Genomic DNA, 144,179 nt, shown 5'->3' with positions numbered 1-144,179 from the left:
TATGCATAAAAAAAATCTTGATAAATAATAGGGGTGTCCAACAGAGTTTAGACCATATTTTGAACCATTGAAAAGCTGTGTTAATCCTGAGCAATACATGTCAAAGGAGTTTATCTATCATCATCTTCCTCTCACTCTGAACATAATACTCCATGTGTATAAGCATATGAGGAAATTCAATGACCTCAGCAGGGCTTGTGCTTAAGGTCAGGTTCTCTGACCTGTGCAATGAGAGGCTGTTTTACTGATTGTGATGGTCTCAATAAACCTGATTACCCTGAATTGTGTGAAAGGAAATAGATTGGACAGGTTTGTATGTTGGTACATACAAAGTTGTTTCATTCTACCTTGTAGTACTATTAAGTAAATCAAAGCACATCTTTTCTGAAAGGGATTTGCAATATGGACTTTCTTGTTAATTTTTCTGTATCTGGACATATTTAAACTTTCAGTCAGAGGTCAATCCTTCAGGTTCGTGACATAAGTGAAGCAGAAAGTTTATGTTTGCTTGATACAACAATGTGAGTTTCTATTTGCTCAGTAGCAAAGGGTAGGTTTAAAAGAGAGAAAAGAGGTGCTTATTAGCTGTGGAACTACTCAGTGAATGTTGCATAAATATCATTTGTTTAAAAAATACATGAAAGAATGGGAAAAAAATCTAAACCCTGGGCCATCTGAAAGACCTCCATTAAGAAATCCAGTGGTGACTGAGAGACTGTTCTGGAGAAGTTCTACCAGCTATTGATCCTGTTATAACATGGTTATACACTTCTTAGATCACCACTACTGGCCATCTTGGGAAACAAGATACTGGGAGTTTTGATCCAGCAGATGCTGCAATTATCTTGTTCTTATGATTATTTGTGTCATAAAATAAAACCTTTCAAAGCCATTTATTTCTATAAATTTTCAAATTTCCATTGTGTTGACTTCCTTCTGTCTTTCCCCACATCCCCCGAATTTCTTTAAAGGCCCCAGTGCCTTTCATTCTAGTGTAACACCACATGCCAGTGTTTATTTCTGAATATATCATGCTGGTTTCTCATGGCTTGTCTTCTCTAGGAAAAAAGCAGACAAGCAGGGTTTTTCCCACATGTTTATAGTTGTGAAAGTCCAATGACAATGAATGAGATTTCAGAGAGCAGTAGTGTTTCTGTTACCATACCAAGAAAAAAAGATGTATTCTCAGCATGTTAGTGAATATGTGGTAAAATCCTAGGGAGACAAAGGCAAATCTCAGCAGAATTGAAGTAAAAACTGTTTATCTATTCCTGTTTAATACTTTACATGCTTGCACATTTTCAATCCAGAGGTGACTGTGGATTTCACAACATTTCAATGGGCATATGATGAGAAGACAGAGGAATGCAGTCCCCAGTATACAGATAAGGGATCTTGGCATAGCTGTGACTTACCATGCTGGATATAAAAGATAATGCAGATAAAAAATCATAATGCACAACACAGGTTGATGGTGACTAGGGAGGGGAAAAGAGAAATGCCAGAACTGACTGAAATTTCACTTCATTTACACAGCAAAACTCCACAGACAGGTATAATTTTTTGCTTGTTTTGTATCACTATCCTAGATTTGATATTGCTCTCTGTGACAGGTTGCATCATTATAGTGTACCTTTAAGGCTCACATCAGAGGGAACAAGTGAAAGTGAAGAGTGTTGTGTTTCACACACACAGCAGATTTTTTTTTCCATTCTCATGTGTGAAAAATGCATCTTTCTGCTGAGAGGAGAGGGAAAGGAAATATTAGTTAATTTACTTAACAATGTCAATGTATTTTGTTTTCAGCTGAATAAGAGTTTTCCTGGAAAGAAAAGAATTTGCAAAGTTGAAAGGACATTGGACAGATATTTTGAAAAGGTAATAAATTGAGGCTTATTAAAGACATAAAATCCCAGGCTGTTTCAGGCAGGCCCATAACTGGAAACAGTTGGAGATTAGGAGAGAACTATGGAAAGGACCCTGCGTGTTTTTACACTTTGTCTTCACAGTCTTTCTTCGGCATCAATTTTTAGACATTAGTGGAGTCTAAAAATGTGCTGTCCAGCAGCTCCAGGATACAGCACCAGGATCTAGGTCCTGGGTTGGTCCATTTGGGCCTTTCTTATGTAATTCCCTTTCAATCATGGGAGACATTAGGACTTGCAGAAGGGTTCAAGAAACATTTTTCATAATAGATTAATGAGGGGAAAACAAAGCAATTTAAGAACAGGGTCACCTGCTGAATGGTGCCCTAGGAGCAGAATTTACAAGGCTGACTTCAGCATATCAGCCCTGGACCCAGTGAATGGAGGAAGTGTTCAGGAAAATGCTGATGTGGATCCATTAGATGAAGATCCACTAGAGATGGAGCAGACAATAGTACGAGGCACAGGTGCCAGACCCCATCCGTCTCCCTGCATCACACTTCAACCAAACTGGGATTTAAAGCTTGACGCAGGTACATGAAATTAAGTGACCAGGTGGGATAGGGAGTTCTCCAGGGGTTAATTGTGAGGCATTGTGTGAAAAACTTCCCATTCCTCAGGGCATGGACCAACATTTTGTATCTTCTCAGTCTCAGGTGAACATGCTGCCACTGAGCCCCGCATACTCATCTGCTTCTTTTCCTTCTGCCTTCTTGCCATTTCCATGTGTTCCATTTCCTTCCTTCTTCCCTGCCCATGGTTCATTGATAAGCAGAAAATATGCTCCCTAGAAATACACTGGCACTCTCTTCCCACAGGATTCCTCTGCAGCAGGGCAGTATAGGACTGCAGCCACCCGAAGCTGGGTGTTTCTTTCTGGCAGGAGACCTCTAACCACAAGGCTATTATGCAAGACAGGTGCTATACCACAGTCCGTTAGAAATGGTTGACGCAAGCCTAGAAAATGAGATTTCCCCAGAGGTATGAGTGCAGCAGTACACACACTCTGGTACTGGAGGAGCCACAGGTAGGTTATAGACAGACACCTCCCTTAGTCATCCTAGAGGAAAGGATGCTACTCAGCATTTCAGGAAACTCAGGTGCCCCAGGTCAGGCAGGAATTACACAAATGCTTCTCCTCTGTTTAGCCATTATCAAATGATTAATTGTTTGTTGCCAGGATCAATTAAGCTTGTTGCATAGAGTGTTTGCTCATTTTGAAGTATTTTTAAATTATTTCCTTTTTTTCTTAATTCAACCTGCCTTTTATCCTCTTTTCTGGTGCACGCTAATGTTATCTCTCTTCTTTCAGTTAATTTGGGGCCCAGTGGACTAATTTCTAAACCCCGGCTTCTCTTTCCTCCCCACAGCAAGTGAAGGAGCTGGCTGAGGCCTTGAGTATGCCAGAACTGAAACTTGGCTGATGAGCAATTAATGTTGGGAACCTGATTAAAATTCACAAGAGCCAGGGGCATAAAAGGCCAACTTTCCAGCTGCCTCCAAGCCTGCTTCTGAATTCACCCACTTTAACTTCATATTTACAAGGTGAAAAGGAATTTGTGTACAACAGGCAGACAGATGCAGCATTAAGAATATTGTTGCTGAGTATATAGTTAATATATTCCTTTACCAAAGTTGTTTTGCATATTGTTGATTGCAGACTGATTGTGCTCTGGGTTATACATAAAACCTCCCTCCCAAATACACACACACGTTTTAGTATTTTTCGTAATAGAAAACTTAGTACTCTGCTTCTTAATGAGTGGTGCTGATGGGAAATGACCCCTGCTTTCCTAAACACACAGCAATCTAATTTGAACCTGTGTGCCAATTACTGGCCTCTGTGGAGCACTTTGCTGTGAAACAATCAAGTCACAATAGGATTAGAAAGCGTTGCAGGGAGACCACAAGGGAAAGCAAACACAGGCCTAACTGCAGGTTTATTCCTTTAAATTGTCTGTAAATAGCACTGATAGCTTCCTCAGTGCCACCTAGGTATTGTTTCTATAAATCCTCTGTAGGTACAATCTAAAATGAGTATAGACAAGGAGTCTTTTATAGCATACAAACCTTACTCACTGAGCTGGTTTGTTCTTAGGAAGATCGTGGGTGTTTACCTGAGCATCCCTTTAGCAGAAAAAGCAGAAAAAGCCGGACAGATATCATAGCTGCCTCAGAGATTTATTTTTTTTTTTAATTCAGAGAATATGTTGTAATATTCTTGTTGCTAAATGAAAATTGTAATTCCTGTGAGAGCCCCCATACTTCTATCCAGATATGCATGTATAGACCTGGCAGATAGACAATATGCCTTTAGTTCACCTAAATTAATACCTTGTTCCAATCATGAGCCAAAGTTTAATATGTGTGGCCAATCCTGCACAGCTCAGTGGAGGCAATGCCCTGCCCAGCATCATGAAATTACCCTGACTTACCTTGCTAAAATGGGAATGAAGCCGCATCCCCTCTCTTGTGATGTGAATGAGCTCCTCGGTGCTACTTCTCTTGTGCAGTGGCTTTAATCTTATTTTTTGTAGAGATCTTTTTCTCTAAAATTGTGCTAACAAACGTGGGATGTACCCACATAACACTACTTACAGTTATTTCTAAATAGCCTCTGTAGGTGAGGCTACTTAATATGAGGCCACCTAACTCTACAGACTGTTATGCCCCAGTTTCAGGTGTCAGTCAGTAAGATCAAGCCAACTAGTAGTTGCCAATATTTTCTATGAATAATAATCACTATGTAGGTGGCATGGGTTGCGGCTTTCTCTGTGGGGAGGTATCTTCGGTCCAGGTATGCATAACCAGATGTGTGACTTGATATGTGCCAAAATAATGGTAATGTGTCCCCAAAACTTATCTTTCATCATCCTTCCACCACTGCACCTTAGGTTTTACACCAAACTAATTTCTACTGTACATCCACAGCAGCTGTCTTTTAAAGCTTCATAGCTCTGTGTTCAGTCAGAAGCACAGGCTGTAGCCCTGGCTGAATCCTGTGAAAAACCTTTCCAATTCCAGGTGAGTCAGGGAATGAAGCTCTGACAGATACAGCAACTAGCTGTTTTGTGCTGACTTCCAAAACTTCGAATGATGCCATAAAGAAAACAGAGCAAAACTCTTCATGGTGTTGCTTGATGAAAGGACAAAATAAAGTGGGCATCAGCTGAAGAAAAAGAGCTGCTCAGTCTTCATATAAGGAAGTTCTTGTTTCCCATGGGGACAGTGGGGCAGTGGAGCAGAGCTCCCAGAGAGGTTATGGTTTGTCCTTGGAGGTTCTCAAGACCTGACTGGACATAGCCCTGAACAACCTGGTGTGACCTTGGAGCTGCTCCTGCTTTGAGCAGGAATTCAGAAAAAAAAGCCTCTGAGGTCTCTTCCAATATGAATATGTCTGTGATTCTGTGCCTGGTACTTATTATATTGACTGTCTGCAAAATAGTAATTCCAGGTTAGTCTGTGATTCCATATGGTTCATAATATGTACATGTCAATACCAGACTGAACCTCAATTAACCTATCTGTTCAGAGTGGTGTGTACTAATTTCCTGTCTATCTTTGCAAATCATAATATTATTGAAATAAAGACAGTTCAGCTTGGAAAAAGTCAGCACAAAATTGATCATACACAAAAGTGATCTTGCTGGGTTGAGTCTTCTAAAACTATGAATATTTGATCTCTTAATTGTAGCTGTGCCTTGAATGACACTTAAAACCTCTGATTTTATTAAGTTTCATCTTAATAATTTAATTAGATAAAACCAAGATAAGAGGTTTAGTAACATACATTTTGAAATTAATGAGCTGAGTGCCAGAGGATGAACTATATTACCCACTTCAAGTGCACATACAACATTAATTAATGTAGTCTAGCTTTGTTTTAAGAGCATTTGATAGTCTGCTATGTGCAGTACTTACTGCTAGTTTAAAAAGAGGAGCCAAAAAAAGAAATAAAGAAGTCAAGTTCATGCAGTCAGGATTTTTTCATAAACATTTCAGGAACAGAAGTAATATAAGCCTCAGAAGTTTAGGAGCAATTTTAATTTTAACCAGAAAAGTAAGTTATGACTTTTCTGTGGAATATCACTCCTCTTTGAGGGGAGACACAGAAGAAAAAGAGCAGGAAAGGCATTTTTGTAAAAGGTAAGAGAAAAATGATTTCAAATTGTTTAACAAAAAAATAAGAAAAGAGGAAAATGATAAAGGCAATTTTAATGAAAGAAAATTAAGTACTAAACATTTGGGTAAACTTTGTAGCAACTCTAATGAGAATGTCTATATTTCCTCATTATTTTATGATGTGAACAACTAGTTACATCATTATTACAGCTTTTTTTTTGGTCCAAAACTGTTTTTAGAAGCCCCTCTGGTATCTAATTTTCACCAAATTAAAATATATAGCTTTATTCCTATTATCAGTAGTAGCTATGTTAATAGGAATTGTTACAGTACTGTTTAAATTCAGTAGCACAGAGGATGATGGAAAATATAAGGCTTGTAATCTTGTCATACAGTTCTGGAGATGTACTGGAGAAAGGATTGTGGATTTATTGTAATGGTGAGATGGACTGAGATCCTGTATAGTGAACCTTCCTTCTCTCTAATATATGGATCTTTTAAAAAGTACTTATTCTTCATCTTTTTATAAATGACGTATTTTTATACATATATATACACACACAAATACTTCTCTTAAGACTGTTTTACAGTTGATTTCCAGATCCTACTGGTGTCATTGATTATATAGTGGCAACATCATTCTTAACTCAGCTGAGAAACTTGGCTGGGAGGAGTATAATTTCGTCAGAACTATGGTAACAGTGTTAACAATAAGGCTCTGCTCAATTGAACTGAGGTCATCTTTTCCACCAAAGTAAACAAGGAGTCAGAAGTCAAAAAAGGAAGCCAGAGTGAGGATACAGTTAATGAGGAAGTTTGTGAACATTCACACCGAACCTGTCTGAAACCTCCTTACCTTTCTCACTCTGCATTCAGTAATGCAGGTTTTACTGCTCATCTCATAATCTTTTCCCCACAAATGAATAAAAAGGCAGCTTTCATAAGAGAACAAAACCCCTTGAATGCTCAGAATTAATGCCAGGATTATGTAAACTATGGCCTTTGTTCCTGTCCTTTTTTGATGTTATTATAATCTAACCTGTCAATTAAAGCCATCTGTCAACAGGGCACCACCATTCAGTGAACTGAGTCCAGAGGAGGAAACAGTGTAGATGTATCCTTGCAGTAAAGGGTCCAAACTCATTAAGAGGTCACACTCATCAGTCTAATTTCCCAAATGTGTGGAAATGTGGCTACCCAGCTAGCAGGCCCTGGTACATATCCACAAGTGCCCACTGTGTGCCTGGACATCTATCTTGGATCTCTAGCTTGGCAACCCATTGTGTCATGTGTATACAGCTTTAGATGTTATGCTCCACAGAGTACAGATGCCTCTTTTTATGTTTTCAGTGAAGGACTAAAAATGCTTGTGGGTGCCTTGAAATCAATATTTATGATGGTAATATAGTATCAAGTCTACAAGTTTGAAAATTGAGCCCTGGATTGCATGAATAATATATCACTTTATAACAACAGTACTGGAACTGGAGATGATAGAACAACCAAATGTTAAAAACTTGCAGATGGATAGCCAACATGATGCAAATGTTGGTAAACTGTGGGGCAAGAATGAGGAAATCAGAGAGAATGAGATGTTCTGAAGTGTTATCTCACTCAGATATTATGGGTGTGCAGCAACAGGGGAAGGAGAAATAAAAAACTGATCTGCATGGCATGAACCTTCTGAGACCATGAAGAAGGATATCAGCTTCTGTTAGAAGAGTATCACTGGAGGTCATGTAGTGACAGTCCCTTTTTCCTTCCCACACTCCCTGGATTATGACTCAGAACCCAAAGTGGTTCTTAATTTGAACAGAATCAATCACAGAATCATTGAATCATAGAATTGCCTGGGTGGGAAGAGACAATAAAGATCATTTCCAATAGGTCCATGTCCTTCCTGTGCTGCCACCCCAGAGCTGGTGCAGCACTACAGGTGGGGTCTCAGCAGAGCAGAGCAGAGGGGCAGAATCCCCTCCCTGGCCCTGCTGCCCACACTGCTCTGGATGCAGCCCAGGACACCTTTGGCTCTCTGGGCTGGGAGTGCCTATGACTGGCTCATATCCAGCCTCTCATCCACCAGCACCCCCAAGCCCTTTTTGACAGGGCTGCTTTCCATCTGTTCAGCACCAGCCTGTGTTGATACTGGGGATTGCCCTGACTCAAGTGCAGCACCTTTCACTTGGCCTTGTTAAACATGAGATTCCCATGGGTACTTCTTGAACTCATACATGTCCCTCTGGGCACCATCTCATGCTTTAGGTGTGTCAACCATCCCACTCAGCTTGGTGTCATTTGTAAATTTGCAGATGGTGCACTCTATCCCTTCATCTAAGTCATTAATGAGATATTAAATAGCACTGGTCCCAATATGAAACCTTGAGGGATACCACTTGTCACTGATGCCCATTGGGACACTGAGCCCAGCATTGACCACCACCCCCTTGATCTGACTATCCAACCAATTCCTTATTCACTTAACAGTCCCCCTATCAAACCCATGTCTCCAAATTGAAGAGAAAGGTCTTGTGGGGGACTGTGTGAAAGACAGTTCAGAAGTCCAGATTGATGGCATCTGTAGTTCTCCCCTTGTCCACTGACGGAGTCACTCCATCACAGAAGGAGACCAATAAATTAGCCATGCAGAACTTGCCCATGGTGCAGTCTTGCTGGTTGTCTCAAATTCCCTTCCTATTCCCCATGTGTCTTAGCAGAACTTTAGGAGAATCTGTTCTGTGATCTTCCCCAGCATAGAGGTGAAGATTAAAAAAGGTAGAAAAGAGGACTATAGGCACCACTGACTTTAAAGATGGGTACAAGGTTTCCTTTTTCCAGTCATCAGGAACTTCACCTGACTGCCACAACTTTTTAGGCATCATGGAGATGGTCTTGGAAACTACATGGGCCAACTTCCTCATGACTCTGGGATACATGTCATGGGGTCCTGTAGACTTATTTACATTCAGGTTCCTCAGGTGGTCATGAACGTGACCTTTAGGTACAGTGAGGGATTTGCTTCTCCCCTCCTCATCCTGCTATTCATCTACTCAAGAGGTGGCAAGAGAAGTGGCCTTTGAAGAATGACGCAAAATTTCTGATGAGTACCTGAGCATTCTCCTCATTCGTTGTTGCCATTTTTCCAGCATTGTTTATGGATGGGGGGAATACACCTATTTGCACATTCCTAGCGGGATCTGAAAAATGCATCAGACCTCTCATTCTTGTGTGGACTTTTCCACAAAAAAGTAATGCCCAGTAGTTAAGGACAGCCTGTCATTTGCTTACAAGCATCTTCCATGGCATGGTATTCCAATAGGCAGTCGATTTACTTTTTATTGCTTTGCATACTTATGAGAGAACATTTAATTGCACAATTTGGCACACATTCTTCAAATCCTCCAGTATGCGATCCATGAGCTCTTGTCTGTGTTTGACTTGCATGGGAAAAGGAAGACAAACTTGTATTTTTCCCTCCAACTGTCTGAACAATGGGAAGGAACACTCCTCAGTAATGTGAATTTCAAGATGAGGGGAAAACTCCTTGTTAAAGGTTGTTAATAGAAAATTACTGTTCACTGTTCCAAATTAGCACCACATTACCATTTTTCTAATTTTCTAATTTGGTTTTAGATGGAAAAGATGGAACCAGCTATGAACAAACTTATGACTCCCCAAATATGGGGAGTACTAGTTTTCAGCAGGACTGCAAAACATTTTCTCCTCCTCAAGTAATGAGGTATTTAAAACACTAAAATCAACTTCTATAGAAAATTACAGTAATAATAATAATAATAGTAATACTACCAATAACAACAATAACAAGAACAATAATAACAATAACAACAGCAGCAAAAATAATACATTGCAAAAAAGAAGACATCATCATAATGAAAAAAACAAAAGCTAAGCTGATAGAATGTATTTTATATTTTATAAATTTTTACAACAATTTGGAAACCCCAAAAAGCTAGGTTTGTAATGGAAGTGCTGGCAAACCTGTAACTGTACTGGTGTGAATGGAGCTGCTGTAATGAGAGAAACTATTGCTTGGAACGAGGACAAGTATATTCTTCTCTGAGCTTCTACAGTCCCTACACCCCTGGAGTACCATTCGAGACAATGATGAACCGTGGTCTCAATTCCCTTATTAGCTGTAAGACCTAAAAATTATATGTGCAATTAAAAGGCAAAATGCTGATATTACTCATAAGAAGCACTTTGTACATTAGCAAGGTACAAAAGTCTGCTGACACTTTGCAACAGAGAGAGTCAGCAGGGCAGAAGATTAATAGAGCCTCATAAATTTGCAGGGTGAAAACAGTGGATGGGGCAGAATAAGCATGTTTTGTTAGAGATAAATAAAGGGCATGGTCATCATGACAAAACATTTAACAAGGAATACACTCCCTTCTTTTAGACAATTTGCTGGCCTAGCATTAGGCTGCTTTATGTAACTACATATAATTACCTCACAGCAGTTCCAGCTAGTATCACAAAGACCTTCTAGCATTTCAGGCAGCGTAGTGTTGGGAAAAATCATTTTAAAATTAAATAAATGTGTTGCCTTGTTTCTTTATTTTCTTTTCTGCAAAACATTTCTGTCATCTCTTTCTGGTCACAGGCTTGTCCAAGGAAATACCAGTCCTTTAGTATATTTTTGACTGTTTGAAGCAAAAAATCCTTTTGGCTTTGCATGTGCGAAATGAGAAAACAAGCAAATTATATTAATTCATGTGTAGACTGTATCTCTCCTCGAGTCTAAGAAGGCCCCTTTTACTTTGAAAGAAACACTGGACTGAGAAATCTGTGACACTATTTTACCTCAAGCTATCCTGCTTTCATTCCCAGAAATGGAGGGACAGTGTTCATTATAAGAAGATGTAAACATTCATAAATGAGCACAATAGGAATTAAAAAACAAAGTATGAACCAAATGTCACTAGTCAGCTAAACCTTTTTATGTCAAAAATGTGTTCTGGGTTTTGGTAGCAACTCAACCTGAATATGTTCAAATTTATGTGAAATATCTGAAATATAATATTCACAGTGCTTTTTGCTTTCAGACTGACTGAACTGCAGCATTGAATATATGCATAGGGATGAGGAAACAACAAGGGAGAAGCATTAAAGAAATCAGATTAAATACAAAAACATAAGCAAACATAATAATAAATAAAGATTGTGTTGTAGTGACAGATACATCTCCAGTGAGATGTCAGTTGTTCTCCACCAGTAAGTCTAATGGGGAAAGAGAGTAAATGCCCCTTGTGCTTTTGGTAGATTGCTGTAAGTGGGATAACTCATGGGGAGATACTTGTTTTTCTTCTTTCCTTTTTTATTTTTTTCAATGAACATGGATGCAGTTTGCCCATTCCTTATGTGTTGCTAGAAATCTGGAACTAAAATCAAAAAGGTAAAATGAAAAAGAGGGACAGTCTTACTTTTCTCATATTTTCATATGTGTAGTTTGTATATTCTAACACACACACACAAACACATACATCTGTTTGTCTCATTCTGTCCAATACTACCCTTGATAGCAAGATGTTTCACACCTAAACCTAATATACATATAGGAGCCACCTACAGCTTTTATGTAAGTGACAGGAGATATGTACCATAAACTCTATGATTTTTCCACATTATAGGTGTTAAAAGTGTACTTTATACTATTGTAATTTTGGTCCAATCCAAAGGAAATTTTAATATTCTACTTCACCTCTACTTCCTTGTGAGGTATTATGTTAGTAACTGTATGAGAAAAAGAAGGGATGGAAGATGAATCATCATGGGCTAGGAAGTCATCCACAGGATCGTGTGAACACCCACTGAACTCAGTTCCCTGTTTGTTCACATTTTCAGGAAAAAGTTCATGATGAATTGTGTTGATAAATTATGATGGGGGGATGAGAGAAACTTGAAAAATGCTTGATTGTGTGTGAAATTTAAAGGAATTGTGAACCTGAGTTCCATGGGCTCTGTAAAATGAAGGTTGGTCTAACATAGAGAGCTTCCTCCTTGGAGAAGGGATCCTACTGGTAATCTTAAAATAAGTTTATCCCATTAATAATAGGGTAGAATCTCAGAAAAATGCACTGGCATTCTCAAAGGAATCTACAGTCTCACAAATTTGCAAAGCCCTTCCATACAAGAATTATAATGAGCACTGTTTATTATAGCAAAATGCCCATTTTGCAAAACTTAAAAAAGTGAAAAGTGCTGTCCTGAAACACGAGAATAGGGCATATTTTTATTGTATGACAGCTTTTGTTCCTTAGTGATGCCCTTTCTCAAGGTTTTGAGGAAGCAGCCAAAATATTCTATGACTCCTCTTTTATAGAGTTTTTGCCTTAAGAGATGTTTAAGACCACCCATCCCTTCTGCATTTACATAAGGAGGAGAGCATTGACTGTAATCAAATATACGGAATTCACTATCAATGAGACCTGCTAAACACCTATGGAGAGGAAAGGTTAGACATGGCAAAGTCTGTCTGGTCTTAGGTATTTGATGTTATTTCTTTAAAATGAAGAAATCCAATAAAAAATTTGAAGAAATTCTGAAATCATCAAAATAAAAATAATACTGCCTTCTAACCAAGCCAGAAAAAACTCTTCCTGTTTTGTAAATTTGCTCTGTACCTGTATTTACCATTATTAATAAAGAGTAAACACTTTTAAAGACATTTTTTAAAAAAAAATTATGCACTAAATAATGCACCCTTACTTGGGGAATTAATGTAATGTAGATTTATTACAAGTAACATTAAAGAAAAACTATAACGATTTACATTTTAAATAAGGTTGTTATGCTAAATATAATTAGAGCAAATGTTGATCTACTTTTTCTAAACACTGCCAGCAAAAAGCCTCCCTGAAAAGTAATAGGACGTTCCATTTTAGACAACTGAGTGCTTTTCTTTCAGACAGAGGATGTTAATCAGGAAAAAAAAATTAGCACTAGATCTCCTGAGATGCTTCAGCTTCAATTGTTAAATGGATAAAACATTTGAATAATCAGATGATGTTTGGGAGCATATAACTAGGATTCTAGGAAACGTCACCAGGAAACTTTCTAGCCTGGTACAGCCCTCAGATTATTATCCATTACTGCTCTTCCATGTGGGTGGTGATGAAGACACAACACCCTGCACAAACTTGTAGTTGTTCAAGGAATTAGTCAGTAGGTCTTCCTGAGAAACGGCCCTCAGGGACAAGGGAGAAGAACAGAGCTGGCAGATCTTTAAGAATCATTTCCAGGAAGTGCAGGAGCTCTTGATCCCTAGATGTAGGAAATCAGAAAAGAGAGGTAAGAGATCAGTATGGCTGAGTTGAGATGTGCATCAAACTAAGGTGAAAAAAGGGCACAGCTGAGCTGAACTTGGCAAGCGATGCAGAGAATAACTAGATGGTGTGTCAGGCAGACAAGGAAGGTCAGAGAAAGTCTACCTCCCTCCCTCATGAGCAAGGCTGGCGAACTGGTAACAACAGGCAAGAGGAAGGGTGAGGTGCTCAACAACTTTTTCATGCGTCAGTCTTCAATGGCAACCTCTCTTTCCACACATCTTGGGTGGATGGACTGCAAGGCAGGGACTGGGGAAGAAAAGTCCCTCCCACTGTATAGAAACATCAGGTTCATGAGCATCCAAGGAACCTGAATGTATGTAAGTCTGTGAAATCCAATGAGGTTTCAATGCATCCTGAAGTCCTAAGGAAATTGGCTGATGTAGTTGCCAAGCCAGTCTCCATGTTGTCTGAAAAGTGATGGCAGCCAGGTAAAACACATGGTAGTTAGGTGAAGTTCCTGATGACTGAAAAAGGGGAAATTTTCACCCATTTTTAAAAAGGATAGAAAGGACAACCTCAGCTCCTGGAAGATCATGGAGCAGCTCCTCCAAAAGTTCTGCTAAGGCACATGGAGGACATGGAGGTGATTCAGGACAGACAGGACAGCTTCATCAAGGGCAAGTCCTTGGTGAAGTCCTGCTTGACCAACTCAGTGATAGGTTGAGACAAACCCTGCTAAGAAGGGTTTGGGGGTGCTGTGGGCGAGAGGCTGGACATGACCCAGCCATGGGCACTCCCAGCCCAGAGAACCAAACCTGTCCTGGGCTGCATCCAGAGCAGCGTGGGCAGCAGGGCCAGGGAGGGGATTTTGCCCCTCTGCTCTGCTCTGCTGAGACCCCACCTGGAACCCTGCATCCAGCTCTGGGGTGCCAGCACAGGAAGGACATGGACCTCTGGGAGCAAGTCCAGAGGAAGGCCACAAGAACAATCAGAGGGATGGAGCAGCTCTCCTGTGAAGATAGGCTGAGAGAGCTGGAGTTGTTCAGCCTGGAGAAGAGAAAGCTCCAGCAAGACCTAATAGCAGCTTTTCAATAACTGAATGGGCCCGATAAGAAAGCTTGTGACAGTCTTTTTAACAGGACCTGCAGCGGCAGAATAAGAAGTAATGTTTTTAAATGAAAAGAGGAGAGATTTAGACTAGATATAAGGAATAAATGTTTTGCAATGAGGGCAGTGAGGCAGTGGCACAGGTTTCCCAGAGAAGCTGTAGAGGCTCTGTTCCTGGCAGTGTTCATGACCAGGCTGGATGGAGCATTGAGCAGCTCAACCTAGTGGAAGGTGTTTCTTTCCATGGCAGGGGGTGCACTAGATGACCCCTAAGGCTCCTTCCAATCCACACTATTATTCTATGATTCTAACTAAACATCAAAGCTGAATGCCAACTTCACTCAACTTTTCAGTGTTTAGGAGGTAAAGAACAGGTCAATACTGGCTATACTTGAGTTATCACAAAAAAAGAGGATTCTCAGATTTTCCTGTCCTGTATTCCAAAGTGTAGATTAAAAAACAATTCAAAAATTAGAACAGAAACACCTATTTTTTAGAATTCCTTCTACTTTTTTTTTATTTAGTCTCATCCTAATTATTATTAAAACACTTAGATCTTTTTACTCATATAAACAACACTATTAACTCATTTCCAAAGCAAGGGAAATGTTTTTCCTTATACATGTTTGTTGTAAAAAAATGTAATTGATAAACACTTTTTCTTGGGTGAACTGTTTCTGAATATATTTTTAAATTCAGCTATTACCAAATAACTAAATTCAGCTATTTCTTGTGCTACTTAATGCACACATTATTTACATATATTTACTGTTTCTTGATCAGCTCTAACTGTAAGAATTTTGAGCCAACTCTCACTTAAGAGAATTGGAAAAATAAGTAAATAAGTTTAATTGCTGAAAGAACTTCAAAGAAATAAAACAAAATTTTCAGTGTAGCAGGGAAAAAGATCTCTCTGTATCACACACTCAGCTCTGCAATAAGCATTCCCTCTGATACTACAAAGAGTTAACTCTGCAGTCTAGTTACAGTTGTCTGAAGTGACCATAGTGATATCAGTTGAAGACACCAGATTTTTTCTGGGAAGCACAAATTTAGATTAAGTGAAACTTAGTCACAGGAGGAAGTCAGACTTAAGTGGCACGATTTCAGGATTTTCTTTTTACTCTTATGTTTGGAAGAAAATCCAAACTATTTTATGGGTCACTGTGAAAGTTTTGTCAGTGTTGATGGACAGTAGCAGCAAACGTGAGGACAACCTTTGCTGGATGTTGCTTCCTGATCTTTTTGGCAGACCAATTTTACATTCAGATGAAACAGGAATAAATGTTACTAATTTCAGTGCAAACAATGCCAGGTTATGCCAGGGCTGTTACTTGATGCTCATCATTTGGTAAGGTACTCAGATATTGTTTACTTTTCCAGTTTACACTTATTGCCAAATCAACAGAAGTTATATTATTTGTACACCCCTTTGACCAGCTACCAACACCATTTACATGATTGCTATATTTGCCACAGTGACTTCTCTTCTGGGTCAGTTTTCACTTCTCTGCCTTTACTGAACAATGCAAGAATAGTAGCTACCTTACTATCTATTTGCATATAGATTTATCCATTGATTTACCAGAGGTAGCTGGCAGGAGGCAATCTCACTGACAGGTTAATTGAATTAGTCCTCTATAACTCAACCACACAAACCTCTTGTGTGGCAGGTGTTGTCACTTTAGGCAGTTAGGGATTTTATTGCCTTTTCCCATACTTTGCAGATTTCTTGTATACCTGTAGTTTATCCTTTATTGCACGAATGAAGTTTTCAGTGTGTATCATCAAAGTATACTAGTATAATACAAAAGCATGATAACTACAAAAAACCTAAACAGACAAAAAAGAAATGTAACACTTATAGACTGGTTAGCGAAGTCGTAATAATACCTGATTACAAGATATCCTTGTACAAATACTGGGCCAAATTTCAATATTTGCATCCTTTTCTAGGTTCAGCTCTCATTGAACAAAGTGTGTTTTCCTTGAAAAAGTCTTTATGGCTAATTGAATCAGTGCCTTCCAGCAAGTGATCAAGGGCTGACAAATTGGTTCTAAAGAAATTAATGGCTTACCTTCATAGGGGAAGAAATCTCTTCCCTCTGTCTCTCATTGTCTGTTGTGATTAACCAGGCTCAATATGTAAATGGGAAAAAGGTGAAGCATTTGAAGATATTAAAGTGATACAGCTGGATCACGGCCATATCGGTACCAACACAGGCTGAGGATTGAACAGATTGAGAGCAGCCCTGCAGAGAAGGCCTTGGGGGTGCTGGTGGATGAGAGGCTGGACATGACCCAGCCATGGGCACTCACAGCCTGGAAAGCCAAACACTACACTGTTGAAACTAAGAGATAATGTACTTTTTGGTGAAACTGGAGGTTCTCATTCAGCATTTATCAAAATTAAATTGTTGTGTGGAACATATTGGTGCAAACCCATGCAGAGTTAATTCCCATCGAATTTAGAGATGTTGTCAGGACCACTACATTGAACTTGGTCACAGGCATTCCCATCTCCATCCTCGTATTTTGCGAAACAGACTCTGTCTCATGTCTTTTAGCATCTTTAGTTGACACTTGTGGGGGTGACCCAAAGCTCAGTGAAGCTGATGAAAATAATGTAATAACTTTACTCAGCTCTGTGTCAAAACTTTGAAGCTGATATTTGTTCATAGTTCCTTTTTAAGGTGGGAGACAGCTATACTCCAGACAGCTGTGATCATGTTTTTTAAGGCAGACACAGATTGATTTGAATCTACTAGAGGTAGAAATTATCAGAAAGAACCAGAGGCAAAAAATTAGAAAGTCCTGGATTCACTCCAAAAGTGAAGAGCTCTCATAGTTTTTAAAAGATTCTAAAAAGCAGTAGATATGTGTTCTTAATGGTTTGATAATTTTGAAAAGAAACTAGTTATTTCTGTAGGTATAAGTGCCCACAATGTGTGTGATTTAGAATGGTTCAGAAACAGTAAAAGCTCCTCCCAACTTTGTAATGAGGCTATGAATCCCACATCCCAAGGAAACCTCATCACCACAATTTTGAACCTTCTAAAGTAGGACTCACTAATCTCCTTGATAAAGTTAGAGTATTCTGCTTTATAAAACTAATTAATTGTTTGATGAACCAGAGGCTTCAATGCTTGTCTCCCATAACCCACCTGAGTTCTGTAAATTCTGGATTGTAGATCCATGCTTTGGCTCAATTAACTTTTAATTATTTTTTGAGCAAAACAAACAATTTTGCAATCAATGATCAACCTGACTCTGCAATACTTTCATCAATATTTTCATATTGCTCTTACTGATCCAAGAAGTCAGGTAGAGAACAAGCTATAATTTTTGGTTGTTTTGTGGAGGATTCTAAGCAAAGAAACTCGAGTTTTTAATAAGCTTCTTTTACAGGAGCATTTATACCTAGTGAAACACTGCTAATAACATTTGGGCTTCAATCCTGCAAAGACCTGGCTATTTGCCAAGTCCTGAAGACATGAAACAGGGCTTGTATGGAAGAAAGTCTGTCTGTTTTTTCCAATTATATCTGCAGTTCTAATGAAAGATAAGACATCACATTACAAACTTTTCCTTGTTTAACTTTAGGCTTTGAAAGTAGTCTCCTTGGGTTTAATTACAGCATGTAAATTTGAGCACATATCGCTCTTTGCAGGATCAAGGCCTTGGCACTTATCAGGGCAGGTCAGGTATTAAGAATTGTTGTGATTCCTTAGAACAGCTCTGAAAATGTATTGACGTGTTCTCTTGTATTTTCACATGCAGGTATCCAACATCTTGTGAGAAAAGGAAGTATTCTCTTTAGATGGGGAGCAGGAAAATTAATCCCAGGCTGACACAGGTGGAGTACAGGTGCCAGACTGCCAGTCTGAGCCCCACCCACTGTGGGTGGGTGCTGCTTTTTCAGACCCATCCTCTGCTCTTCCAGTTTTCCTTCAGAAACACTGTCAGTCCTTAGACTCAGCCTTAAATGCAGGCTTTCAACAGCTGGCACTTCTCCAGCTTAGCACTCTTTTTCACACAACAACTCTTATTTTTAAGTATTGATGTGCAGAGTTAGCCTCTCTGGTGCCAGCTCAATTCCTACTCAATTCCAGCTATTGTATTTAAAGCTTTGATTATAGTCAAGGGCTATTGAGGGTTTCCGGTGAACCTGTAAAAATCCTCTTAATCAATCTGCTCTGGCTGTACATTGTTCACAGCTCTGATTAAATGCACTGCATGTGTACTGTTTGAGTACATAGCTGCCAATCCATTTTGTCTGTCTACAAAGTACACCTGTAAGCCTATTTTTACATACATACTTGGGCATATGAAGCACACAAAGCATATGAAGGGTCATTTATGACCTCAAGGAACATCACCTTATTGCAATAGAAGTAACAGTGTAGCTTGTTCTGTTAAAACAGTCAAAACCAGTGTTCTTTCATCAAAATTAACCTGATGGTTCCATTCTATTTCTGTTGAATAATTGTCTAATAATAGGATTCATCCAAAACATTTGTCAGACTGCTGGCCCAATTCCACTGCTCCTAGCAGTCATCCTTCTGTATTAGGACACATTTGAATTAGTTTGCAGACAGTCAATACTTACGTTATATGATTTTAAATTGTGATAATTTCATTTTGGGCTCACTTGCAGATCTTGCAGTACAGATCAATATATTTGACCATTAGTTCTCATCAAAGCACTCTAATTCCTTTCTATCTTGGAGAGACTAAAATAAATAATTAGCAAAAGATAGTTCAGCTAGTATTATATATACTATTTTGAGGTTAGGATTGTTTCACATGGAAAAGTTCAGATGTTTTAGGCCAGGAAAAGCACACAAAAAATTGAAATTAAAACTTCCAATTTCTCAGTTGTGACATTTCTACAAGTCTTTCTCTTACACTGTGGACATTTCTTTCACAGAAAAATAGGGAGTACATAATGTGTTTTATACTGGCACTTATTAGAACAAAGGGACAGAATTTAAATGCCTGTAACCCACAGAAGAATAATTTCAGCTGGATTTCTGGACTGTGGGTGTCTATTTTTGCCTCTATGTCTCCTTGTCTTAACACTCTGGGTGCACACTGTTAGACTGGTACGTGGCAAGGGAGATCACTGGTAAAAACTGCTATTGCTTTCAGCCATGTGAGGCTGATTGTTAACAATACATTGGTAACACTGATAACATGTTATGAAGCTCCCTGAAAATCTGATTTATGGTGTTTCTCATTATTGTTTCTAGACAGTAATTTAACTGTAATATCCAGAAAACCTCCAGGTTCAAAACTGCTTTTTGGTAACCAAATGAAGTTCTTTTAGAGAATAAATTTTAAAATGTTTAGCTGCCATAATTTTCATAGATGTATAAAATATTATATTTATAGTTGATAGTAAAAGAAAAATACTATATATATATTCTTATCATACTGCCCTTATGTTCAGTATATAAACCACATAAATGAAAATATATCTTGTACATTTCACAAGCAATGTGCATTGGCTAATACAGTTTAATGAAGAATATTTTTAAAGAGTTTATGGAACCTGTATTTGAGATTTCAAAGCTAATTAGTAAAAGACACTTTGTGCTAGGCAGATATTTACTGAGGGTTGATGGGTTGAAGATTTTAGGAATTTTACAATTATTTATCCTAACTGATAACTGGACTTTAAAGGATTTTCTCCCGAAAAACGAATATAGGATTGTAACTTTACTCTTAGAATGTAGGTGTACAACACACAGGGTGCCTCTACAGAAAACCTGCACATAAACCCAACTATGTAAAGTGTCACATTTTGAGGGCATAGTTGTGTACGTGGGTAGGAAAACATCATCTTCCGCTGAAGAGTTTGCAGTTCATTAGTTGTATGATCATTTTAGAGTGATACAAAGTATCTCAATTTCACATTAGGCCACTTTATTGAACCATTTTTTTTGGCATGATGTTAATAGCTTCCATTTTCTTAATAGCTTTTAGCAATCCAGTAAGCTCTTAGCAGCAATATTTTGTCCTTCAGTTTGCAGTCTTATGGTTTTTGCTGTCATCATGTAAAAACATAAAAGATTCTTCCTCTTTTGAATGTCTGTGTCTTCTCTGCAGCTTACAGATGGGTGTGCTCAGTGCATCAGGGCAACCCACCACAATGGGGCCAGCACTGGTGCTCGCAGAGCTGGGGAGAACTCAAAAATCTTGCACCATCTTCACACCACAGGGTCCCTCTCCAGCCAGTGGCAGACAGTTTAGCTGTTTTGCTGGCCTGTTTAATAACCACATCAATAATTCCTTGAAAAAAAATTGCACCAATTGCCAGGATGACAAGCCTGACTTTGACACAGATTTAGGGCTATTAACACTTTAAACTTCTTTAACTTTAAACTGGAATAACCACTGGACTATGACCCAGTTCCTCTTCAACACTTCTTTAAAATCAAGGCTAGAATGGTGCAAATTCCACAGATTTTGTTAAGATAAGGTAGTTAGGTCCAATAAAATATTTTAGCAGTCATTTCTATCCTAAAATTTAGTGTAAATACAATTATTAAATTACAAATTTCCTGTTGAATGGCAGTTTTGCTTCTGACTCTCATTCCTCTTTGAAGTCAGGGGTATGACCCTCTGCAGTGGTACACTGTTAGTGGTACGCCAGAGAGGAAATTTTCATCAGGTTTAAGAGAAGCCAGTTATGCAGAAAAAACCTTCCAGTTTTGTTCCATGATAATTAGTGTATTTTCAAGTTCTCTATATATTCTGTACTTTCATCAAACATCAGTTATTTGTGCAGTAAATTGCTTTCATATCTTGGCAAACTAAGATTTATTTTTTGTTTAATATGATGTTTAGGATTTAGTTCCATAATATATATATTTTTTTTTAGCCATTACTAGAATTCATATTCTGGATTAAAAAGAATGGAATTTATTGTATTGGAACTGAAGGCTCAAAAATGTGGTGGCTTTCACTTTGGTTAATTATTTTAGGGAGGAAACTTAGTTACACAGGAATATTGGATTTAATTTGACAGGGAAGATCTAATCAGACTGTGCATTTGCGTATTTAGATTTTTTTTCCTATATTTAAAAAACCTTAAAGCAGAAGAAGTGTTTTTAGTCACAGAACACCCTCAGGTGAATTTCAAATGTTTGATGCATGGTGAGAATTATTAGGATTTTTCAGTGTTTGTTACAGTTCTTGAAATTTCCTGCTAAAGTATTTTCTCAGTAGAGTTTTGCAATCTGTGTAGTCTCTGAGCTGTATTGTCTTAACTCAGTGAATAAAAATAGTTTAAACAGCTTTTGTCTCTCCCTATTAGCAATTCAGATTCCAAATCCCAAGTATCTACGTTTAACTTGAGTTTCCAGCTTAAATGTACATTTGGCTGTCACAAAATCTTCTCTTTTAGAAAAATTAATTTGTCTGTCTAGGATCACCTCTCTCATCTATCTCTTTTCATTTACCTTTGAAGTAATTATGAAGTTGATATAGTTGTAGGATATGATCTTCAGCATAATAGTCTAGCTACTGTTATTTTTATTGCTAAAATTAATTATTATTGTCCTCAGAAGTCAAAATATGTCCTTCTTTTGATTTTTCTTTCAACTTTAGGATAACACTGGTTGATACTGGAATTCTTTGGGTTCCTGCAGTTGGGTTTCTGTAGCTGGAGAAGAATATCTAGCCGAGCGTAAATTTCTTTTAAAATGAAGACATTTCTCTTATTCTCCCCAGTTGTAGGTGCTTTTTTCTGGTTTTTTTTTTGTTTGTTTTTTTGGGTTTTTTTCAGTCAAAATATCAGTGGAGTGGAATTTCAGAAGTCCTACAGTGGAGGTGCATGTTGCACTTACCTGACACTTCTACTTGGGCTAAAAAAAAAAAAAGTAGTAATTTTAGAAAATTTTGGTTAGAAAGATCGATCTTACTTCTTTTGCAAAGGATAATTCCTTTACAATTATTTCTCTGATAGACATCTCAGAGCTTAGTCAGTTGAACTTTTTCAGAGCATCAAAATCCAGTATGTAAAATCAAAGGGCTGTGCTCATCACTGTCATTTTTGATGACAGTTGTACTCTATGGTTTACAGCAACTTGCCATAGTTAGCTTTTTTTCTCCTTAGAGCTCAAGTGTTGGAGGAAAGTAAAGTATTGTAACAAGAAACAATTCATATGTCTATGCAGACTAAGCCAACAGCAAGGATTAGGCTATTTTCTCTCACTTTGTGAAAATATGAGAGGCTGCAGAAGTGTCTGTCCACACCAAGATTCTCTCTCCTTGCTGCATCTTGGAGTTCAAGGACACAATTGCAACAGAACCGGATGAAGGAAACCAAGCTAAAATGGCATATGAAAAAAACTGGACAATTTTAATATATTAGGATGTTTCCTTTGAGATGTTGTCAGTTGATGGAATATCTGCACCTACAAATTGGAAAAGTCACTTTACAGTGCTCACACTGCACACTCTGAACTCAATCTGGCCATATGGAGATTGGACTCCATATATGTAGAGGATACAACTTTCACAACATATTGTGGATTTTTTCTGGTTTAAAATATGTTTGAACTGTTCAAATAGTTAGAAAATTCTGTGCTTTGAAGAAGTTTACACTGCTTCAAACTTCACCAGAAGTTTCCAGGCATCAACTCCAAAAATGCATAAACTCAGAGATATAGAGCCCTCTCTAATATCCTGAGCAAGTCCTGCCTGCCACATGCCATGCTTGCCCTTCTGAACAGTAATGTTTATATTCATGCTTTATTTTCTCATTTTCAAAGCTTGTAATGCTCTGACTGCAAGTGTTTCACACTTGAACCATGGCAAGAAGTTTCTATTGCAATGCTTGGCATACTGGGATTATCTGCAAACTTCTGTGCAAAAGTCTAGCACTTTCCTTTTCAGCTTTCAGTTCCAAATACAAGTTTTCTTAAAAAAAATCTTTATTTCTAAAATAAATACACACAGTATAGCACATTTACCTAGGAATGTGACATATCCTTGTATGCAGTCTTCAAACCAAGAGTAGATGTCTTGCTAAAAAATAAGCTACAGTTTAACTTGCTGGGTTTCCTGAAGGAATCACTATGTTGTGCAAAAGGTCACATTAGATGATTATAATAGTCCCTTGTGTAGTTAAAAATCTATGACTCTAAAAATATACAAATATAAATAATAGATACACATATGTATGTAAATAATTTGCAAAATCTTTTCCACTGAGGAAAGGAACGAGGAAATAATTACACATAAGAGAGACACTTGTGATGTTGTGTAACAGATCACCAAGGTACCGTAAGCCATAGTGAGGATTGTTGCATGTGTTCTCAGCATGACAGAGTAATAAATGACTATCCTAATCATAAAACAGACCAAATGCAGAGAACAAGTCAAGAAGCCTTCAAAATAAATAGTGCTTCTTACTCATGTTAAAAGACAAATTTTGTCTGAGGAAATCACAAAGCTTTTTTTTTATGTTAACCATCACTTTGTAATGAGCTTAGTGCCTGTTAGGGAAATCTTTGTTTCTTGTGACAACATCACTGTGGGAAGACTACAGGATGTAATACAATTGTGGACTAATTTAGTATTGCAAATCCTGTGTTCCTGAAGAGGACAGAGGGCCACTTATTTTAACAGGAAACAGAAAACTAGTCAGAAATAGACCTTGAAATGAAGTTTCTTACACAATTTTATGGGTACTTGAGAATTTGACTCTTCAGCACTACCATGGCAGGTGTGTCAGTAACTAAAAATTATCTTCTGCTTTAATTTATGCTTCAAGATTTTAATGCATGAACACACTGTAGCTAACAAAAAGATCATTCTTGTAAATGCAGTTAATTTCGTATCTTTGCATTATCCATGCTATTAATGAAATACAATTTCTGAGGAAGACTTTTCCTTTTAAGTTCCAGAGGCACAAAGCTGCTGTTATTAGTGTGTGGTGACCTTGTGCAGCTGGCTTTATTTTTGTAAAATGCAATAGGTTTTCCTAATTGTGGCATCCAGAGCTCTGGGGTGTGCCCCTTGACACATCTTGTGCTAACTTGATACTGTGCAGAAGCACTGGAGATTGATGAAACTGCAGCAACATCAGGAGCATCAGAATAAACTGGCTGCAGGATGCAGAGGTGATGGCTATCTTATGAAACAAAATGTGTCACAGGTGTGTCTGGACTGTGAGACTCAAACCAGGGGAAAAGTCTGGGTGTAGTATTTTAATTAATCCTTTTTTTTTTTCTTCTTTAATTAGAAATTTGCCAACATCTTTAGTGTAGCTGAAATCTGATTAATATTACTATATCCATCTCTATTGTATTTGTGGATGCTGCTGTTGTTATCATGATTACCAGAAAGGTTGTTCTGTTTGAAATAAATAATTTTACACTCTAATAAAACTTATAAAAATAAGTAGCACAGGCAAAAAGAAACTCTAAAAATAATATTTTGGATAAAAATTATGATCGCAGTTGGGGGACTTCTAAAACTGAAGTCATAATTTGTTTCAAAAGTTCCTGAGTGGCTTATGATCTTGGATGGTGCATACAACAGTGAGTTAGGAGGTGTGGCTCCTATGCTAGAAGAGGCTTTGAAGCTTATCAAATTTAATGGGATTCAGGCAGTTAATTGTGGATTTGAGAGGGTGGTGGTGCACGACCCTCCTCAGGCTGGACTATGGTCTCCATTTTTCTTTTAGGCAGTTCTTTTAAGCAACTTAAAACATTCATTCACAACAGAGAAAAAACAGTTGTATCTAAATCTTACACTTGTGATCTCCACAAATTTAGATTAAATAGGTAGGAAACTTTTTTTTGCAAATCATTAAATCTTTTTCTCTCCTTCTTCCCCTCTCTCATGGAAGTAGACACAGTTTGACTTAAAACTGATGACTTCTGGAAGGCTAAATTTGGTTCAAGGTTAATACTACCCTGGCAGCATCTGCCCCTTTGTCTTAAGCACTTTCAAACAAGCATGCATAGCTTCCATGACCCACCTGCAGCAACAACCTGTCCTTGATGTACCAAATACCTTTCATACTTGGTCTTAGGTCACTTGAGCCCCCCACATTCTGCAAAGCTGTAACTTTCAATTCATGGTCTGATGATTTTTCTTACTAATGGAAGCTCTCTCTGTCTTTTACGATAACTTTTATTTTTTGCATTTATATTCACTTACTGAATTCTCTGAGTGCCTAATTTATAGTTTGGCCTTCTCAAAAAGCCCACCATTTTCCAAATCTTTCTTGGCCATTTGAATAGTCTGTTATTTTAGCTCATTTTTCTTTGTTTCATTTCAAGCTATTTTGCTTCATTAAAGGGGAAGGTTGGATTGTTCAAAAGCACCAGCTTGGACCTTAATTACCATTCCTATTTCAAATAACATGTTAGATCAAAGATTGAGGTTCATCTTGTCTATCTTGCCTGTCCCCAAGTTACTCATGAAGGTCTGTACTAATTGGACACGCTCCTTTTATAGTCAATGAAGAAAGATATGAGCTTCTAGACAATCTAATGACAGGAAAAATGAATCATAAAACATTAAATGCTATCTGTCTTAAACACCTATTTTAGGCTGGGAGGACAAAGAAGTCTCTCTCCATTGATTATAGAAGCAGCCTAGAAAACCATCTAGGATAACACAAATGGGTCTTAAATGGCTAAAGTTAGAGGAGATGAATCACACAAGATATTTGTGATTTATTTGGAGTTGTACTAAGAAAAAAAGAATGAACCAAAACCAGAAATTTTTCCTCAATAACTATGTTTTCAGCCATTTCTCTTAATCTAATTCTTCCAATCCCAAGTCTTTGGACTTATTCTGCTACACTAAGAATGTATGTGGGTTAGCTCAGACAGATTTAATGAACAAAATATTGCCTCTGAAACTTTCTAGAGGTTTCTTATGCAGATTTTTATTTATGATTTGGAAAGCAGATATCTGAAGAAATAAAGACAAGCAATGTTCCAAATGGTGAAAAAAATAGCTATACATTGTACTTGGGTTTAGAGGATAGAATTCTAAATTATGACTTGAAGCATAAAGAGAGTTGGTTCTTTTTTCTTTATGGAAGCCAGCATCTGAGTACCTAGAAATTGTTAGGCTTTAGCTCAGATGAGCTCATCAGAGATCCCACTAATTTCCTTACTAAATATAGATTTTAATGCCTATCCTGAAACACACAGGTTAAAAATATTGCATTTAAGTTTCAGAGTTCTTCAGCTCAATGGAGCAAAACAGAGCAATTCATGGAGGAGACTGATAAGAAGAACTTCAACTACAAGCTGTGAGCTCACCACATGGGAGAGACTGAGAATAAAGATCCGTGTGCTGCTGACTGATCGCTCAATGTCTGCGAGTCACCAGCTGGCCCTTGCTGGGACAAAGCCAAGCAAGTATGTGGCAGAGATATTCCCCACAGGGAAAAAGAACTGTTGGGTCATCTATACAAGGTACTTGTGAGACAAATGAAATATCAAATGCAATTCTGGTTCCCCCAGTTTTAAGAAAGAAGAATTCAGCCAGTTAGAAGTGCAAGAAAGTCTGTCAGTGCAATGAGGAGAGTAAAGAAAGGAAAAAACATTAAAAAATACAGACAAAGACTAGAGAGATGAAAGGGGAAATTACTGTTCTGGTTGTATCAGGAGGGCTGGTAAGGGAGATTTTTTGATGTAAAGGACAGTGTTTTCTAAAGAAAGTGTGCACTGAGAGTCACTCAGATTAAACTTAGTCAGAAATTAGAGAAAGTTCACACATTAAAACAAGACACTGGTACAGCTTTTCAGCACAAATACTGGTGGGGAAAGCTTTAGCAGTTATAAAATAGAAACTTGATCCACTTAGCAAAAGGCTTATATCAAAAGTATCTGTGCTGACCCAGGAAGTGTATTCTTCTCCTACTCATTTTTTTATCCTTCTAAATTGAGCCTACATATGTGTCAGCTGTTCACTCTCCTGGCATTTTAGGATTGGTTTCCATGCTTTTCTTATCTGCTTTTTCTTTTTTTTTTTTTTTTTTTAAGTCAAGCCTTTTACATTTGGAATACTGATCCTGTTCCATTTGGGGAATATAGTTATATCTGAATTATGGAAATATTTTTAAAGTATTTTTAGCTTTATTTATTTTCCCTATAATTTTTTTCCCCTTGCAATTAGAGCAGTATTTTAATTAAAGAAAACTTAACAGTTTTAAATGTGAGTTTAAAGATCCCAAGAAACACTCTTCATCCCAGAGAAAAGGCTGAACCGCATCTTATGAAAAAGTCTGAGGAGTGGGGTGAAGAGAGAAAACTATAGAAACCACTTTAGGTAGGAGCTATTAAAAATCTTTATCAAAGAAGTGCATCCTTGTAGTTGGAAATTACTACATCCTGTTCTAACAGAACAAATGTTATTTTTCAAGAATTCACATGAGGTATCCAATAACATGTGTTACATGACTGCCACCTCTAATTCGAATTAGTATAATTTTAGTGGTAATTAAACTGTGATAAATTAACGTAACTTGAAGAACTGAATTAGCTCTCTAGAAAATAGCTAATTTGTCTGTATTGAAAGATTGTCATTGCATTTGCAATAATGGCTAACCCTCAAGGGATATTGAAGCTCTAGGGATAAACTCTACTTTTAGATCAGTGTTATGTTTCTCAGCAAAGCCTTTTCTCTCACCAAGACAAAAATGCTGCATCACTGTATCCCTCTCTCTCTGTCTAGTGTATTTTTTAAAAAATGTGAATAATATCAAATGGATGTATTAAATAATCATTGGCAGACTACCAGCAGGCTGCTTGTTGACCTCTCACCTCATATTGATTTATTCCTCAGTCATTTTTCTTGGTGTTTTTTACTTTTCCTCCATGCCTTTTAGTTAGCAATAAGGAATCTCTGCCATTCCTGCAGAAAAGCACACTAATTGTACTCAACCGTAAGGAATATATCACATGAGATATTTCTTTCCCTTTCAGGACTTTGTTGGTTCAGTATTCTCCCATGAAATAAAAACTTTTGTCTGTTCCCCAGACACATATACTCCTTAGTTCCTCCTTCTTCTGATAGATAAGTTCCTAGGAGGATATCTTTAACCTAAAGAAACACAAAAATATGTTCCCAAGATGTTAAACATGCCAGAAACCGTCTTGAATAGATAGCAAGGATTTCCCTGTCTAATCACCTCGAAGGGCTCAGCATAAAAAGAAGCATCTTACCATATTATCTAAATATCTTAATAGGATTTGTACTTAGATGGGTCTCTAGAGAGGACAGGTTCCTGATATGTGAGAGTAGAGGTGATGGAGCGCCCTACCTCCAATGCTGATGGGGAGCCTCACGGGGTGGTAATGTGCCCCACCTGCATGAGGGTGATAGAGCTTCTCCCATTTCCTGTGGGGTATTATGGTGCCCAATGTCATATGCTAGGCCTGAGGGATTTGAACCTATTTCATGCCTGTTCATAGCCCCAGACATTTTCCAGGAAAGAATTCAAAGTTGTCTTTACTGTTAAATAAACAGTATCTCTGGTTTCCTTCCTACAGTAGTTAGACTTAGAAAATAGGTAAAAATAACAGAAATAATCATAAAAACCTCTGCCATGATCAGACTTACAAAAGTCCTTTGAAAAAGTACATTAGCTGTCTTTCTTTCTGATACGTTCCCAAATTTGCTTTTTAACTGCCAGTGTGTACCTATCAAAGGAGACTTGTCTTTCAAGCATCATCCTCACAGGATCATAGTCGTCATAAAATGGTTTGGGGTGAAAGGCATCTAGTTTCAACCTCCCTGATGTGAGTGGGGACATCTTCCACTGGATTGGGTCACAGCTCTAATGCTCTAGTGACATTCCACTTTGGACAATTATGTACTGACCAGATCAAAACAATTCACTGGTTTCACAGATCAGTTTAATTCACTGACATGGGAAGATCTTGCATCCCTAACTTGTCTGCTTATGTTCCTAACTGCTAAATGCTTATCCACCATTTTATTCTACAAAAACTGTTTCCTGTCTCTCATAAACAGCCTGTTTACATGGTCAGGGGTGTGCTAGAAAGGTTTTACTGTACCTCTGAAGGAAGCATTATGTTTCATCCATCATGGGCAAATATAAAACCAGAAGAGAGGTGTTAAACATTAAATATGTTTTTTATGTGACTATCACAAATCTTAAGAGTACAAAAAAATTCAAATTGCAGTTCACTTTTGTTTGAATTGTAGATATTCAAACCTGAGGTGATTTAATTTTTTAAAGCTTTCATAGCTGAGCTTGTTTGACAAACCAAATGGATTAGGGTTTATAGAACTTGAGAAATTTGGACAAATACATTTCTGAAGGCCTTCATTTAACAGAAAGGAGGAACACTGAAAGGCCACAGAGTGAATTACTCCACCTTGCTGGCCATGCTTTCTTTTCAAATTGCTAAAGGTCTGAAAGCCTGTATCATTTTACAAAATTGTGCCAAACAAACTTATTTAATAACAGTGTATGAGCACTTAGCAAACACCCATCTGAGAGAGTGATTCCAAGTGGCTATTTCTAGATTCATACCGGTATAATCAGAGTGCAGCAGAATCTGTGAACAAGCCCTAGGGGGTTTGTTGAGCTGATGCTACAGCTGATATCTCAGGCCATTTTTTAATTAAGCCTGCTAATTATGCAGAGTAATGATCTCTCCTTCCCATCCTTTTTTTCCATAATGCAAACTACACGAGTCCAGTCTGAGACCATTGTTTCATGACCTATCATAGATTGTGTCTCAGAGCCTGCTAAGTGTATAGAAATCATTACTTTCAAATTAGTGTTATAGTAATTACATTATTATTTCTTTAAAAAACAAAACAAGAACTAGCGAAAGAAAAATGGTAAAGCAAGCAAAGTATGGTAAATTGTGAAGATAATTACTCAAGTCGGCTATGTCAAGTGGTGCAGGCCACATTATTTATTTTATTTTGCTTGCCAGCTGATTTGCATCTAATTCATCTAAACATGGAAAATACTGTTTTTGTTTAAGTGTTCTGTGGTGCTGGGCTAAAGCCTGTCCTACCGCCCTTCTGTGCTGGAAGACAAAAACCTCTGATTAAGAATGACGGACACTTTCAGTGAAACTGTTTTTTAAATAGCTCTCTTCCCTCAGCCAGGGCTGGTATAATTTCAGGGTATTTTATTTCCCCATTCACAGAGTCGCTAAGAACAGGAAGAAATATCAAGTTACGCAGCAGCCAAAGGGACAGATCTGTTTACTTGACAAAGCTAATTGATTATGCTGAGTTCACTCCAATACAGGGTCATTGAATAGTTCTCTTATTGATGAAATGATACTGTCTACTGAGGATATTAACCTCTTTAGCTTTCTGCATTAGCATTGCTGTAAGGTCTTTCTTCAATGTAATATAAATTCCTTGTGCTAAAGAGGAAAGCAACCAAAATATTTAATTATCATATATGAGCCTAGACCTTCATACATGAGTACTGATGCACATGTGTATATACACACACATTTTTATATCCAGAAAATGCTACTGAACATGAGGGGCTGAATTTCTTAGACTGAAAGTAGCCTAAAGAGATAACATTTGAGTTGTCTTAAATTTTCTACATTTTCCATATTTTTGTCAATGTCTTTGGGATTTTTTTCCTTTTCTTAAAATGGTCTTTGGACATTACAATTAGGCAAGCATATATTATACTTTCACTATGAGACTATTAATAAACCTTCTCAGTACTACTTAAACTTTTCAACTATCTAATGTTCAAAATCTCATATGAAGAACTCTTTCCTTGTTTTAAACATTGCCAAGCATCTTCCTCATAAATGTCAAGTATGTTCTAGAATTTATAAAGCCAGTCCAAACATTCAGTGTAAGGAAATGATTTTGGCATCTGTATTTGTTGCTACTTAGATATGAGTAAGAGCAAGCCATTAATTTTGCAGAAAATGGTATTTAAAAACACTGAAATTCAGTTCAAAAGTTATACTCCATTTCAGAATTATGTATTGTAAAAATAAAAAAAAAAAAGTACAGCAGTCTAAAGAAGCTACAAAATGAGATTTAGGGAATCTCATATAAAAGCTGAAGTTCATCTTCTCCAATACAGTTTCAGTGCCTTTAATTTTGTAATTGGAAAGGAATTCTCTTTAAAATAAAAATACATGAGATAAATTCCAAACTGGAACAGGAACAAAATGGCCCATCTCTGTTGAAATAAAATATTTCCATTCATGCACATTGAATCACTGGGATGAAATGCTCTTATCTAACTTCAGCTTTTAACAATTCCAGTTTATGTTTGTCACTGAAATATCCTACTGCAGGGACAGAGAAATGTGGGCAGCTCCAAAAGCAATTCCAGATAATATGTGGACTGAATTGCCCTCTGACACCTGCAGAAGGATATTCATTTCTGCTACTTTCTCAGGTGCAATAAATGTCCCTCAGAAGATGCTAGTGTCTCTCCATTTTCTAAAGAAGGATTGCAGATAATTTAGCACTGAGACCCATGGGGTGGATATACTTGCAGTAAGGATTTGTGCAGTATAATCTGAATTCACACCCTCCTGTACTGAGCTTTTTCCCCATGCTGAGATGTTTTGGGTCTGACACAGAGCTATAAACAGACACTCAGGCAGAGGGAATTGTATGCTTAACTGGAAGTACAGATTCAGTATGTTTGGCTTGGTAGTCAACAGTGTAAGAATGAGAAAAAACACTTTTTTAAAAAATTATTTGTTACTTGTTCTAGTTTTGATATGAGAAAGAACTTCTTCACTGTGAGGATAACAAAGTACTGGAACAAATTGCCCAGAGAAGTTGTGGAGTGTCCCTCACTGGAGATATTCAAAACCTGCCTGGTCCCAATCCTGTACAATGTGCTTTGGGATGACCCTGCCTGAGATGGGAGGTTGGACCAGATGACCCACTGTGATCCCTTTCAACTTTATCTACTCTATGATTCTGTATTATGCCTGAAATCTGGTCCAGAAATTGCTTCTGATTTGTGGAACCCTTCCCAGACTTCTGCAAAATGTATTCAGGGCATTAGGTTTACTTTTCAATTGTCATTAACTGGACAATTTTGTAAGTCTATTTCAGTAATTATAAATTTATAAATTAAAAATATATAACTTTTTAAATATATCTATTTGTGTGGCTTTGGCCTTTCTTTTTTTTCCTGATTTTTCTTTTCATTCTTTTGTCTCGTCTCATCAATATTAAATCTATAATACAGAGTAAAGTTAACTGTGTGCATTTCCAGCCAGACTTTCTGTCTGATATTCTCAGTGATCTAGTTTTATTGTTAGGACCAGGAAAAAAAAAAAAAAAAAAAAAAAAAAGGAAAAAAAGGAAAGAGTGAATGATGCAGTGATGCAGTGAAAGTTGTTTCTGGCATGCATAGGCTCTGACCTCTTGCTATGGGGTCCATATGAAACCCAGGACCATTATCATGCCACAGGAGACAGTAACTCAGTATCACATTTTAACTGGCAGTGCCACGTGTCACACACATGCTGCATTGTGTTGTGATAACTCTCCTTCTTGCAGACAGAGCTACTGTCAACAGTTACACAGGATGTTTACCCTTTGTCATCATGCCACACTGTGCATATTTAATTGGACACACTTCCATCTTTCATGGGTGCATGCCATGTCTTTGACAAAGCACTTTTTTTTCCTATCTACATTAGAAATTGCATGACGTTTGGCGACAAATTCCCTGGGGAGGATGAGCATTAGCAGCCCTGTACTCTCCCCTAGAGACTCTGTCTGTGTGACAAGAAGAGCTCTGAGATGTGAGTGAGTAGGAAGAGCTGATTTCAGTTGCTTAATCTCCTCAGCCCCGGGCAAGTTTCTCATTGAGAATATGCCTTGGAGTTACTTTTGGCTAGTCTGTAAGCAGCTGCTTATATGTGAACTGGAACTTTCTTCTCAGCCCAAGGGGAACACTGCTGGAGCAATTGGTGTTGGTGTAAGCTGCACAACAGCCAGGTGAGGAGGCAAAAGGACTGTAGAGAAACGATGTCTGTTGTCTCTGTACAGGTTTTCTGTCCCCTGTTTCTGCAACCTAGACAGCTGGGATCCTCTCTTTGCCTAATGTCATGGATGGTAAAAGCCAAAATCCAAATTCCTGAGAATGAGGCAGAAGATGGCAGTTGATAGAACTGTCCACGAGAAAATCTGCCCATAACTCATAGAGGTCAGGGCTATTAATGCATTATAAATTATTATACTACATCATTCCATTTACAAATTAATGGCCAAACAGAGCTGAATTGTCTCAAGTTCAGAACTATCAAAAATATTTTGTGGTAAAGCCAGTCACTACAAAGTTCTTTCTAGCTAAACTCTTCCTAGAGAGTGACTAATACACAGTAAATATTTCAACATACTGCATCTGTCAGAGCAGTCAAGTCCCAGGATTTTTCTGTATGTGATGGATTAGTTCTGTCTGACACTGAGTTGTTTAAATACAAAATTCTGTAACCCCTAGACTTTTGATTGTGTAGAGTAGGTACAGCTGCTTGAAATGGACTAGTGAGGACAAAACTCTAATGTGGTTGAATACCCTGGTGCACAGGAAAATCAGTGTAATGCATTGCAATAGGGTGCTGTCCTCATTTAAATCTAACCATAAGTACTCTTTGGGTGGCCGTCATTTCACTGTCTTCCGAAACACCGCATTAGTGAAATGTCACTTTGTGTTAAGCTCATCAGTGGCCTTTGCCATGTACATTCTTCCATGTTTCTGCACAAAGATAGTGAAGCACACCGGAGCCTCAGCTCTAGAGATCGATTTCTCTTCATGTCTGGTATTAACTTACATCGCCAGGGCCAGGGTGGGGTGTGAAAGAGGTGGGAAGAAATGGTGTTTATTCACTGAACCTTGAGGTAGAACTTTAGCAAATGGCTGAGCTGCTTTGAGTTGCTGAAATGACTGCAGTTTTGGTACCTTTTTAGGGTTTGCAATGATAAGAGCAGATCTCTAAGGAGTTGAATGTCTGAGTGATCTAAAACCAGGGCAGTCAAGCTGAAGAGGATGTGTGCACTAACCTGTTTGCACTGAATAGTCTCCATAAATAATTTACAACTATGACTGCTAGCTATTATTACAAAAATACCGGATTGCATTTTGACACATGCAGCCAGCTTGTAAGTCAATAGATACATCGTGTATTTATTAGTACCTGCCTGGGAATAGTGATCATCCAAGGATTTGATCTGATTAGCTGACTGCTCTTGTTTGACATCAATCATGAATTTATGAATTGCCAATCCAGCTCTCACATTTTCATTAAGGAAAGCCTTTTTCTTTCTTCCTCATTATGACTATTGTGTCATGTTGTTATACAGTGAAACATAGCAGAGGGAGTATGGGAGAATGGGAAAGAAGAGAGAATAACTGAGGGGATAGAAATCTGGAGGACCAGACACCCCCATTTTATTTTGTCCATGTAGAACATGTCCACTGTGAATACACAGGGTTGCTCACACAATAAGTGACCACAACAAACTAGATGGACTGTTACCTGAACAGCATGTGCAACAGGCAGATTTAAGCATCAGGTCACAATTTCATGAATTCAAAGTTTATGGCCACTCCTCTCATTTCAAGCATTTAACACACCCAGCATGGGTTAACTCTGCCTTTTACCTAGACAATCTTTGCTTCATTGCTGATGAATTCATTGGCCTTTGTTTAAAGAGTTATAATAATAGAGATGCTTGAAGGGCAAGATCCAGCTCACAAACTAAGTCACCTAAGGTCCATAATGTAGGTGTCTGTGTATCTGACTGTCTAGGTGTCTAAGTCCTTACTGATCTCAATGGCAATTTAGTCAATGCAGTCAATGGAGTTAAAGAAGCTCTCTGGCTCACCCAAAATACACATACATAAAAAGTCAGTAGATCAGCACACTAATACTATTAAGTTACCTTAAAAACTTACATTTTAAGTAAAGCATCTAAATGTGTGTCTACTGTTTTAGCACACTAAAATGTGTGTCTACTGTTTTATGGAGGCTCTAGAGTGTCTCTTGGCCACCAGATTACTTCCCAGACTACGTTTTTCTCCTCTCAGTTCTGTTCAACATCTGTCAACTTCATGAAGTTGTTTAGGATACTCAAGTACATCTGAAATAGTAGTGTTGTGTCTGTGTTTGTGCAGCTGAATTGAAATCTCTGAACACACCCTTACCTAGATGTGAGCATTTTTAGTAATATTTTAATTTTGTAAGGTTCATTTAACTTGTATTTTGTATCTTATATTTTATATTGTGTATCTTTTTTCCAAAACACACTTCAGCTTCTTCTGGAAATAGCTATTTCAGTCTTTCACAGCCTGAAAACAGCTAACAGTTAATATTTTAAGGGACCTATTATTATTCTGGAAAAAGGTTATTACCATTTTCTGGATTAAACCTTCCTGAAGTCGTAAGAAATCTGAGAAACTAGTGGAGTTTATCAACTTGTATCTTGACAGTATCCTTCTGTGTGACAGCCCTTTGTTTCATGTTGTCTCCCCTGTACTCAGCTGCCCAATCTTAAAGAAAATTAAGTGCCAAAAACGATTAAAAATTGGCGCAAAATTATCAAAGCCGGAGTTAAGACAGATGCAGGCATACAGTATGTGCACATGAGTTTCGTTGCCTTAGGAACACAACCGACTTCTAGTGCCCATTTAGTTCAACAGGAAAAATTCCTTCCTAATTCATAATGGAATGCCAACCAGATCCACAGTACAATGCAGGATACTGTTCCCTTGAATAACTGGTTGGGAGCAAGAGGTTTCTGAAAACCCTAATCTGGATACCCCAACATCCACACTGTCTGAAAACTGAGAAATCATTTCACTGCCATTTGCATTCCACCGCTTTCTCCAGAATGTTAGTTCTATCTTGATTCTTTATCTTTTTCTGCATGGGTATTTAGACTCTACCTCATATGACTTCTCAAAGCAGGAACTTAGCAAATTGGGGCGTGCTTTTGACTTCTCCCTAGATCCCTTTGCACAGTCCAGGTAATGTAAATGACAATCAAATTTATGGTACAAAATAGTGCCAACTTATTGGAAGTAAGGCAATGAATTCAATCAATCATCAACAAAACACGAAAAAAAGTACTTTTATATCTAAGTCACCATAAGACCAATAAAAACCTGAAATACTTAACCTTGCCATTAACTCCTACTTACTACAGTCTTCTTCTGAATGTCTGTTTTTTCTTGGGATCAACAACTATATTTGACATGTTTGATAAATGACTACAAATAGTAATGCATAAGGAACAGTAAACTGAGGCAACCAAGGGGAAAAAAGATCCTTCTATGTGTTAAAACTATACTAATACTAAGTTCTAACTGGCCAGATACTTATGAGAATTTGAAATTTAGTTTCATGCATCCCAAGAGAATTGGCTTGCAAGGCTGAAGAAGGGACTTTATAGAAGCAAAGTTTCAGGAAAAGGCACTTTTATAGTATGACTCCTCTTCTTTAAAGGTAAAGAAGTTCCTGAACCAGCTCTGCAGCCTCCAGTTCAAACCAAAACAATGGTTTGGCTTTCAGTAAAATTGCACAGTTCTGTGAAGAACAGATCCAACAGTATCTCATTTGCTCTTGGCTTCCGGGTCGTCTTTTTCAAGCAGAGCCTTCAGCATGAGTAGGTTGGAAGGGGTTCAATAATCTATAATAATCAGGAAATCGTTCAAGTTCTTTGATTCTCTCTGAGTGGCAAAACAAGACTCTGCAGCTGGCAGAGATACAAACTTAATTGGGAAAAGAACAGATCAGAGATAAGGCCGTGGTCATCCATAGGCATACCTGATGGATAACGACCAGTGCAGCATTTTCAGCTATCAATCTTTAGTGGGAAAAGACTGTGATAGCTGGATAACATGTCTTGCATCAGCAAAAAACAACCACACAGCAAGGAAGGAGAGAACGGTTCAGTTTGTAAACTCAGAGTTTTTTTTCTGATTTCATATTACCTCTATCCTAATTTTAAACTCAGTCCAGCACATGAATGATAAAATTAATAAAACTGTAAAGAAACCTTTTACTAAGATGGTATGTGAGGGGGAAAAAACCCACCATCCTATTTACCACAAAAGATACATGGCAAGAGAACTTAATGATTAACTCTATTTCAGAAAGACTATCCAAAATATTATTAAATTTTTTAAAGAAATACTTACACTAAAGACATTTCTGATTATATTTAACTATGGTCCTCATTATTAATTAATTTTGAGTGATTACTTTTACTGAAAAAGAAAGAAAATTTTTTATCTTTCAAGAGGGTCTTTGAACCTCTCCACTTCCATCTGTCAAAAAATACTGCAGAACAGACACATGGTCTGTGGTTGACTTCGGAGACAGAAAATAGGCAAATTCCAGTGGTTTATTGGTAAGGAGTGACTGCTTAAAACTATAAGGAACGAGCTCATTAAATAGATGTATTCTAACACACTATTTTGTTCACTCTTGTACAATCTAAATTTACAATAAAGCCTGGCTTTGGATAAAAAAGAAATGTAGGTATAGATCCTTTGCTGTTTTAGGACAGTCATTCAACTAATTTTCATCCTCTAGGACACCAAGATACACATACACCGGTGACCTAAGTGGATTTCCCTTATTAGATCATCATTACTACTATTATTCATTGGTGAACTTACAGCATCTCTTGGGAGATGTTCTAGGATGCTTGTCAAGAAGTGGCAGGAGATGAAGATAATTTCTGTATTATTACTGTCATGAGATGCCAAATATAATAATAGAAATAATAGAGATAATAGAATAATAGAATATGAATAATAGAAACAATACAATAATAGAAATAATAGAAAAGGTCACCTAGAGATATTTTTGTTCAGGTTAGGGTCAGAATTGCTTTTACTCTGCCACTAAAAAAGGTTTGGGGAAAGGAATAGTAAAATCTCACATAGATATTATTGCATTTTTAACATTAGAATGACTTTCTAAAACAGGCATTTATAACTCCTTGGTCAAATGTAGTTTTTTTTAAATTTATACATACAGTCTGTTTCTTCATTATTCCTAAGAGTAGGACTCCTATTCAAATAAATGGTGTTAACCCTAAAGCATTTGTGTGGAACAGATATGATTTTACAGAATAAAGTATTTCCAGAGCTGAAAAATACTGTTTGCAACAGGTGATCTTATCCTTATTTGTGTAGTGGCTTCTATTAGAAATTAATGTCCACATGACATTATGTTGTAACATGAACACATTCATGATGCCACATGATCATGAGTATACTCCTAAATCCCTGTGGTTATGTTCCACATGTAAGAGATTCTGAGACCTTTCAGAGCATGCTGTTCAGCTCCTAACCAGTGTCCAGTTAGAGCAAGGTTTTACCAAATAGTTTAAATAATTAAATGACTTTCTGCTAAGAAAAGAAAGTGCTTTGTCCCATCTTCCATCATGAGACATAGGTTCATCTCCTCCTTTCTTTGCTACCAGGTCTGGTGAACATGTGGCTATGGTATTTCAGTTCAGGAGGCTGACCCACTGTGATGGACTTTAAGTGAAAATACTTAATATCTTCAGCATAAACTCATTATTCTAGAAATCCTCCCCTGTATGCTTTGACCATAAAAGGAGTCTAAGGTAAGGAGATGAAGTGATGAGCATAGACATAATTCCTGCAATATATGTTCAAAGATTAATGATTTGAATACTGCCCTGTTGTGACCAGCTGGAGAATTACTGAAAATTGTTTTGATTACATAGATATCTCACCAAATTTCTGCTCTTCCTTACATGACCATGGCTTCAAAATTCAAAGAGACTACTCATATGTCCTGGTAATCTGCAAATTGTCAGTGCTATCAACAGTGATAGAGGAAGTTTGCCAAAAATTGTTTTCTTCCTAAACCTAAATTAAAGTTATGATGAGAAATTCGAAAGGAGGAGAAAGTTCTGCTTGCAGATGAATGTGGCTCGTTAAAGACAAGATCGAATAGTGAAAAGGAATTGTGACCTGAGACACTAAATGCTAATGTGGGTTTTGTTCATTCAGAGCCATTCAGAGCCATCCAGCAGTGTGGGAGCAGGACGGCGGAGTTTTCTTTATGGAAACTAAAACATTTCTATTGCTTTGTTGAAACATACTGTAAAACTTAGTAGAAAACTATATTCCTGCTACAGAATTTTGATGGGTGTTTCATATGGACTAGAAAAGCTTATTATTTGCTATTAGTGTTCTTTCTATGTAAGAATCTCAGTAGAATTCATTCTGTTCAATCCTAAATTTCATAGGGTTTTTCCTTGAAAGATTACTAAAATACCTTCAGTAAAGAGACAAATACAAATACTGCTCTCAAACTGCTCTCCGGCCCTCAGGTGAGCTACTCTCTTAGGTCTGTTACATGAAATAATATTTTGCGTGTTGCTTTTTATAATGTTTACTGCATGATCTGTTACTCACTTTCATGAAAGGCAGCCTAGTTGCATGAACTTGCAAAATGCCAGCTGAAACAAAAATACATCACATTATTTACTCCATTCATAGATTTAAAATGGAGGAGTCAGGGGTATAATAAAATAAATGACAGAAAGAAATGTATCCTATTTAATGTAAAGACTGACAACCAATTGCTTCTTTGGTATTTTTGTCAGAATAACAATTTTTTTTCTCCTCTCCTCTAAATAGACAGTGTCCTTGATACATAGTAAGATATAAGTGGGGTTTATTCTGTTGACTTTTAAAAACAATTCTTAATATTGCTTATAAAATTCTGCCAGAAAGCACTCATTTTAATCATCAGTCAGCATTTTTATTATATTATAATCCTTAATTGATTGACGTTTAATCACAGTCTTTGTATTTTACTATCCCTTGTCTCATAAGAGGCAATTTTCTCTTTACTGTAGTTTAACAGCTGATGAAAAAGATTTAAGGAAACCTATAAACTTAAGATTGGTTAATGGTCCCTTATAAAAGAATATTACACTTCTAGGATCCATTGCACAGATGTGATACTCAATTGTAGAAATGTGCATGGGGTTTATTAAATTACAGCACAAATCTTCGGTCTTCTGAATTATTGTTCATGTTGGTATTGTTAGGCAAATGGGGAGACACATTATTGCTTCCAGTTGTTCACATTACTGTGGTGGAATACAGTCAGAGACAGCTGGCACATTGCTCTAGGCAAATGCAGAGCTAGAGCAGCTGCAGAGTTCTGGGCCCCCAGTGAAGGTCCAGCACCGCTGAGTCAGTACTGGGTGGCTCATCAAAAGATGGCCAGAAATTAAAAGAAAAAGTTGCTCTTTCTCGGAGCTAGTGTGTGGAATTTTGTGCAGCTAATTAACATTTTGCTGTATGGAAACCAACGGGCCTGTAACAGCACTAGCAAACCCATTTCTCCTAGTTGTACCACAGAGGGTGGGCTGCAGATAGTATTTGCTTTACTTATGAAAGCACAACCACACTTCTCAGCTGTGGCATGAAGAGTCAGTGTTTTCACCAGTTTTGAGTCCTACTGACTGATGATCAAAAAAGAATACACAGGTGTAGGTTACATAGGGCCATGTGACAATGTCACCTAAAATCAAATATTTTATTAATTAGGTCATAGACATTAGATTGTGAGACAATATATCCCCATTCTTCATGGATTTAAAGATCACAAAAAAATCCTTTAAACAACTAAAATCATCTACTCTGAATTCTTTCATATCTCAGCTTCATGTATTTTTACACAGCCGATCCAAATTCCATTGATTAAAAATATCTTCCAGGAAGGCAATGAAGACTTACATTGTTTCACAATTTCACAAGGCCCTTAGTAACTTGTTAAAATAGATGCTACTGAAAATATTAATCTTTTCCACTTTGAATTGCTGTTGACCCAATCCTTAGTGTTACTTAGTGGAACGGCAAGAGCTATCAGGAGCTCTGAGACTTTTGCTCCTTTTTAGACAACTAACTGGAGTGCATTTGTCTTCTGAGTGGAATCTGAAACTTCAGCCTGAACTACGGCAGACAAGGAAGAAACTGCCACAGAGCCATCCAGGTTGCTGGACCAGAGCTAACACTACTAGCTGAAATTTTCCAACCTGAAATTCCTTTTGCAGGACCAGGAGGACAGGCTTTGATCAATGCAGTGTATGCTCCAATTTTAACTCAGATCTGTTCTCATAAAGCAATTATTACTAAAAGACCATATAAATGTGTATGTTCTTAATTTTAAACTGGTGCCTATCTCATAACCCACTTGGATATTTTGCTATACTCCATAATTTCATTTAGAAACACAGAATATTTGATTTCTTCCTAATTTGGATTATGTGAGCAAACATCTAGAATGGTGCCTTGGGAAAAAAAGAGCTACCACCAAGAACTTGCCAAATCGGACAAGATGTAAATAATGAAGGTGCACTCAAGAAGAGGCAAAGAACGATTAGAATCTTTACAAGAACTTGGTGTGCCTTTGCTTCCATTTAGAATACAAAATTAAGTGATTGCTTGGATCCTCCATCAATTTTTGAAAATAATTTTGTATAGACAATTTGCCAGTCCTTCTTGTCAGCTGTGTCTGGCTAAGAGACTGCAACTTTTCCTTTAGACTAATACTCTGGAGATTATTAACTAACTTTTCGATGCTCTGAGAGCTTTTGCTGCTGCCTGGATTACACTGTATTATTACACTGAAGTTGCATGAAAGCTAAAGATAAGGCAATTTTGGAGACAAAATGTAGCAGTTAGATTTCTGGCTAAAACTTCTCACTAAAAATATTGTACCAGGACTTTGGAATTGCACAGTCCTTCATAGCTTAACACGTTAAAAATTGCGAAGCCTTTAGTACTGAAAATTATCCCGAATATGATGATGATTTTTTTTTTTTAATTTTTATTTTTTTATTTTATTTTTTCTGTGTTTACTGGGGTTGCTGCCTCTGGTCAGCAGTTGATGCCTGAATTGATTTCCCACTTATTCCACCATGGAGGGGTAATTGGGTACTTTCAGGGTGTCCCTGAGACTCTAACACTTCAGCCTCCTTTTTGGCACAAAAGAACTCTAGAGTTATCTCCAAATCGCACCTGTTTAATAGCATTCTTTAACAGGGCTGAAGGTATATTTCCCACAATGATAAAAGGTTGGAAAGGAGTCTCTGTAGGATGCTATTTGGCTGGGTTCCTGTTGGTGTGATTATTTTCATTCTTCTGGGATTTTATTGTATTATTAATGGTATGTGAGGGAGTTCAGATCCTTAGACAGGCATCTTTTTAATTATTTTAATCTAAATAAATTAATTGTGGCTACCCTTAGGAAACCATGTCAACTCACTACAAGCTTACATGTTGGTAAAAGCCTGTGTTCAGATCTCATTTAAATTATTTCCAAACTTTGCATTCTGCAGTGACCACAAGAAATACAGAATCATAGGAATAAAAGAAGATAGGCTTAGCACGTCTGCAGGGTCCTGTCTTCTCTATATTTCAGACCATAAAGTCAGGGCAGGAACTGTCTCTTTTGGCATCTTTTAGGTCAATAGGTCAGATTATCACCACTTGGGACAGTAAGATATTGCCTGGTTGTTAGTATAAGTTTTATATTCCTAGGTCATGCACTCGGTGAATACCCACATCCTTTTGCGGCAAAGCAAACGTGAGCAGCTCTGAAATACTGCTGAAGCAAATCTGCAGATTTTGTTCTCACAAATGTTCTCAAAAACCCCTTTCTCCTATGCTTTGCTCCCTTCCCTGCAACAAAACATTAAACTCTGTGAACAAAGACAAAGAGCCAGAGCAGTGGGGTCGGTATTTGGCATGCAGGCTATTCAGCAGGTGCGTGCTAAATTGCATTAGACTTAACACCAGGAATCAGATCACTAATTGGGCACCAATGTGAAGAATTTTTCTCATTTGGGACCTGAATTGCAACACTTATATCCCTTTAGGCAAGACATCACAACCTTCCTATCCCAAAGCAACAGCGCTACCGCTTGAGCTAAAGCAGAATCTCCATTAGCTAACAGTAGCAGCACTTACTATATATCCTGTTTCTAGGCTGCAAGCCACAATAGAGGAAAGTCATTTTAATCCTTTAGTGATTTGTAATCATTGGGACTTTAGGGCTCCATTTTTTTTCTAACTTTCCATTTATTTTTAATTCTATGTGAGATTCTTTGGAAGAAATAAGCAAAGATGGCACTGGTTCTCAAAATTCAGACAAAAGTGATTTTCACTTTTTAAGGAGGGTACAGAAATTAGGAATGTTCTGCAGTTTTTGTTTTTTATAATTTCTTAGCTCCCTCATTCCTACTATTTCAGAACCCTGAAATCTTTTCCCACTGTTTCTTTACTGCAAGGCACTAAATATTGTGAAAAGAACCTAATGTTACTTTTTTAAAAACTGAAAAATAAGTTTCTCCCTCATGAATAACAGTGCCTGGGGGTGCAGCTCTTTCTCAAGGCTTTCTGTGATGGGTTGTAGGCACAATACCTTGGTCCAAGGACAAGTGTTGAGCTCCTTATGAAATCAAACCACCCAGTTCTCCAGTTCTGAGAGACTGCCTGACAGGAAGCACACACAGCTGAAGGATCCCATCTGTTGCATGCCAGCTGTGAGAAGTAGATGGTTATAGATTCCTCCTCTCTGCTGAGATTTAAGTGTCCTGAGCCTCAAACTGCACATGGTCCTCAAGTACTTAATGATCTGTGCATAACGACACAATGAGATTATATACAATCCATAACATTAAAATCACCTCTATTTCTATTAAAATCACAGTGCTAGACACATTTTCTTTTCCACACAGGCTGTTGATACTATTGTGGAAACATCCATGGAGTGCTCAGATTTTAATTTTTAAAGGCAGCTTGTCATGTGGGACTGTTTCCATCGCCCTATACACTTCTCTAATATTGCTTCATTTCCTATTAATTTATGTTTTGCTAGGTTAGCTGTTTTCTTTCCTTGGATATTTTTACAGAAAGAATTCTATGATATAGTGTTTATGCTATCCGGAACATGAGAAAACACTTCAGATAGAAGGAACTTTATTTATTTAAAGTATTGTACATAGTCTTAATTTAAAATGCTACAAGAGGATCCCCAGCATGATTGCAAGTGCTCTTTTGAAACAAGATCATAAAAAGCAGCATAGAAAAATCATTTTATGATCATTATTTCCTCATCAATTAAAAAATGTATTCCAAATAAATGTTATTATTACTAGACCTTCCCGACTAGAAATATATCTTTCTCCTAAAACACTTCCAGATATAATTCCTGAGAAGTCCTGCCAGTGATTAGTAATGGTTGAAATTACAGAATTATCCTGTAAGGAATTATTATATTTCATTATCTTTCTCCTTCCAATTCAAATGAAAAGATGGAATTTAAATAATTTCCTAGGAAATCAGACACTCAGGAAAATGCAGTCTGAAATTCTATGGAAACATATAATTTGAAAGTCAAAATTATAAAGATCAAAATGAAGTGATTTTGCTCTGCTGAAGCAAGTACTTTAATTAGCTCACTTCCAGGAAAGGTTTTGGGGGCTGGAAGGGATGGTTGAGGGTTTTCTTGGGTCAGCCAACTAGTCCTTTATGATAGAAAACTCTTCTAACAGGATGATTTTTTTCTTATTTGTAGTTCCAACTGTATGAGCCAGGACAAGGGAAGAAAAAAATGGACAGAATCAGAACACAAATGTCTTTCAAATCTAAACATATTTTCACCTACTCCAGAGAAAACTCCTATGCTGATCCGATTCTATAGTTTCAGATTATTTCTATGGGGTTTATTTGTCACTCACTGGCAGCCAAAACTTGAGCTAATCAGGAGGGAGTCTGTTAAAAAAAAAGCGTAGGATGGTATTAGTCCCTCCTGGTGACTGCAAAGTCCTTCACAGAAACTTCCTTAGCTCTGAATGCCCAGATGTTGCTCTTCGTAACACATTCATCATCAAATACTATTGCATAAACAGAACATAGAAGTCGTTCTCTGAATACATCATTTCTCACACTCATTATTGATGAGTTAAAGGTTATCAATAACTCCGGGAAATACAATAAATGGCCTATCTTTTGTCAGACTGCTAGATATCTTTTGCGTGTCCTGTAGTTGCAACTAATTTCTGAGGCTTGCTTGCCTTGATCTTAGCTTTTATTATAACATTGTTACATACCATGCATTGAAAAAAAAGACTACAAACAGCCCAAATTCAGTCATGGCACTCTTCATAAAAAATAGCTAACCTCACAATGATTTTTAATTTAAAACCAGTAATTCTGAATTCTCATTTTTGCCAGATTGAAAAACTAGGGCTACTGAATGCATTTAATGTAAAGATGCCTACAGTGGATGCCTACATATAAGCACCACCAATGGAAGGAATGCACAGTCCTAAAATGCAGTTCATGCATGCTGTTGTGTTTGTTTCTGTTAGGAAGAATTGCTTCACTGAAAGAGTGCTTAAGCATTGGAATGGACTGCTTGGGGAAGTGGTGGAGTCACCCTCCCTCAGAGAGTTCAATGAATGACATAGAAGTGGCACTTAGTGATATAGTTGCTGTGGTGGTAAAAGGTTGGACTTGAAGATCTTGGAGGTCTTTTCCAACTATAACAATTCTATGATTCAGAGGAGAGGAGCCACATGTCAGACCCACCTGTGTTCCACAGGTTTACCCTTAGGACAGTGTCCTGGGAGGTCTGGCTTGAGACAGCCCATGTCTGATGAGATGAGTCCCAGATGTAGTCAGTGCAAGCAGTAGGTGGAAGGAATCTCCCCTTTCAGAGCACAAATTTTCAGCTGGTATAACTTTTGCTATATCATATTCACTTAGCAAAATAAAACCTGACATATTTTGAAAAGCTGCTCAGTGTTTCTCTCCTGTGGTATTATGTGGAATAAGTTCTTCTCAGAGACACTCATTTCATTTCTTAACAGAATGATTTCTAGTTTATGTATGTGTCTTTCTTATCAGATCTCTCCATCCCCTTCTTTGGTACTTTCTTTGATATCAGAAGGAGATGGTAGTAGATACTCTTTGAATGACGAAAGAAGAGGATGTGATTTTATAACATCCTATGTTCATTCAACATGCAAAGCCTGGACATGTCTAGCATAGGCACTATCTGCTGATTATAGTTGTACACTGCTGAATCCTTTGAGAGTCTGTTTAAGTGCTTAAATAGAAGTAACTCTTATGCACAATGACCCTGCATGCTTTGCCCTGCACATCTGTCCCAGCTGTTTGCAGAATTAGGCACAGAAAATGTACTTTCACCTGCCCACATTCTGAGCTGAAATCACCAACCATCTTAGACTTTTTTTCCTGTGCCTCTTAGAAGAAAAGCAGCATTTAAATCAAGGAGCAGGCACATGCAGTAAGGAGATGCATTTATTACAGAGGGGGAACAGAGACAGAGTAAAATCCCGCTGTGCTTGTCCTTTTTGTGGTACACGTGGAGAAGCAATGTTAAATCAGAAGAGTGAGGAATAATTAATGCTAGTTTGTAGGGGATAACTAAAGCAATATCACTGCAATCTCAAATTGCACAGAAAACTAACTGTGTAGTTGGGAGGTAAATAAATGTCTTCCTATGCTCTTCTCAAAGAATAGAGCAGTTTTGACAACTCATCCAGTTGACTGTCTTTCAAATGTCTGTGCAGTTTTGACTGTCTTTCAAATGTCACTAATTATTTAGGTGGAGGTAATGTTTGTTTCTTACGGGCCAAGAAAATCTGGTTTGCAAGTCTTGGATGCTGGAAGCACTGTAAAAATGTGAATCCCACTTTATAATACATCAAAACATCCCTTCCAAAACATCACTTCTATTTGTGAGGGGTCTGAATCACATACATAATAAGTGTTTTCTGGATATATCAGGTGGAATTGTACATCAAAATTTATGTTTCCAAAATTAATTTATATATCTGTTGTATACGTTTGAACACTTATCTTCCATGGAAAAGACAGTTTTGTCTGATGATTATCTTCTTATATATTTTGTCTCAGTCAAAGCCTCTTAAAACCAACTGTGAACAGCCAAAAATGTTAATGTGGAAGTCAGCAGTATTACACAAAAGTCATTGTTTCATAAGAGAAAAGAGATATTAACTTTAATAATTTAAGACAGTCTCTAAATTAACAAAGAGGAAGTGGACAGTGTAACCATGCTGTACCTTGATGGATGCCTTTTCTCTTTTTTTTTTTTTTTTGCTTTCCAGATTCATAGTGGTGTCACTCAAGTTTCAAAATCCAGCATTACCAATTGCCATCATTACATACAGCCCCACATGCCCAGAGCAAGACACTAAGGCTCATAGCTGCAGCTTTGAGGATGAAGAGCTTTTGTGTCAGTCTACACTAGATAATTGGACCCCTGTACAACTCAGATCAAACCCTGACTTTTGGAAACTAATACTGTTTTAACCAGGAGTCTTGGGGTTGAGGAGGCATACAGGTAGGTGATTACTAAGCACCAAATCCGAATATGGTTTTATTATCCTAATGAGACAAAGTAATAAAGAAGAACAGATGTCAGATGTTGTCAGATGAGAATTTTTTTGTGTATGAGTCTGTTCTTAACCTGTTAACTTGCACAGCTGTATCCATACCTCCATACTTTCTGCAGTCCGCAATGGAGGTGCAAGGGTCTGGGAAGCAAAATACCATGACAGGGATCTTAGAATCATCTTGATTTTTCTTTTTTGTCATCAATTGATTCACCTATGAAGAAGCAGCAATATGGAAAATTACACAGTCAGTGAGTACCTCAGTACTAAAATAAGCTTTTAGTTTGTTGTGTACAAGCGCATTCTGAAAACTTATATTTTCTTTTAAGTTGAAAAAGACGTTTGGGATATTGACTATAAGGCACACATACAGATCAAAATTAATATTCCTTACAAATAGTACTGTTGCTGTACTGAAAATAACTTGGCATTCCTGATTGACTGACAAGATGCTGTGCCTTCACATTATAGTTCCTTTACCTAAGGGAAGCACAGGCTGTCTAGTGCCAGAATGGAATATTTTGCCTAGTCATCCAGATAAGTCATACGGACACAACTATAATGGCTTAGGAGAAAAAGAAGTCTTTTGCCTTGTTCTAAAACATTGTAGACCAGAGATTTGTTCTTGGAGAGGAAGATATGAATGGCTCACATTTTGGGGAGCCAGCCATATCCCCACTTTCTGAAATGGAATCTCAGTGGTGACTGACTGTCTGTGTCAAGAAGACAAATTTAGGAAAAAAAAAGCAGGCAGGATGGCAGCCTCCCCTGATAGTTTTCTTCTCTTCGAGGACATATACTTGGAAACTCTGAGGCAGTGAGCCAGTTTTCCGTTTCAGCTTTATGTGCTGCTCAATCAGTGCACATACAGTTTTTAAATGCAGGTCTCCACCTTGTCTGAAGGGCAGTAATTAAGTGGGGTTTTGGTTGCCCCAGGCAGCCAGATAATAGGAACTTTCCTATCTTGATGAGCAGTCCCAGAGGATGTGTGCTTTTGGTACCTCCTGACTTGACTTTTGCAATGCACTTGATACACGGTAACCTTGAAAACTGCTCAGGAATGCCAGCGTCTGTGGCATGTGGCAGTCTGCTCACTCAGCCATGTGCCATGGGCAGGGGATTTCTAGCTGGCTTTGGGCTGAGTTATTCAAGTGACTTCCTGCATCTTTTGTCCCAGCAGCAGCAACTGGCTAAGGACGCTCCTGTCTTCAGATTTGGCTTTAGAGGTGGTAAGTGGAAGAGAAAACACATGTCTGTTGAGAGCTGGTTTGGGGCTGGTCCAGGGGCAAGACTTGCCCTGCTGTATGACAACCATTATTTCACTGGCTCATCATAGCTCAATAATTTTGTAATTGGCATAATGTTTTAACTCCAGATTTCTAAAAGCAAGTTGTTTGACAACTATGCATTTACAAGGAGGAATTATTTTCTGTATTGATTGTTCTTATTTTTAATTCAGTTAAATTATGTTAACTCACCCTGAAATTATGAGATTATACTAATTGCACAGTGCATTATTACAATCAAAATAAAAGTTCTAATTTGCAAACAAATGGAGAACACAGCTGGAAATAATGGTCAGCCAGCTTTAAGGAGGCACTGTCATGAAGAGGATTTGCTGATCTATAAGGCTTAAATTAGTTTAACTTTGTAATGCATTGGGATTTTGCCTAAGCATCTTAAGTTAAAAATAAATTGTAAAATAATATTTTTAAAAATTATTTCTTCCTTGGCACACTTAATCCAGCATCTGATATTAAATAAAACTTTATCAGCTATCAAGGTTGTCATCCCTCTCATGCTAGTAATCTGACACAAATGGTAGGGTAATGAGAAGAAAGAGACATGTCAATAATATTCAATACCTTATTAACTGTAAAATCTAGTTCATTTTCCAGGAATAAGACCAAACAGCATCTAGGTGGTCAGAAGTTTGTGTTTAACAGGGATTGCAGAGAATTTGGAGATACTACTGTGAGACATTGGCAGTCCTGATATTTATTCATTGCAACATTTTTAAAAACCCATTTAACTTAAGCCTATGTATTTCACAGAAATTCTTGTCCAATAATTTCAGTGAGCAGTTTGAATTTTGCATTAAAATAAAAGGTAAGAACCTGAGTTGTCCAAGAGACAGAGACAGGAAAGACAGCTCTGTTCATTACCCAACTTAATTTAGTTAATCTGGTTTCTTATATAGAGTTTTTTTCACTCCTTTTTTTAAATAAAAAATGTCCAATTGCTTCCACTTCACAGTATGAACCCTCAAGATTTATTCACAAAGCACAAGAGATGTTTTCCACATGGAGTTGCTTGAGGGATTATAGGGGAAAAAAATGGTACTTTACTCCAATTAAGCCAAGCAGAGCTGAAGATAAAGGACTTCTGAATATCTGACTTAGTGTCTCATACTTTTAAACAGTTCTTCTCAACAGGCTGTAGAGAGAAACTTTTACATGGTATAAATGTAAGACTTTCTTAATCTGAGTGAAACAGTCTGAAAGTGCATAACTCAGGCTTTTACTTGATGTAGATACTCATGCCTTTTTTTTTTCCTAAAGAACTCATATGGCAGGCATTGCAATTTCAAAACAAAAATTTCAGACTGTTTATTTTGAATTTAAAATGAAGTTTTATTTAACTTTTTCTTTCTTAGGTCTCTAATAGAGCCAGTAATTGTGAAAATAGGTGTGTAGCATAATTTTGCAGGACAACTTTTTTTAGGTCATTCTATCACAAAGCCATAGAATCATTTATGTTTGAAAGGACATTTAGGGTGAATCCAGCTGTTAACCCAGCACTGCCAAATCCACCACTAAATCATGTCCCCAAGGGCCCCAAATACACCTTTAAATACCACCTGGGATGGTGACTTCCCAGGTCAGTCTGTTCCAATCTGTGACAAAGTATTTCAGTGAAATACTTTTTCTAATACCCAGTTAAAACCTCCACTGGTCCAATTTGAGATCACTTCCTCTTGTCCTATTGCTTGTTACGTGGGAGAAGAGACTGATCCTCACATCACAGCAACCTCCTATCAGGGAGTTGTAGAGACTGATAAGGTTCCTAATGACCCATCTCCTCTCCAGGCTAAACACCCCCAGCTCCCTCAGCTGCTCTCACAGGACTTGTGCTCCAGACCCTTCCCCAGCTCCATCGCCCTTCTCTGGGCACTCTCCAGCCCCCCACTGTCCTTCTTGCAGTGAGGGGCCCTCAGCTGGACACAGCACTTGAGGTGTGGCCTCAGCAGTGCCGAGTACAGGGGGACAATCCCTGCCCTGGCCCTGCTGGTCACATTGTTCCTGATACAGGCCAGGGTAACACTGACCTTCTTTGCCAGATGGGCACACTGTTGGCTCTATTGAGTACTTCAGTCTGATCTAAGATCTAATGTAAATCATCTGTGTTTCATCTGTTTTTTTCTTTCCAAGGTTAAATTTTGCATTTGAGGCTATCTGAAGAATAAAAGTAATTTTTTACTGTCTTTCAGCACTCTATTAGCAGAGTGGGTAAAATACAGCATATATGTAGCTGCCAGATGTTTTGATGGTTATATTACCTAAAATTTCAACATTTAAATTTAAAATTAGGCTATGCGCTTTTAGTTCAGTGGAACAAAAAAAATGCTTACAAAATCTCTAATTTTTTTATTTATTCCTCTCTATTTTGACAAAAAACTGCAGGAAAGAAAGTCAATACCAGAAATTCTTAGAAACATCTATTTAAATAGTTTGGGGGGGGTGGGCCAGTTTAAAAGGAGACTTCACTCTCCCATGTTTCTACACAAAACTGGAAGGTTCAGGGCAGTTCAAGAACTAGTGAAATGTGGTTTAGATTTCCAGTGTAAGCCCTTTCAAGTACTCTCTGCTTGGTTAATTTCTGTGATAACTGTGTGCCAGGTCTGCATCCACTCTGTACAGAAAACTAATGACAGTACTGGTGACTACTGCCTCTGGTACCTGCTAGTCAAGCAAAGAAAAAGCAAGACAGACATTCCTACAAAACTCTTGGATAACTTTCTCCCATTGTTATGAATACTGATAATGAATTACAATCATTTCCTACATTTAAAGGCCTTTCCTTGGCAGATTTTGGCTCCATGCTGAACTCAGTGCAGGGAAGTCCTCCAGCAGCAGTCCTTCTGTGCAGGTCTTATTAAAGTCAAGGAGGCTACATAGAAATGCTGGGTCCCTGAGCTTCCTCAGACAACTTCCCTGTTGTCTGCCCCTTGTGCCTCCTTTCCCCTGTCCCCACAGGTGTGAGAACCTGTCTGCTTTCAGGCAGACCTGGGCTATGTCAACAGCCAGGGCAGAAAGTGTCAGTGAAAGGCACAGAAGCACCTCTTGTTGATCTAGAGACACAATAATTAAATTAAAATGGTGACACTCAAAGAGCCCTTTCTGTAAATCTTCTAATGGATTTACAAAAAAAAAAAAAAAGAAAAAAAAAAGAAGAAAAATCTAGAGGAATGATCCACAGTCCTCTTGAATGATCCACAGTCCTCTTGTTGTAGATTAACTCTGTAAATGCATTATCACGTTGCATTTTCTTTCCTTTTAGATGGCCTATGCTAAAGCATACAGGCTTATCAAATTACTAAAGTGCAGTTAAAGAAATCAAATTCAGAGACAAAATGAAGTAGCCATTCCCTGCACTATACTCCTCTTACATAAAGGTAATATTTCATTGAAAGGCAATTTAAGAGCAAATTAAAAGATCCCTGTTTCTGTAGGAAATAGACTGGGCCATTGAACACTCAGCTTGATTTGTTTTCAAACAGCATACTTTACGTAAAATTCCAAAGGTAAGAGAAAAAAGAACTACAAATGTAACTTTTTACACCCTAGTCATTGCAGGGAGAGATCAGGGAAAAATGTGAATGTAACTGATGACAGATTTCAGGAACCAGTCCTTAAATTTTCTGGGAATACATGAGACTGACAAAAGGTAACAGCCTTATTACCCCCAAGTGAGCCCTCTTAGATCAACAACATAACATAGCATAACACAACATAAATAGCTTGGCAGCTCCCTCACAAAACAGTCCCGAATTTGAAGCGTACAAAGTAAAACAGATTAGTACGATGTGACTCTAAGACTGCACCTAACCACCTTGGGACAGCTGTGCAAAATTCCTGCTGACTCCAGAGGCCCAGGATCAGGTCCATAATGACTGAAAGGCAGCGTGGCTCAGTTAACGATGAAAGACAATGCTGATTATTTTGCTCTGCGACGAAAAATAGAAATGACTAAGCTCCGAGCAGGAAATTAAGGAGAGCGCCCGCCCGCCGCCTCAGAGGCCTGCTCGGGCCGCTCAATCCGCGCAGGCACCGCGCCACCTGCTGGCGGCTCCGCTGCCGCCGGCCCGGCCCGGCCCGGCCCGGCCCTCTCCGGGCCCCAAACCGGCCCTGCTCCCCCTTCCTCCTCCTCAGAAACGACCGTCAGCGACTGCTTCCCACTGTATGCCTTCCCACTGAGTGCCTTCCTACTGAATGCCTTCCCGCACCGTGACAGGTTAGCACAGTGTAAGGCGTTTTGTCTCGGCCGAGGGACGGAGAGATGGAGTATTTGTTTTCTCGGTCGGGGAAGTTTGCAGAGCTGAACGTTGCCCCAACATCCCCAACATCTGTTTCTTATATTCAAGTCAACTAAACTGGAAGAACTTGGCGTGGCACTGAATAATGCGACAGTCCTGCTGTGCTAATCCGCCGGACAAATGTTAAATATACATTTCTCCTCAAATTCCAAGTCGGGTAAATTCCATTTGAGCTTCGTCTCCTCAGATTCCAAGTTGGGTAAATTCCATTTTAGCTGCCTAATTTTCCATAGCTCTTCTCTAATAACAAGTATTGTTTTGTAGAAGCAGCAGGGAAGAACAGATGCTGTGTTTTTTCCTAGAAATAAATGCATTTTTTCTTGCAGAGGCAAGTTACTTTAAAAAAAATTCACATCAGCCTCAACTATTTGTTCTGGTAAGTGACCCTAAGACACGATAGAATGAGGTACAAGATTTTGTTCCCAAAGCAGAAATTCTAAGCTGAATTATTTGGAAAATGTCTTAGGGACAAATGCACTTTTTTCTGATTTCAGTCGAGAGGATTCTAAGGCAAGAGAGATACTTTACGCATCATTTCAAATGGGAGACAGACCAGACCTAACCTTTCTCTCTCTTGAGTTCCTTTTGTTTTCATGCTGCCAGGCTCCTCAAATCCTAGTTATTATTATGCTTATATCAACCAATCAGTTAAGAAAGTTCTTCTGTCGGTCTTGATCACCTTTCTCAGCTCTCATTGCTGCATTTTGAGATGTTAGGAACCCCTGGGGAAACACAGTACCTGTGCATGTTACCACTAATTGACTTCCACATTGCTGTCTAGTGGTGCTGCCTACTCTTATGTGTAAGGACTGCATGAATGGATTGTTATTAACTCTCCTCCTAGCCAATATAGGCAGGAGATCTTAATAAAACTCAAATATTTAAATCCACTTGGGTAATTTGGGTTGCAGACTCTCGATGTAAGTTCCCAAAACACATCTTTGCAATACTTATTTCCCATTTATTTACCATCCTTCTTCTCTGGACCTTAATGATGCAAGACAAACCATTGATCTGATTTGTACAGTGCTAAAACATAGCCATTGTTTTCAATTATTTTTCACGTTTTACTCTCCAATCATTTATTTTTTTATGCTTAGTTATGCTAATTAGGATAAAAACCTCTAGTTGTAAGCTGTATTTTTCTTTCACGGTGTTTGAAATTTATTTAGTGTAGGCTGTGACAATCCATGTGTTTATAAATTAATGGGGTATAATCTAAATGGTCTAGCCAGCAGAGAATAAAACAATAATGGTAGGTATTTTTTTGAATTAAATTTTAGTGGGAAAAAAATTCCTGTAAGTACAGAATGGAATTTGCATAAGTAACAATTAATTAAGTAGGGTAGCAAACAAAATACTGAAAAGCTGTTTAAATAACACATCCCTTTCATTAGACTTTCAAAATTGTTCTTAGTCACATAAAGATGAATAATTCTTTCAGCTATTGTCCCAAAAATATATCAATGAAGCTAGTTCTTATCAAAATTTAGGTGATATTTGCATACAAAAAGATATTTCGTGCTCAGGAAAATGTTGGATCCAGTAATGAACATACCAAATTTTAAAAAGCTTGGTAACAGAGACGATTACATATGAATAATTTTAAGTCAGTATTATGCATTTTTGTTGTGTCCTTAGCCAAGGTAAAGAAGTTTGCTGAGGTAACTGTATTGCTGCATAGGTGTATGCAATTCTAAGTTGTATTTAGAGCTAAATCTTACATTTATACAAAGCCAGGTCGCTTGAAGATCTGCCTAGAATTTGAAAAACTCTTGAAACAAGAGTTTGTTTCCATCATTTAAGATGGAAACGATTCTCCATCATTTAAGATAAAGAATCATAACAAAAGTCAGAACATTCTAGCAAATACACCTCTGTTATAATTTTGAACATGGAATCAGGGTTTGCAGACTTGCCCTGGAATGCTTTGTTTGCAGTTACCTGAGATCCTACAAAAGCTGGAGATGTCTGTAGCTCTCCTAAACTCACCAGTATCATGGATCATAATGTATGCACTTTTGAGACAAGTAATCAGGGTGAAATGCAAAGAATGAAAGATAAACACAGGGACAAAATGTGTCAATTCTGCTCACGCAGCGAATCATTAGATCAAGTGTGTTCATTTAACCTCACACTCTTTGATCTGCATCTTAAAAATAGCCGTGGAGGCCTGGTCTCTCTACAAGAAAAGAGTAAAATAAATTAAAGTTTTTGAAATTATTTAGTTTGTACTGTCCCCAGATTTTTAAATCTCAGACATTTTGTGCCTCTCCATGTGGTGCCAGTGGCTACAGCTTTTATTTCCATCAGTACATCTCTCCTTGTACATGGGACTGGCTTTTTTCTTTATATATACTTTGAAGTCCAAGTGTCCCTGAATGAGACTTCAAAGCGCTACTGTGCCAAGTGGGTTAGGCTGGGTTGCACATTTGCTGGGACTGATGGAAGGCTGCCCAGTGATGCTCACGATACTGGGAGAAAGCCTTCAGCAATCTGCCTAAAGAAAAGCTGCAGGATGCATCTTCAAACATTGCAGGACTTATCTTAAGGTAACAGGTAAAATCTTTTCAGGAGGAAAAGTGGAAATCAGCTCATGAATCTTGGGTCATTGAGGATACCAATGGAGGTGACAAAAGAACTCCATTTTCCCCATTTAACCAGTCTTGTATTTGTTAAACACACAGCATAAAACAAATATTAAATCCCCAGCATGACAAAATGCTTTATCATGTTTTTCCCACCACAACATAGTGCAGTATTATACAAAGCTAAAAGACGCTTACATGGATTATCTTTATTTTATCCTTTTTCATTTATTTTTTTTCCTTAAAATGGAAACAGTTCACTCCGCCTCCTGTCCCCCCCACCATTAAAGAAAGAAACCCCAGCTCTGTCATGACTGTTAGATTTCCAGGTGATCTGTGACATTTGACAGAGCACTGTAAGAAAAGGCCAGAAAGCAGGCAGGGATTAATGACACTTTTGCCAAGTGATGAATTCTGCGGTCCTGGAAATCTGGCATTTTGCATTCCGTCAAGATCAGAGCCGTTTTTAAGCTGTTTAAGTTGTGATTATTTTCTCACATCTGTTTCCTTGAAAACTAATTGTAGATCTGAAGTTGCCTTTTTTAAATAATTCATAAAAACATAAATCCAAAGGAGAGTGGCAAAGGTATACAGAAACCCAGTGAAGTACAAAGAAAAGGGTCAAGTCAGCTGTAGTTATCTGAGCACTTCTCTGACTCCTGAAGTACTTAATTAGGCCCGTCTGACTGTTTGGCCCTGGGTTGATTTTTTCTTTCAAGAGAGCTGTTGACCTGATGGTATATTAAAACACACTCAGCTGTAGCTTCAAAATGGTTACAGAAAACATTTGTAAATGCTGCTGTTTTGGCAATAGGGAAAAAAAAATGTAGGCTAGCTAGTGACATTCATGCATTTATAATTTATTTTTTTTCATGTTACTGAATAGCCTTTTAGCTCTACCAATTACACAGATCAGCTAGACAACATCATTTAATGTAGGCAACAAAATGCCCAGAAGATCCTTATCTATGAAAACAAGAGCTTCCCCAAGTTTTGGAGGGTCTCCCAACCAGGCAATTAATTGAACTAATTCAAACAAGCCTGTATAAAGTTTATAGCTTCTGGAATTATTGCTGAGCTTACAGAAGCATTTTAAAGATTACATCCTCAAAACTTTTAGATCAATTATTTTACAGTAGTAGTAGATCTCTTGTTTTAAAATGCCTCTTTGTGCTGATCCATCATTTTTCCTAATATAGGCTATTTTTGCAGAACTAATTAGTAACTTATGCCCTGGAGAAAATTCTGTCTGTTGGTTTGTCCTCTTCTTAGAAAAGAGAATTTTTATACTTTTATTCATTGGAAGAAAATCCCCTTCTGTGAAGATGGAAGAAATTAAAAAGAAGAATTAAAAAGAGAAAAAAAAATCCCCAAACCTAAAAAACAACTCAGACTCAACAGAGCTGTAGCCACAGCTGTTTTCAGAGGGAAAAGGGTTTTATCTTTTGCTTGTTTGCCAGTCCAAGGCTTTCCCACTAAGAGCTGTTCAAATGAGCAATCCTGTGATTACTAACACCCTTCTCTTAATAATTTGGATGTGACTTTTCCCTTCTTCCCCACAGCATGGTACCAAGCAGGCTCCCGTTTTATATTTTGTTGTTGAAAGGGAGGCTGTCAGGGTTGACATTCTGAAATATCCATCTGGCTCCTTAAATGCTATCATGTCTCTTTTGTTTTCCCAAGTCTCCGATGAGAAGATGTTTGTCACTTAATTGCTGCTGAGGATCACAGATGATGGTTTATAGGTTTAGGCAAATTGCAGGCAGCACTTTGTTAACAAACGGTAGAGCACAATGGTACTTCATAATTATCCTATAGAGCTCAATTGGCCCTTAACGGCACCTGCATGTACAGCATCAGGGAGCCTTGTTTCAACACAAAAGCTCCTTCTTGTTAATTAACCTGTGTGCACTTGTTACAAATGAAACCTATTTGTTTCCACTTAATATATTTGCAGCTAGTTTAAATATTCATTTATTATTATGCTTGTTAAGTGAGGAGTGGAGAAAAATAGTTTGGATCACTTTCATTAGTATGCATTGAGCTTAAAAGAGGTAGCAAATAGACCAATATGTCAAGTGTGTTCCTTTGTGCTTTCCTTCTTCCTGCTTTGTAGGTCCCCAAATTAGGCTAACAAAGATGTATATCCATTGCTGATTGAAATAATACAAAAGGAATGAAAAGTATAGGAGCCTCTGTGAAAAAATCAACAATTTCTCTGAAAGAGGCTTTGTACCAAATGACAAATGCAACTCATTCTAGCTGAAAAATGCCTTTAAATGGCACGTTTTATGTGTATGTACACATACAGTTTTTATTTGTGTGTGAAAAGCTGTGAAATAAAACTGGATCCAGTATATTTAACTGTTAAGTCTTTATTCATGCAGTTCTAGCACAGATGCCCTTTAATCTTTAACCAAAGAGGTTACTTCTATATTATCCTTATCATCAAAGCAACCTTTTCTTTTTAACTGATAGAAATTAGAGAGGAACTGATAAAAACAGTTGTGTGCTTAATAGAGACTGTAAGTACTTATAAAAGACCATTAATTCAAGTGTATAAAGAGATTAATAAATAGTGATTGTTATTGCTACCTTGCATTTTTATATAGAATATGTCAAATGCTTTTATTCCTGTTACTGGCAAAACAAATAAATCGATTTTGATTATTTGTTTCTGTTTTTGAGTAGCTTTGTGGTCTAAAGACTTTCAATGATTTTTCAATGTGAGTAGTCACACAAATAGTACAGACTGCAGAGGAGGTGCAGCTGAGCAGTCAGGAAAAGCTTAAGTTTCCTCCTTCTTTTTGCTTGACTTTTTGAAGTTATTTCTAAAGGATATTATTACAAGAGAATCTTATCCAATACAGCAGAGTTCCTTCTGACACAAAGCACAAAGGACAGTCATCATTTCTTGATTAGCCAGTGTGAATCCTGAATATTCCTGTTTCCTTCTGAGTAATTTCCACTATCAGCACTGATAGTAGAATCAAGTCCAGAGAATTGAAATTTCCCTTTGCATGTCTGTATCAGCAGATAAACATATTAAATTTAGGTGGAGGAGGGAGGAGCAAAATTTTGTCTGCAAATTAGTTCTTGTAACAGCACAATGAGCAATATCAAAAATACACTTATGTATTGATGTGAGATGTGTTCTAACAGCTGCTGATCTATTGCTGTGATACTTCTGTTTAAAATTAGTTGAATAATGCATTTTAGAATAGGCTAGTACTGCCTCTTATCTTGAGCAATATATCTAATTTCTATCAGTTCATCATGATCATGTATTCTGGCCATTTTATTTCAAATTTCAACTTGAAAAGGGGAATTATTAACACAGAGAAAATTATAAGTTATGTGTATGCTGCACTTACTAGAGATAGGAGTCAGTGCAGCTCAATAATGCAACACCTAAATGGGGAAAGGAAAACTATAAATTTAGTTTTGTATGTGTGTGTGTATTTGTGCGTAGTCATTTTATATATGTGTTTATATTTTAATTTGTTTAGAAGGGAATTCAGTGTTTATATGACAGGTTGAGGATCAAAATGGTATAAATACTCTGTAATCACAGAATAAGCATGAGGGATTTTGTAGCAGAGGAAGCTTCAGCATATCACCCTCTGAAACATACTGTTTTTTCCCATAGTGAGAATATATTTAAGATTCAAATGTTATTATTCTCTTCTTTTAACCATGGCTTCAGTGCTGAGGCTCCCAGTATGTAAATGCAGAAAAGGCCCCTGTGATGCACATGTATCTTGTAGGCTATAGATGGCACTAAATCAGCAGCCACTTTTGGTTATCATTGATTTGCAGTGGATTTCAATAGTTGTTTAGAAGAGAAGGTGCTTATCAGGTCAATGAACATTCAAAGCCCTAATGAACTCTCATTAAAACATCTTTCATTTTCCAGGGCCCCCAAATCATTGCAACTCTCCAGCATGACTTCTTCACTTATTTCGAAAGCAGTTGGAAAACCAAGGCATTATTTTTGCTGCTTCTGTGTTTTTGTGATATTCTTATGTCTCCTGGCAATTTGTAGAGTTACAAAAGCATGGAAGATGCCACTGCTACCAGCTTATATGGCATTTGTTCCTATCAGCTCCACAACAGAATCTGAGAGAAGCAAAACAGCACAGCTTTCAGCAGTTAAAAGTGTGTCTACCACTGTTACAGCAAGCTGCATTTTAGACTCTTTTCATCTCTTCAAAATGCATCCAGCTAGTGAGAGCTTTCTCAGTCCCTCTTTAGATATACTTTTGCACAGTCCCTAGACCAGATCACTGGGCTACAACCGTCTGTTTTTCACCTGTGAAAAAGCAGCAAATCCAGCTGTACTTGGCTCCTGCAAGGTTGCTTCTTCAAAACAGGACATTATTTATTCATTGCAGAGTACACAGCTTTCTGAGAAGGGAGATAAAACAGTGTGAGGCTTATTTCTGAATCTTGCTTATTCCTGGGAGTTTTGTTAACTTTTTCTTTCATAGTGGACACTCCTTTCCTTGCCTAGGAGATACAGGCAGTTGCAGTGTCCCCTACTTTCATTACCTCCCTGAAGCATTTTGTTATAAACACTTCCTTCTTTAGCCAGGGATTTATTTCTTTTCTAAACAATTTGGTTTTCTTTTTCTCTGAAGCTTTGGTCAGGCAAAACACACCTGTTAGCCTGGCTGGAGACAAGCAGGTGCCTGTCTTGCAGTTAATAGCTCCCTGCCTTCTTCGTTGTCACTTGGTTTTTCTCTGGAGATAGCTCATCTTTGCTGTTTTGTTTCTAGCTTGCTTTTACCCTAGAAGCCTCTTTGATTTAATTCTCTGTAGTCAGATGGGATAACACCAAGTTAGAAAATGTAGGTACCTACTGCATACAGAGAAAATAATACTTCTATCTCCCTCATTAATCTCTGAGGGGTTTATGACTCAGAAGATAAAAGAAGTGGAAAGCACTTAGAATAAACTGTGTTCCAGAAGGGGATTGCAAGGCAGGATTTTTGCTAAAATGAGGGCCTGCTGTCCCCTACATAGGTCACTAGTATGTATTCTGGTACCAGGGGGGCATGTGAGTCTTCATCTCTCTCTCTTGCTTCTGATTCTTCTATCCTAGACCTCTCCTCAAATGTCTATAGCAAGTGGTTTTCTACAGTGATGACTGGTATTTTGCTTGCCTGCATGTTTTGATTTCATACCTTCAGCATGTGCAGCTGTTTACATCATGTTCGCTGCTATAATCAGTGATAAAACCTTTCTAGGTGTCTGCCACACCAATCCCAAAATGTCCACAGTCTCATGTGTGCTTCCTCTGTCCACCAGCCTTGTTTTCACATTAGGAATGATATGTACTGCACTGTCTGTTTTAAGCATTTTCTAGCCTGTAAGGGCTGCCCAGCTGACACTGACCAAGGAGGAATCTCATGACAGGTCGTGATGCAGTATGAGTCATTGAGAGGCTGGAAAAGACCTAAAATGCTGCATATCCTGTTATGTACCAGCTTATTTTATGCACAGCCCCTATTCTTTTTTGTTGCTGCGTCTCCCATAAGAGCACACACCACTGAACTGTGCAGTCACCGAGGTTGGAATTTGAGTGGGCACTGGGAAGTGTGCTCCACCTTGTTGCAGAACTTCTTGGAGTCACTAGATGCTGGATGGAACAGTGCCTCTTGGATTTTCTTCTGCTACCCAACAAGCACACAAACAATTGTATTATTAAAATTGACATCTTGCTCTGCTCCAGATGGACTTTCTTTAATACAGGTCTTGGCTCTTAAAATCTGTATGTGTTCTGTTGTTATGGGGATGCCCATACACACACAATATGTACAGATAAAAGCGAGTGCTTCCACAGCTGGATTCACTGCTGGTGATCTTTCCCATAGTATAGAATTAATTTTGGAAATGTAAAATTCAGATATATAAGAGCTTTAAGTGAAATCCATAGAGCTGTTTTCTGAATTTAAACCCCTCCAAAGTCCCTGAACAATGTGAGGTATTTCATGTCAACAGTGTGTTCAGAACAAAAACCTCCAGAGCCAGTTTATACGGGATCACACTTCCCTGGTTGGCTAAACTGAAACATGTAGAAGAGAAATGTGTTTTATGTCCCAGAAGCTCAAGGCCCTACTCAATGAAGAGCCAACATCAGCCTGAACTCATAAGATAACTGCATGATATCCCATTCAAAAATCAGTCTTTCTTGTAAAATATCTTCACAGTGCAGGATTCCTGTTCAGTAGTTAGAAGACCCACTTTAAAGAAGATGAGGATTTAATTCCCCTTTCACTGGCAGAGGTTCAAACCCACCGTTTCCACCTCTCAAGGGACACCCTAATCAATGAGCAACCATCTGTTCAGGGTAAGCAGAGGAGGGCTTTTTCCACTTCCCTTCCTGGTGTCTTCCCACTACAGTGGAAGAAGATGTCATGACTAATTGGGCTCAGTAGCTAAATCACCCACCTGAGAACAGGGGAGATTCTGGTTCCTCCTCCTGGTTCAAAGGCTGCTTCTGCAGTAAGCAAGATGCATTTCATGTGAATCCGTTCCCACACTTTAGGTACTTGAAGAGCTGTAAGCAGAGTGAAGTCTGGGTGAACACCCACAGATCCATATTAATGCATGCAAGGACATGTGTGTGTATATATATGTATATATATATATATATATATATATATAGACATGAAATTAACACCCTTGAATCTTTTTACATACAGTAATTATGACAATAGACCACTAGACAATAATCCCATTAAAAATCCCAGTAAAAAGATTTGTGAGAAGAAAATCTATTTGTTTTTTAAAACATCACTTTTTCACAGAAGAAAAAGAATGAGAGAAAATAAAATATCAGGTTTTGATTACTAAAAACAGGAACAAGATCTTGTTTTTCAAGTAAATAAAAGCATATGTTTTTTGGGAAAAATGTGCATGGGTGCAGATTATATTTTTGTTAGAAATGGCATTACTCATTGAAGGTAAGATAATGTCATTAAATTAGCTGTGGTGTATCTTAGGAGAAGATAGAAAATGTGACATACTGAAAGCTGGGACATGTTTTTCTCTGCGAGAGACAGCTGCTGTGTTGTTGTTTTGCCTATAAAGTGCCATAGATAAAACACTGGGAGTTGGACAGAATAGGCTTTAAGCCATGATATGTGACTCACTGTTGTGTAATTTGGTAATTTCCCCTACCCCCCCACCCAAAAAACACAAGAGGTGAAACACTTTTGAAAGAATTTTGAAACAGTTCTATATATTACAATTGAGGGAAGTGGTTCTAACTTTTCTAGTGTCTCTTGGTGATCACATACCTCATTTCTGTTTATTAACCTACCATAATGAGGTTTTGTTAACCCTTTGTACTGCTGAGTACCATGACTTTTTACATATCAGCTTGGACTGTCACATGGTTGACTTAGCACCAGTGAACACTTCACAACCACAGATTCATTTTCCTCAATTTGTTAAGTGGCTAATTATAAAGGTTCACAAAAGAATTGACACAAGGGAAGGAGACAGCCACACTTCTGTCAGCAGCCCCATGAGGCCTGTACAAGTGTCACTTGTAAAACAGAGCACAAATTAAACAATGGCTATAATAAGATCTAGTGGCTGGTTGATAATGAAAGAAAACTTCCTGTGTAGATGCAAAACAGACACTAAATGGGTTGTTTTTATGTTTGACAACAGGGCCCTTATGTAACTCTTCATGAATTCCAAGTCTGCCGTTAAGGTAATGTTCTTGGACTAGACTAGATGGTAACAAGCTAAATAAAATGACTGCTATTTTTTTTTGTGTCTGTGACTGTGATTTCCAATTTAATTTCCATATCGTAGTATATCACTAAGATTTTTTTTTTAAAAGCAGAGTGCAGTGCATGCACTCTTTCCCAAATAAGTAGATATTTAGGAATTTGTTAGCAGATACAACTGCAAAATGAACAGTGCTGTATTTTAAGAACAAATGCAATCAATGTGTTAACAAATCATTCACTCTATCTACACTCAAAAGCTCCTTATTACAAATAGCTGAATTTAACCTAAAGTATAAATTTAAACAGCAACCTTTTCCACAACTGCAAGATTTCTATACAGTAAATTGGACTTTATTTTGTTGGTTTAGTATTTAATGAAATGGAATGAAAGTCCTTTTGTGCATGTGCTGTTTCTGCCTTCCACACTATAATACTGCTACTCGATATGCATAGTGTTTGCATCATTATGTAAGACATTTGCAAATATGGTATGGTGTGTTTGCCTATGGGAAAACCCTCTCTTCTAATGTATTCATGAAAGATAAATTAACAGTGCTTTAGGTATGATAGAGAGATTCATAGCATAGTCTATTATAATGCTGATATTAAAAAGCAAGCTCATCATTTAATAAGAAAAATGTTAATCTTTCACAATCATGGCAGTATGTTTTATTTCTGAGAATGTCTTCCCTCCACTATTGTCTTTTTATCAGTTATAATTTTAGTTTACCATCTGTATTAGGCTGATATCTAGATAATAGTCAGGACAGCATTGTGCTGACACTGTACAATGACAGCATCCCTACCAGAAATATCTTTGTTTCTATTTTCTTTTTTCTTCTGAGTTTCTTTCTTCCCTTGATCTTCCCCTTTTTTTCACTGTATAGACCCCAAGCATATCTCCTCCAGGATGCTGATATGATACTTTTGCCAGTCTCAATTTAAAAAACAAAAATACCCAAACCCACGACAACAGGTATGAAGCAATTTTCTGCAGGATGATGCAGTTCCTGATTTTCTGCAGATGCCTGATTTTCAGGTGACAAAATATAGGCATTCTCTGGCCACCTGGTCAGAAACGCTAGAAACTTGCCTGTGGGAAGCTGTGTGCCACAGTTACATCCTGCATTTATGCTTCTCTGGCACATACACTGATTTCCTTGGCTCTGTCTGTGCTCTTGTATCAGCTGAGGTCTCAAAGTTTTACTGTAGCCCAGACTACCCAGCAGGTTGATTCTTGTGCCCTCCCTAGTCCAGAGCAAACCAACTGCCCTCTCCAGAAAGGATGCCCAGACACAAGCTCCCAAATCTTACATTCAAAAACCCAGAAGCCATTTGTTTCAGCTACTTCATTCTGAAGAGTAGAAACCCAAAACAGCAGAGCTATCAAACTACAACTTTTGCATTTCATGGAGACATGCAGTGGAATAAAGGAAAAGGACTACAAAGGAGGATTATACTGGGCAAGAACAAACAGAAATTGAAGAAACTGAATCCTTTGTCTGTCCTTAGTTATGTAGGGTTCCTATCTATTTATCTTCCTTTTTCTATATGTATCTCGCTGCCACCTTCTGAATGCTTGCTTGTACCACATCTCTATATCCATTCTGTCTCATACCAGCTCTCCAAATTTCTCATTCAGTTATTTTCAGTTTCATGTTATCTGCACCAATTTCCTGCATGTAATCCCCCGGGTTATGTACAACAGTCAGCAAGAACATCCTCTGTGGAAGTACCCTGCAGTTAAATAGATTTTCTTATTGAAACAGAAAGAATTAGCAGAAACTGCTGGTATCCATATTTTTGTCATTAGTAGATTTGGACTCACAATGTGTATCTGAGTAGAGAACCAGATTCAGGACCCTTACAAGTATAGTCAGAGCAAAGTGTTTCACCACACATGCTTTGGAGTCAGCATGTGGAAGGACCTAAGTGTTCTCATAGCACAAGTGGGTTATTATACATCCTGACCTGGGAAGTGTACTAACACACTTTCTCAATTCAAAAATGTTTGAATCATGAAGAACTTCACCTTTTTTTTTATGAGATCCTGAACACCTTTGCAAGTGTGTTTTCTACCTTATGACTGTTGTTTCAGAAAAGCGCGTTTCATCATGCTTCATAAACACATTGGCCCAAACATAATAGTTAAGAAAATACAGAAAGGCATAGCAAAGAGTCATCATTGATTTTTTTCATCTTCATATTGTACCTGTTTCTCCCTGTCTTCTGCTGGTTCCTTTTGCTTAAGTGTCTCAGCCACATCATTCTCCTGCCAGTAACAATCCTGAGTAGTAAAAGTAGAAAATCCCTAAAGTTTACCTTTTGGCTCCTCATCCTGTCACCTTTTCTGATGTCATACTGATGACTTTTTGGACTCATTTTGTAAACCTTCCTCCCTTGCCAAAGAAGGATACAGTGTCAAAAATCTGTGCAACCTAATGTGTGACTCTGATTTTTAAGGATCCAAGTTATCTTAACTCCTTCTAGAGCATGCTTTAAGTGAAGGTCATCTTTCTTTTAGAAGTCAAGGTCAGCATGATATCTCAGCCTGGGTTTACATATAGCTAACAAAGTCTTAAATCTTTGGGTACACGGAAGGTTTTTCACCTGATGCTTGTCAAATATTGAAAGAGCTTTTTGAAATAATGGAATTATTGCCATAACCTAGTGTGGCAATTTTTCTCTTTATGCTAGGGCAAAAAGGGCTTAAGGAAAGTAGGATGATAGCAAGTCTTGATTAAAAGCCTACACAGATTTCCAGATTTATTCTGCAAATTAAAGTAACAATCAGTATATTTTTGACAGAAAATGGCACTAACCCTCAGCTTCCAATTTTTCAAGATAGATTAGTAATAATTGAAATTTTTAATGAAATGTATAGCTGGATAAGTGTAGACTGCATGTAAATATAGAGGCCTGATTTGTGCAATTAAAATGCTAGTTAGAGGAAGGACAAATTTTTTTTTAGAAAAACCTATATGATAAAATTAATGTTTGACTTTAAAAAAAAATCTTTAAGTATGATTTGGCATATAAACTGAACTCCAGTGAGACTAAGAGGATCGCTGTACAGAGGTGCTGGTGGAAGCACCTGGCATTCCACAGCTATCAAAGGAAGTAATTCAGAACTTCATAGACAACCTCACTATCACAGTTTCATAAGCACGTGATACATAAAACAGTTTCATTTCTGCCCAACCATTTATAATTGTGGTCACTTGCATGATCATCAGTATGCATGATCACTCTAAATGGATGCACAAATAATTGCACAATCACTTCTGCACATTGTCCTGAACCTTTATAACATTAGGAATGTGGACTATGTGTTTTTTGTCTAAGTGAATGTTCACTGCCCTAAGTTACGTGAATTCATTTCAGCTTTGTATTTACATTCAAAATAAATGAATTTGCATTTTTAAAAGGTAAAATATTCACTATCCAAATTAATAATGCTTTCATTAAAGATATATTCTAAGTATTCTCTGGGTAACATTTGAATTTGAAGCCATCATTAGTGGATTCATTTCAGCTTGGAGTCTTTTTTTTGATAATGTCTATCCTATTCATTTTAAATTTTGAGCATAAAAGTGTTTCCCCCACTATTTGAACCAAGCTATTATTAAGGGATTGAAGATTTCTGGTGAATGAAGAAGTCCAACTGCTTTTCATGACAAAGTTGGTAATTAGAAGGCCAATTTAATGGTGAATCAGGCAGAAATATTCAAACCATGACAAATTACTTTAATAATACAGCTTGCAATGCTTGAACAGAAATAAATTTCACTTCAGAAACTCTCGCCTTTTTCTGCCTGCCTGGAAGATGAAACTGTCCAGGAGGTATTTTGTACCCTTTATTCAGTAAAGCTTTTACTAGAACTTAAGCAGGCCAAATAGCTTGCAAATGCAGAAACATTATTCAAGTTCTTATGATTTTTTTTACCTGAAGGTAAGCTGTGTTGAGAATTCTATATAAGTCAAAGTTTTATTTTTTTTACATCCTGCTTAAACACTGCAATAGTGTTTTATTGTCTTATCTCTGACTTGAAGCATTAGCAATAGTCTGCATTGGCTTCAAAACTGAAAGCTAATTTCAGTGTTTGTCATAAGTTTGTTAAGGCCACATGCATTCCACAGTTTGAAAAATTTCATTATTCTGTCCATGCTGGGGCTTCGTAATTGGATAGTAAGGATGTTCAAAGACTAATTTAGTGAATTGCACAATATTTTAAATGGAATTATGCAGGTTTATGGGGCCTCAGGGGATTGAGCTAGGAGCCTCTTGAGAAAATCTGTTTATCAGTAAATGATATTAGCAGCTTTCACCTAGCTTTTGTCTTCATTAAATTGCTGCTCTTCCAATTGAGGGTCACATCTGAGGACTGCTTTGATAATTTGTCATTATTGTCTTGTTTATTGGAGCATAAAGTTGATACAGCAAAGGTTGTGCAGTTTATATACAATGTGCAAAGAAGTTTTACCTACCAGCTCTGCCAATCTTTTATCATGGAAAAACATGTCAAGACACAAGAAATTGTAACTTGTCCAGAATTCTAATATATTCTAAATCATCACATCCCCTGTATTTAATTTCCTAATATTTTCTAATTGCATGCAACATTTTATATTCCAGGTTATATAAGATGGTGTTTTCTTTCCTTCTGTCATTTTTAAATGATGGTCTGAAATATTTCTTTTTTTAAATGGAGCTTTTTTTTTTCCTGTTCCCTGCCCCATTTCCAATACTCTGGATTTACCATGATGTAAATATGACCAAGGTTTGTCCCATCTATTGAATTTAATTTCCCATAAAATAGTGCATGCAGCAGACTCGGTCCATATTTTAAAGCACCAAGGCCCCATTTACATTATTTTTTACAGTATAGAATTTAAGTAAAAAGCCATTTCAATGCTTCTATTTATGGGAAGAATAATTGTAGATACTGGCTGTATCATCCAATCATTTGTTTCCTTTCATGTTACCAGCACCACAGAAAAATTGTAATTTCTCTAGCAGTAACTATAGGTGAGATGCATCAATGCTATAGTCTATATAGATTGAGAGACTATTGCCCAGCCTCAGACATGTGTCTTCAGGCCTCCTGTCAGTGAATTATGTACCCTTTCAAATTTTATTTATGTGTAGGCATCATATACATTTTATAACATGTATGAATTAGGCTTATTTAAAGCACTTGAAAAGGCTTGGCAGTATTGCTGCATTTTTTATGATTAAATTATTCTGCTGCCTAATGTGAGAGTGCGAGAGCACTCTTCATGTTGTATTTTATACCAGTTTCACAAGAAAAACTGAAACTTCTGAACTGAAAATTATGCAAGTTTCTACCTAAAGCGCTTAAATATGGGATAATTTAGGGGGAGATTTTTCCTTGTTTTTAGAACCAGTCATTAAAAAAACAAACAAAAAAGTAAATATTTTTAAACTGTTTTTCTTTTTAATTACAAAGAAGGTACATTCTTGACAAGAAATAATCTTCATCAGTAGTTGCCTACACCCACATCAAATGAAACCCTTCATACTAATTTTTTTTCTTCTTAGGAACTCGTGCCTGGAAATTGATTTCATTATCTAAACAGATTTTATTGATTCATGAGATTTAACAGTTCAAAGCAAAAGGCTTCAGCCTCAGTTTTACACTGTTGTGAAGGGGATTCAGATACTGAAGATCAGGGCAAAACCTTAGACCTTACTCGTGATCCAAGTACATCCTTCAGCTTTAAAGGTTAAGCTCAACTGATCTGGAGACATTATGGAAAAATATCCTATGAGATTTCCTAGACAGAGTATCCCAAAGTACCACACCAGACTGTAGGTCACACTTGTTGTCATACACAAGTACACCCTGGCCAAAAGCCACCACTTCATCCTTTCATCCTTTCTCTTTTTATCTTATTTTTCCATGCACTATTTTGCTTCCCTGCAGTATCACTGTTCCTTGAGACACTCACATTTTATATCCCCACTCACCCTCTCAAATTCAATATGTTTTCCCAGCTTAATTTATCATACGTGTCAACCCTCTGCTATCTTTACTCTCTCAGTTCCCTTCCCCCACCTACTCTGGATATTGCCCAGAAACCCCAACAACTTCCACAGAGTCAATGTGCAAATTTTAATACAGCCATAAAGGTGAAGATTGCAGCTCAGTGGTTGGACTCAATGGTTCAGAGGTCTTTTCTAATCCCAATTATTCTATGATTCTGCTGAAATCCTGCTACCTGGATTATATCAGTATAATCCAGTATAATCAGTATAAAAATTTATAATTTTAATTGTTTTATGTGCTCCTGTGCATGATTTTATGTCTTTAAACATTTGCTGATTTTGGCTCCTTGCTTGATCTTTTCATGTCCTGTTCTCGTGCTGCTACAGAATGAGCCTGAGAAAGTGAGGGGGCTATTTAAACACAGCTACAAGGTCTATCTTCCTTTTTTTGAGTAGGAAAACCTCCTGTTATTGACAAAATGTAAATAGCAACCCTACTGTGGATGTGAGATCCTGAAGATGTAATCTGGTACCAATTCAATAAAAAAACTTATAGGAAAATGCAATGGTTCCATTGTTCTTTTATTTGGAGGAGAGTAAAACTAGTTCAGGCAGCTCACAATTTTATGTTTTCAAAGAGAACTGTCTCTCTCCGGTGACTACAAGAGGAACTGCATTGCATGCACTTTTACTAAGTAGCCTCTATAAAACCTTTAGTAAGGGGTTATCTGGTTCAGATCCTGTTTATTGTTTCTGCAGCTTTTCCTTTCTTCTGAGATCAGAAGAGCTCCTTCTCTAGTTTTCTGTTTTAGTGAGGAATCAGCTTTAGAAAATGCGAAAACAAAACAGTCCTGTTGCTCAATGACTGTTTATGTGCTATGCAGCAAGAGTCGTATAAATGACTGCAAGCTTGACAACCTAGAGAAAGGTAATCTCCCTCCATCTACTTTGATTTTTTGTTATCACTGGCAACAGGTTTCTTCTGCCTTATGTCTGAAGTGCGATGTCATCAATTTTAAATGTTTCTGAATTTTGCACACTTGACTACAGCTGGGAAGGTGACAGAACCTGTTTGGTGTGAGTTCCCCAGCCATCACAGTTTGAAGGTTTTTCCAGTTTGCTCTTAGAAGAAAAAAGACAGCCAGCTATTGTTCCCCTAAGGGGCATATGGAATTCAGGGTAAAGAGTAAGATGGTGGTCTCAGGTAGTCTCAGTCACTTCTTGGTGAAGATGCCTTACTCAAGGAAAGGACAGGGTTTCAAATATTTCTTTCCCTTTCATGCTTCCCATTGGTTATTTCAGGCTTTAAACATTTTTCCTTTTTCCACTTACCAATATGCTGCTCTTGTGCATCCTAAGCTTGGATGCTAAGCTTTTCCCACCCCATTGTGAAAAAATATTGGACAATAATTTGATTTTGTGACTCTTATGCAGGGAGACAACATATAAAAAGTAAGGATGGCATCACTGAGCATCATGGCTTTGCAATTCTTTTCCAGATCTGCTCCTCACTGAACGCATGGCATGCCAGGGACTCCCGCAGATTCAGAAACTGAGTCAAATCTTTGTTACCACAAGGAATATTTGTCACCTATGATGCTTTAAATAACACCTAAGGCATCCATACATAAACAAAAATCATGACTAAAGTTACTGTAGGAACTCCCTGAGTGGCCTTGAGACAGCTGGTGCTTATGCCAGGAGTAATGTAGCTATGGCAGAAGGGAGTCCAAATCAACCTGGGGCAGATTTCTATCATGTAGGTTGTCCTGAGCCCTGTGCTGCTGCAGAAATCAATGCAAGCCTGTCTTCTTTGCCTGCAGCTTTTTTGAGAGGATGCTCATGCAATTTTGGTAATGCATATGCACATATGTTTTATAAGGGTCAGAAACGCGTGTGGGGCTTCAGTGCAAATAATTTTCTTGTCTTATTATACAACTAAGCTGAAGTATACATTATGTTTGTTCTGCATGGGTGAAAACCATTTTGATATGAGGAATAAAGATTTTTTAATAAAAAAGGAAGAAATATTAGACTATCTGCAAATATTCTGAGCGCCTGAATGTGAGGCATTGTAGTAATATGTTAGAAAGAAACCATAAAACTTCAACAACTGGTTTGAAAGAAAATTAAAATATTAAAGAATTTAAATATGAGAGTGAGACTAAATATGTGAGACTGTCATGGAGTACAATGAAAAAGTATAAACTGATGGCTCCCAACTGCAGAGAGGGCAGCTAAACCATTGCGAATACAAGGACACACACTCGTTTTCTGTGTTAATCTGCTCTGTGTTTACATACGTGTTTTTCAATTCTCGTGGGACATCAAAATGTTAATGATTTCCTATTTTTGTAAACAAATGGAAATACAGCCTTTCATGACAGCTGTTACTTCGAAAATGATCTAAAATATTTATGCATATTACAGATTTAAAAATATTCTCAGTGAAGGTGTTTCCCATTCTTGAGAAGGACTCTGACAATTAAATATAAAACCAAAAAGGCATCAGAACTATGCCTGTTATTGTTTAGTCCATAACAAAGACAGCTGTACATACCCTTACTGTGAGTGGCTTTTATCTGAGCAACCTTGCTTAGTAAAATTGGACAATTTATCACCCCAGTGCCTGCAGCAGTGTGCACTACATGCAAGTGATTAGTTTGCCACTTCAGCTACCAGCTTCAATACACCTCTGAGAAACTTGCAGTCTGAATGAAATGGGTCAGCATGGAGCTTAAAGTAACTCTCAGGCACCAAGGTAGCCCAGGGGGACAAATAGTGGTGCCTCCTGCCTATCTCAGCAGGAGTTGAGGCCTTGAACAAGGTTGAAGGTTGCTCTGCCCAACAACCCAGAAAAGAAGCTCTGATGCACTCTGGCATAAGAGGTAGAAGATAAGAAGTTAGGCCCCTACATGAGATTCCAGATGCCCCACATGGTCCGCTGACCTCCTGCATTTATCTATTTTCTCCTCCTATAACTAATGAAAAGAGCCATGTCTCTAAGTTAAACATTACCTAGAAGAATGAATACAAGCTACTGGTTGTGATTTCTGCACTTAATCCCGCAAACCCCAGGAATTTGATAGATCTGAAGACCACAGTTGCCTTTGAGTCTTGCCCACTGGTCAGGCTGCCTGGGGAAACTTGCACTTCCAACACTTTCTGAGTCAATACGTGAGCCAAAGATTTCAATCTCCAAGGCTTTCATGCCCACACAATTCAATTACATAATGCAAAACAATGTGTAACCATAATTTTTAGGATGCAGCCAGTCTTATCTGAGCTGAATAAATTCTTTACAAGTCATTGTACTTTTAGAAGCCCAAGACAAAAGTTCAAAGAAGGCTTTGCTCTTCCAGAGTACAAAAAAACTAAATACTTGGAATAGTAATTCTGGTTGCCTTTGAGGGGTAACAGTGGAAGGTCTCCTTGAATCTGATAGCATCAGTGGTTAGACTGTACACAGCTGGAAAGAAAGGATAGAAAAACAGAATTTTGATCTCTAGCTTCTAAATAAATGGAAATGAAAAAAGTGTTGTGTGTCATTTTGGCCAGTGAGTCAACAGAAGAAAAAGGGAACCTCACTTTATCTGAAACTGCAATAGACTTAGAGTTAATAACCATTTAATTTCAATTTTAAACCCCAAACAAACAGCAAAATATAAATCTTTTGACTGTAGCTTGAATGCTTATCCAACATGCTGTAGCCACACCCATATTTTGCTGGCAGCATAGGAAACTTGGACTTGGATCTTCAGATACTCTGCTGGGCTCCTAAATTCTAGGCACTACTCAGATGTTTGCTTGGCACCTTGTGCAAGCTTCCTGCCTGTTCATGATCAAGTGCTCTGAGTTTCACAGCACCTTTCTTACAGACACTATTTCAGTGAGGGGGTTTCCCAGCTGGTAATTGCAAGGTGCTTTGCAGCTTAGATTTCTGTTTGTAAGGGCACTCCTTTCTGTTCTTGGTGTGTGCACATGTTGCTTAATTTGATTTATTTCCATAGCAGCTGCCTGGATAATTTTTGGATAGTAAGCTAATACTGCAGGTTTGAATTTAGCCAGAAATTTCTGATACTGAAAGCTTTGTATATTTTTTTTTTTTTGTCATCCTAAACAATAAATCTTAAAACAAATTTCCTTAGATTCAAAGTTTCTTTGTAATATGTTATATGTAAAATACTTGATTCTGTTGCAGATCTTTAATGTTTCCATGCTTAATTTCATTACAGCAGGAAATTTCTTTTGAATTCTGCTCTTTAGAAAAAGGAAGTTTTAGCCCCTTGAAGACCCAATAAATTACTAAAACAGGGCAATTTATGATCTTCATGCATCTCTGCAAAGAAAATTCTCCCTCCAGGTAGACTCAGTCTGTCTAAGATTCAAAGATATTAGAGGCAATTTTATGAAAGGGATCATTAATTATAAGACATGAAATTTTAATAGGAGGCTTCTTTTTCCTGATATCTTGCATGAGCCAAGATCAAAGTAACTCCTGTATGTTGACCTAGTAAGCATGATAACTGAGCAGATCAGCTTCTCCGTCTGTCCTTTTTAACCTCAGAAAAATTACAGAAGTGATGTGTTTTAGGAAAAAGTGCATTTCAGTATCATACATGTAATCATAGGAGATAGAAAAATGCCGCTACTTGTTCCTGACAGGAGAGACCTGGGTCCAGCCAGGGATATTTAAGTACACTTGTCACAACCAGAAAGAGTGTTCTGGGTGCCTTATCAAAGACAACCAAGACTTGCATGTTGTATGGTGAGCTTGACAAGATGCCCATCTGTATCTACTCCTTTATAACAAGGTCATTGGAACTGTTTTCCTTCTGTATAACATCAGATATAAACCATGCTCTAGTCATCAATTAACCCCATTGTGATAATCCAAACTTAGCTGCTTTTTCTGAATCCTTGTGCTCAAATACATGGTTATTTTACATCAAGGCTGAGGCCAAAAGGGATTCATATCACTCTGCATCAATGATCTTCTCTCTTCATTATTGGCTGCTCCTTCCATCTTTATGTCATCTGAAAACTTTATTAGTGATGATTTAATATTTTATTCCAAGTCATTGATAAAAATGTTAAGTAGAAATAAACCCACTGGAATTTAGCTAAAAATGCACCCGGTCAACAATGATTAGTCATTTACAATTACATCTGGAGAGCTAGCAATTAAACTGGTTTTAATCTATTTAAATGGTGCTATATAACATCTTGTTCTAATTTCATAATCAAAATGTCACAAGTCACCAAGTCAAATGTCTCACAGGAGTTTTAGTGTATTATATTCACCCAATTACCTTTAGTAGCTAAACTTCTAATCACATTACAGAATCAAGACCAAATTTCCAAGAGCTTGTATTGATTTGCATTAATCGTATTATTGTGCTTTAACTCTTTTTTAATAAAGTTGAATATAATCTGTTACTTTGCACAGAACAATAAGTCTGTTATTATCTTAGACTTTTATTCTAGGTTTTCTTCTATGAATTTTGATTTTCAAAGTAGTTTAAGAACTATTGAAAAGAAAGCACCTATGTCTCAGGGAGATGCTCCTCTAGAAATACTCTATTTTTTGCATGCCAGTAACCTGTTGATTTATTGTTGATATCTGGTATCTTTGTCTTAATGGATTTGCTGTAGCTCTTGAAGCTGTTTCATCATCCTCTAAAGAGGCTCTATCACCTGTTTTTTTCTCATCTATAAAAAGACTTGCTTGTTAAATGTTTCTGCCTTTTCTGTGTTACTACTCACAATGTATAGTACCAGTCAAGTACTTTGTTAGAATTTCTTTTGTTGGTTCACTTCAAGAGTTGCTTTCTGTTATATTTAATTCTACTTGTCACAGTTTCTCATTGTGTTCTTTTACTTTCCTTATCCAGTTCCTTGAGTTTCTAAATTTTCATGTACATTCAGCTCATATCAAATTCTATTTACTTGTGTTATACAGTGATAATCTGTACTTTGAAGTTAGTATATCTCACAAGCACTTAATACTTTGATACTGGTAAACAAAGTTTATAGAGAAACACTAACATTCATATTTAAAACTGCAACTCATTTCCACCATGGATGTCTGATTTTGGTATTCATTCTCAAATGTAAAATAAATATAAATATATTCTATATTCTATATTCTATAGTCTATATTCTATATTCTATATTCTATATTCTATATTCTATATTCTACATATATGTATTATATATAAGCTTCCTGGTGCTGAATGCAGTCTTCATCTGAGGTAGAATTTCCAATCAGATTTTAAGAAAAATAAACACATGGTTAATAAATCATGAGATCTTAAATATCTGTCTTCTTCGGAATAATAATAAAAAAGCTAAGATTTGCTTTTCCTGAGAAGAAAAATAATGGGAAAGAGAGAATGCAGGATTCATATGTATGATATCAAAGCACAAGACTGATATTCCTCTGAGGAAATGTTGACTTGTCTATGCATTGACAATTCCTCAGGACATAGAAGTCCTCTCTTGGTGAGGTCGGCATGAGGTGAAGGAAACTAAAGCACTAAAGGCAGCACTTCAGGGACATATTTATTTTGGAATGAGTATCTGGATTGATAGTATGGAGGTGGGACTGAGCAGGCTGAGGTACACCTTGGGGAGGGCTTGCAGAGATGCAGGAGCTGAGTACTAGAGGCTGAAGAACATTTTGTTTCTGCAAGCCACCTGTACTCCAGTACTGGTCAGGACAGCTGCTGTCATGTATATGATACCATATTCCAAATGGCAATAAGGGGCAAGACAAAAGCAAGGACCCTTTGTTCTACTTTATTCATTTATCTCTGAAAGCGACTTATTTCTTCAACAGCAATGATCCCTCAAATAGAAACATCTAATAAAAATAGTAGGATAAACCCAGGAACAGGCTCATAGACAAGAAGTTACTCATGCCAGAATTACCTCAGGTTGCCCAGCCTGGTAATTCTCTTGCTTAGCCTAACTGGGATAAAGGGAGTTGGGGTGGTATCTCCTACAAACTGCATCCTCCAGAAGGATGAAATAATGCCAGGGAGAGTGCTTAGACAATAGCATTCTGCTCTCACAAATTGGTTTCTTTCTTCTCTCCTTTTATTGCTTTTCATAAAAACACTGAACACTTTTCTGCAGAGCAGCAGTGCATCTGAAGAAGGCCAGTGGTTTCCCTTCCCACATACACCTCGCACATACAGGGTGTGAGCCTGCACACTGTAAGGCCAAACAGGTTAAATCATGGTCTACCAGTTTCTGAACAAGTACTGTAAGAACTAAATAATTAATTAGTTAAAGGGATAAATTACTTTTTATGAAACACAATGACTGTGGATTTCAGTGTTGCTACTGCAACACATCAGATGTGATCCAGTATTTAACATGTCAAGCCTAGCATGGGACTTAAGCAGAGGAAACTCAGCTGGTTAGGTCTCAATGGTTTTATGATGCCTGGAGGTGTAGCCATGTCCAGGCAACAGACTTTAGTCACTCAAATAAATTTTACAGCCAAACCAGAGGCACACTTAGTGCCTCTAAAATGTGTGATGATCTCTAAGATGTGTGGTTCACAAAAGCCTACAGACTTCTGTGGTGTCTGTAGGCTTTTGTGCATCACACTCCACTTCTGAGACCAGGCACCCAAGCCTTTATTTGTCTTCCAGTGCTGCTAATACTGCATCCAGTGTATCCCCAGCCATGCTCAGCCTCTAACAGAAAAGCTGCCAGCATTTGCTCAGCAGATGCTTTTGCTGAGTTTGCTGTAAGTGGGTCCTCCAGAGTATTGTACAGCTTTTTCCAAGTGTAATAATTAGGATTCTTTGGACCAGTAGGACAAGCTGATTGCCATTAGCAGTGCCTTTTTCTATTACCACATGTGCACTAGTGTTTGTTTTTGTTATTGTAAAAGTAAAGTATGACTGCATTTTCCTCTTTTCCTTTTGATCCTAATGCTCAGTTTGCCCCTGAACTTGTGATATCTCCCCTCCATTTCACAGTGTTTGATCTAGCTATCTAAAATCAGGGAACATATAGGATATCAGCATCCATGTTAAGAATCTAAATGGGAGGGCAAAGACTTCTCCTTTGCCTCAGTTTTACCACTTCAGCAGAAAGACGAGTGAGTTCATAGTGAAGGATGTGATTCAAGCTATAGCAGATCTTAGTTTCCATAAATCCCTTATGGTCCTGCCTTGTGTTGAATTTCCGTCCCTTGGAAGCAAAGGTGTAATTGAGGCTGCTGTAGCTCCTTAGGCTTCCTCTTGATACACAGCAGTGCTACACAGCCAGGTGTGCAGCAAGAATCCTTGGGAACAAATTCTTTCAACCTTTACCACAGGTTCACGATCACCTGGGCTTTAGATACCCCATACTTTCATAATTTCTACATTTATACACAAATCACATAGGAACTAGAATAAAAGACTACTTTGTAATCTTCTCATCTAACTGGCAGCATGGTGCACAATTCATCACTACAGCATCCTCCTCCTGTTGCCACATTCTGTGTTCAAAAAGTGCTGGAAGTACTTTCATGTCTAGGTGACTTAATATGATATTGATTTCTATTTTTCATAGAATTTACTAAACTTATTGTTGTTTTTCTTTGTCAATGTTATTAACAACAACAAAGGAATGTTACCTCCTGGTTACCATCTGTCAGAGAAAATAAGCTATTCACACTTCTTGTTAAGCATGACACGATAATAATATTTTTCAAAAGTATTCTTATTTTTTCTGGTTTTATTTCTTTATATTTCCGAGAACATCTGCCCTTCCCCATCCTTTATATTATTGTATCTTTCTTATGCTTATTTTTTTATAGCAAATAAGTTCTTTATAATCTGAAGTATTTGCATCAAGTAAAAAGATAAACTGTTATTAACTTTCTATTCAAATAAAACTCATAAAAACAACACTACGCTAATCAAAAGAGGTGCAGGTAAACAGATAATTTTGTTAGATGGTCAGAAAGATATTCTTTAGTAAGTACTAGGGAAAGAACATTTAGAGATCTCTCTAGACATCTTTGAAGAGAGATAAATGAAGAGGTTTCCTTCTTACATAGAAAATTTTAAAAAAGGATGGATTTAATAAAATACTAGTACATACAAGTATGATTACATTATATAAACTGTAAATTATGACAAAGCAAATTACCTCATTCCCAAAGAGATAGTCATCACTATATTGATATTTTTCTTATATGTCTCAAAGAGCAGGAAAATTAACACTGAAGAATTTTTTTTCTCACAGGTATTGAATTTAAGGGTGATTCCTCCCACACAGTGATGAACTGAGCAAAAGGTTTAAATACAATGTAAGAGTCAGGCCTTTCTTCTGACTTTTCCTGGGCAGAAAATGGACTGGTGCAGCCTAAGCACATGGTTTACAGGGAATTCACATAACCTGAACTGCTGCAGACGTCTATGCTGGAGCTTTTCTGTTCCTGAAAAGGAAGAGGTGTTTCTAAGGAGAGAATGATTCATACCCTCACAAAGTAGGCCATGGAGATAGGTGAGAGAAACTGTATCCCAAACCAAGTAATTTTCCATTAACTCCATGACTATGGTGGATACAGATATTTCTGCTGCAGATGTACAGAGCCAGCAGATCTTCATGCCCCTCATGTTTAGGGGAGGGTGACACTGATAAGTTTTTAAGAAAACCAGGTGAAAACCCATGTGTGTTCCTTTGAGTGTATATCTCTGCCTTATAGGTAAGTTCTCACACCATTTCTATGCCTCCACACTCCTTCCACATTTTCCATTCTGACAAGTTTCCATGCTTATCCACTGTTCTTATTCTCATTTGGATATTTCTCTGACCATTCTGAAGGTATCTACTCCTCTGCTTTGCAGTGGCCAACTTATACTTCCACAATTCATAGGACAGAATTCATCTCACAGAATTTCACTGGTGTCTATTTTACTCACTATTTTTCTTTTTATATCTTATTTTTTCTCCTTAACTGTTAATATCTTGTAGCAACATGAGGGGAAAACTGAATGGTGAAGTAGAAAGAAAAGTGAAGAGACATGTAGCAATATTTTTAAACTGCATAAAGATGTTGAAAGAGGTCAGGATTAATGGGCTTAAATTAATGAGGTTCCAGTTAGACATCTGGGAAACATTCCTAGCAGTAAAGTGGTAGATTAAGTTGCTTGGGGAGGCCGCAAGAGCTCTATCAATGGAAGTTTTTAAGAACAGGTTGAGCAAAGCTCTGGCGAGATTGGTGCTCTTATAACTGAACCTGCCCTGAGGAGTCTATTAAATTTTCATGAATTATGGTCACCACTCACAAGAGTTATATTAATACCACAAGAGTGTCATGATGCAAAAGACATACTGTAGCAGAAGGCAACAGAGGCTTATCACAAGGTGATACTACTGCACTGCTGAAGTTAGGCTTTGCTTTCTCCTCCTTGCCTTCCACCTACTTTCTCTCTTTTTCCAAAAAGATATGGGAGCGTAGTGCCACCCCTGAGAGTGTGGGGTTGGGCAGGAGGGATGTGCTGCCCAGAAGGGTAAGGGATGAAGCTCCTCAGTGTTTTACACATGCTCTTCCTTACTGACTTCTTTCTTCCCCTCTGTTCACTCCAGCCATATTTCAGTCACAAGTCTTACCAGATACAGATGCATGTTCCTGCCAAATCCTTTATTCACTAACAGGATGAGAACTTTTCTATCTCTGCCACAGGAATCCTGAGCCTAAGGTTTACAAGAAAGAGTGAGACTTTGAAAAACTTCCTCTCTCTGAACACAGATGGTACCAGGACCTTGGTACCCTTCAGTAGAATCCTTACTTTTTGTTTCCTCCTCCTTCCCATCTGATTTGCACTCCTTCAGGTCTTTTCTTGATTCACTTCTTCTGCCCCTCCTTCTTGTTTACCTCCTCATTTGCTAGTTACAATTTTTCTTGATCCATTTTTCCTCTTTGAATATCTCTTCATATATCCAAAGCTAGGTGTTTTTTCTACTTTTGTTTCCTCTTTGAGAAGTAAATTCTCTCATTCCAAATTAGACTAATCCAGAATAATTGAATTAAAGTAAGACCTGTGTAAAACCGCACAGGTTTACTTTTGTTTATAAAAAGAATTAAGAAAAAGGATCTTTGACTAAATTAAGTTTCACTGCCTGAATCATCTTCTTCCTCTGTCTACCATATCACTCTGGGACAAAAACTAACAGGTTTTATGTTTGCTTGTGTCATGTTGAAGTTCCAAAGCTGTCTTAGTTTTTTTCTAGGAAAACCTTTTTATTCAAAGAATGCAATATACTTAGTTCAATATCTGCCACTTCTTAGTTGGAATGATTATTTTATAATCACAAGATGCATATCTAAGCAAAAATATTAATTCTGGAAAAATGTTCTTTCATAGAAAATATCTATCTCCATTGCCCTCTAAATTATTTTGTAGAACATGAAATAAGTGATGCACAGGTAAACAAATGCATACACATACATTTGTATAATCTTTTTAATAAATGTACCTGTAGCTTGATGACTAGTTAGAAGAAACAGAAGAAAAAGAATAAAGGCAAACACACATTATGAGAAAATACTGCAAGGTGGTCAGCTATCACTGGGCCTGTAAAACTGAGAGAAGGGGTAAATTAAATAGTGTGGAACCTGGGGATACTTATTAGGCCATCAGCAGGGAGCAAGATGGTGATGTCACACCTAGCAGAAGGAGGAAGACTCATGTAAAGTTGGATGAGATCCAGTTTGTGCTGTAGATTTATGCAGTTAATTTTGTCCCTTGGCTGCATTCTGATGAGCATTTCTCCCAGACATACACCAAGAAAATTGCTTGATTATAGCTGTGTTAATGGTAATCAGCATGCTAATGAGCACCAGAAGGTCGTTACAGAAAAGAGAGGTTCAAAGATGTATAACCTAGAGGAGAAGATGAAGTAAATCTTCAGGGAATGCAAGTGTCTTGTTTGTAGGTCATAGATTATTTGTTTTGGTCACTGTAGAGCACAGGGAGTTTAATTTAAAAACAGAAAAAGATTAAGCTTTTTGAAATTTAGGGGCAGCATAACTTAATTAAGTATATGCCTGTGAAGTAGACAGCAAACAGCCCTGGATTGTTTTTGTTCTATTCTAATGTGTTCCTTGATAGAGATTATACAAGTGCAGTTTATGTCTTTCATGATGTGACTCTAACATTTATTCATGCTTAATATAAAATCAGAATAACACTTACAGCATTTTGTATTTTGCTAATGACACAGAGTAAAAGAGTAAAGGGTTTGCAGGAAGAAATCCAGAGCAAGCACGTCAAAATATAAAGTGAACATTAAAAGGCAGTGAAATCAGAGGAAAATGAAAATCTATCAATGTGTAAGAGATGCCAGTGAGATAAAAGAAACCATGCAAAATAGTAGTTATAAAATTAGTAAAAAAATTTGAATATAAGTTGCATAAATATCATAGGGAGCATGTAAAATGCTAAGCTGGTAAATATCTTACTATTTAATTCAAGTTTCTAGTTCTGTTTCAAAAGGTTAATGTTCTCCCTGTTAGAAAAGAACATTTGGATGGTTTTTCCAGAGAGAAAATGACACTAAGTAAGGATTACATATGTTTTAGGGGAAGTTTCAGGAAGAGGGAAATTTTACAGAAATACTGAAAGAGTAAGTTTAGGAGGTTTAGCACCTCCTAAATTCTAGGCAGTCCAGATTTAGATGGAGATATAAAAAACAAAAACAAAAAAACAAACAAACAAACAAACAAAAAACCCCAAATAACTATCCCCTGTATTAGCAATTAGTTGAAGTTCAAAGAAGAGCTGCAGCTCTCAGCTCCAGCAGGAAAAGTAGGACCAAAAATTTGAAAAGGACATTTGTAGGTAGTTGAAAAGGACACATTAAGGTTTTCTAGACCTCAGAAGCTAGAAAATCAGAGAACACAAGGAAGGAAAACACAACTCAAGCAAGCACTTCCACTCCACCCTTTCTTGTTGGAGTTTCTTTGGACCCTTTATTTATGGGTCTCAGAAAGAAAAGGTCAATTATATGTTGAATCACAAACCAATCCTATCTTGAGCTGTGGGGAAAAATTCCCACAATTGCCACAGAAATTGGTAAGCTGTTTTGGACAGCTAGAAATTGGCCACACCTCTGCAGAGAATCTGCATCTCTAATATCCAGTGCCTAAAGCTCAGATGCTACAACAAAAAGGCTTTAATCCCTTCCAAGAGCTATGTGTGGTTTAAAGGCTGTGAAATAATTCTAATCCTTATTTTAAGAATTATGTTTGCCTTGAAGTCTCATGCTTATCTGTGCCACTAGTTAAAAGCACATATCAGCCTTACTAGATTATACCATTTCAAAGACCTGATGTGGTTATTTAGGTCTCCTTATAGTAAACAGAGAGTAATTGGTACTTCCAGGGGGTGGACTCACCTAAAGTGAGACAACAAGGTTACCAACACATGCAATCCATGTTTCAAATGTTCTGCTGCACTGAGTCACCTGCAACAGGTTGGTAAAATAGGAGATAAGGGAGGTACAAGTCCTTTTGAAATGCTGCCTGGAGTCCTGGTGAGCACCCCTAGGCATCTGATTTTCACATGGGCAACTGAATTGAGGTGCAACTGCTCAAGACAAGCTGTCTTCTAGGAACAACTATCTCCAATTTTAAATTGTAGAAAGTGTTTTGCACCAGCTGCTTACCTCTTAGGCCATTTAAAATAAAAGGGAAAATGCTTGGAGTGCATATTGTTTAAAAAAAAATATTTTTCCCAGAGTACTCTGGGCTCTGTTCCTGCGAGTACTTTTGAGCAAAAAACTGTGGGAAGGCTGAGCTTCCTCCATGTTTTCTTAAAATTCTTCCCTTCTGCTCAAACCAGAACAAAAATGGTGCAATAAAAAATTGCTCCAAAAACCCGTGCAATATTGACTGTGGCATTTGTATGACCAGACATGTGGAACAGCAATGCCATTGATGACAAAATCTACAAAGAGTCAAGTGTGATGGCAAAATAATGTAAGAAATTTTGATACCAAAGCCATAGAATATAGAACAGGTAGGGGGTGATGGATATGGCGTGTGGTATGATCCCCAAACTGTTCTCAGAGAAGGAGAGAAACAAAAAATGTGAATATATAGAGTGTGCCAAATAAGCATAAAGTTGCATAAAATCAGGATGACTGATTGCAGTAATTGGTGGAGAGCACTCACCCCACCTGGAGGGAAGTGCCTTGTGTCAAAGAGCTTAGTAAGGACAGGTACAGACTCAACACAGAGGTGGATTCATGTTCATAAACTTGATCTGCTGGTGGTATTTTAGCTCCCTTAGGGTATTTATGCCACTGCATCTATGTAGTTGACAGATAAGGCATGACAACTGTGGCAAAGGTAAGTCTGAGTGAGGTGCAGGTAAGGTGTGATAATACATGACTGTGCTTCAGCTCTGGTACCTTATCTTGTAGAATAAAGAGTACTCTTAAGAAGGTGGAAGTCTGACACAGAGAACAGCTAAGGGCTAGGAGGAACGAAAACTAAACAGCATTTTGTGAAGTTGAACCACAAATCTCAAAAGGTAGATTAGTTAATTAAATTGCATCGGTTTCATACATACAGACTACTCAGAAAAGCTCAAGTATCAGCACTCCCAACACAGGCATTTCAGGGAAGTGTCTGCATTTAAAATTTTTTTTTTTAATTGTTCTGAACATAGCCAAGCCTAAAAAAAAAAAAAATCCAAGGGATTGAATTATTTCTTTAACAACTTTCTCAGATAATTTTCCTTTTTTACGCATAGTATGTCCCCAAAGGAAAGTGTGAAGTTGAAATGTTGCACCTTCCTTGTAAGGATGGAATAATGGCTGAGTTTTTAATGTTTACTTCCTTTGGGAAATTGGACATGCTGGTAGGATTTGGCAATTTTCCACATACACAGGAAAACCTATTGCTACCTTTTAACAGTTGCCTTTTGGAATATAAGCTAATCAGCTCCTGAAGTATTGTATTCCATCATACACTGAATGCCTTATTAAGGGGTTTTCCAGAAAGGAAAATATCCAAAGACATGGAATTTGCAACAGGCAAAGTACTATTTTCTGAGTAGTCTTGGTGAATACTACATGATGTAAATAGGAGTCCAAAAGAAAATTAAAGTGTGCAACTTCTTATGGGACTCTAATTCATTACGGATTACAAATCTAAAACGTTAATACAAATTTCAAAATTCAGTTTCTTTTCTCACTAGTCCCTAAGGAATTAGATAATTACTTTGAGCTATCGACCAAATTATTATTATTTAAACTGAAATGATATAGCTAAAAGAAGCAGTCTACAAAAAATACCCAAACTCACCAAACCTAAAATTCAAGTCCAGTCAAAACACCTGAAGGATACACAGCATTTTAAAAGACAAAAATATTGACTCACTAAGAAGTTACGAATCTAAATGGACTGTTAAAATATTTCCCAGAAGAAATATTTCCTTCCAGATTTTGTGTATCAAAGCTGTAATTGTTTCTTGCAATAAACAAGGATAAAAATAGAAATAAAAACCTTCAAGACCAAGCTGCCACTGGACACTGAAAGAACATTAATAATAGAGTAAAATGCCTGTGTGTACAAATTCTTCATCTAGACAGCACAAGCTGAGTATTATGAGATACTGTTTAAAGTAATTATTAAGGCATTTCATGCTTCCCACAAAAAAACCTAACTTTGCCCACTGTGATCTTCACTATATTTTGATCAATTTCTCATAAAGATTTTATGGTCAGTTTCATGCATTTTTAGTCATGAAGAGAAGGAAGCAGAAGATGAACTTTTCTGATGGCAAAAATATTAGCAGAATTCTATGTTGAGAAGAAAAGCACATAGAAAGGAAATGAAATGAAATGAAATTGAATTAAATTAAAACACTCAGAATTTTCTTGATTTTAAATTAGGGCATAGGATTCTGGGCTCAATTTAGTTGTCAATACACTGATATTCAATGATGTTTGGGGGACTCAGTGTTTTCCACCTTACCTCAAGCTGCTGCGCCACAGGAATACACACCTACTGCAAACACCTGTCACATCTGCCAGGACTATGCAGCCATGTGAGATAAATTTTTGATATCCAAAATACAGATAGATAGGTTCCTGTGAGATGGAAAAACTGTTTTTAACCTCTATATTTCAGGTTCAGTTGCTCAAACAAGGACATCTATTTTCATTTGAGGTGCTCCTATGTAACTTATCCAGCCTCCCAGTTCCTGTATGGGCATTCCATAAGTCCTTGGTCAAATTTACCCAGTCCTGTGCAGACAGGAAGTTTCTGGAAGCAGCAGAAGGTAGGACCTTAGAAAAGGTTCAGAAAAGGACCTTTTTGATGATAAGAACATGGGGAAAAAAGGTGTAAATATGTAAATTATTATTTAGAAAATATGAGATTATGACAATAAAAGTCAATAAAATAAGGAAAGGTAGAGGGAAAAAATACGGTCCATATCTGTTTGCTCAATGTCATAATGCAAGTGACAGAGGATGGTCAAAGGCATTAATAGGGATAGATCCCAAAACCTGACAGGAGGAGATGTACATGAAGAAACACTGTCCAAAAGTAAGACTGCTCAGGAGGGGATTGGATATCAAAAATATTTGGGCTTTGTACAGTAAAAATAGGAAAACACCTTCAGCTTGATGTGAATTCTGGGGGTTCAGGTGTTCTCCTTCACTTGTCAAATGTAAATTTGCAAACATATTTATCAATTCCCTCCTCCTCCAGACACACTGCTTGTGCTCCTTCACAGAATTGTTACCTGGCAGTATAAGGTCAGCAGTTACTTCCTTTATCACATTCCTCTGGGAGAGTCACTTGGGATATTTGAAAATCTCACTTTAGATTAAGTTAATCTGGTAGATTTTAATTCTTTTCATTAGTTTTAAAGTCATCCTAAAACAGTAACTGATATGTAGACCTCTTCTGAGCAGATAAATCTTGGAGGGCCCATCATGTGCTGTTGTTATGTGCCTTAAACCTACAGGCCAATAAAGCTGGGGACAATTCTACAAGTAGTAGTAATGAGCATGGGAGCTTATGTTAGAAGTAGCTTAAGTTGCATTTGGCACACAGCCATTCTCATATTTCTTCTTTTTGGTTGTTTTTACAGGCACTAGATATGGGAATAGGTGTGCATTTAGCCTCATAGAGTGTAGAATTGACTGTAGCAAGCTGTTTGTATTTGGTATCATGTTTGGAAGTAATATTTTTGTGACATTATATACCACTATATATTGCTGTGTTATTAAATGTAGTATACCATATAAATATGGTGTATTGCTTAGTAATAGCATTCTTATTGACCAAATATCTAAATTCAGCAGAAATGCTGGTCTGTGCTGCAGGTTGTGTAGTGAAAAATTTGTTTGCCTGCTCTTATGCATCAGTCAGTTTCCATGCAAGTTTAAGTCTTCTGTTAGCAAGCCCCAGTGTTGCATATACAATGTCACTCTATTCCATTTCCAAATTTCCTGGGAACTTAGCAGCAAATACATTCTCTCGTAGGATTTATGTGTGGCATGGGAAAATCTGCCCTTTCTTCCAAATAAATACAATATTTTCCTTTCCTTTTGTGCACTTCTTTTAAGCATTGTGGAAGTATGAACTTAAAGAAGAAAAGTTGACTCAACTTCTGAAATTTTAACCTCCATTTGCTACTTGTTTTCCATCTTTCAATGACAATAATTCACTTCATCAGTGAATCCCAATTCAGAAAAGCACATGAAAGTCGTCTCCTGTGTCAGGTAAATACCTAACCTAAGAATTGAGAAGTCACTGTGAAATAGGACTCAGAACTAGAATATAAGGTTTCACCACCTAGCAAATGGTGCAAGGTTTTCTCTTCTATTTTGGCTCCAGCCTTTCACTCTAAAAATACAGTTTATCCATTTCTTTGATCAAATGTCCCCAAAAATTCCAGGGACATCACAGACTTTATTTCTACACAACTACAAAAAGCACAAGGTTCTAGTTTCCTGCAAATCCAAGAAAATAAAATATAACCAGGAGCACTTTTCTCCTTTTTTATTCTTTCATTGTGTGCGGTGCCCTTAGGTTTTTTATCACTATATATGTAGATGTGGAAAGAAATGCAGCTACTTTTGCACAGGTTCAGAGACCAGTTAAATTAAAATTGTTAAAGGTAATTTGTTGATCTTTTTTACATTGTGTTTATATACTAGAAGCATGATCTCAGATCAGATATTTTAACATAATGTAATTCTGCAAAATATTGGTTTAGTCACAAAAAATTCTATAGAAGGAAGTGTATTGGATAAAATATCGCTCATGGTGTAATTTTAATTCTGAAATACCTTGCTAAGAGGGCTTATTTAAATAGGTTCTCTCTGAGATGAATATTTAGAAAAAATTCCTACAGGATGATTTATAGAAAAATTATATGAACAGAATGAAGGACAGAAGAATTTTATTAGAAAAGAGACTCATTTCCACAAAATATAAATTATACCTTTTAGAAACTATATTGAATTTTATTAATATTCTGCAGACAGCCTGCAGTGTTAATCTCCACCCCTACCTATAAGATTTTCATTATGAGGTACAAGGTGTATTTACCCTTTAACCAAATAATTTTTGAGTACTTCAATGCAGCCTTCACTGCAGTTTACATATCTTACAAAATATTTTCCTTTTGGAAGCACAGCTTATTTTGTGGCATTATTCTACATAAAATCTTTGGTGAAACATTTACATGTATGTGAATATATATATATGCTGTTAAACATATGCATATGCATCTATGTAAATACAAGGTTTACACATATTGGTATTCAATTAACACTTATCACATATTTCTACCACAGCTATAAATTTTACTGTTTGTGCATTGCACATAGGGTCTTTGGCACTTGTACATGTGTTTTCTGACCTCAATTATTTAACCAGCCTGCCTGACACTGAATTCCTTTCTGCCTGTTTGGGACTCAATATATTGAGAAACATACTATCAAATAATTAAGTGGAGAGATTTAGATAATCAGTAATTTGTTTACAATTATTTATTCTTACTACTTTTCTCCCCCTACAGAACTCTTTCTTCCTTTGAAGCTCAAGAAATTATTTTAATTGTGTTTTTTTTTAGCAAGTAAGGCTAATCTCTCTGCATCAGTCATTCCAGAAATATGAAGATGTATTGTTTGCAAGGAAAAAGAAGGCGTAGGGAGTTCCAATTGTATGTTCTGGGAGATTTCTTAGAAACAATGATCTACAGTGGTAACCATGTGAATGCAGAAGACAGTCCCAACTCCACAAAAGCCAGAAACTTTACATTTTTGTACAGGCAATATGTCTCCCTTCTAAAAACTAAGTATTTAGAATTCATGCCTCAATTGGAACTAATTTTTCAAAACTCCAGAGCAAAACAAAATAAAATTAAGGGTGTGTAAAAATTGAATCAAATACAGAATGTGTCAGAAACTATTTTATTTTGTCTGCATAATAAATTTGTAAATGTGGCTAATAAAACCTCTCTATGGAAAAATATAGCATAAATATACTTAGAAAGTTCTAGATATACCTCTTCAATGACATACATAAATTATTTCCCTTTCTTCTTCAGCATATACATTTCATTATAGCATCCATATTCAGCCCATTATACCAACATGTATACATTGATTTTCTGTACATTATAACTTGCTTCGAGCTCTCTAGAACTGCTTTGTCCTACTATGGTGAGGGGATTTGTTCAGATTTGTATGCTGTTGGCCATAAAATGAATTAATCCTGAAAAGAGAATCCTTGCAATAAACCATGAATCATTTAATAGCCCTGTTTGTTGTACAGTGGGGATCTGATTCTGGCTTCATTGCCAAGCTTGAGTAAATGCTCAAGGGAGCTCTGGAGACAACAGAGCACTACAGAACTGTCCTCTCCTGGACCATGACCTCCTTGGAGGTCTCAATTAGTCCTTAGAACAAAAGGAGTTTATGTGGTTGTTGACCTACATGCTTCATGTGGTTTGTTTTGATGTTCATCCTCTCAAAACAGCCAGCAATGTCAAACACAGTGTGAGGGATTTTATGCCAGTCCCTCTGGAAGTTAACTCTACAATACATAAAAGCACAATTTCCCCTTTGCCATGTTGTCCCTGTATTGCAGCCCTGTGGCCACTGAGACTGTTCACAGCAAGGCACATGAGTACAGTGCTTTTCTGCAATAAAATCAACCAGATAATATTGTCCTCATATCTTCTTGTTGTCCTTGAGATCTCAGTCCAACAGTTCCTCCAACAAATCTAATTGCAGTTGAAACAAATGATTGCTGTAAGACTTTTCCAGGCTAACTGTTCTGTTCTGTTCTGTTCTGTTCTGTTCTGTTCTGTTCTGTTCTGTTCTGTTCTATTCTCCCACTCTAGACTCACAGACTTAGTTTTTCCAAATTTTAATCCCTGAGCTGGGGTCTAACAGTGATTGTAGTCAGGGACGGTTGAGCCTAAAATGGGAAATTTACTTCACATTTCTTGCAAAGGCTCATTCGTTTTTAGCAAAACATTTGTGAGTATTTAACTGTTCACTCACTGTATAGCCTAACATGTTGGTAAAGAGTGAACAGATTTAGACTGAGCCCAGAGTTGTGTTGATTTTTGGCTGGCTGGTTGCTTTTTTTTTTTTTTTTTGCTGAGGGCTTTAAGAGTTTCTAAAAGCACAAGTAGGAAAGTTACATGTTTTAGGCAATGTTAATGAGCTTTGGCTGCCTTTGTGAGCATCTATTCCCATCTGGGCATTTTATAAACTTCTGGAAAGCTGCAGTAAAAATTCCCAGCTCATACATCTTTAGAGTTTGTTTGAAGACCTCCTACCAGTGCAGCAAGCTCTACTAACATACACCAAACAAAGGATGCAGAGGTTATAAAGAACTGCTTTGCAAATTTACTCAAGAGCTGGATGAGTGAAGCTGAGGCTGTTCAGGAAAAACATGTAGACATTTACAGGAAACCAAAGTGTCCAAACTAAGGGATGTGTGTGACCAGGTTGGCTGAGAGCTGGAGGCAGGTGGAAGCTGATAAACTGGGGACAATGAGAGGAACAAAAGAAGTGTGGGAGCACATCTGAGAAGGAGCCAGCACTCCCAGATTCAACCAGGGAAAGTGACAAAGAAAAGAAACTGAGGAAAGGGAGAACAGGATGCTGAAGTTTGGGTGAAAATGTGAAGAAGGAATTAAAGGTTCTGGAGTAAGGAAAAGAGAAAAGGAAAGAAACACAATATGTGTAACATCTGATTATTCACTGATACAATTAAATACCATTATGCTTATAAAATATAGCATGGTAAAAGGCTAAATGTTTAAAACAGAAGATCCTAGGCATCTGAGATTACTGGGAAGTTTAATCATGTCTCCCCTGATAAAACATCTCTCAATTCTGATAAATATTTTAAATAAAAAATTAAAAAAATTTTCAAAGTGTGCTACCATGTGTCGATAAGCAACATAAGAAAGCCCACAAGAAAATTTGGATTATCTTCTGAGCTGTGGTTGTGGCATAAGGAGAAGGAAAAATAACAACTAGATGTTCATTAATGGAGTATTGTTGCACTATGCACAGGATGAGTCCAGGTTTCTTTGAAAATATAGTAAGTGGTCATGTCCTTAAGCTTGTCTTGTTTAAAAATATGCACAAGTGAATTAAATTACATTGTATGGGCCACTAGTTCTCAGGTGTTTGGAATATCTATCAAGTTTTATTTTGTGCTGTTCGTAGTAAAGGAAATTTTCCATATAATCACACTTTATTTTTATTTTTATTTTTATTTTTATTTTTATTTTTATTTTTATTTTTATTTTTATTTTTATTTTTATTTTTATTTTTATTTTTATTTTTANTTTTATTTTTATTTTTATTTTTATTTTTATTTTTATTTTTATTTTTATTTTTATTTTTATTTTTATTTTTATTTTTATTTTTATTTTTATTTTTTATTTGTGGTAACCTGACAGAACCCTGCTCATGACTTTTAAACCCCAACATACTAGAGAAGGTATATGGAAGATAGAGATTTTTCCCTCACAAACAAATTTATTTCTTGCTTAGCACAGAGAAAAAAAAAAAAAAATCATATGCAAAGGGAAAACACATAACTTACCTTTCATAAATTGAAGGCATGGATTTGGCTCTGAGTCACATTTGGATCTGCATGTACCAAAGAGGAGTTATAAGCCAAAAAGGAGATGAAGAATGAGACAAAAAAGTAAAATTGAAAAGATAGAACACAAGTACTGACTCATAAAAGAAAGCAATAGAATTGTTTTGGAAATTTGAATGTTCAAGATAGACAAGCCCTCAGGCAGAGCTGACTTGCATAATGGCACCTTACTGAATTTGGCAGGTACAGAAAACAAGTGTGACAGTCCTACGCCTCAGAGTTTTACCAGACTGAATCATTCCTCAGCAGTCACTCTGGTATACTGAACTAGGCACGAACTAGTGTTCCTCCATCCTCTAGTGAGCATGTTTGTCTTATTAGCCAGCATTTCTGTCTCCCAGGCATGGAAATGAATGTTACTGATTTTGGCAAGTGAGGATCCTCTGTGGGTTTTTTTCCAGACCTCTCAAAAGTATATGTTGGCACTATCAAAAGATCAAAGGAAGACAAGATCTATCTTGCCAAAGACAGTCATTTAGTGCAATCTAATCTGAAGAATTTCTTTACTTTAGAACTGACAGTTTTTCATTATGTCATGGAATATTTTTATTCTGTGATTGAAAACATTTGAGAGCATCTTCTTCATTAGTGGTGTCCATGTGGTCTAAATGACTTTTGAGTTTTTTCCTTCTTTTATTATTGTATTTAATAACATGTTTTATTTAGCTACTTTTGGCAAGGTAATTTAAGACCTCAGTGGTTTTATTCTACTCATTTCTTAAATAAAGGGAGTTATGAGCTTGAAAGAGGATTGTAATTTTAAATCATCTGGTCTGTAGCATTATAGATTAAAACAGTGATAAAGATATGCCAATTAGACAGACATTTGTCCTTCAGTTACCTGGTCTGAAAGTCCCATGATAATTTTCAAAGTTCTCAGAAATTCTGTGACACAGTATCTAAGAAAGAAAGAGCTACACCATGAATTAATACTAATCATTGAATAAACTTTCTAAAGGCTTGGCATATCCCATACTGATAGTTGATTCTTTATCTGGGAACAAACTACAGAGCAGAGGTTGAGGGGCTTTTCTGCAGAAATATGCAGTTGTTCTCTCTAAAAGTATTTTCCCTTCATCTGTGTAGTTTTCACATGTGTTTGTAAATTAAATCTATTGATGAAGTACTCCAGAATAGCTTTAGTATACCTATATGTTGATTATCATTATAGCTTTAAGGGCATCATGACACTGTCAAGGCCTAACCTGAAGAACATTTTGGCAATTTCAGTTGTGGCTTCACTAACTTAAGAGCAGTTTATTTGACACATGGTTTTGCTATCTAGGTTATGAAAATTTCAAGCCTATTTATAATACATAGTTTATGGCTTTTACTGCCCTATTAACAGTAGTGTGTTGGGTTTTTTTAATTCTAATGAGTTTTGACATGTTTCATTCTTACGTCCAAGTTCCAGATACTCTTAGACACACAAAAGATGCAATCAAAACTTCCAGTAAACCTCTACCAAACTTCTGTTTATATATGCTATTGCAAAATGCTGCAATAAAAATAACAAATATCCCAATATAATCAGCAAGCCTATTTCTCCTGCTTCTGCCTGTTTTTTCTCACATTTAACAAATAACTGGAGCTGCCAAATGCTAATCTTGACATTTTACTTTTCCCTTTTCACCCTGGTGGATTTTAAATCTCAGTAGTGATGTTTTGAACTCTGGTCCCAGGGCACCATCCACTAGTACATGCAGAAAGCCCAAAGCATTAAGTTCTGGCAGGAACTCTTAGTGCTAAGCTGTTTATAAGGTGGGATAAAAGCAGCAGAACAGGTTTTGTGCCTACTGGGGAGATCTGACCAATTCCTTTTCTTTTGTACTACATGAGTACATAAATGGCATAATGAAGCATCTTTTTGAAAGATGCATTTTAAAGCTGTTTAGAGAAGATGCTGGCTTTTGTTTTGTTTTGTTTTGTTTTGTTTTGTTTTGTTTTGTTTTGTTTTGTTTTGTTTTGTTTTGTTTTGTTTTGTTTTGTTTTTACAGACAAAACACAAAGCCTACTGAGTATCATTTAAGCCAGGAGCTAGAAAGAAAACATTCATCATTAGATTTTATTTTAATGACAATGATGAAAAAAATCAAATCAAAAAAGAATATTGAAAATATTTGAAAATGTTACAAGTCTTTATTTTCATTGTTTATGACACCTGAAATTCAAGTTAAACTCTCTTCGGAGATTTTATTCACTCATTCTTCTCAAATACATACCAAGAAACAGGGCTTGGTTTAATTGTGTAAATATAGAAACTTTTTGTCACTTCACAGAAACTCTTTGCCACTTTACTCAGCCTGAGATACGAAATCTTAAGTCACTTACAGTGAGATAGTAAACCTGACACACAATTTATGGCAGACCTTGAAACATGCCAAGTGAAATCTGAAGACCAAATAGAATATCCTGGGTTACAGCCATTGGAATCCAGCTTGAAATATCTTTACTTAGATGCCTATATTGAAGCAGCTGAAGTAGATCTGAGGGGCAAGGTTGAAATTAAGAGCTCTGCATTTAGTAGTCTGTGTAGGTGAATGTGAGCTAAGCATGGAAGTCTAATCTGTGCAATTGATAAAGCCTGGAGAGGGGCTTTGCAAGGCAGATATAGATTGCATGGCCTTCAGCTTCTGATCCAGAAAGTTGCAAGCCTACCATGGGCCTGCCTGGTAGTAAACTCCTCTGTTCAGGCAGCTGAATCCAGCACTCGATGTCCTCTGGCTGTCATGGGACCCAACACTAAACTCGCAGGACAGGCTGAATCTTCATGTAGACGCCTAGACTCAGCAGAAAAGTAGAGCTGAATCCCTGGCCTGGTGGCAAAACTGATTTCCCTCAAGCATGGAATAGTACAATTTGTATAATTCAGGAGACAGGATGCCCAGCTGCTCTGAATGATGCAGTTCCCATTGCAGAAACCAGTGCTCAGAGCTCACACAGGAGCTGGTAGTTCCTACTGCTCCCAGCCTGCACAGAAGAGAAGAGCGAGTGCTTGCTCTATTTCAAAAAAAATTCTCTATGTCAAATTTCAGGATCAAACACATATTTTTCTCCTTTCCCATTGATATATTGTGGGGGGGGAAAAAAAATCATAAAATAAACAAACAAATAAATAAATAAATAAATCATAGCATATCCTGAATTGGGAGACCTCACAAGATATCATCAAAGTCCAACTTCTGGCCCTGCACAGAACAATCTATTTTCAATAATGTAGCATTGAAAATACATCTAGTGCAAATAACTAAAATTATTTCAAAATACATAAACTACAATACTCAGCTAGATTTAACCTTCTTAGATGCAAACAGCTGAGGAGAAGGGGCTTGCTGTCTGGAGATGTCCCTTCAAGCAAGGGTAAAGTCTTCAAATGAAGTACATAAGATTCAAGCCATTTTTTTTTTTTTTTAATATTTCCCAATCAAAGCTATCAGAAAATTAAATTGTATATATTTTGTTTAATGCTGGTGATCTTCTTTTATCCCAGATACTTGCAACAACCTTGTCTGCTTCAATGTCTCATTTATTTTAAGTGATGCTTAAAAATATATTTATATGTAAGAGTAAATTTTGAAACAAATACTGAAGAAATTGATTTGGATGAGGACTTGTGGATCAATGAGTCCCATTACTAGGTGTCCATGACATCAAAAAATTGTTTTGTACAGCTTCTACCCACTACTCTTTTTCAGCCAATTTTCTTGCTTTATGAATGAGTTTTGGCTTTTTTCCTATCTCTATGAAACATTTTAGGATTACAAATTCAGGACAAGCCATTTGACCTAGAAGTGATAATATGGATAAGCTCTGGAAGACAAGAGAGGGACTGCAGCATTAGAGAGGTTAGAATTTCCTGGCTGGGAAGTAATATGATTCGGGAAACAAGGAATGTTGTTACTCGTGATACGATGCAACCCCAATGACAGCTGGACCTAGGAGCAAGGTGGAAGAATTGAGATTACCACCAGTCACCTCCCACCAGGACCTCACTTCAGGGAGTGGGGGTTCCCCCCAGACGGGGCTGGAATTCTTGTCTCCCTTCTTATCTACTTTTTCTTTGCTGAAATTAGGGTGATGATGTTTTTGGGGAAATGTTATGCTTCCATTTAAAAATTGTTGGCTAGCCTCTGGTGGACCCCAAAAGTAATACAAAGTAGGCTTGCCTCTGCCATAGCTACTCTTTGTTACACCCCTTCCAGTCTGAACTTACTCTTTCCAGAAAATGGATAATGAAAGCAGCTCAGACTACTGCACACAAAATTTAACTTACCTTTTGTACAAAGGCATTGCTGCCCTTTTATCTGTTTTGAGGAATACCACAACAGACATGCCTAAGGACTGCACTTTTTTTCATGGCCACATCATCTTTGCAGCTCATCGTTTCCTCAGATGAAATTAATCTCACACAGATATATCTAAGTAGGCAACATAGGGCTCTGCTCTGGTCAATTTACAGAAGCAGACACTGAGGGATCACTAATCTTGCCAAATTTCTATTTCAGAGTCAAATGGACTATGCCATAAAAGTGCTGCCTATTTCTCTCAGTTGACTGTAATGGTATACATCTGTCTTTGGTTTCTTTTCTTGCAATCAGTGATTAGATCTTTCCCATCTCTGTCATACCTAGTGAATAAGCTCTAGGAAAAATTCTCCTTATACATCTTTAGTCTGTGTGATTAAATTTTGTCTGATTTTTTTTCCTTCAGTTCTCAATGTCACCTCATTCTCCCTTTATGATATCCCTGTTCAAACTCTTTGAACTGCATCTTTCTTGTGTGTGTCTGCTCATTTTTAAGTTTGTCAGATAACTGTCCACTAATAAAGGTGGAAATCAGTATTCCCCATCAGAAATGTAGGCCAAAGTCCTGTCTCATTTCCAGCATATCCAGGGAACAACCTCTGAAAATTAAAAGCTGTATTCAAGTAAGATGCCAACAAATCTGAACATCCTCAGCTGAAGCCATTATAGCCAAGAAAATGATTCTGACAGTAACTGGAAATTCTCTTTTAAAATGTGTAACTTTTAAACAAAATTGATCTTTGCAGTTTTTTTCAGAAAATTATGGTTTGGGTCAATTTTTTCCCTACATCTTTGATGTACTACTTCAGTTTTCAGAAGTACAAATACAGTGTGAATCACTGATTATACAATCACTCACCATGGCCCCCAAAAAATTAAAAAAAGAAATATAACAGACCCCAAAAATAATTCTTATCTTTATGAGAGTTGTTTTTATCTTGGCAATTATCTTATAAATAAATGTTTCACTTGTCAGAAATGATATTTCAGGACTCTAGAGTCTGAACAATAATATTTTAGTAAATTTAAACTTTTATGGAAAAGAAAAGTCTACTGAAAAAAAAACATCCATAGAGAAATAAAAGCAAATAATGTAAACTGGAAAATGCAGTTTTGTGCCAAATCTTTTTTTTTTTTTTTTCTCCTATATATAAAATATTATAAATTTTAATCTTTGGAACATTATATTTAAGCATCTTTTGGAAGTATAGGTTTATGTTATATCCTTACACACCCAGTGACAATAGATTGAGTATTGTTTAAGTTATCTCAGATTTAGTGAAGTGTCCCTTAGTCAGTAAAATACCTAAATTTGTACTCACCTACCTTTAAACAACAGATTATTTTAAAAATCTTGAATAAATGTATTCATTTTTTGCATTATCAGTATTTTGCATGCTCAGTATTTTGCAAAACTGAACTCTAAATTGATTATGTAAAATCATTCTGTGACATTTCATTTCTTTTCTTGAATTTATTTTGCAAACAAAACCCAGGATCAACATTATTTAACCTAGGTTTGGTGAGACAACACCCAAAAATCATAGAAAGAAGCTACACTGTTAAATTTACTGAAAAAAAAAGTAGACAAAGTTGTCACACCTGTTCTCATATTATATTGGTTTCTTACATCTGAAAATTATAAAGGTTAGCCATAAACTAGAATGCAGTTTGAAACCAGAATTTAAACTTGTCTTGCTTTTTTTTCTTTTAGTGTTAGAAGTACTCTATTGAAAAAATGTGCAAGTATCTTAAAAAATAAAAAGTCTAAATATCACTTCTATGTAAGTCCAAAGGCACAGACTAAGATCAGCCATTTCAACTGGTCTGAATCACGTTCATGAGTTCCACTGATTTATCCTTCTGTTGGCCCTTCTAGGAAAGTGCCTTTTTTTCCCTTTTGCCCCCTGTCTTCTATATTTCATTTCATGTGTCTATCGAGGCTATGAAAGATAAAGCTATCTGCTTTCTCCTGTAGTAAAGAACTATATGGAATCAGTTCACCTGTCTGTCACTCCTCATTAAATTCTTACCCTCTTCATTCACATTCTGATCTTTGCAAATGAACATTTGCTTAATAAATGTTCCCAAGACTAACAGTGCAGAGTGAAAATCCCACACAGCAGTAAATTATTAACTCAGTCACAGGGGGAGTGCCATATATGACTTTTCAGAATGAGTTATTATGTGGATCATCATGTAATTATGAATTTTTCAAGCCATGATAGAGGAAAATTGAATATTTAATATTTTATGGACATATTCTGCACTGAGGACATCTTTCAAAATTTTATGATAATTTTTGGAGTGAGCAAAGAGCAGAACAAAAGTTACAAAATAATTACAAAGTGGAATATTTAATCACCATGGACATTGTTGGCGATTTTTCAAATTGCATAATATAATCAAGGTCATGAACTTTTAATCAAGATGTATTCAAACGGAAAAAATATATGCATTAAATTTGATCTACAAGTATGTTTTGATTGTTTAAGAAAGGAGAATATGAGGCTTCATGTTTTATTGTACAATGGGTAGAAGGATGTAAATATTCATGACTATTCAAACACTCCTGATCATTCGTGGCTTGCCCCTACATGGGGCTTTTAGAAACACAGAAACATAAACCTGTGCTGCCTGCTCCGGGAATGCTTGCAGGGAGCAGGGAGGATGAGGAGGAGCAGCGCAGGTGCATCAGCACCATCATTCCCTACAGTTTTAAACATCCTGGGGTATTCACAGCGTCTGCATGAGCCTGAGAGAGACAACACAAGATCTGTGGGAAACCAGAGCCCTGCTGGAGCTGCAGCTGGATGCCAGGCAAGATATCCTCAGGCATTTAAATGGTATTAGGCACCTATGTTTAGCCTTTTGAATCATTCCCCAGGAAGCTGAAACCAAGTGTGTTTTAAGTGGCACTAAATACCCACATATGTGAAACAGACTTGAGCTGTGGATTGGAAGTGCAAGAATCACTAAGGAGTGGAATATATTTACTTTGTGTTCTGATAAAGAAGAAACTGAACAGAAAAGACATATTTCTAAAACACTGTTTCCACAGGAATAGTAAAAGTTTATCAAGCACTTGATTGTAAGCCAGATCAGATACTGTTTGATAACCATTCAACTTAGCACAAATCTATAACAAAAAAAAAAAACCAAATAAATAGTGCTCTTTTCCTTAACAGTCATTTACCTTCCCAGAAAATCTGATGAAAAGCAAGGGAAGGGAAGCTTAAAGGACTGAGGAACCATAGATCAAAACAAAGTGTATATACAGTAGGTACACATTAGTCTAGAACTCTGATCTCACATATATATACAAATTCCTCCATTTTATTTAATTTATTTGTTTAGATAATTTACTGCATGGCCATTACTGAAAAGCGTTTTGACACCACACATAAAATAATTCACAGTTAAAATACAACTTGTGTCCACTATTCCAGATGCCAAGGCATCAGCCTGACTTCGTTTGCCCAGAGGGGTAAATGATGGAAATTAAAATGTTTGGACCAGAATGACCCTGCATACACTGGCAGTGTGCTCAAGCTTTAGTCACAAAAGGCATACTAAAATACACATCAGAGAAGGGGACCAGTAGGCACCATCCAGATGCAGGGACATTCCAAACCACTCAATACTGAAAAGAAGTATTTTGCTTCCTTTTACAGAGAAATTCCACAGTGCCTAGATTCATGACTGCCTGCTTCAAGACAAAACTACTCCATGTCCTTGCAAAGTGAGTGGATGAAGGTGGGTCCAGCAAAGTGGTGGTCTGAGAAGAGCTACTCAAATAGTTTAGTGTAATATATCTTAATAACATTGTACATATCTCTTTTGGGTTGTATATGGACCTGTATATGTGTTTATATACACTGTATCATATAATTTTCAATGTGACGTGTTTATTGAACTGCTACCTGGCCATTGCTGTGTTCCTTACTCCAAGGACATCTGTCAATGCCCTTCAGAATGAGACACTTTTAAAATTTGAATAATCTTTCAATTTTGGAAAAAAGTTAAATGTGTGTGCATCTAGGTGAAAAAGAAAGCATTTTTCTGTTAAGGTAGGAATAAACCTAGGCTTTTTAAAATGCTAGGACCCAGTGACTGAATGTCAAGTGCATGAATATACCATACAATAAGAAATTTTTTTCTTATGAAAGACTTGGGAAGGAATGACATAGAGAAGTATGATTTCTATTAACATTTTTAAATAGTGTGTGCCTGCTTAATGTTTACCAAAGAAACTTTTTCATATCTTTGCTCACAAAATAAAGTAACTGGTATTGGGGTCCAGAAAAGCATGCTATCTATCTACCAGCCAGTGCAGGATTTTCATGCCTGTCCCAGTGATATTACTTAGACATTTCTGTCTTCATATTGATCTACAAAATAAATGTCTTGGCATTCATCTCTGCAATTTCTTTGCAGAAGTTCAAGTTTTCTTCAGTATTCTCTGGCCCTGACAGTCCTGGTGTGGACATTTGGTAGGTCATATTGACACCCTGCCCCACTCATGAATGTCACAGAACCATCTCTGTCATTTCAGTAGCACTTCAGAGACTTTTATATGTTACTGAGCATTTCTAACTATAATAGCAGAACAGCAATCACAGACAAATGCCCAGGTGGATTTTCTTGCTTGCCTAGGCATCTGCCTTCATGATTTTATATAGCAAAACATGATGTACTTTTCAGGATGCCTCTGGTGATAAATCTTCTGCAGTCTGTTCAGGAATGTAGATTCCATGAGCCTAGAAAGTGTGAAGTGGCTCCTATTGAGATCAAAGCAAAAACATTTACTGGAGATGTAAAACACCAGCACTAGGTCCCAAGCCAGCCTCAGTCACCAAAGAAAACAATTTATACTAAATTAAAGAGCATTGTAGAGTACCACATAAAATACTATAGAAAATGGATAACCTTAGTAAGTGGGATCTGACTGAGAGTCATGTCGTAACAAAGAAAAATAGATGTCCTAATTTCACAAAGGCACAAAACCCAAAAACATTATTTTTAGTTTTAAAACTCACTGCTCCCAATCACAATGTATGGAACAAAGTTCTGAGTGACAAGGGACATCCACAATACCCCCCACTACATCAGTGTTTTCTATGAATAGTAAACAAAAGCCGTATTTAGCACTTCCATAGCACTTTATATACTCAAAGGACTTCACTAACCATTACTGGCATATCTAGATGCTTCTTATATGCAAATGAATGCAAATATGAGAGTAGGCATTAGGAGGCAGGATATTAGAATACATTAGCAAACGGACAATAGAAAACAGCTGGTTTGACTGAGTGTGGAGATGTGAGTAGGGAGTAGCAGAGAGCACAATTCACTGCTCAGAATTACAGAAAGAATTGTGCTGATTGCCATCATGGCTTAGAAACTCATCACTTAATTAACAATATAAATATTTTAAAATTTAACATTTCATAAAACCACAATAAGAGGTTTCATTGTGAGAATGGGAAGGGATTAATTCACAGTTGGCTGGACCGATGGCACCCAGCCCTCATCCTCTTGGCTTCTGACAACACGCTTGGCAAGAATTAATACAACACAATTCATGCCCTGTCATGTCTTATTACTTAATTATGAAATGTCTGCAGTACTTTGGACATTACTGGGCCTGTTTGATTGGCTGTGACTGATGTCATACCCACTTTAATACTAGCCAGTACATGCATGGATAGGCCTGTTCCCCTCCTCACCATTTTCCTTCTTTCTATTCATGAATTCTATTTCATAACAGTAATAATATACTCCAGGCAGTGCATTTCCAGGGAATTATTGCATTTCTCAAGTGGGTAAAGTCATTTGGCCTTTCAGCCTTATGCCTTGCAACACCTTCCTAGGCATGTTATAATTGCTCAGAAATACTCTATACCTTGTGTATTATGATTCTTACATGCCACTCTTGCTTTTTCACTTGACTAGCCCAAATAAAATCCAGTAGGAAAAGAGGAGTTGCCAGGTGTGTTTTTTTTCAAATGAGCCTCTCATATATATTTGCAAGGCTTTGAGTGTCTCATGCACATACAATTTAAATGCATTAATTTACAAATATTAATCATTTAGCATGTTGTATAAAATATAATGGCCACATTCTCATGTCCCTTGACAATTCCAGAGCACTGCCTCCTGTGTCTCTAAGGTGGCATGAGCACAAGATGACACACTTGATTTAATAAGAGCACAGAGCTGCATGTACAATGCATACATACATACAATTGAATGCTTAGATATTTTTAAGTGAGGTGCTAAAGTAAATGTTTATGAAAGCTTAAATCATTCTTGTCATTTAATCATTTAATCATTCTTGTAGAGCAATCTTTGAGTCTAATGACTGAAGAAAGTACAAGGCATTATTCTCAGTTTATGGTAAACTACTGAAGTCAAAATTTAATTTAGGTAGGAAGAGAAAATAGTTTAGGCATCAAAAATATCTTCAGATTTAACCAAATGAAAAAAATACAAGACATTTCTACTTCCTACAGCACAGAAGTTTAACATGCACACTTATGGATAGAAGTGGGTTGAAATCTGAGTCAACATTATCGCCTCTGAGCTGCCAAGGTTCACTTCTGAAGTTATGATTCAGCCTGCCATGACTGCTTTTTATTCCTGAAGTAATTTTCAACCAAATATCTCTAATAACTCAATGAGCTTTAATGAATCAAGCCTTCTGGCAAAGTCCAAAAGGAAGGTCAAATTAGTAGAAACTAAATTACGGCAGTTTGCGGTGTTAGCACTTTTTATAAATGCAATTATATAATTGGAAACCACATTCCTACCAGAGTCTAATGTTCTTCCTGTTCTTACCTTACCTTACTTTTTGATTCCTCTGGAGGTGACACCTCCCAGTGCCTGCACTAGGGTTGCCCTAGACTTAACCATAGCAAATGTGAGGGTGCTGAGGAACTGGGACCAGTTGCCCAGAGAAGCTGTGGGTGCCCCATCCCTGGCCCTGTTCAAGACCGGACTGGATGGGGCTCTGAACAACCTGGTCTAGTGGTGTCTGTCCCTGCCCATGGCAGGAGGGTTGGAACTGAATGATAAAGTCCCTTTCAAACCAAGCCATTCTATAATTCTATAAATGTAAGATTAGAGGATGTCTGGGTAGCCATGCACCTTCCTGGCCTGGACTTCCCATATCTGTTACAGCCATATTTCAGATGTGAAACAGTCCTGAACACAGTGCCTTCTCTGAAACTCATCCAACTAGACTAGTTTCTCTCTACTAGAATGGGGTGATAGATAAAATGAAGGCCATAGTCAAAAATGAGCATTTTTCATCAGCTGGAAAAAGCATGCATTTGTGCCACCTATGGCAAAGGGCTGTTAAAACCCTGAAGAGAACGTTCTCAAAATAACTGGGGCAAGAACAAGCTCGAGATTTTAATTTTGCATGATTTGTAATGTCAAGTTTATAATTAAATAACAAATGAGAGTATCCCATGCTTCCCCTCTTCAGTTTCGGTGTACCTGCTGTAGACCATCATGGAAAAAAAGGTGAAAGGCTAACCAAGTTCACAGCCCTGCTTTGTGGGAAACAAACAAGTGGAAGTGAACTAGAACAGATAATTGGGATGTATAACATAAGAATTCTTCTTCAGTCTGTATGTTTAAGACCTATTAAAAATGGCAATGATTCAAAGGTGGAGGTGAAGATGGGTCCAAACCACGTTGTCAAATCCTATGTGCCTCTTAAAAGAAGGAAAAGAGAAAAAAGGTTAGCATTAAATTCCAGAATAAATGTGGATTTAGGAAGACTGACATTTCAATCACCCACAATCTCTAACCTAGCTGCTTCTTCTGTAGGCAATGATGTCAACACTATTTATCAGAAAAACAGAAAGTCTTGGTCCATGGTGGTGTCTTTTTTCCTCTTATAGGTATTAAATTTGGCTCAGATACTTAAAAGACTTGCTATCCTTTGGGACCAGCTCCTGAGTGATTGGAGCATTAACAGCACTGAGTTAAATTCCCCTGCTGTCTGCCCGAGGGAGAGTAATCCATGCTTCCCACCCGCATGAGGAATGCCTTCATCAGCAAACAACAGTATTCTGGAGCTGGAAGCTCTCAGTCTTCTTGTTAAGCTATTTCCCTTTGAATAAAGCAAACACTCCTTCAACACAAAGAAGGAGCTAGTACTGCCTTCTACCTGAGTTTCCTAACCATTCATCTATATATCCATCTTCATCTGTTTTCTGACAAAACAGGATCCTCTGCAACAGGACAGCCTCCATACGACTAAACTGTGGTGGGAGGAAAAGGTAGAAAAGTTCTTCCTCCTGTCTGTGGATGTGGTGGGGCCAGAGGCTTAGCTGGGTACTCAAGCACTTCAAGCAAAGAAACTCCTCTTTTATGCCTCCCACAAGGACCTAAGCAGGTGCCTAAGAAGGTGGAAGAAGGGGACCAGTACAGCATGAAAGTGCCAAGGCTTATACAGATGGATATATCCATAGACAGAATATTCAGTTTTCTTTGCTTTTAGGATCAGGCCTGAGTGTCATTATTGGCAGTGCTCTCCCACACTGGATTTAAACTCTCAAAATGGTATGTGAATGCCTCATTTTACCTCAAGAATCTGTACTTTAATGTACAGTGTGTTAAACTGTAAAGCAGCTTGGGAAGTACTGGGATTGATTGCAGGTGGGTAACAAATACTGGCTCACCACTAGCTGTGATGTGGCACACCTCCCTGGAACTCAACAGCGACTGGCACCACTCACACTCAGTCACTGCCGTGCAGGCAATGCCTTGTTACAAGTGTGCAGTACTGGCCTCTAGGATCATTTTACTGTTTTCTTTAAATTTATCAAACAGGCTTTGGAAAAGGTTATATGAATATCTGGTTTCAAACAGAGAGATTTCCCTACAATTGCTATCAATTAAACCCTGGAAACCTACCAAGTGGCAGTAATAAGGAAAAAACCAACCAGATATCAGGTCATAGTAGATTATTTTGCTGGTAGTGAAGAAAGATCTGACAAGTAAAGGTAACTGTAAAAGCATCTGTAACCTTGCTGGCTTTCTATGACACAAATTCCTTCTCTCTCTTCAGAACTACACTTAACACTTTTTGGTCTTGCTTATTATCAAAGTCTCTCATCTGAGAAAACAACAGTGTATCAGTGACTGTTCACACAGCAGTATGAATAAATAATGAGTGGCAAAATCATAGGTGAATGTATTTTGTAAAATACCAATGAAATTACAGTGGGTTTCAAGATTTTTTTTTAAGATTCATTACTACAGATAAATACTTTGTAAAATTACAAGCTGCTTTAAAACTATTGTGTGAAAAAAACAATTATCCAACATAATTTATCAAATAAATTTTGCTACAAATAATGTGGTAATAATGATAAAAATTCATAAGAACCTGGAATTCAAGAGTGACCAAGTGCATTGAAATGTTACTGGTGCTACTCAAGGCAACGGGCTAATGAATAGAATAAGAATGAAAAAAATATTATATTTTGCATCATACATTATATTTTAAATAATAAATTATCTCCATACTTTGTTTTCAGGATGAGCTCATAGATACATTTTTTCATCAAAGACTAAAAGTTTCAATAGTTTGTGAATTTGAAGATATGATCACTTTAATTACTATATCACTTTTTGAAAAGACTGAAGTGATAAACAGTTACACAAATAAGGAATACTGCCATGTAAGTCTTAAAATGTGATAGGTATTTTTTCCCTGCAATGATAATAGGGCCATGAGTTATATGAATTTAGAGAGGATACAATCTATTTCTGTTGAAGACATCTACTTTCATTGTTGGCACATACATTTGCAATAGAAACATCATTTATGTTTACCAGAAGAGCTGTCATTTAATTGACAGATGGTTCCAGTGGTTGGACATAAAGCAACTCACTGAAATTGTTCAGTGATTCCCAAACTACTCTAACAGTGTATTCCAAATTCCCATCTTTTTATGCAAAACTATAATTTATTTATTGGTGCCACATCTTATACAACCCCTATCACTCCAGCCTGAGTACCCCCCAGTATTATAAAACATATATAGAAGATATATTATTTCTCCTTCTCCCTCTTCATTCCAGTCAGCTAACATTTCAGAATTATTTTATTTTACCATATATATATATATGTATATATATATGTCTACTTGGGAAGAAAGAACAAATCTCACTTCTTCATCATGACTTTTACTATATGTGCACACACATACACACATATTTAAAAATTTAAATATACCTTTTCTATATACATATATCATATTTATACCACATACACACTTAATTATGATGGAGAAGTGGGATTTGTTCTTTCTTCACAAATAGATAGATTTCATTTGCTGGGAAGACTTAATTTTCTTTTCTATCCCTATTACTGTCAATGTTTTCTCTTCATGAGAGAGGTTTTGGATTGTCTTGTTCTCTGTGTGTGCATGGAAGATTAACTGAAAAGTCACCCCTTGTCCTCAGTATCTGTGCTGCATCTTGAGGCAGGGCACATATCAGTGTTGCACATTTTATTCCCAAAGTGCTGAATATGACCCCAAATCATCTCTTTGTTCTAAAGGTCTCTGATTTCAAATGACAACAGGCAACAGGGAAGAAAATCTTGGATTATTCTGAAATCCAAATTCTCATCTCATCATGGTGGTATCCTTTTCAATGGAGATATTGGAATACTTAAGCCAGATAAAACTAGACAGGAATTACTTTGTACTTTTTGAACTCAAGTTCATTTTACACAAGAAATGAAGATGAGGTTGAAGTCTGAGATAACTTTGTAAGAATTCTTTTATAGGATGACAGTAATAATATGCAATAGGCAGAGTGATTTCTTTCCTGGAAGAACCATCCTGCTGGGCTTCCTTCTGGGGAGTCAGCACCCACACAGAAAAACATACAGAATCATAGAATGATGTGGATTGGAAGGGACCTTATGTATCATCTAACACCAAGCCCAGTGTCAGGGACAGGGCCACCTTCCAATCAACCAGCTTGCTCAGAACCCCATCCAACCTGGACATGAACCCTTCCAAGAAGGTGACACCCACAATTTTTCTGGTCACACAGCACACTGAGGTTCTCAGTTTAAAACTAGTGTCAAAACCATACACTTTGCTCTGCTTCACCTTCAATCAGCTTGCCTGATCATGCCACAGAGAAGAGAGAAGAAAAAACAAAGAGAAACCCTTGATCAGAGGGCACTGTTCCATGCAAAGAAATGTCACTTTCCAGCCTAGGAAGTAGGCCTTCCCAGCTCAACTGTTGAGCTGTAGGAATCTGTGACAGTTTTCTACCAAAATTTGTCAGTAATCAATGACTGACAGAGCCGGGAGATGAATAAATTATTTTGGTCTTGTGGGACATGGATTATTCCCTAAGGAAAGCCAACAGTTCCAGGGTAATCCAGAAGTGTCTATGTAGTGTTTCTTTCATGTTCATGAACCAGAACTAATTAGAGTTCTTAAGGCACTGGCAGATATCATAGCAGGACCCCTTTCAATCATCTACCAGAGGTCTTGGGAGTCTGGAGCGGTCCTTACTGACTGGAAACTGATCAGTGTTGTTCCCATTTACAAAAGGGTATGAGGACTTACAGATCTGTTAGTCTAGCCTCAATTTCTGGAAAAAAAATCTGTATAATATTATACCTGGTACTACTGGAAGGTATTTAAAAAATAATGTGATCATCAGGCACAATCAATATGGGCTCACAAAGGGAAAGCTGTGTTTAATTAATTTGATGTCCTCTGATAAGACGAGGAATCGTGATAGACCAGAGCGCTGGGCTGTGATTAAAAGGATTATATTGAACAAGTCCAAATACTGGACTTGGCACTGGTATGGAGTAACAATTATTTGGAAGAGTGGCTGGAGAGCAAGCTGCAGAAAAGGATTCAGGGTTGCTGCTGACAGCAGGCTTTGTGGGACCTAGCTGTGCTCCCTGGGAGCTGAGAGCAAACTGCATCCAGGGATACATCAAACAGCATCACCAGCCAGTCAAAACAGGTGATTGTCCCATTGTATTCACCATTGATGCAGCCTCACCTGGAGTACGGTGTGCAGTTCTGGGCCCCACAACTTAAGCATGTGGAGGTCCTGGAATCCATCCAGAGGAAACCAACAAGCTGGTGAGCAGGCCACAAGGAATGTCCTGTGAGGAATGGCTAAGAACTTTGGGCTAGTCTTAACTGGGAAAAAAATAAGCTGAGGGATGGCTTCATTGCCTTCTGCATCTTCCTGAGGAGGGGAAGTAAAGAGGGAGGTGCTAATCTCATCTCCCTGGTATCCAACTGTAGGATGCATGGGAGCAGGTCAAAGTTGTGTCAAGGGAGGTTTAGAGTGGATATTAGGAAGCATTCCTTTATCAGAAAGGTGGTCAAACCCTGGAACAGGCTTCCAGACTGGCGGTCTGTGTTTAAGAGGGATTTGGACAATGCTCTAAAAATATGCTTTAGCTTTTGGTCAGCCCTAAATTGATCAATCAGTTGTACTAAATGATCCTTTTAGGCCCCTTCCAACTGAAATTCTCCTTTTTTATTCTAGGTTATGTAGAATGACACATCAATATAACCACTCATTAAAAGAAGCATTATTTAATGTGATTTGGAGCACATGATGTCCAAGCAGCAACTCTGTTTCTACCACTGGTATCTGGTGAGATGCATGACTTTGGGTAAGCCAGCTTCCTGAGCTTTCCTACACCCACAAAGGCTATGATATATGAGAGAGGCTACTCTTAGGTCAAAATAGTGCAATGAAAATAAATAATTATTTCAAAGTCCTATGGGACAATGAAACAAGAAAGATTATATAACTGAAATGAAAGAATTCATTTTATTTTTTTTTAAATTAAGAATCATATTCTCTTATCATGTTCATTAAGATTATTTTCACATTGATTTAAGCTTATGTAGGCTGAAGTGAGGGAATATTGTGGGACTCCTTCCATACTACAAAGTGAAATTTATTCTCCCTGCACCTTATATTTACTTTAGGGACAAAACTGCTAAACAGCTGCAATCCATTTTTCTTTTATTTTTAGATCAACACAAATTGCAACAAATTTGGTGTCCACTGACCATTTGTTTAAGACAGATGCTTTTACTGATCTTTCAAGCACTAACATTCATGGCAATGCTTGAATTATTCAAGCCCACTTTGCTTAAAAACAATTTATGAAGCTCCATAAATGTATGGAGTCATTAGCAACAAATTGTAATACATTGAAGACCTAACCCCATTAGATGACATAATTAATGACAAAATCAAGTATATAAATATGGCCTTAATTTTTTCAGACATATGAACTTACATTCATGCTTTTTGAATATGGGTATTTCCCCAAAAAACGAATTCTCTCAGAAGTAGAGTTGGCGGGAAGATTTTTCTCTTCATAAAAATTCTATACCAAGGGACAGGACTAAACACTAAAATGTATTAATTTTCTGACAAGAAAATTGACTTGTAAAAACATAAAAATTTAAAAACTCTTCTTGGTTGGGTTGTCCCCAGCAATTTCTACAATTTTTTTCAGTGCATAAAACCAACTTGAGGGCTTACATGTGTGTATGTGTTTGCATTGAAACCACAAACCTTTTAAACTACAGAAAGATTGTTTTGTAGGAAGAAACAATAAACAGTTTATCTCATGGATATCTAGATATACAGAAGTTTGTTACTGGATGAGTGAAGATGATGAACATCTAAAATGAGACCTTTACTCTTTTCTGTAGAGCCAGTGGAAAGTCAGAAAAAAAGTTTTCAGGGAGGAGTTTGCAGAAATCAAAAGAGCTGTGCAGAATGTAGAGCAGTATCTTTATGCAGTATCTTTAGTATGAAGATAGGAAAGCACTGATTAAAGTTAGCATAAAAACATTGCCTTTTACAGTTACAAAGCAAAGTTGAATCTTTTTGTCTTTTACATTACATCCTAAATAATTCTGCTGCTTTTCCACCATAATTATTTAACTTCATTTTCCACAAGGTTTCCCACTTGGTCTGTGTGCAAACCTATGCCTTCAGGGTACAACTGCATAGTGCAGATTGGCTTTCTCTCTCTGCCTCTATCAAGAACTACAGGAGCAGGTTTTTAGGGTGAATCATTGAAACCTTGATATTCATACTGCACGTTTCAGGGGTTACTTCAGACACCTTTCACAACTTTGGTTTGCTTCATCCAAGAAGAACATAGTTCATGTGCTCTAAGATTTTCCTATAAACAACAGCGTGCTATGTGGGAATGACTGGTAAATTTCCTCCAGTATATTTGCTATCCAGCCTAAAATAATAATACAAACATACCTCTTAGAGGTCAGAGGATGGGTGGCCAATTCCTCACCTTTTTGTTGGACAGCATTGCCTGCAAAGAGGAATCCTTAACTAATAAGAAAATAAATCACATAATTTCTCATGCATATCACAGACAGGAAAGGAAAAAGGAAATTCCTGATTTTTATTTTTTTTTTCTTTTTTAGGGAAAAAAAGTAATCAGATATTTGCAGACCTTGTTAGTCCATTGTGTCTCAAAAATGTCTTAATATAAAATAGCAATGTAAATATTTCTAGCACCAAAAAGGTAAAATCTTTTTCTCAATAAATCTTCTGGTCTCCAGATATAGTGTAGGTGCTGCTGCTTACAGGATTCTTTGATTTGATGACATAACAACATCTTTCAAAACAAAGAAACATTCAGACATGAGTACATGGCTGGCAAAAGAATGAGGATGCACATCATTGTGAGAACAATAACTTGAAGGCATATTTTGAAGCTCTGACTGAAGCAAAACAAGCACAGTGTTTGTAAAAGAATATTTGATATTTTTACAACTATACATTGGTGTCACCGAGTTAAACTCTGAAAGAGCAAACAACTGCCCTATGTAAGTTTTGACCCCCATCACATCCTCAAGTAGGACTCATTTCAGAGGGTGGTAGTGGAAAGAGAGTTGAGCAGTCAAAATGAAGAAGTAGGACTTGAAAACTTTTTGTTCCTGCTTCTCTAATGACAGGAGCTTCTCACTGATGAGAGCTGAAATAGGAACTGTAGAATTGATCTTCACCTTAAAATCACCCTCATCAGAAAACTAAACAGCCTGTCTTCTCTCTTTTCAGGGAATTTTATTCATAGTCATTGACAGAACTGAAAGCCAGAAGCTTTATTAGAGCTACAGACTGAAAAATTGGCTTCTTTTAATTTGTCTCAAAGCCCAGAGCTGTCAGCAAGTACCTTACTGTCTGAAGAGGTAGCCTTAGGACATCTTTTGTCTGGGCAGTTGGGAGGATGTGCATATATCAGGAGGAATGTACACGTACCTATGAAGTGCACAGTACACTCCTTAACTTGGATTATATAAATCCTCTTGTTTAAAATAAGTGAACTATATGTAATCTGAATCTCTCTATAAGGCAAATTTTCCCTTACAATTTTTCGCTTGCAATAGAAATGTGGGAAGACAATAAAATTTCTAGGCTTTATTTTGGGGCGGGGGGGGGGGGGAAGTATAATTTTAAGAATGTTTCTACCAGGCTCTTTAAATTATAACTTAAAGGGAGTGGGGGTTGTGTTCCAGATAACATTCAGAGATTGCAAGTTCACTATTGTCTCTAAACCTCTCGAGTTCTTGTTCTTCAGTTTTTGAAGCACAGCCATCCCCGGAAGTCGCCATTTTTCCAGTTCTCAGGGTATCTCACATGAAGTTCTCTACAATTTTCCTTTTCTGATAGTCTTCATTTAGAAGAGAGATGGGAATGATAGTTTTCTTTCAACTCACCTTTGAAAGATCTGAAGTCAGGATGGTTTTCATTCTGCTGAAACTTAAAGGTTGAAGAACCATCTCATTTCTGCCATATTTGAAGCTTATCCCATTCTTCTAAGGAAAAAAAATCTGGTCAGAATTATTAGCAATGAGCAGACATGAATTTCTGCCAATTTCAGAAATCTTGTTTTTGTGACAGGATGCACATTGACATAGATTACACACAGCCTGGAAATTCAGAGCACCTAAGCAAGCTGCCTCCATTCCTGTAAGTTGAATAGACTGGAAGAGGTGTTTGTAGAAATTGTCCAAAAGACATTCCTTAGTTCTATGTTCTGGTACAGTTTGGACTGTCTTCAAACTCTTGTTCCCCTCTCAAAATAGAACAGTTAATTCTGGATCTTTTATTTGCACAGGACTCAGCAAACGGAACCATACTCACAGTGCTGTTTCATTTTCCCTGACTGCACACGATGACAGAACTTACTCAGGAGAAGTTTCAGAGCTGCAGATTGCACGTGGGGCCTGAGTGAGATGAACAGCTCAAGGACAAGACAGGCCGCTCATGGGATCTGCTGGGACCTCTGCCCATGGAAGCTGAGATACTGTGCAAATAGGTGTGTATAGAAGAGACAAACATCCGGAGGAAGCCTGACTCTGTCATCCGCTTCCTTAAATATGTCTGAAGATCATATTTACCTTCTCTCAGTGTTGTTTATGCGTTTCCCCTGCTGATTCTTCAATGCAAGAAGGAGGTTTTAACCTCTAGCAGCAGAGTGCTGCTGTCATAGGGCCACAGAATCTTGAGATGTTCACTTCTGACACAACTATTTCCTACTTTCATACCCTTCTGCTGGGTAGTTTCATTGGTAGCTTATATAGAATAGCTGATTGTAAAGTCTCTGCATTCAGTTTTCCACACATGTGTTTTAATATGAATCAGTCACAGAAAATGAGGCATTTGCAAAAATACTTTGCAATGCATGACAAAAAGTTTGGACAGACATAAGTATATACAGAGACTGGAAAGAGGAGCTAGGATTTTATGTTCTTCATCTTGGAAAAGAATGTGTTCTACTCAAAACTAATTAAAAATCTCCACTGCAAGAAGTGACATATTTCATCATCACTCAAATGCAGCTCTAGCCTTTGCTTTTAAACTTACACTGGCAGCTGCATCCTAGAGATGTTTTATGAAAGGTTTTGAGGTATCCTGCAAATTTTCAAAGGATCTAATATCTGCTACAATTTCATACAAATAATAATAAAAGTCTATGCAATAGTTTGTTGTTTTTTTTGGTGCCAGATATATTCAGTTATACCATTAATATAATGAAAATTAGAGCTGATTCATTCTTTCAAAATGTTTAGGACACACAACTACAAAGTGCTGTTCCATAGTGAAACAGTGTATCTTTCCGGTGAAGAGCATGTCTTAGGTTAAGTATAGTAATGTTAGCTCCCATTATAACCGCAATTGAGTCATACCTGAGATTGCCGACATGGAAAAAACCTCTAACAGTTATGGAATTGAGACTCAATAGGCAGAGGTCTTTCTTAGCATCTAATATGATGCTGCTACCCTTGACTCCAGCAGATTTCAAAACAGAATCATCCTTCAACAGCATTAATTGATAGGAAATACACCCTCAACTACAACTTAAATTGTTTCCTTAAATTCCAGTCTCACTTCTACTCAATTAGTAACTCAGTTTCAAGACAATTTAACAAAAACAACTACCCTGATTTTGTTTATGTGTCTGTGCATATACATCAATATTTATTATAGGAAAAATACTATTGTAAGTTTAATTATTGCCATCAATAGTGATGTTTCCCATGTATGTGTTTCTTTCAATGATGTAAAATTTTCTAGTACCTCAACCTCCAGAGAAAAGAATTATCTCACTTCTAAAAATGATGAGACCACCGGGCTTTATCCAAGATATCTCAACAACCCTTCTTGAGACTGTTTTTTTGTACCATATCAGGAAGTCTAAAGAGATTTCTTGATGCCATAATTTTTCATCCATTGCTTTATATCCATTTTGCTATAGATGAAAAACTCAGTTTATTACTATCTTGGTTCTCCATTACACCATTGAGGAGAAGTTGATACATGGTGGGTATGCAGGATATAAAGGCACTAGGTAAAATCACAGGTTATTTTTCATTCTGTTGACCTGTAGTTCTTGAGGTATCCTCCCATTTTTGATAAATTTATTGGATTTCCTCATCCAGCCCTCATTTGTTAGTTTTTTGTGGGTTTTTTTTTTCAATCAAAGGAAAACAGCAGAATATAACAGAGTCCTCCTATCAAAATACACATCTTTGATAAGATTCATATTTTTGTCTCACCAGAACAGCATATAGGAGACATGGAGAGAAGTTCATCTGAATAGAGAGGATTGACTTTGAGATTTTTATTGGAGTGAAATTCAGATGCAAGTCAAGCTTAACCCCCTAGTAGAAGCTGCTTCAGGAGAGAAAAAAAATAATCTGACTAGACAGGAATAGAAAGACAGACCACTCCTGTAAGCCTATTCTTATTTGAAAATATGCAAATGTTTGTGAGAAGACTTAATATTTGTCATGTCTTTGACCAAAGTCCATACAGTGTATTTAGATATGGAGAAATTATTTGATTCATATAGTGATCTCTCTAATCTCTCTATTTGTCCATATTCCATAGTACCCTGAAAATATCATATGAGATAAAAATGGTTTAGAAAGCAGAAACCATCAGCAGGTTTTGTTCACACGGCTTGTATGGTGTATAAAAGACTGTATACGAATCCATAAAAAATCATAGTCTGAGAATGGACAGACTAAGAAGAGAGGATTTCCCCTCCTAAGATGGGACCATGCCAAAGTTGTTTTCCTTTCTAACCACCCTGGATCTAGAGTTTGGAGGCTGGCACTAAAGCCTGCAACAAACTTGAAACATTACGAAGTGAAATAAATGGGTCTCTTCCAAATGAATCCCAGATGATGCCAAGTGGAGGAAGATTTATGTATATGTTGTATAAATATTTAATGATATGGCCAAAAACCTACTGCCACTTAGCAAAAAGACATTTATCATTCCTGTGAATTATGACTTTTTGGCCAATAAGACTAAAGTATGTTAATGACCTCAAGTGAATTGTGTTGTTATTCATTAAACATTTTCTGACTTCTGATTTGCTGAGTTGCCTCTGAGATCATAGTCCCATCATCAGCCATAAGTTATTCTGTAACAGCCAAGAAATAGGTCTGAAATAATTTTTTGATGTATAAAATTTACAATAGACATGAAACAGAGCAAAGGTATATTTTACACATGAATTTCAGAAGAGCTGTTCCCTTGAAGTTTTGATGAAAGCAAAAGAGTGCTTCATATAGCCATGTGGGAACTTAACAGAAAACTTCACAAACACTCTTAGACTAAAGTTAGAAGAAAATTCCAAATTATTTTATGTTTAAAAGGTAATTTTTTTTTCTGAACCGACCTTAGCCTTATAGCATGTTAAACTGTTGATAAATGTTCTTTTTATAAAGTGTTTGAAATCAATGCCTTCTCAGGTCCATTGAAACCTGTGAATAATGTATAAGCCTCTAAATAAGAAAAAAATTACAACTATTTCATTAAATCCATACAGTTAGAGTGGACAGGCTGTGTCCTCTAAATTGCAACTTAGAGCAGAAACTACTTCTAGTGATTCAGCTGGTTCCTCAAACACTAAATTATGCAAAGTCTCATACCTGTACTGACTTTGTTTTATTGGGATGTGTGTTCAAGACACGTGGTAAAGCAGAGGAAAAGAGTCTTGCATTTCCCATCCTCTGTGGGAGATGATGTGCAGATATATCAACCTCTGCATGACTGAGCCCCACTGGACAGAGACTGGTGATAACATGAGTTCCTTGTGTACTGGGTGGTGCTGAGTCCATCAGGGCTGCTGGCTCAACTTGCTGCACTCAGTGCACATCCCCTCACCTTGTTCAGGATGCTGTGCTCTCCTCGCCAATCTCCACATCCTACATGACAGGCAGCATCAGAGAATTTGTCCCAGGGAAAACTAATTAATTACTGGAGTGCTACTGGAATTCCTCAGACTTGGATCTCCTCGGTCCCAAGCAACAGTTTTTCATAATTTCTATAATACAGCTGTTTGTCAAAAGAAGTGTTCACTTGTGGTATAGGTGACACCTTAATATGCCATGTGATTTTGTGGTCTGTCCTTCAGAAAGGTCTGCTTTCTTTCGTTAACTTTCCAGCTTGTTGCCAATGATCATCAGACAGTAGATTGGTTTGCAAGTTGTCTCAAACATTCGGGACATTATCAAATTCTAATTGGCTATGTAATAGGAGCAGACAGCATGTACAATGTTAAACCACTTCTGAACCACCTATTTTCCATATGCAAATCAGACAGAAACAAATGTTTGGCCCCAGCTGGGTGAAATGTCCCATTTAGAATTCTTTTTCTCTTCTTTGTTCTTTGATGTTCTGCAAATGAGCTTTAGAACTCCGCTCTTCACACAATTCAATTTTACAGGCCCATTATCTGAGATATAATGTGGAGGTTAAATATATCAGGGCAGCCATTATGTGAAAATAATTAACAGTAATGAATAATGCACTAATTCCACTGATGAGAGATGGTTATATGTGTAATGAAGTGTTGGGGCAGCCCTGACAAATGAAATTAAAATATTTAAACACTGTTTTATGATATTACTTTGCTCATATAATTTCCTTTACCTACAATGAGCCACTTCGATTATCGTCATTATCTTGACAGCTCTGAAGGATGAAATAGTGCAGGTTAATGTGACAGCGATTAGTCAGAGAGAAAATCCATCACATAAAGCAGAACAGAGTGAGGGAGAAAGGTCTCTATACTTTCCCGTTTCAAACATGAGAAGAATGATACTATCAACATCACTTCAATATTAAATGGATAGAATTATCTTGTCATTCATTTACAGCCTCTGAAGAAGTACCTATTTGTACCTGCAAAGGAAAGGTCAGCCTTTCTTAATCATCCATAAAAATATGTTGATGGATTCCTTATATCAATAATAGTGACAGAACCAGAGGCAGGAAACAAGCTAGGAAATTTAAAAGGAAAGCACTCTAGGTCCTGTATTAAAATTTTCATGGGTTTTTATTTTTAAGTTTTGCTTCACACACTGGTTTGCTCTTCAAAAAAGGCACAGTATGAAATAAAGTCAAACCTCTGGCATACATTTTGTGGAAGTTGTTTCAAATGTTGTTTAAATAGCAAAAAGGCCTTCCTATTGTACTCATAGTTTTGCTTTGTTTTTTTTACTTTCAATGAATACCTGCAAAACCTAGAAATATTCATATCTAGATGTAAAAAGTTAGGGTAAAGTCAGATTCAATGTTAGAGTCACCTTATTTACAAAAGTTGTGAGCACACAATTCTTCCAGATGCATTGATAAAGCAGCAGACAAGTCAGTCAGAAATAAGTTTACTTTTATGCACCATCCAGGCAGGTGGGCATCAAGGATCCTCAGAAGAAAACTGAGCAGAGGGATGTCCAATCTAACCTGGAAGAAGGGCAAAGTAGAATGTGGAGATCAGGAAATTCATCAGTCACTGACAGATCAGAGGCATGTATGTCCAGAACACCACAACACCTAAAAGAACCCGTTTTCCTTTCCCAGATCAGCAAGAGATTTGTAACTCCAATGGTTTACACACTCAATTGGGATGCTGTTTCACAGTTTTGTTCAAATTGAAAATACCAGAGACTTATCCCTTATTCTCAAATGACACCTGAGATTTAATTTTTCATATGATCCTTTGTAGAAGTTCAGAGAAACAACCAGCTCTCACTAGTGCTGGCATTTCCCTGAGGTCCATATTGCTCAGATTCAATTTCTATCTGTAAAACTCTTGGGCATCAGTTTTCTGTTTGAGGAGAATTATGCTGCCTTGGGAGACAGGTGAACAAAAAAGCTGTAGCGGGATTCTAAGAGGACCCTCTCTTCTAAAGTGTCATATAAGGGTCTCAGAGGCACCTGACCAAGAAAACATTTAAACTGTTAATGCATCTTTGCCATTAACTGCAAAAACTTAGTAGTTAGAGCACTCAGGACCCTGTCTGAATAAAAGGCACTGTGAATGCTGACAAGATATTTTTATTTGGGTGTCTGCCTTGAGAAATGTAAAATCAACATACAATTAAACAAAAATATGAAAATTTAGAAAAGGGATGCCTTTCTTATTCATGCAAATCATTATAATTGCAGCCATTCTTACAATATTATTATTATTATTGTTACTACTATTACTATTACTGTTAAGAGTAATGTTATATCCTGGTAGTGCACACACAAAAAAATTGAAAGGTGTCCCTTCACTTTTTGTGTCCAGCATTTTAAACACTGCACAGATACAGATTAGCAGACAACCCTTGTGCTGAAGAGCTTGCAATTTAAATAAACGAGGAAGATAAAAGCTATGTGTACACCAGTTTTACTAAGTGAAGTGAATGATACGGTGGCAGCAAATGTCGTAAGTTAGTCCCACAATGAGGTGGTGGGAGTGGGAGGGAGGTGTAAGGCTGCAGTGCTGGATGTGCCAGTACTGCTCAGCACCATTGCACATCCTGCAGGGCTGCAATCATGTCTTGAAGGCAGAGCTCTTCACTGGGACAGCACAGAGAGGCTGTCCCTCAGAAGGAATTCTTGAAAATGTACTTTTCTTAGTACAGCATAGTGTGGCCATTCTTTCAATGCACAAAAGGGCCTGAAAATGAAGTGCACACAAAACAACAAATCCTTTTGTTTTACTCTAAATACAATGGAAACTTATGTACATTCAGCTAAAAATCTTACTGTAAACTGCACTGAGAGGTAGAGGTGATAATCTATAATTTACTGTTCTCCAGGATGGATTGCAGCATCTTTATGCAGAGCAATTGAAACATTACAGAGAGCAGATGTAAAAGGTGAGCAAGTCACAAATCCTACTCCCAACTGCAGCTGGTTAGAACAGAGTAAGCAAGAGGTTTAAAAACTGAGGAAGACAGCCAATAAAAGGAGAAATACATCAATAAATTAAAAGTCTCATTTTCAATATCTTTCTTTGTAGTGAATATCAGTCCCATTGAGCTGGGTGAATTCACACAGTACCAGTGGAGTGAGTAGAGAGGGCACAATCTCTGAGTCACTACTGCACCCAGGTCTGCTTCTGTGTGGTTTAGGCTTGTGCTTTTGGGAGCCCATACAAGCCCAGAATAAAATCTCTTGTGTGCAAACAGGGGTCCATACAGGAGATGCATAAGGGACCTTTTGAACTAATGTGCTAGTAAAAAACTCATTCAAATTTCAGTGGTTCTTTAATTTTGCTACTTTTAAAATACAATTTACTTCATTTATCGGACAATGAAGTGCCTCTGTAATAAATCTAACATTAAAAAATCATTTCCAGCAAATTACTCCAATAAAATCAATGGCAGTCAGGCTCAGCTGTAAAAACAAATAAATTACCTGCTATTGATAGGGTAGGCAGAGTTAATTGTCATTTAGAAAGGCTAAAAGGGATAAAGAAATCTAATAGAAGGAACACATTTATACAGCAAAAATGAGAAAACTGTGAAAGTTTTACCTTGACAACTCCCATACATAGGATTGACTTGGTCCCTGAGCAGCACAGGCAGTTGTTTTAAGTCTCTGTTGGACACTGGTATGTGCTTTGGATCTGTCAATATTTACCTGCCTCAGTGTTGCCTCGTGATCTTTTTACCTTTCATATATTGAAACCCCCAAACAGGATTTCTGGTAATAGGAAATGAAGAATTGATAGAATTGAACAATCCCATCTTTAGATTTTTTCAGCCAGGTTAAAAGCACTCTGACCCAATTCAGGCTTTTCAGTAGTTCCAGCTATTAAAGAAATATAAAGCTGGGCATTTGCTAGGGGTATTTGTCATTCTCTGATAACACAGTGATGATTTTATGGTTAAGATCCTCTTTCTAAAACAAAGTTCTGTTTATTTATTTTTAAAGCTGTCCAGCTTTTTCTTTGAAAACTCTAAAAATGATATTAACCTGATGCATTTCCATTACTGCAGTGTGCTCTTTCTGTTTTCAGCAGTTCTCTGTGAAAAGTATTTTCGTATAATTCTTATTTGTGTTTATGCCTCCTAGTGGGGGAAAACAAAGGAAAACCAAAATGATGGAACATACATAGGTTCAATGATCAATTGTCCCTGGACTCTTATGGGAGGAAAATAAATTTAATCTTCTGGAAATTGTAAATCTTGCTCTGGTCTGCAGAGTATATCCAGTGACACAACACGATATCAGGGCTTATTCACCAGAGAAGGCTTTTAACTCCCCTGTGATGAATGCAAATTTCTCTGGGAATGAACAGTTTCCAAGATTTTGCAGAACTGAACCCTTACTCTTTTGGTATGGGTGGATCTTCAGTGACCTCAGGAGAGCAGATGACATTACAGTCATGAATTCTACATATCAACACTTTAACAGGACAGGAATTTCTACCATGTTACCCTATAAACAAACAAGTCCAAAGTAAACTTAATATTTAGTAATTCCTAGCTACAATAGGGAATGAAAAATTAACAAATGTCAGACACAAGCAAATACAACAAAAAGTTCAGGATTCTTCGATTGAAGCTCTTTGGTCCAGAGATGAGTGCAGTAACAGCTGCTACAATGCTTGCAGTAAGTAACAGATTTAAACCTGCATTTACTGGCTGATAACTGGGCTGGACACATCTTGGTAATAATTTACCACTGGGAACACTGCAATTTGTGGCCACATGAAGAATAGGCAGTCCAGAAGCTTCATTCCAAAAGGAAACGTGGATCCAGGATCTCTGGATCCAGGACACACAGACATATCCTTAGGAAGAAGGCACACCTGTTTCTTTGCATCATCAAAACCACCTTTTGAAGCCACATGCTGATGAAACACACATGGCCAGGCTCTGGATGGAAACCTAAGGTCTTGGAACTACCACTCTTTCTGTCATTTGGAGTGAATACCCCAAATTTGGAAGTGTTCAAGGCCAGGTTGGATGGGCTTTGAGCAACCTGGTCTAATTAAAGTGTCCCTGGCCATGACAGGGGGCCTAGAACTAGATGATCTTTATGGCCCCTTCCAACCCAAACCATTCTGTGATTCTATGATTCTCCCACATTTAGGTCATCACACATATATTTTTTGGATTCAATGACAATGTGAATTTCTTTGTCTCAGGGAATTCTGTTAATGCTTTCTCACTCTTTTTAGCAGCAAATTCTAAAACTTGGAGCCAATAATAAACAGATACCTGCTGCTTTTTTGCATTTCCTGTAAAAACAAAAATCAGATTAAGTTCCTTTATTTCCTTTTAGCCCCCAACTTAATTACAATTTAAGAACTCCTAATATAATGTTATATGTTAGACTAACACACGTTTGCTGTGATGGTGGTCAAACACACAAGTTCCCCAGAGATATTGAAGTCTCCACCTGAGGAGATACATGGTCCTGGGAAAGATGGTCTTGTGAATCTGCTTGAGCAGTGGGTTTTACCCAGATTTTCCCATGAGCTCTCTTCCTACCTAAATGACTGTGTGATTATGTGATTCTGCTTCTCAGGAATGTTTTCAAGGTAAGAGATGGTACCTGGCCAGTACTAGTCAGAAAAATTGGCTTGAAGTTTCTTCCTAAGAGTTTTTCTGCATTGCCTGCCACAAAGAAAAACAAGACTCTTATGTTGCCTGGAGCTTGGACTCAGTTTATACAAAAATTGAAGACAGCCAGAATTGAATTCCTGCTAGCTAAATTTGCAAGGGACTCTTAGAGGCACCTCAGAGCCAGTAATATAAAAAAGACTCCCCCAGACTTCTGTACATAGATAATTTTTGGTGCTGGCTTTAGAATAATTACACTGATTTATTTCCATATGTGGGAGGCCTACAGTCATTGTCTCATATTTATGTATCTTGGGGTAGGTATCTACTTCTGCTCAGATGAGTCTCATTATGAGCATACTTGACTTCCTAGAGCTTCCATAACCCCACAGACAAAATGGAATATAGCCCTAATGACTGCTTCTTGAAGTTGCTGTACTCAGCATCTTAAGGAAACCATTGAATGGTCTGTCAGCCCATGGAAAGCTGGTCTTTTTGAGTTGATGACTGGGAAGATACAGGCAGAGAGTGGCTCTGCTGAAGAGAATGATAAGAAAAGATGAAAAGGTGGTAACCAGACATCCCACAGAACTCTCTTGAAGCCCTGCCTATTCTTCCAGGAGAACACTGCTATGCGTTAATCTAAAATTTGTCCTTCAGCTGGCCTCTGACATTTGAATCTAAGTTCAAGTATGTAAAAACATGTAATTAGTATGTTGGGTTTCATACAGTGAGGAAAGAGAGATAGAAATAATGGAGGAGTCCACCCTCAAAGGAACAGGGAGAGCCGTATGTACCTTAGTTTTTGATCAGTGAACAAGCATGAATGTACAATGCAGACAAAGCTGAGATGAATCTTATGCTTCTGCAGCAGGACTTATGAGACAGTTCACAGAATGATTTGGCAAAGGGGCTGGGCACAATGTGGAACTGAGCTGTTACTCTGGAGCTGTCACTGTATGAGGGACAGGTAAGGTATTATGGTCAGAGTGTCACCTGGACAGAAGATTATTGCAGTAGAAAGGTATGAAGTATACAGAGAACAACCACATGGAAAACAAACTCATTAATTCCACTATTGATGGAACCGTTTGGTTTTTTCTATCTGGGAATGTTTGGAGTGGAAATTCTTTGATTTTACCAGAAGTATGTTCTATTAGAGCAGAAAGTTGTTCCTGCTGTGAATTAGTTCTGAACCACTTTTAAACCACTCCCAGAGGTTCAAAATACAAGCAGTGCAATAAAATTTGCTGTGCAAGGAGAAATAGTGTGTGTATATTGATTTGTGTACTCACTGCCAATACCTGTGTGTGACCAGTAACTCTTCATCAATGTGCAAATGCTTTCCACTTACTGAACACGAACAACCAACGCCACTTTAGTCCTTGGCCCACAGCACAGCCTCTCTGGCCAGCTGACTTCATGGTGGAGCCTGCTCTCTCAGCAGTGCACTGCTGGAAGAGAAATGAGCTACAGGGACTATTGCACAAAATCCAAAACACAGGAGACACCCGCCCCTCCTTCGTAAGAGGGTGGAGTTTCCTCTGTCCCAGCAAAGACTTTCCCTGCAGCTGGTCTCTCTTGTATTTCCAGATATGAATGATTGTGATGAGACAGTCTGTCTTTCCTTTTTTCAGAGTGAAGAAAATACCTAAAAATATTGAATAAAATGAAGGTGTTTCTATCCTGTATGAAGAGAAAGAAGGATATTGTTTCCATCTGGCTCTACATGTCTGTTATATAAGTGTCTACAGAGAAGTGTCTGAATAAGTTACTCTGGGGCATTGCTCGTTTGACCTAAGATAGATGTCTCTTTAAGAAAAATTAAACACACTCTGGAAGTGCCTTTTTTTTTTCCTCTCTTTTTTTTCCTCTGGATCTAGAAAGGACTATTAAGATGTAGACATCTATAGTCAGGTAGAGGAATCCCAACTTCTTTTGCCAAATTTTACTTGCTGTCTGCCTAACTTCCAACTGCTGCACACCTTCTCCATCTATTAGCAGATATTAAAAACTAAACACCATTTGGAGAAGGAGCAGTCATTATTCACCATGTATTTCAGTGTCATTTTAGTATTTTGAGCTATTCTTTGCTGTGCTGGTTCTTAATTACAATTTCCCATGCAGTTAGGTTAAAGAGTGTAGGAAAGAAATTAAATATCAAACATTATTTTTCTTTAGACTAGTACTGGAAGAATATAAATGGGAAAACAGCAAGAATTAAGCAGATCTGCTAATCTGACAGTCATATTAAAGGTGAAATATATTGTGTGCCTAGTTTTACTCAGAATATTGCACATTTTAAAAGTTCATTTTTCTGCCTAAGTTTCCAGGTAGTGCAATGATGAATTTAACAGATAAGTAGGATCTGATTCTTCACGTATCATATTTGTGTCAAAAACCAGAACCATTAGAATAAGATATTGTAAAACAGAAGTTCTGAGATAAAAGAATTTTCAAAATCTGTAAGTAAATCAGTATGCAAAGTCAATTCCTGAAGTCATAAATAGTAGTTTGAATTAATAATTCTGCCTTACTCATATTCAGTAAAATAACACTGTATTTTCAGTTCTACTGCTAAGGAGATAGCTTGATATGAGATCAAATTCTTACATTTATTTCACAATGAAAAATTTGGACTATAGGGACACCTGAAGTAGGATGTCTCTTCTAAACCAGTGCAAAAATCAATAGAAAGAAAAATCTTTGATAGGTGTGATTAGAATGGCCTTGGTTCTTTGTGATATCATGTATTTCTCTCTTACTCCTTTACTTTTGATAGAAAAATAACGTTTTTACTGCTTTGGAAAAGTCTGAAGTTTCTACACTAATTTAAACAATGACAAATCAAGCATAAAGTAGGTTTGGATTCTCTATAGAACATATGTAATTAATAGAACTTTTTTTTGTTTGCTTGTTTAACCAATATCCACAAATATAGCACAAACATTTGCAAATTGATCCAATTTTGAATTTATGCACTGCTACTAAAAGAGTAATTTGGATTTTTTGCGGGTGATCTGTGAAGGGGAAATGTGTAATTTCTGTACTCTAACCAAGTCCATTTTGAAGACTGCTTTTTGCAGAAAGTAAAAATCAAGAAGGAGGTTTGCTTTTCAACATCTTTGAGAACAAAATACAAAAATAAATGTCTATGAAAGATTTTTTTTTAAATTTCCTGAAAAGGTGTTAGCATGTGATTATAATCTTCACCATCCTTGATCACCCATGAGAGATCAACTTAATCATTCAAACACAGAAACACAGAAAGGATAGGAACTAATATGACACATTAAATGTCTCTTGAATTTAGAATAAAAATGTTAGAATATATATTTAAGTATATTATGTGGCGAGTATGGTATTTATGCAGTGTATTATGTAAATGTAATGCCTTCTGTGTTTTGCCTTTAAACAAGTCAGTTGAGAAAACATGTAAGTATTTTATATTTTTTTACAAAATATGTTAATGTTAATATACCAGTGTAGTGTACACACTTATATAGCAAATAGGTATCATTTTAACACCACTTCTGATTATGATTAATTTGCACCACAGTTTCAAATTTCCAAGACTGTGTCTTACTTTCTTACTGTGTGACTCCCCACAGCAAAGAACAATTTGCCACTAACAAATCAAATTGGCTACTCTGGAATACGTTTTGTCTTTGGGACGCCTGTAATTCTATAATACTTCATCCACATAGAGAATGTATTCTGTCCTTTTATTTATGGAAATAAATGTTTGACCAGAGATCCACCAGTCAACACTGCTATTCTTAAAATGTTACTGTCATTCTCATGAGTCTTTCTTAAAGCCCCTGTTTCAGAAGTCATTAGATGGTAACCTTGATTTTCCTTTTCTAAAATAAAGGTTCTTCTAAGTATATATTTGTGTACAAATGTTTGAATATGAGACACGCTGCTGGAAACACTCAAGGTCAGGTTAGATGTGGCTCTGAGAAAACTGATCTGCCTGAATGTCCCTGCTCATAGCAGGGAGTGGGAAAAAGATTATTTTTAAAGGACCCATCCAACCCAAACCATTCTATATTTCTATAACTGTGTGGCAAAGGCTTTAAAATAATTTTTCTGTTCTTGTCTTTCAAATTTGGTTTTGCTGCAAACATTTACATTTGTTTCTCCAATTTTTAAATTTGGAGCTAAACTGAGATAAAACTGGAATCCTCTGTCCTGTAGTTTTCATGAGTTCTTTGGAGGTTGGTTTCATGACAGAGCTGTAGTTTCCTCTCTGGAGACATCTCAGAGATTTCCCTGTATTTTTTCTCATCTGTCAAAGTGTTATGTACACCTGTAATCTCCAGGAAACTTACTGGTGTGCAGTGATTTCAGTAATATGTGATGCAATTAAATACCATAGAGTCCAACAGACCAGAATAGAGTGATTCTTCACAGCCAAAAAGAGAGAGTAAGCTGAATATAAAATATAGAATTTCTTCCCTTTATTCCCTTAGTCGCTGCTTCCTCTCTGGCAAATTTACATAAGACTTTCACATCTGCAATTTTTTATCACAATTGAATGATATGTTTAATTACATTTTACCCCTTTCTTAGGGAAGATATCCTCTCAGACTCCCACTAGCCACACTTCCATTAAGATTATAAAATAGCTTAGAAGTTAAAAATTAAAAATTAAACTCTTAAAAGTAGTTAATAAGCTTGTTGCTGCCAAAAGCTTCATTAGACACAAACAGGCACAGTTATGCAGAATTCAATGGTAGGCAGGATAAAATAAAGCTGAGAGTGTTATTGATCCTTTACCAACAGTACAGTACCACCACAGCTACCAATATTTCTACATACCAACCATTAGAGGAGATCCAGGGAAATTCACCAGGAATTGGAAGATAAATTCAGTGAACAGGGCACTGTGACATCTATGGCATCACAAGATTTGAAATAAAACAATAAGCTGACACTTATTTAGTGAAGATGGATATAATAGAGATATAATAATATAATCTGGGCAACAAGCAGAGTTTTATAAATAGGAACATTTTATTGGATTTTGCTGATATGTAGGGTTCCCTCTGTAGCAAAAATTTGAAGCCAATTTCATAAGTAAATGTGACTTTGTCTTAGAAAACTCCTAAATCTCTTTTCAGTAACTTGAACATCTTGAAGTCACGAGCAGTACAAACCTTATCCCAGGATTACCTTGATTAAGGCACAAAACATTAAAAGCAAATTACTGTGAAAGTATCAAACAATTTGCCCTTAATGTTTCAGTCATATCTGTAAAAAATATGACTTAAATCTAGTTTTATTAATAATACATATTTTAATTAAACGGCTAGAGGTGCATCTAGCAGGAAAAATTGAATCTTCACTGGATTTCACATACTTGTATGATTCATGGGCAGTAAATATGCAAAGCTTTATGCCCATAAGGCAATCACACAGCAAAGCTGATATGCATGTTTTTGTCTGAAAGAATGAAGTCTAGTAAGCCTTAGAAATAAATATAATAGCAATAAAAATAATAACAATAAATGGTCTAAAATTAATCTATTTTTGCAGCTTTAATGCATTTCTAGATACTCAAATCCTCATTTTTTGCCAGCTGAATGATGTAAAAAACATATTTATTGTTGTTTTCATTAATCTCATTACACAAATTTTGCCTGTATGGGTATGCATAAATGCACACACACTATCACAGCTTCAGCAATAAAACCATAGGATAAAAATTATCATGCTACAGTAGCATAGCATGAAAGGATTTCATTGCAAACTGGGGATTGAACAGTTCTGCAGTCTGCTGATCTACTAACAAAGCCTCTCCTCATTTACATCAAGATTGTTTTTAAAGGTCTGACTGCATGCCTAGTTTGCTTTATCTTTTGTTCACTTCATCAAACATTCAGCTCGGTTATATTTAATGACAACTACGCCATGCACGCCACCAACACCTCTCACCTGGTGGTGTCACAACACAAAAGCAAACATGAAGTAATTACAGTCTACAATGCTTCTCTGAGGTAACTGTGGTGCCAAATTGCCACCTCTCATTGAGTGGAGCACAGCAACTGCTCATAACACCCTGCAATAGCAAGGAGCAGTAAATGCATGCACGTTAAGTTCCATATGAACTTTGCTGAAAGTACTAACAGGGTGAAATTGTGCTTAAAAATTAGCTTTTCAAATTTCAAACACTGATCTAAAGACATAACTATCATTGTCATCAGATTTTTCATCTCTGCAGTGATCAAATGTTAATGAATGCCATCTTACAATGTCTTTACAAGAATATGAAGAACCCCCAGTCATGGTCCCAATTCAGAGACAGAAGACTGATGAACCAAAAAAAACTTAGTTCCAAATTTCTCCTTATTTAGAAGGACCACTCTGATATGCACAAGTAATGGATTTAGGGTTTGGGTTGTTGTGTTTTTTTTTCCCTGGGATTGGTATTTTGGTGTTGGATAAGCCCAAAGCTCAGCTCCTATTTTCCTAGAAGTAACTGGGAGTTTCCAGTCTCTGCAACCTGTTGCATAGTGGTTGAGATAGCACATCCATTAAAAAAAAATTATACAATTTAAACCTCCATCTGCAATCTCCTTTTTAGCTACCACTCACAAAAAGTTCGATCATCAGAGGGATGGATGAAGTTTCTTTAGTTCTGAACAGAGATTCCTCCTAGAAGTCTTGAGATTTTCCTAGACAGCATTTTGTGTGCTAACAGTTTTCTTGAATCCTGCTCTCCATCTGAAAAATAGTGAGGCAGGGGCTAACTCCAACATGTGGGCATCTATTGGCTTTTACACCAGTTGATATTTGCACCTCTGAATTGGGCCACTCTGCTCGACATACAAAGAGTTTAAAGCAAAATATGAGGAAGGTTGTTGTATGAAGAAAGGGGAGGACTGAAGTAGTCAAGAACTAGTGAAGAGAAGGATGCATTAGGCCTGAAAAATTTATGCCTAATTCTAAGATGAAGAGAGATCTACTTCTATCTCTTACCTGTGATCCTGAGCTCTCAATTTGGTTGAGGCATGAAGCCAGTCATTTTTGAAAGTAAACTGAGGTGAAATGCTGCTATCTTATTCAGTATTTCAGGGATAGTGAAGTCCATATTCCTTTGATCAGAAGCAGTGATTTTGGTCCAAATACCATCTCCTAAGGGAGAACACTGTGCACTGCTACAGCAGATTTTCAGGTATTTTCTCTCAATTTTATCTCTTCAAATTGTCCTATCTCATGTTATTTTTATAAATACATATATATATATATGTGTATATATATAAATTCACTGGACTAGGGATTCACAGATCCTGATGTTAAATGTATGAACCAACAATTAAATTTTAAAAAAAAATCATGAACCTCCTGCATGAAGGCTATGTTTTAAAACAGGATCTGGAAAATAATGGGTGAACTGGACATGAAGGCAGAACCAACTGAAAACTGGTCTTCAGCCAATATCCTTGGCACTTTAGGCTTTTTCCTTTTACTTTCACATGTGTGCATCTCAGGACTTGCTCTTAAAACACTTTGAATCCCTAGACCCCGTGATTCCTCTAAAATATGATCAACTTAATCTGAAAAAGGGAGAGTTTTGCTTAATTCTACATTAGGGAAATTCTGTCATAACCTATATGATTTCCTCATTAGCCTGGACCAGTCCAAAAAGCTTGGTGATTCCATCCACGAGAGCTGAATCTCTGTTCTTACCTGGGACAAGGCAATGCTGTCTCCCTGCTCAAGCTGACCGTTCTATCTGTCACAGCGATTATCAGATAAATAGAAAAGAATTTGACTTGGGGTCTGTCAGCTCATCTCCTGCAAATCACTGAAAAAAATTGTGTCTTATGACACTAAGGTGCCAGATGCCAGATGTCAGCATAGTAGAGAAGGTTGAGTCCTGGGGGCACATGGAGCCTGAAGTGAGCACACCACCCCAAGACATCAAAGACCTTCTGCCTTGATTTCACCATCCAGACGGATTCAGCTGTAGTGAGATACTTACAATATGTTGAGTAATGTATTTAGTATCAAATATATTAAGTAATTAATCCAATTATTTTTCATTTAAATTGCAGCAGCTGTAACCCCCATAACAATAAAACATCTGAACTTAAACAGCTTAACCATGAGGCGTGAGCTGCTAGGATGGTGAAGAGGAGAAAGCTTGTGTACCCACCGTGGGCACAAACTCAACTATTTCATTCTCATTCCACAATCTGACCAACAGACAGCAGCACTTATAAGATTTCCCTGGCAGTTTAGCTCTGGTTTTATTCAGGATGTTCTTATTGATTCTCAGGAGACCAAGAAAAAAACCTTATAGGCTATGACATAACATTTTCTTTGGGAGGAAGAAATGTGAATGTACCTGAACTGTGTTAGCTATTTATCAATTAAGACAAAAAGTAACACTGCTTTCAGTCCATATTATTTTAATCACTAGTGCCACTAATGTGGCAGTATTACACTTTTATTTACATCAGAAGAAAATGAATGCTGTGTGTCATCTTGCTTTTAATATGATGCTACTAGACAAGTGAATGAGTTTTGCAGGGCTAGTATTTTAGTGTATCAAGAATTATTCTTAAATAGTTGATTCATTCTGGTTTTATACTGGTTTGGTTTACAAACAGCTCAGTAGTAAGCACTCCAAAGTATGAAGTTCATTATATACATATGTATATATATACGTTTATACACTCAGGAAAGTGACAAAATAAACCAATGATAAGACATAACATCATGAGACAGTACAGATTTCAAGCAATAGAAGAAATAATTTATAAATTAGTGATAGTAATTAGTAGTAGTGATAAAAGGACACAGACAGAATTTATTTTTTAAATTATTTTGTTATAATGTTTCGTGGACATAGTAAGCATGTCTTCCCAATTGAAAAGTAAAACTATTATGAAAATCAAGTTCATGAAGGAGTGGAGGAATTTAAATATGTAGGGTATTTCAAAAGCACTTTGATTTGAGCCCTCTTTCAAGTGAAGTCAACTGTGAAACTGTTATTGACTTCCACAGAAGCAGAGCCACGCCCTCATCCATGCAGCCAACAATTCCATCTCTGAATCCTGAAACACATTTAATCTCAGTGAGTCACATCCAGTAGATCTGACATGAGTGGAACATAATGGAGAAACTTGTAAACAAGAACCAGAAGAAAGAAAACAGAAGTAGCATCTGTGATTAGGAAGCGATTCCCAATAAACAGCACCCCTAAATCTATTGATCTGTGACTGAATTGTTGATTTTGGACACAATGAACATAACCAGTATTCTCCAATGTCTGCTAGGAATGACCAGACCTTTTCCAGTCATGCACAGTGGATGGCAGAAGATGAAGGAGGAACACAAGGATGTCTGAGTTCTTTGTCTGAATTGCCTTCGAGGAGATCTGTTGCTCTACATGGATTGCAGAATGGAGAGGTTTGGCTTCTTTCTTCCCCTACAGCCTTACAGCATGACCCCAGCAAATTTTGCAGTCGTAGACCTCTCACGTGACACTACACCCTACACAGTCCCAGGACATGTAGTTTCACACTCCTCCTAAAAACTGCAACTCAACACTCTCTCACCTGCAAAAAAGACACACCCCACACTATCTATAGAAGTGACACCACAGAACTCCAAAGGAGATCCAGGAAAAACACTATGGGATGCAGATGTTCAGATTAGTTCCAGAGGCTGGCTCTCAGCACTGGAACACAAATCAATCCCTGTTACCCATGCTTTGGGCAAGGGTACAGTAATATAAATCTACCTACACTGTCTGCTACACTTTCTGCATCAAAAGAATAACAAAATTGCTTTCATACATCCACAAAGCACTACTTTATTTTCAATCTCTTTCACAAATATGATGCTAACTCCCCAAGTCAAGCTTTAGGTTACCCAGGCTGCAATTTATTTTACTATTAATAAGAGACAGGTTTTAGAATGAACTCCAACATAGTGAGTCAATGCATTTATAGATGCACAGATATGACTGAAGGCAGGGCTGAATGAATTTTACTCAATCCCTCCTGACAGTCATTAGTCCAGCCAGCTTTTAGAAATGTCAGAGATGAAGATTTCATTAATTCCCCAAACAATATATACCAGTTAACAACTATGCTGGTTCTTCCATGCTTTCTAGTGATCTTATCACCATCAAAACCAACTAGCTGTATGAAGATATTGTGTGACCTTGTATCCCTTTAAATCTTACTGGTTAATAGCACATAGCAGGGCACAAACACTGTGCAACTCATGAACAACCCTGCTTGCACAAATCATCCTGAAGAAGTTTAACCTTCCAAACATCTATTTTCAAAGACCACTTCAGACAACATCTCAGCAACTCACTTTAGGAAGAAAAGAATTGGTTTTCTTGAGAGTTGTTCAAGACTGTACAGTGTTTGCACAAAGCCAGAGTATTTAGTTCCATCACTAAAAGAAAGGGGTAGACCAGGTCCTAGCTGCCATCCAAAGATGACAATTCATTTCTCTTTGACAGGAATTATTTAAGGACATTGCGGTGATTAGAAGCACAAGTACTTCACCTGATTGCCTAAAGTTTGGTATAATGAATCCCACACAATACTCTTTACTAGAGGTATATGTAGCAGGACGGTTACAATATTGTCACAGTACAGCTGGCCTGGACTGGACACGGTGAATCTGACCATAACAGGAATCCAATTCAACTAGCCTAGTTCATCCCAGAACAAGTGCCCAGATAAGTTACAGCCATCCCCATTTGAGCTTAGTAGCAAGCACACCACTGGCCAGAGATCTGGGCAGAGAGAGATCCCAGCCAATGAGCTATCTAAGCCCAGGAGTTTTGAATCAAGCATTATAAGCTCTGAACAATAAACCAAACTGTTTTGTCTAATGAGCAGTAGACTCGAGTCGTGGATTTCTGTCTCTCCACCCATGACCAGCACGTAACACAGGATATATGATTTTTGTTCTCCCACAGGAGTCCTGGTGGCTGGACTTGTTCAAAACATTTGGTACTGAGGACAGTGTCAAACCTACATTCTAGTCATATGCATAACATTCTTGTCTACATTGGAGATACATGGATTTGATGGATGGAGGAAACACTCAGTGGATAAGGTACTGGCTGAAGGTCATACTTAAAGAACTGCAGCCAATGACTTATGTCCAGGTGGAGACCAGAGACTACTGTCATTCCCCAGGGATTGGTTTTGGGGCCATCTCTGTATAGCATCTTTGCCAGTAACAAGGACAGTGGGATTGAGTTCACTGCCAGCAAATTTTCCAACAACTTTGCCAAAATATAATGGTGTGGTTGACACACTGGAGGGAAGGGATGACACCCAGAAAGACCTTAGCAGGGTTGACACAGTCCTTTCCAACCCAAAGCAGATCATAAAGCATGGCAATGCAAGTAAATAATAGACTGAAATTGCAGAGCATGAGGCTTTTATCTCAAAAAAAAAATCCAATCCCACAACACATTTACTTTCAGCATATTTCTCAAATGTGTCATGTGCCTTGAATGTGTCAAGTCCTATTATATCCAGTCACAGTAACCTAATGTGACCAACTGACTCTCAGCAGGATGGAGAAAAAGCCTGATCTTAAGCCAGATGCAAAATAAAAAGATGATGCATGAAGAAGACTGTATGTCATATGGGTAACTGATGGAGTTCTAGAAAAGAAATACTATTCACTCGCAGAAATAAGTGAAAAAAGTGCTCAGAGTAAAAGAATATTCCCCTAGCACACATGTAAAAAAATTTATTGGAGCACCTAGGAGTTGTGAAAATCTGATTTATAGAGAAGTATTATATCTTACAAAATCTGTACTCTTCAAAATAAATTACTTTTTAAAATAGTATGGAGAAACAAGGACATGTGTGCACGAGAACTGATGTGCACAAAGGTCTCTGAGGCAGAGCACTGAAAGAAGGAATAACTATGCCTGTTGTGAAGGTTTTTACATTTTCCTGTAGTATAGGATTCATCTCACTATTTAAAATCTATTTATTGACTTCTAAGTCAGTTGTATAAGATTCTGTCCAAGAAGGAAAATGAGCACCTCTGGGGTTTAGTGCATGCCACCCATGCTAGAAACCTTAAGTTAGCTGATGTTAATTTCGCCATACAATTTAGTTCTGTGCCATTACAACTAACTTTGCCTTTTTACTAAATGTGGACTCAGATCTCTCTGAGCTGACAGCAACACTTAAAACTGGGATATATGCCAACCACTGTTCCTCATAATGCTCTCTTTTCTTTGCAATTTCCTGCAGAAAAGGAAAAATACATAATCATGTGAATATGGGGAACCCTTACTCTTGTTCTAAGACTCTGCTCTTCAGTCTGATAATAAATAGATAGGTACTTTTTTCTGTGAAAGTATGAGGAAGGTTGTAAAAAAACACCCAACACCTTTGCTCTTTAGGAAGATTACATGGTATGTGGTTAACAATGTAATTCAAAGGAGTTTTAAGAATTTCATGGTAGTATTTATCAAGCTCATCTATTTTACCCTGTTTTGCATCAGAACAGGAATGTATTATTGAAGTGAACTCCCTGGTCATCCTCACCTGCTGTCTTGATTCACACCGTGGTGTGACTGCAGGGAGCCACATCATTTTCAGAAGGAGCTGTTCTTCAGGAACCACCTTACATCCTTTGACAGCTGAGGTGGGCAATCTTCAGAATGAGAACAGAGCCATTCCAAAGTCACCTCCAACCACAAAAGGGTCAGTGTGGCTGCCACTGCAGGTGAGGCACTCGCAACCATTTTTCCTGTTGGTCTGCTCTGATTGCTCCACACCTCTTCTAAACTAGGCATAGTTCCAAAGAATCCAAAAACAACAAAGTACTGGTTTTGTCAAAGTAAATTAAGATTACTGATTTGTAGAGGAATGCAGAAGTTTGCACATATGATTTTATGATTCTAAGTTTTCACCAGACTTGATCAGTTTCTCTAACAGCAGAAATTAAAACATCACATTGGTCATTTTTACTGTTTTAACTTGTGGATTAGGGTAAATTTCAGTTGCTTTCTTCCATTTGATTTGGGGGTTCAGTTGAAACCCCCAAAGAAGATAGGATTCAATGCCCACAACAGCAGAATTGTGTATGTGTGCTGCTGGCAAGGAGAAGTGCTGAGCTGCTGACAGCTCTAAGTAAATGGGATAATTTAAAAGATTGCACATACTCTGTGCATTTCTGCTCTTTATCGCTCTTATCTCACCATGAGCAGAGATAGTTACACTGATTCATGGTTGGTGGCACAATGCCACAAACTGACATCTCACAGAAGTAAAAACAAATCAATAATCCTTCTGTAGGAACTAGAAGAGCACTGCCCACGATCAAATTTACTCCAAGTTTACAGATAGCTTATTAACTACCCAAATCAAGTGCATATTTTAAATAATGCATAGCAATGTGATCAAGATGAGAAGGTTGGTGAAATGATGCCATTTGTTTGCTTCATACAAAAATTGGGTTCCATCAACTTAATGCCTTTTTTCCTCCATCTAAATTTAATATGTTTAATTTCAGAGTGAGTTTTGATCAATGTGTCCAAATGACTTTTAAATGCTTAGATAAGGTTTTATCAGTCTTCATTTTTCTCGCTGGAGCCTGGGTAATATGCTCAGTGTTATAAAAAATCAGTAGCTCATTCCTGGTTTTAAAAGAAATAAATTTGAAAAAAAAGAGAGACAGGATGAATGGAACAAAAAGAAAGGTTTTGTTTCAATTATCTGCTGTTTACAGATTTTAAAAGTGACCTTAATGTAATACAGCATAGACATTCTTTTCTTATTTCACTTATGACTACTTCCTAAATTAATTCTCTTACCCATCAATGTAGTCACTTCCAGTTTATTATGCATCTTTCTTATTGAATAGTCCTTTGTTTCTCAACAGATTGTTTAGGTTTTTAATATTGTTAGTGTTGAGAGATAAACGTTTTGGTACATATTGGAGAGTAATAAATTGTGTTGAACATTGATAAACTAACGCAATTACTAGCAAGGTCACAGAGTCAGCTAATTTAGAAATATCAGTACTCGGATTTTGAGTTGTCCCCTGGAGAACTGCAGCCACTTTATTAAAGCAGGAGGGTGAGGAGAAAATGGTACATTAGGATTGATCTTTTGATCTAATTGTGGACCTCTGCCATTCCTTGTTTGACCAAAAGTGCTTAGCAAGCAAGAGGAAACACAGTTCAACTAATTGAGGAACATCCCTTAAAAGCCAAAGGGATTGTGGGAAAAAGAAACAAATTGCAATTTGTACAGTTTTATGGTGTTAGTTATCAATGAAAAAGTGTAAATACTGTACAATTAATCTTTGCTTTTCACATGGGAATTTTTGAGGTTTGCAGACATATCCCAACCATGCTTTCAATGTGTTCAAAAACCTAAATTTCTTATATTGCTGAAGTCACAATTAGGCGATATTGAAAAAGAGTAATATTTTCTATGTTGTGACTTATTTTTAAAGAATTAATACAAGACCCCTGAAATAGCACTCAGTCACAAGATAACAGGCTGCACTTTTGGACAACATCAGAAATGCCATGGAATGTTCCTGTCACAAGAGAAAGGTCCATCTGCTTCAGAGAATTAAACTGAGGCACACATTCAAAATTAAATGCATGAAAGATGATTTCATTTGCCTTTTCTGATCTCTCTCTAACTGATGTGTATCTGTTTGTATTTCCATACTGGAATCACTAGTATGACTCTGTGGTGGTAAATTGTCCCCTCTGCCCCGCAGGCTGCACATTATTTGAGGAGTGACCTTAAAACACTCATTTGTGACAAATACAGCTTTAAAAGGTATGTATTAATTTTTGGGTTTTCATGCTAGAACTAAGGGCAATGATAATGGGAGATGTATCATTATCTGTAGAACTGGTTTTATTTGATTCTAGACAGTAAGAGGGAATCCTTTTCTGAAAGGCAGTTGGATGCCTAACTCAAATAAACAGAGAAAGTTATTTATTAAAGACATAAAACACATAGTAACTACACCAAAACAATGTAACCATTATAGATAGTGCATACTCATCATACATGTTGGAAAAATTGTGTTGGCATTCTCTGCTTCTTTCCTTCTTTCTTTCCTCTTTCCCTCCCTCTCCCCGTTCCCCTCGCCCCCCTCTTTTTTTCCTAAGCTGTTTCAGCATAAACAGATACAGGAACAAAGCACTCATATTGATGCTAAAAACTGTAGGAGGAGAATGCTTCAGACCTAGTTCAGTTTGGAGATTTTCGCCTTTATCTCTTTTTCATGTCGACATTATTTCATGGACAGTCAGAGACATTGGGACGCAGCTGCAGATCTTGACATCCACATTTAGACACATCTAGGCACTACAAAGCATGTGCTCAAAGAGAGATGGGTATCTGAGCTCTTATTGGAGTCAGCTGGGAACAAGCCACAGTCAGAGGGATCTGGAAAGCTCTTCAGCAGCTCCTATGAAGATGAGCACAGACTGCATTGACTACTTCACTGCCTGTATGAGTGCAGTATGAAAGTACATAACGCCACGGCAGTGTGGAGCTACACATGATTTACCTGATGTTTTAGCCTTTCAATTCTCCCGCCTGTCTTGGAATCAAGCAGAGGAACCACTGACTCAGTATTACTAAAATATCATGGAAGAGTTTAAATTTAATCAAACAGAAAAATAAATGAAAATATATGAAACTCTAAGTAAAATTTTGGGGTTCTGTCATGGAGTAAGTACCAAAATCACTTTGTTTTTTTCTTCATATGATCTTGATACTGATGTGAAAGAAATCAGATTTTAGAAGTTTAAATTTTATGATTTTTTTTTTTTTCTTCCATAATCAGAAAATCACTCTCTTCAGTAGACAAGTGGCGGTCAGTCATCCTTACAGATTAGAATTCAGTTTTTCATCTTTGAAAAACATAACCCTTAGTTTAAAGCATTCTTATTTTAAAAAGTAATGTTTTGTATTGCGGGTCTTAAGAAAATCTCTGTGGCTCAGGTGTTAATATGATCCTATCACAGACAGTCCCTCTTACTGCCACAGGCTTGTGCAGAGGTGTGAGCCACCAGGGCTTAATATGCATTCAGACGGAAACACATCTCCTTTCAGTTCCCATGAGAAACACTTTTGTCCTCATGAAACCTACAAAAAATTCCCAATTTACATTTGTTAATTAGAAAACTTTATTCTAAATAGACTAATTAATTACAGCCACATTTACATTTTAAATTTAAGTGATTATTTTAGAGGATTTTGTAGACTCCTAATTACAAGTGTTGTTGTTCTCATTAGGATTTCAAGTGCTGTCCCAAATGAAAATGGCAATTGATCTACTAAGCCCCGCAGAGTCATCCAGTTTAACTAGTTCTGTGTACTGCTTCATGCACACACACAGCTGCTGCTGTGTGACCTGGTGCATTCCAGAGCCAACAACTGTGGAAAAAATGCCTCTTTCTGACAGAATGCAAGGCAGACACCCCAGTTCCTGTGGAATACAAGTGGAGTATGAGTTGTCCAAGAAAAAACAGGTCTTGGTAGTTATGCTGCTCAGCTCGAACAGCAGTACAGACATCTCAATCAAAAAAGGGACTTTTGGTTGAAGATCAGACATACTAAAATATATATAAGGCTATTCAGAGACTTCTATAGAAGTTATGACCTACAGAAACAAGCTTCCAATGTGAGTACATCAACTATGGATAATTATTTTGTAAAGAATTAGAAAAAAAAGTCACAAAATAAGGAAAAATTATACAGCAGTATAAAACTTCATTGGAAAGCTTTTTACCTTATACTATTCTTCAGGTGCTTTTTCCTGATATGGAATTCAGTTATTCAGTTAGTATAAATATAAGCAATAGTAAAAATTATATTAATAATAGTAGTGTAGTAAAAATCATAATCATCATCATCATCTATTAATGCAGGGAAATGGAAGTTAAAATTACTTCTTACAGGGAACCTGCTATCTGTGTATTGGTTGAGGAATGTAAAAGTATCATTCACATCCTTTCAAAATGATGAGTCAAAACACAACAAAAAAAGTTTTCCAGAGAGAGGATGTTCTTATCCTGTTACCCAACATTTTGACTGAGAGATCTGAAAAAATAAGAAGGAACCTGTCAGACTAATTCTTGGGGTGCCTGTGAGGAAGGCTGGGTACCTCGGCTCCTCCCTGGTGAATGACTAATTAGCCATCAGAAAAGAACTGCCTCTGCAGGAAAGACTCTTTTCCCCCATCACAGTATTTTTACAACTTGGTTAATGAGGCCAGGTCACCAGGAACCCGTTGGGAATCTCATCTCCTGCTGGCAGTACTGTTTTTGTCCAAGAAGAAATTGAATGAGGAGATTCCTTAAAACTACCCAGGCCCTTCATTTAGAGATGCTTCTACTTTGAGGAAAACTACTGCAGCAGAAGGCTTCCTCTGGCCACAAAAAAAGTTGATTATATATTAAGCTGATACAGTACAGACCCAAAAATATATTTTAAATTTCTCGGTTTTTTTCTACTAAACTCTAGACACAGAGTTTCATACAGCTCTAACAGCATTGCAACTGCTTCAAATACTGTGCTTTCCTTCCACCTTTTGGCTGATGCCTGCCTTTGAACACTTTGGCTCATACCAAGGAAGAGACATTCATAAAATAAAGCTGAAAATGCAGAAATATCTTACTTTCCTTGGGCCAGGGGGAATAGACACAGGACAGATGAGGAGATTTTACTCTGAAGTCAAGGACATGGGAATGACTAGTTTCCTCTTAAAGAAGACAACACTGGCCAGTTCTGAATGTGTTTCCACAGCAGAATTAACTCACATCTTCCTTACTCTTGGTGCCCATTCACAGTTAACCTATGCAGTTTGGCTATCAACTCGTATTGCAGCTGATCTCCCATGGTCCTGGACATCTTAGGTGGACTTGGAAATGAAGCTATAGCCAGGGGTTCTTCTCTTTGGATTCAGACTTCAGTGAGGAAGCTGATCCCACTGTCCACAATGGCTCCTTTTTTCCAAGTCAGTTGGAGATTTGTACACTGACATTGCAGATTAACATTGTACAGCATTGCATTGGAGATGAATCTTTACTTTTCTCATTTTACACAGGACCCACAAGACTAGTGTGTGGGGGTCAAGGAAGATATCCTACCCTGTGTACATAGTGTGTCGTTGAACACCTATATTTAGGCAGCTTAATCCCATTTTGATAGTCACAAATTCCTGTCGTGATCAGAACTTAATTTGTATTGTGCATGAAAACATTCTGTGATGTGTTACAAACAAAGATGGTAAGAACTGCAGGGAAAACAATCAAAATATTATTACTTGCAAGACTTTCCAAAGATGCAGAATGGAAGTTCTAATAACCTCAAACCCCATCATTACTCAACTCCAGAAAAATATTAGAGAGAAAGGGAAAAAAACCCAACAACCCAAAACATAACTACTAAGACATTCCTTCAAATCATTAATTTGCAGAGAGAAACTAATTATCAACATCCATCCTAGATGTTACGTCTTCATCCTGGGTTTTATTTACTGTTTAATGAAGTTGGTTTTCTGTTTCCTTTCATGAGGCAAATGATGAGGTACAGCAAATGACACCATAAAATTGAAAACAAATTCGTTCAAGATATACAAGGAGACAGAGAATCCATTCCACATGATCAGAAAGTACAAAGTGATAATAATAGCAGGCTTGATGGAGGTTATGTCTCACAGCTCTTTAGGTCAGATAATAATGTGCTATGTCATTAAGCTGCAGTATCGCTTTCCTGACAATTGTAATTGATGGTTCATTATATGGATATACTATAAAGAAAGTATCATGTTTTGAAATCCTCATCTATAAAATTGAGATGTGTTTTCTGTAAGCTCTACATTTCTCTTTGCTCTTCCTTAGGCTATTTCTTTGCCTTTCTCAGTCATGAATAATAAACACAAGCACCTTTATTTGACAGTTCAAAGTAATCTAGCAAATTACACACGTGTGCATGCATATTCATCAACACTTACATACACAGTAGCATGCACATAGACGTTATTCCTTACAAATACCACACAACATAGTTATATCTATGTACACACATACTGTCTTGTATGTATATTCAAAGAGAGAAAGAGAGTAAAGCAAGTGAGGAGAATTGTTTATTTTCTTTTGGAAATCTTGACTACTGTGCTGATAAGCTTTCCCAGTACAGCTAAATAAGAGGCCTCAGGAACAGAGGAATGGGGCACTTTGCTCTAGCTGACCACACAGCTTAAGTGCCATCTCCCAGTAATTGTCTAGTTTAGCTGTCTGCCTCCAGAGACATTTTCAACTACTCAAACTACTTCCTTTCCAACCACAGTTTGGGAAATAGTCTATCTAGAAATCAAGACATAAACAAAATATTCTGCCCAAGGGGCAGGATGTGAAGCCAAGGGAAAACACAGGTAGGTATAACATGGACATAGCCAGTCTGCTCTAGAGAGTGCTATTGGTGAACACTGTGAGTGACATTCAGTTCTAACATCTAACTCAGCTTTATGAGTGATGTCCAGCTCATGTCACTTGGCTTTAGGGCTGGGAAGAGGTCTTTGTTGTTGTTGTTGTTTTTTGGTGTTTTTTTAGCAGCATAGACAAGTTACAGAAGGATATTTAGACAACTTTTTACTGAATGTGCACCAAAAGAGCCCAGTTCATGGCTCTGCACTAGCAGTGTCCTCAGTAAAAATGAAATAGATTTGACACATTCAGATGTGGCTTTCCATAAATTACTTGCCTATTCATAGGAACAATTTCTTCTAGCTTCAATCCTCCTGAGCTGACAGGCATCCCAATAGTATGTGTACCATAAGCATGGGAAGAGGTGTGTGCTATCCCGTTTCACACAAGGCCACACAATTCCACCAGTTCCAACCAATGTTCCAACCAGCTTTAGGAGTGTCTACATACTTTGGATCTTTTTCATGTTTTGCTTCTGGATACATCTTTTACAATGGTGTTATCTGCAATTCACAAAATTACTATACTGCTTGACATCAGAGATTCAGACAAAGACTACAGAGCATCTAGTGTGGATTTCAGTAGCATATGATGTCTGTTTTCATTTGGTACCTTAGGCCAAGTCTGCATTAAGGTTTCTTTGGCAGCTCACAGAACCAGGATCCTTACATGGGAACAATTGGACTGTGAATATTATTTAAACCAGTGAAACCAGCTTAACAACATTTTACAGTCTTGCATTAAGAAAGTGAACTACATCAAACTGGAATATGAGCAGTTGTGTTGCTACTACTGTAGGTATTTTAAAGGCATTTTTCAACTCACAGGATTTTAAGATAGGATTCTTACCTAGAGAGGGAAGCTGGGACTTTTTCATCTTTATGAAGTGTTACTAAAATTCCAAAAGGCCAACATGTCTTCTGTATATTTATGCACAACTTCAACAAAAATCCTAAATTTTAACAGTAACTGATCTACATAAAAGTTTTAGACCATCATGTATTGCAGGTATATATATGTTTATGTATATGTTAAATGTTATTTACCCTATTAAATGTTTCCAGCATTTATATGCCAGTTATTAGACATTTAAAAGTAAAAATGCAACTTCTAAAACTATTCACTTTAATAATTAGGGTTACTATAAGAGGCTACAATAATTGTACAGAACTGTTGCATTTCAAAGAGGAGAAGTTATAAGTGGCAGTAACCCTTTATCAATTCATTCCAAGTCAGTTAATTAAACCTGGAATTATTTAAATAAGGTGACAGTCAAAGGAAAAGGTCAATGTTCCCAACATTTCAATAGGTCTTCCTCATCTCTGGAGTTTAATTAACTCATTTTGAACAGAATGGTCAAAAAGTATGCTAAAACTTATCATTCCTTCCCTGTTTTTTAAATGCAAAATCCAATTCTCCTTAGGTCTGCACAGTGGCTCTTCAAACCACCAGCAAGTGAGGGAAATTCTATTCTCATCACTAAACCCACATACTTACACACCTGGAATCCAAAGGAGCTGAAATGGTACCTCACTAGTCCATGGCTAACGTCTACTGCTGCTGCATTGTGTCCATGGCAGTGGGTATGCTTGCCTTTAGGTCAGGAGAACATCTGCACATCCCTTTAGTCTGGTGCTGAAGGAGCTGCTGGCCTCTCCACTGACCTGCTCTCACTCTGACATTTTGGGCTCATGAAGACCAAGCTTCCTTGAACATAGCTGCTGGAGACAGATTCATGTCATTGATTATTTCCCTTTCTCTCTCTCACCTGCCCACACTCCATTTCACCAGGTCTGCTCAAGAATTCTGTCCCTCGGTGTGAAATTGTGCTGGGAGTCACATGCTGAAACATACATGAAGAGCTTGGACAGCACGGGTCCAGAGAGAGTTGGAGAAGAAGACTCTAGAAGAAAAAGCCTACAGAGAAAAGATTTTGGAGGCTGCTAACCAAAATAAATTGAAAATCATGAGCGAGGTTTTGCTGTTTCTTTCTTCAAAAATTGAAAGAAAGGACTTGTGCTAAAGAGAAACAAGACTGTGAGATTAACAGCCATCCTAAAAGAGAAGCCTGAAAGACCCTGGGTATTTGGTTAGTCCCCTTCTAAGGAGCAATGGCAGCAATGCTGCCAATGGAAGTGCTTACATGTAACTAACCAGTGAAAAATTATAGAATGCAAATGCTCCTCCATGCACCAGCTACTTCATGGTAACTTTTTGTGCCTATACTTTCTCTCAACAGTAAGCACAGCCTAGTGAGCTAAAGGTATAGCACCTTATCCATGATAGAATGTGCATAACCTGTGCACCATGGAAAAGTGGAGGTGTCATAAATGCATTTGTAACACTGTGATAATTTGCTTTTCTGTTCATACCCTCAAAATTGTAGCAAGGTAAAGGTAAGAACTTTAAATAAAAAAAAAAATAAAAAGTAATAAAAAATAAAGCCTGAATTCTTCATTCTTCTCTCTACTGCTGCTTCCTTTGAGGAAGAACAGTTTGTCTAGAGAGAATGGAATTGATGATTTCAGGTGCTACACCAAGGCTGTGCAGAAGAATGTCATGAGGAATTAGTATTGAAGGCACTTATCTCTCATTATTGCTGTGGTTTTCAGAGAATAAGGAATTCTATGCCAACAAAATATTTTTCCTAATTTTCAGACAATGTACAATCTTAAGCATTTAATATTGACTTGAAAAGAGCTGTAAAATATTTTACAAAAAATCCAAGAAATCTGACTCCTTACACTACTGTATATTTTAATTATTTTGTTGTGAAATGCAATGTAAAGCTGTACAATCATGGTGACTGAATAATGCCAGTGTGATTTTCCTAATTGAAAAGCAAATTTGAAAATAAGGTCTTATTTAATTATATCTGTGTATTTTTACATTAAATCCTTGGTCT

The sequence above is a fragment of the Parus major genome, chromosome 1 (genome assembly GCF_001522545.3).
Source record: "Parus major isolate Abel chromosome 1, Parus_major1.1, whole genome shotgun sequence".
In the NCBI taxonomy this organism is placed as follows: Eukaryota; Metazoa; Chordata; class Aves; order Passeriformes; family Paridae; genus Parus; species Parus major.
The sequence above is the reverse complement of the archived record's forward strand: the minus strand, read 5'-3'. Positions refer to the sequence as shown.